The 130,107-nt window shown below is 41.7% G+C and overlaps 1 protein-coding gene, 1 long non-coding RNA gene and 1 pseudogene across 7 annotated transcripts; 1 reads left to right on the top strand and 2 right to left on the bottom strand.

Annotated features, from left to right (window-relative positions):
• The first annotated feature begins 26,980 nt into the window (after positions 1-26,980).
• On the top strand, positions 26,981-102,269 carry akap13 (A-kinase anchoring protein 13). Of its 6 annotated transcripts, none has more exons than XM_042496485.1 (39): positions 26,981-27,511; positions 30,595-33,633; positions 37,670-37,725; positions 57,001-57,073; positions 61,849-61,961; positions 63,000-63,186; positions 64,176-64,347; positions 65,140-65,199; positions 68,841-68,900; positions 69,047-69,227; positions 69,613-69,721; positions 72,614-72,656; positions 73,027-73,138; positions 74,042-74,210; positions 76,469-76,536; positions 78,072-78,129; positions 80,148-80,313; positions 82,612-82,718; positions 82,919-83,065; positions 83,167-83,276; positions 83,394-83,537; positions 84,825-84,950; positions 85,088-85,205; positions 85,769-85,889; positions 87,895-88,025; positions 88,150-88,226; positions 88,346-88,412; positions 89,325-89,439; positions 90,854-90,936; positions 91,029-91,220; positions 91,305-91,460; positions 91,718-91,788; positions 93,049-93,093; positions 94,831-94,881; positions 94,971-95,165; positions 95,615-95,896; positions 100,177-100,296; positions 100,405-100,630; positions 101,678-102,269. In XM_042496485.1, the coding sequence occupies exons 1-39, from the start codon at positions 27,406-27,408 to the stop codon at positions 101,761-101,763; spliced, it is 7,542 nt and encodes a 2,513-aa protein (XP_042352419.1). In that variant the 5' UTR covers positions 26,981-27,405; the 3' UTR covers positions 101,764-102,269. The 6 variants fall into 6 exon arrangements, with proteins under 6 accessions (XP_042352419.1, XP_042352418.1, XP_042352417.1 ...); XM_042496484.1 differs by having other exon boundaries at positions 37,667-37,725; positions 94,834-94,881; XM_042496483.1 differs by having other exon boundaries at positions 37,667-37,725.
• Positions 97,289-100,169, bottom strand: LOC121950472. The gene is made up of 2 exons (XR_006106324.1): positions 97,685-100,169; positions 97,289-97,584 (listed from the first exon to the last, which is right to left on the bottom strand). It is a non-coding gene; the product is annotated as an uncharacterized LOC121950472 (long non-coding RNA).
• A 13,528-nt stretch (positions 102,270-115,797) lies between the features above and the next one.
• On the bottom strand, positions 115,798-122,553 carry LOC121950061 (annotated as a pseudogene).
• Positions 122,554-130,107: the final 7,554 nt, after the last annotated feature.

Genomic DNA, 130,107 nt, shown 5'->3' with positions numbered 1-130,107 from the left:
TATGAGGTTTACATGCCCGCACACACACACACAAGCACATGCACATGCACATGCAAATGCACATGCAAACAAACATAAAGTGACCCTAATCTGATGCAAGAGAAATCAAACAAAGTGGCAACCACATGGGCTGAGTGCTGAAGCCAGCAGCCTGCTGGCAATGGTCATAGTAAGCAATGAAGGATGTTTATACTCCTTCGTAGTGGTATTTTGTGAATTCTGGCTTGTGTTTGATTGGCTTACAGAGTATTATACACAGCACTGCAGGAAATGTTGAGCCATGATCAACTTCTTTTCCAGTGTTAAAAGTAAAGGCGGAAAATGTAGATTCCAGTTCAATCCTGTCGTTGCTTTGAATGTTGCCTCATGCTGCATATTGTCTAATGGAGTCTTGATGCTGGCTCCTACGAAGCTGAAAACAATCTCTTACAAAGAGCAAAATGAGGACATTTCTCATGAGCAAAGGTCTTACTAGCTAACGTCACCTTGACTGACAAGCCTCTCAGGCTTCAGCACTTAATTTGGTGAGCACAACTTTTTTGGCTAGCAGAGAATTAATGCTTTATTTTAAATGCAAATTGATTAATGTAATCTACTGGAATTCCCAGTATGGCCTATATGAATGTGCTCAAACTTTCACTTACACTCATTAATGAGCTGATCAGGATTTGGTATTCAAAGGTCAAGATGGCCTGGAGGGAGTATACTCAAATTTGGCAAAAACATCCATGTGCACTCAAAAATTAAGTTCAGGGGTAGAGGTCATGGTGACCTCATAAAACATGTTTTTAGCCATACCTCAAGAATCATGAGTGTTCACCTTGAGAATTTGCTGACAATGAGGCTAGAAATGTTTTCTTATTTTTTAAATGTATCATGCAGAACATTACCATTAAAATTAACTCACTCTTGGAAGTCGAACAGTTTTTGATTTTCTTCTTTATTTTTACTGATAATGTGCTAAGAATACTAATTATACAAATTGCCCAACATGCAACTCTTTTTTTTATCTACTAGTCCTATCAATGACATTTCAGTTACAAATGTTCATAGGAAAAACCATCACTGGGTCCTAGCAATTCCCCTTAAACTAACGGAAGAATGTATGCAGACTTTCAACGTACTTATTCATTATTCTTGTCTATTTCATTTTTAGTAATGCAATAATCATTTTACACATGTGTGTTTCTATGTATGGTCAAATGAGACTTATAACATTTCTGTTAAAATCTACGCTGGAAAATATGAATTACCACAGATTACATGCAATTGTTTGTACAAACTGAACTATTTAAGGCAGTTTAACCATAATCCTATACATGTGTTTGTGCAGGCCAACATCATGTGTACGTCCAGCTGTAAATGTGTTGGCTGTAGGAACTATAATGGCAGCTCAGAAATGGGCCTCAAAGAGAAGACAAGTCAAGTCAAGGGCAGGTGAGTACGTCAGTTTTAGTAACACAGTATCTAGGATAGATAAGTATCTATAAGGCTCTTCTCAAGTATGAAATACTGCTCCATCTACCTTTATTAGTGACCTCTGTTTCCTTTCAACAGTGAGGTCCCATTTCGTCTCCTTCACTGATGCTCAGTGTGTTTAGTGTGTATCACCAGAGGAATGGGTTTACCCTCAGTCTGTGTGTGTGTGTGTGTGTGTGTGTGTGTGTGTGTGTGTGTGTGTGTGTGTGTGTGTGTGTGTGTGTGCAGATGGTCCATGTCAGTGATAACCCCGGCTGTGGTGGAGGCTGTGTGTGGCTGTCTGCTGGTGCGGGCTGAGGAGGCAGAGAGCGAGGCCCAGGGCCCCGCTCAGGCTGAGCACATGGTTCTGGAAGAGTTCGGTCACTGTCTCTCACAGATTGTCAAGGCCATGTTCAAGAACTATACACCCTGACACTGTGGAGTGTCTGGTCAGATTTATATCAGTGTGCTGCTGCTGCTGCTGCTGCTGAGTGGACTGGATTTACAATATCAGTTTTAATGTTAATACATAAAACATCTATAAGAAATTGAGGTCAGAGGTGTGTAATATTTAATATTACTTGTGCTGTTAAGTTGAGTTGTCACTGAGTCAGGTTAATGTTGCTGTTCTAAGCCTAATATCAAACAACACTAAGAGTGTGTATGGACACTTCAGGTGGTTCATACTATACTATATGTCACTGCCTTTGGTAGCAGCAAATGCAGATTTGTAGCCTTTTTTTTTGGAGACCTAACAATATGTGAACTGACCAAATTTGAACTTGTATTTGACATATCAAATTCAATCCGTTTTGTTGTTACAATTATTACATGTTGCATCATTTAGGACTTTTAAAATGTACTTATTTATGTACTTTTGGATCAGCCTGGAGAATACTTTAATGTACAGGCTGAATAGGTTTCAAAATAAAATTAGTATGTTAGACACCTATAAAGCTGTAGTGGATGAACATGTTGTAACCACTGACGTGTTTGGCATGAACACGTCTTGAGAGATGACAGACTACACTGTCTGATTGGTACATGACCGCAGGGCCGGATTTTAAAAAATGCTAAGTTCACGAGTCCAAGTCTCCCTTGCCACCAGAAAAAATGAAACTATATCTGAAAACAAGAAATTGAATGTCTGTGAAAGTCTGTTGCTTTTAAAGATTTCGCCATGCTGTTTGGGAGAAAAAGTCTCTCAAACCTGAATGCTGTTTTTGGCTTTAAACGAGTCAAAATTTAAAGCTACTGAGTCAAGAATATTGTGCAACATGCCTATTTATTATCCAATACGCCTTACTTTTTAATTAGGGTTCAAGCCCTAATGAGCCCTGAAGGGGTTGGTCATCAGCTGCTTGGCTCAAATTGCTGTGAGCTGAGAGGAGCTATAAACATAAAACTTGGCCCAATAAATGTTAATTAGATATAAACTGGCCCCATGGTGGTGCTGTAATTAGCACCCAAAAATGCATTTTGGATCCTGGCTACCTAAAATTTGGGACACATAAACAGATCAACTTGGACCCAGCTACTAAAAAACACTCTTTAACCATATAAGTACTTCATAAAGAATATTGTGTTACTTTGCTGAAATATGAGAAACGTACAAATGGACTTTTTTAAAATCGGGTTTACATTCTTTGCAATTATCTCAAACATGTCAACATTCTTTCACCATTTTGATCTCTCCATTGTTCTGCATCCTTGCTTGCTTTGGTCTGCTGCTCTGAAAATGTCAATTTTTGTGACTTTTCCTCAATTTTCTCTAAATCCTATTTTCGCAAACTCATCCCAGTTAGTGAAACTGTTCTATAACTTTGACGTGATCATCTATGGACACTGCTGATCTAAATATATCAAGGAAATTCAAGTAGGGCCTACATCAATATGTTTTTAAGTTATACATTTTGAACCTTTGTTGTTAAGTTCAGTTTTACATAATTATAAGTGACAAATGGCTAAAGCAACTGTCACCAAATTTTGTGCACATTTGAATCCTTTATCTTGCCAGGCAGATAAAGGAGTTTTGCTAGGCAGTCTTGTGATATTCTGCCACAATAGGCTGCAACAAATGATTGTTTAAAGTTAGACATTTCACATCCCAAATTAAGAAGTCATGAAATGTCCAATATGTCTTACAGAGCAGATTTTTTTTTCAGTACATCCACTGAATTGGGATGAAAGTTTGCCTGCAGGCAACCTATAATTAATACAGAAGTCTGTCACTCCATACTTTTAAGAATATGTAAAATTAATCAGCATCTATATCTCCACAGGTCTTTATACAAATTTTACCAAAACAGACACATATAGTCTTTTGGATATTAGATATTATATGTTGTGCGTTCAGATCGGTTTAACAGTGATCCCTCAGTGATATGCAATATCTTGATGTAGTTTGTGCTGTATGCACTACATTTTCTATTTCATCTCATTCTTAACCAAATGTCACCAAAATATATAGTATATATAAATATACATATATGTATATATAGACAATACAGTTGAAACTAGCAGAATGGTGTGAGATTTCTTTTTCTAGAATTTTATCACCAAGACTTTGACTGTTACAGGCATTGTGAACCCTGATCGGATCGTGAACGTGATCTCCAGCTTTGCAGCCTCTGATATCTGTTCCTCCATCAGTCAATCAATTCAGTTCAATTCAGTTTAATTCATTTTAATTCAGTTCAATTTAATTCATAAAGCCCATTATCACAGATCAGAATTTGCCTCAGAGGGCTGTAGCGGTTATTAATAACTACGTTAGAATTTGGATTTTGCACTCATTAAAGTAAAAGAGGCACCATTCTCCATTTAGGAGAAAATTAAATTTTAAATAATAGTTTCAAAACATGTCATCACTTTAATCAATCTCACAATCTGTACCGTTTATCCTGTATACACTGATCTTGTATCTCTCATTAAATAATATCCACAGACAACGACTTGGCGATAAATGAAATATTTTATTTAGGCTAATAAAATGATGAGTAAATAGAGGAAGTAGTATGACATATAAAGGACATTGAACAAATGAAAGGGAACCTAAGTGGTGTATGTTAAGGTGATGTAAATGATTAATTTAGCTTTATACAATAAATGCAAAACACGATACAACTATAAAATTAATTACGAAATTACACACAACTAAGGCCACTAGATGGCAGTATGGCTACATCACAGAAAAGGAATAAAATATGATTTTTACCTAACTCCCTCAAATTAAATAATAAAGACATGGGAGTTGGTTCTACTTACTCATTAAAACACAGAGATGAACTTTTTCTTAATAAAAGAATGTAGAATGAGTTTACAACATATCCTGCCTTTGTCATCTCAGCAGGGAGGAAAAGGACATGAGAGGGGAGAACGTGTTTGTTTGTCGGTGTATGTGTGGACTGAGACAACATAGAGAGAGAGAGAGAGAGGGGTAGACAGAGGATTAAATTTCAGAATGAGGATCATCATTTAATCTTGTGGGCCCTTCTCAAATTCTTGGCAGGAATGTGTCTCCAGACCTCTACACCAAACTTCAGTCCTTGTGTCAAAGACAGGTGACAAACGATTGTTCTTGTATGTCCGAATGACCTCAGGAGTTCATTTGGATGTCTCAGTCTGGACTCTCTGCGGTAACAGGGCTTTACAGCGTATGACAACCCTCTGTCCTTAGACCGTCAACTAAGGAAAAACTCCCCCATAAAAACCCTATAACAGGAAGAAAAAATGTTAGAAACCTCAGGAAGAGCGACTGAGGAGGGATCCTACTTCCAGGACGGCCAGATGTGCAAGAGATGACAAAATGATACATAGGAGAAGGGAGTGGATGCACAGCAACAATATTACATGCAAATATTATAGCTTATATATTGGGCAATAACAGTCATGTGTATCATAATAGTGGAGGTATGACTAATAATGGCAGTAGTAGTTGGCGGATCCCTGATTGGCCCGGCTAGATTTTGTATTCTTGAAAGTGTTTGAGGGGCAGAGAGTCCAGACTGAGATAGAGAAAGAAGCACAATATTGAGCTAACTAGGAAGGTCTCAGTAGGCCAGTTTGCTTTAAACCTAAAAAGATAAAAAAAAAAAAAAAAAAAAAATGAAAAAAATCCCAGGTCAGTAAACAGGTTGGTTGCAGAAAGCAGCATTGTGGCCAGTGAAATGTTATGGTGGTTACTTCTTTGTGCAGACTAATCTGGATCGATGTGTGAGTGCTGCTAGGGCAGAGCTGGACTGTATTTTGTTGTGGCGTGTTATTGCATCTCACAGGTAAAGGGGCTAAAATTAGTGTTTTCATTCAGGCATTGTGTTTCCATCACTGCTGATCAGAGCCAGAGCCGATAAATGCCTGTGGTGCCCGCAGAGGCATTTGGCCCAGATGTGAATGCAGACTGTTCCCATTTCATAAAAAACCCAGATGTTAGCCGGTGTTAGTGGGTATTTTGTGCACTGGGAAAGGAGCTTAAGTCACCTGTTCTGGGGATACTGAGGTTCTGTTGTATCTCCAACAGCTAAACTGTTGTGAATATTTTCAGTTTTGTGACCGCCCTCTCTCTGCCCTCTGCCTCTGAGGCAGTTTAACTTCCTGGTCGAGGAGCTGGGGGGCAGGGTCAAAGAGGTCAGCGGGAAACTACCTGCACTTCAGTAGATGCACACAATTCCTGTTTCTGCCCATCTGTTGTAAACACTTGTGGCTTAAGATTAGGAGGATGCTCTGCTTGCAATTTTTTCGAATAAACAAGCTCCATTTAAATGCTGTTTTATGCACTCTGGCATCTTATGTATACTAAAAGTACAAAAACATTTGCCCATGTGAATCAATTTGTAATTGTGAATAAGAAAATGGTTGTGGGACCACAGTCTTGGCCCCCAGGCTGTAGAAGTATCACTGATGTACAGTAGCATACCATGGGGTTTTATTCAGGGCCAGCAGTAATGACCCGCGACCCCTGCCGCCGCCCACACACACACCCCTTCATGGCAGTGACTGCTGACACTGCCATATACAAAACACATCATCACGCTATTTGCACCACTGCATGAACAACCAACACGAAAACTAATCTTAAACAACAGCAACACCACTAGCAGCAATTGTAGCACCACCATCAGATCATCCTACATGTCTCCAAGCAACAAGATTGCACACCAACAAAACATGGCAGAAAAAAATATTACCATAAAATTATCACTGCACAGCCTTCAGTTAAATAAGAAAAACTGAATGTGTAAGTTATACCCAACAATACTTATCACATACAAACTTAACAATGCACAATGTTGTACAAACCACAACAATACAATAACTTTATCTGAGAAAAAAAGTAGCACTCACCCCATCATTTGTAAATAAAATCCATCCATCAGTCCTTCCATCCTTTCTAATAAAACGTTCTATGACCTCCTCATGCAGACATACTGTCTGTAAGCCCCGTGCTCCTCAGAAATGTCAGTAGATCACTTGGCCTCCTCCCCTGAAAGTTTGTCATGTTAGACATCAGCTCAAGTTCAGCTCTGAGTCTTGGAAGGTCAAATTGTGCTCTGTAGATCTCATTCAGACAGGAAATGTCTGCTTGAATTGTGGGAACAGTTGTGAATCAAGCAATGCAACAAACAGAAGCCTCTTGTGATCTTCAAAACAATTCTTAGTCCTGTGTAGCTCTTTGTAGTGTGTGGGTCTGGTCTTCCTCTGGCTGTCCTAATTTTCCCTGTTCACCTTCAATGCTCTGGCAAAAGTCTGCAGTTCTGGCCATACTGAACTGAACATCTAAGCTCTTATTTTACAGAATTCCAAAAAGCATGTCAGCAAAGTCAAAATATTCCGAAGAAGGCAAAAAGAAAAACACAGAAGTCAGAAGCTTCTCAACTGTGTTAAGTGTCCTGATGCACAGGGTACCGTTTCACGGTCAAAATCCTCAGCATGGTCAAGGATGTGCTGGAACAGCTCAACCAGCTCAACTCTTTTATCGTGGACCGTACACACCAATCTGGAGTTAAAGTGCCTAGCTATCCAACACTTCAAGCACTAAAGCAGCCAGATCATTTGCTTGTTTTTCTGTTTTAATGCACACCTTGCACATTGCATATTTACTCTACAGTGAACTTTTGCACATCTCTGCACTAAACTGTTCAGCTCTTACTCCCAAAAAGCTACATTGCATACATTTTTCATATTGTACTTACTAGAGTATGTGTTACAGTACTTTGCTTTATTTTTATTATTATTATATTATAGAGTTCATACCGGGAGTCACATAGAACAACCTACTGCTCAACATCAGTAAAACCCATAGCTGATTATTGATTTTAGAAAGAAGGAGGCAAAGAGACACACCCCTATTCATCTCAGCTCCAGGTGAACAGCTATAGGTTTTTTGTAATTATCACTTAGAACCTATATTGGTCATCACACATCACCACCCACGTTAAAAAAGCACAGAAAAGGCTCTACTTTCTACAGAAACTTAGGAAGCTAAATTCCAGAGCAAGATTCACATTACCCTTCCACAGAGAAGCAATAGAAAGCATACTGACTGGAAACATCACCAACTGGCATGGTTCGACACGAAGGCTCTACGGCGGGTGATTGAAACTGCCCAGAACATCACTGATCAAATTTACAGAGCATCAGTGACCTCGATGAAGTGAGGTGTCTGCACAGAGCCCAGAAGATACTGAAAGACAGCAGACAGCCCAGCCGCAGTCTGCTCACCCTGCTGCCATCTGGAAAAAGATACAGAAGTATCCACTGTAGCACCTCCAGACTACAGAGCAGCTTCTTTCCCCAGACTGTGAGACTCCTGAACTCCTCCTTCAACACCAAAAAGATGCAGCAGGATTTAGGATCAACTTTAATTACATTTCTTCTTGAACCACGTTTAAGAAAAAATACAAGAAATCTACCTTGTACCTTGTACCTTGTGTATTATAATTATCTGCAGAGGATGTTTTCAGCTCAAGAGAGAAGTCCATTAAGGTATTTCTGCTGATTTGTAAAATGCAGCGTAGCGTGAATCCTGTCGGTCGATCTGTGTTCGTTTGGCTGAAAGTGAACAAGGGCAGATGTGTTTCATTTCAGTCTCCTGCCCACTTTCCCTCCAAGGGATGTCAGCTGTTCTGTAACACCAAAGGCTGAGGAGAAGTGAAACAGGGGTGTTAGTTTTTATCATGGACTGCATATAAAGATGGATGACGCATCCCCAAACAGTCTAGTAAATATCCAGCACACTGATTGGCTCACACAGTTGTTAGTAATGACAAAAAAAATCACCTTTTTATAGCATCAAATAATGAATTCAAACCAAAGTAATCAGAAAAATAAACTCTTGAACAAACATCAAGGTGATTACAACAACTTTAAATGACAAAAACCATCTTTAGGAAAAATTTATATGACCTGTACTATGAGTTTTTAGTTTGGCCTATGTCCCATTCACTATCATGGAGGGCAGGCTTTATAACCTATACTGCAGTCAGACACCAGGGGGCAATCCAGATGTTTTACTTTTGCAGAGCTGTCATGCTATACTTGTATAGTATACTATACTTGTATTGTGCTTTTCTAGTCTTACTGACCACTCAAAGCGCTTAAACACTACATGTCACATTCACCCATTCACACACACATTCACACACTGGTGGCCAAGGCTACGAAACAAGGTGCCACCTGCTACTCAGGAACCATTCACACCAAATCACACTCCGATGACGCAGCATCGGGAGCAACTTTGGTATTCAGTATCTTGCCCAAGGATACTTGGACATGTTGCCCAGAGGAGCTGGGGATCGAACGGCTGACCTTCCGATTAGAGATCACTTACTTAATATGACCCCCTTTCAGACTCGGTGCAGATGTATTTAACCAGTGTTTTAGCTGCTTAGGAGGACATGGACAGTAATTAGTGACGGAGTGTCATTGCATCTCGCCGGTTAAGGAGCTGAAACAACCGCGTTCACCTGGGTGTTGCATTCCAATCAATACCAGTTGGAGCTGGAAGGAAAGGAAAACCCATGTCTACTGCAGAGTCATTTGACCCAGGTGTGAATGCTGACTGTTCGCATTCCCATTGCATCTATAAGGCCAAATGCTAGTGGGTGTTAGCGTTTTTTTTTGTGCAGTGGGAATGAGGTTATACAGTCCATAATTTTCACATGTAGAGTCTCATCTGAAGGATCAGGTTCACTTCAGTTTTTTAGACAATTGGAGTGACACCTCTGATAGTGCGGAGACTCCTCTGAGGGGAAGTCAGTGAGGGCATACTGAACGACTATGTGAAGGCAGTTAGAGAGAGAGAGGAGTGGGTGGGTGAGAGAGAAGGTGTGGAGGGGACAAAGGCTGCCTTAATTGCCTACAAAACAGAATGGCGGAAAACTTCAAAGGTGGCCACTGAGAGAATACCAGAGGATGGCATGAAGAAATCATGCTACAACATACTTTATAGCAAGAATGGCAGAGCTGAGTTACAGATGACTGCAAAGAACTATACAGCTCTGAGCAGGTACTTTGTTCAGTTGGAGCCCTGCAGGATTAACTGTGAATGGCATAAATATCATGAAGACATGTGTCCATGTTGTTGAGTGAGTGTGTCTTTGTGCTGTGCTTATGCGATGATGGAGATTGACAGGAGACTGCCTGCCACGCCATCACTCATCACACTTCCTGTGGACTGTTTGGATGAGAGGGACAAACAGCAGGCATGTGGTCAGGAGCTGGTTCAGGTCCCCAGGGTCTCGGAGCTGTCAGAGGTAACGCTGTTTCTTCTGTGTGTAAACATTCTGAACATTAGTTTGGCTGCTGGTAATTAATCACAGATTTTCATTATGTCAATTCAATAACATTACTCTGTGTTTTTATCACTGAACAGAGAATCAAATGATTTTCTCCTGAATTCAACTTAAGATGCTGTGAGGAAGGAATCAACATTTAGTGGGTGAAGTCTGATTTTCACATGTAAGAAATTTAAGCTTTTGTTTGTGTAAAGAGAACAACAATAGCCATAAAGATACAGAATTTAGAGTAAAGGATATGAGCTAAAGGAAGGCAGAAGAAGGTGGTTGGACTTTGGAGACATTTCAGGAACTAAGTCTGTATATTAATTTAATTCTTAAATAAACTCTTCTTCTTTTTATCATTATCATTATTATTATTCATTTCATGTACTAACTTATATTATTATTGTTATTATTTTTATTATTATTATTATTACTATTATTAATTTTATGTACTAATTTATATCCTGAATGTAATCATAACATGAATAACCTGTTGATGAGGCTTATCATTTTATAAAATTTTGATATGGTTTTAGAGGAATTATAATGACTGGATTATCAAATTTTAGGGCTAAAGTGATACTACTGTACTCAGTCTATTGATCCCAATGACTGTAATTTCATGTACTGTGTGTCCCTCTGCGGACCAGAACTGTAACTTAGTATATTTAATTTTCGAATTAATCAGCTAATTGCAGCTGAAACAATTAGCTGATTAATTCGAAAATTAATTGGCAAGTATTTCTTTCGTGTAAGTCTTTTTTAAATTTTTTAATTTTTTAATGGTGTCATCTCTCCAGTCTTGGCCACATGATAGAGTCTTTGCACACAGCAAAAAACCTGCCCTTATATGGCGTTTAGGGGGTGTTGCCTGTGCTAAAAGGTCACTTAAGATCAAGTGGGATGCATCATTGAGCACACCTGGTCAAAGCAGATTTGCATGGTTAAGAATGTTTGGTGCATCTGGAGTTGACTATCAGTAAATTAAGAGAAAATGTAAGAGAATGCTGCTGCATGAGGCCCATTCTTAGATACTAAACAACAAGCTGCCATTCTGTCTTGATCTTTACAACTGCAGGTGTCACGCTGAGAACTGGAGGAGTTGGCCATGAACAGCTCCTCACATAACAACAGCTCCCATCACAGCAACATCACCTCCAGCTGCTTTAATGACAGCGCCCTCCTTTTGTACCATGTATTCAACCCGTTTGGTTTCTACACTTATTCTGGAGCAGATGCACCGATTTTACAGTTGGTGGCATGGCTGATCCTTGGTATTGGCCTTTCTCTGACCCTAGCGGCCATCTTGGCTCTTTTCTCTCAGGTATGAACATCATGACTGAGTATTTCCTGTATGTGTCATGTGGCTCTCTGGAGGCCAGAAACTTTGTAATAACTTTACAGCAATAATTTTCTCCAGAATTACCATTAACATGACACACACTTTCATGGTGCCCAGTGGCTGAACTGTCATTCAGCGCCATTATCACATCAATGTTGAATTATTGCTTTTTTTCATGACCAAAATCATTCCCATCATCCATCAGTGGAATACATCATGACACTCTGTTAGCATGTCTCCTTCTCTTCTATGAAAAACGCCCTTTGCCAAATGTGAGCAAATTTAAAAACTGTAAGGAACCTTGGAGTTATATTAGATCAAGATCTATCTTTTGCCTCCGATATAAAACAAACTTCAAGGACTGCTTTCTTTCACTTGCATAATATTGCAAAAATTAGACATATCCTGTCTCAAACAGACACCAAGAAATTAGTGCTGCATTTGTTACTTCTAGGCTGGATTACTGTAACTCCATATTAATCGGTCTCTCCAACTGGTGCAGAACACTGCTGCACGTGTACTAACGGGAACCAAGAAAAGGGATAATATTTCTCCCGTTTGAGCTTCTTTGCACTGGCTCCCTGTAAAATCCAGAAGTTAATTTAAAATCCTCCTTCTTACCTACAAAGCTCTAAATGGTCAGGCTCTGTCCTATCTGTCGCAGCTCATAGTTCCTTAACAACCCTCAAGATAACTGCACTCTGAAAATGCAGGGTTACTTGTGGTTCCCAAAGTCTCCAAATGTAGGATGGGAGCCAGAGACATCAGTTACCACACTCTTCTTTTATGGAGCCATCTTCCAGGGTCGGTCAGGGAGGCAGACAAAGTCTCCACTTTTAAGGGTAGACTTAAGACCTTCCTCTTTGATAAAGCTTATAATTAGGGCTGGCTCAGGTTGCCTGGACCAGCCCCTAATTAGGCTGACATAGGTTTAGATATACACTGAGCTCCTTTTTCCTTCTCTTGCTCCCTCCATCTGAAGCGCTCTTGTCTTTTTCTTGCATTACACTAACTCTGTTGCCTCTCAGGAACATTCCTGATCCCTTGTTTTGTAGTTTTCCTGGATCTTGGCTGCAGTCTTGGCTGTGCCTGATCATGGTGATGGCTGTGCTGATGCTGTGACCCTGCCTTTGGCTGTGCTCCTGCTGTGGCTGCATTGATACTGCACCTTCGGCTCGTCTTGATCGTGGTCTTAGTTTTGCCGTTGCTGGGGTCCTGTCTGAAGCTGTGCCTGTGTCGTGGACCTTGGTTACGCAGATGGCATGATCTTGCTCGATGCCACATTCTGCTGCCATTATTATGCGTCATGCCTCCACTATTAATATACGCATGGGACTCTTATCAACACCTACAATATTTGCATGTAACATCACATGCTATTATAGAGTGCATTTAGTAATTTTATGTCCATCACTATTTGTATATAATGTGCTGTTGTTACCATTATTTCTTTGCTTCTCTCCCCCTCTCCCTCTCTCTTTCTCTCTCTTTCACGCTCGTTCTCTTTCCGCTTTGTCATTACTTACTCTATTAGATTGTTACTTACAACTTCTATTGCACGTCTGACCGTCCTGAAAGAGGGATCCCTCCTCATTCGCTCTTCCTGAGGTTTCTACCATTTTTTTCCCCCATTACAGGGTTTTTTTTCAGGGATTTTTTCCTTAGAGGATGTGAGGGTCTAACAGCAGAGGGGATGTTGTATTCTGTAAAGCCCTATGAGGCAAACTGTGATAATAGGCTTTATAAATAAAATTGAATTGAACTGAATTGAGTTGGCCGGCATGCATACTACAGCATTTTTGTCTGTTTTTGCGGATCCGTGTACACAAGGATTGTTGTCACAATGGTATCATATGAACACTGAATTTTTTAAATGCAAAGGAAAGACTTACTTTTTTAGTAGAGCTGCATAGACAGCTAATGTTCAGGATGTGATGTAGCTTACTGCAGTGTCTATGAACAATGAAAGTTTGGTGTCCTTGTGTTTGGTGTTTTAAACTTGTTTTTTATTGTAATTAATGTCTGTTGTGTTTTCCCCATGCTGCTCATCCAAACTGGATTTCTCTTATCACACTGTGGGGTTGATGGTTTCTACCTCTTGCCTGCGACATAACCGTGGCTGTTTACCAAGCCAGGACACACTGGAGACATGCTGCAACTGACTGAACTCTAATTAGCATGACAGAAAGCAGGTTACAGCTACTAGACTTCTTTTAGAGAAATTCCTCTGAAAACTTTCTTGGCCCTGATATGATAACAGATGATATTTTTTGGTGCCATTAAAAATATTGCAGTGGTTTCTAAATAATTTTCTTTTCTTTTTTTATTACCAATTTTTTAAAAATGTATTTCACTTTTCAAGTGGAAGTGGCAGTACATGGCTTTGGACGGTATAAAACAGCAGACATAAACAACATACTCAAGTATACAAAAATATACATACATTATCATTTATCTGCTCATGCTGTCTGCTTGTGGTTTTCCAACCACCCTATGACCCTGTAATCCAAAAACAAAAACAAAACTCTTTCACAACCCAATTCCAAATTCCAATTTCCCTCTAAAAAATTTTAAAAAAATAAAACATGCACAAATGTGCATCTTATAAAAAATATGTTATGTTTATTAAATTGATACTGAATAAGAATGTGTGGTTTCTATTGATAAGTGTACAGGAAATTACTTATAGTTGGCTGGGGTGAGTGCTACCCGTGGATCAATCACAGGCCCTGCATGCATTCCAACTAAAGTAATGATTTAACCTTCAGAGCTGCATTCTGAAGGTATTGCATGTTATCTGTCTTTGCCCTTTGTGCTCGAGCTGTCATGGCTCCTGCATTCTCCTCCTCCCCACCGCCAGTGTTTTTCCACTCACCTCACTCTGACCTGCTCTACCTGCCAGCCACGCCCACTGCTGCAGCCCGCTCTCCCTTAACTGCAGCTCATCTCCAATCAGTCCGGTGTTTAAGACACTCCCACACATTCACTCACTGCCAGATTGTTCCTCTGCATTATGCACGACTCTCCAGCGTTTTCCTGCCAGATTTACCGTTGCCGACCCAGCCTGTTCCCGACCAGCTCTCTGTGCCTGCCACCCCGTGTACCTACCTGCCTTCTGTCCCCGACCACGTGCTTCGCTCCGGCGTTCCGGAAATCTGACGGCTTCACTGGCAAAGACCTCCCCGCTCGACCACGACGATCCTCCTGCCTGCTCCTCGACGGTACTGTTGTTCTTTCGGACTGTTTTCCCAGCTACGGATCCTCTGCCTGTCCCCCACACCTTTATGGCGCTATCCCCGACAACATTCCCACACGTGTTGTCGGCTCGTTGAGCTACGGGGTTTCCTGTTCACCAGCCACAGTAGGTTCACGCTTCGTGTCTTCGCTTCGTGGGATTCCCAGAGACATAGTTTGGGCTAACCGCCCGAAGAACGAACTGAAATCCTGTGAGCTGATCTTCGTTTGTGTTGGTTACAATAGAAGTCATTACCAACTAACTCTGAGTTTTGGCGTACTGTATCTGGGATCATACACAGCCCGTTTCACGAGCACTAGATGCTTCTGATGTTAAAACCTCATAGAATGACAGCTTTCACTGGTATATACTTAGCTTATGGGGAGGTTTCCATCTCATTATCAACATTTTCTTTGCAACTGCCTAGCCCGCAAACAATACTCTCTTCATGTGATGTATCATCAGATGTATCATCATTCAATAATAGATAGATAATAGGTATCTTCATCGCAACTTTATCAGAAAGAATAATAGAAACATTAACCCAAAAGGAATGGACCCCTGGGCATTCCCACATCATGCATATATGTGCCCAATAATTTTTGGGGACACAATAAACACAGGGGACTTTGAATGATCCGGATTTGGCAACATTTCCTTGGAGATAAATAAAATCTTTGAATTAATTTATAATGGATTAATTGATGATTATGATTGTGAGAAGTTAGGGGGATATTGCTCTATAATCTCTGCCAATTTATATTTAAATCAATATCTTTCAAATCAAAGTTCCAAACAGTGACAATGCCGGTAGGTCCATTTAGTTTTACTTGTAACTTATTATATAAGCAAGACACAAAACCACTTTTAACTTTTGTACAGCTCAGTCGATGCATTAAGGGATGAGAAAACAAGGGTTGATTCCATCGTTCTCGTAAATGTGCATTGCAGTGTGCAACTGTAAGTAAAAGAAAAATAAAGTGCTGGGCAAGTTGAAGGTTTGTTTAAGACCTTGAAATGATCTATGGCCATCTTCATTACATATATTGGACCATGAATGAACTCCCTGTTTTTGCCAATGGGGGACGGTGGCTGTCTTTCCACCTAAAAGTAAAAAATTGTTTCAAAATATAGGGGGATCTAAGTGCCATTTAGTGTCCCATTGACCTATTCTAGCAATGCATTTCCAAACCTTAATTGAGTGTGCAAAGATTGGTCCAAATTTAATATGACAATAATTTTGAGAGAAACCGGAAAAAAGAACATCTTTAAGAGTACATGGAGATACTATATGCTTCTCCATCTCCACCCATGGTACATCAGAGTCCTTATCAACACATCTTGACAGTGGCCTGAGCATAAAGGAGAGATAATACATTTGGAAACTGGAAACAGATAACCCTCCTGCCTTCCTGCTGTTTTGGAGTATAGAGTTACTAATTCTTGGATGTTGATCCTGCCTCAAAACAATTTTCTGACTAAACTTTGACATATACCAGTCTGTGATAATCAACCAGCATGTGTTTCTGCTATCCTTATTAAAGTGAAAATATTTCATATTTGTCGCTAAAAAAAAATGGTATAATTTAATGTAAATCATGTTTATTGACCCTAAATTCCTAATATAATTACAACATTTGTGCTAATGAGTTGATATTAAGTTGGCTTAGATAATTTAAAACACAACTGAGTGAAAATTTATACTTGATATACTTGTAATTGATCTGTAAACAGTGAAACCAGACCAGGTCATTTTGACCCAGGAGGATACCAGGTGTCATTATTTGCTGCCACTGAAAAACCTGATATGAACTACATTGAATAAGATTCATAATTTTGTTTGTTTTTTTTAGTCAAACATTTGGCATAATTTCATATAAATCATCTTTACTGACCATAAATCATAAACAGAAATGTAAAACTAGTGTTAATAAGTTGGAATGGAGTTGGCTTAGAATATGTAACACATAAATGCGTGATAATTTATACTACTGCTTCTAAAACACTTAAATAAAACCGGGTCATTTTTGACCCGTGAGACAAATCTTGAACAAATGGCCCAAGGAGCACACAAGGGCTAGCACTGGGGCCCTTAGATGTTTTTTTTTTATCTCGTATCTTCTTGTCATGTTTTATCCTGTATGTTGTCTGTGGTGTCGGAAACTGTGTTAATGGATGCCTTCTTTCTACTACTGTTTACTTTCCACTGCAAAGCAAATCTACTTATGTGTATTAATGAAGTAACCTGACCCTGAACCTGAACCATGTTCATTATAAATACTAAGCATATTCCATCAGCACAGCATTATGTTGAAATAAGTGAAGAGCAGGAGACATGTAGGCAAATAGTAAGGACAGAAATCAGACAGACTACAGAGCTGTCTCAGCTGTGGGACTTATGCTGGCTGGGAAATGCTTTGGTAGATGTGCTCTGGGTCACTGTGATGGGTCCAACAAATCTGATTGCCTGAACAGTGTTATTTGCATTCTGCTGTTTGAGCTGTCTTGCCATTGATGTTCCTGAATTTTCATTGTTTTCACAGAGTAGTTTTGGGACTAAAAAATGAATATTCTGCCTTTTTATTATATTTTGTCTAATTCAAATTTTAGTTAAACATTTTTTCCTAAATTTACCCTTATCAAATTGTTCTGCCAAATGTTTCACCAATCAGTCATTTTGTTTTCCAGTGGTTGAACTTTCTCCTCACCTTCTGTTTGCTTCCATTAACTATAATCTTTACATTTTCCTCTAATAAATGCTTTGAGCGCATCCCAAACAGTAGCTCATCTTTATTTTTTCCTTTAAAGGTTTAAAATGATTCCATATCCTTGCCAAGTCTTGCAGCTAATTGTTCATCTTGTAATGTACTTGTGCATGATCACTGAGAACCTAACATAGTAATCGCACATCACCACCCAGGTTAAAAAAGGACAGAAAAGGCTCTACTTCCTACGCAAATTTAGCAAGGCTAAATTCCAGAGCAAGATCCTGGTTAACTTCTTCAGAGGAGCAATAGAAAGCATATTGACTGTAAACATCACCAACTGGCATGGTTGGTGCACGGCCCAGGACGGGAAGGCTCTATAGCGGGTGATTAAAACTGCCCAGAACATCACTGGTTCCATTTTACAGAGCATCAGTGACCTTGGTGAAGTGAGGTGTCTGCACAGAACTCGGAGGACACTGAAAGACAGCAGCCAACCCAGCCATTGTCTGTTCACCCTGCTGCCATCTGGAAAAAGATACACAAGTATCCGCTGCAGAACCACCAGACTACAGAGCAGCTTCTTTCCCCAGGCTGTGAGACTCCTCAACATCCTCCTTCAGCACCAAAAAGATGAAGCAGGATTTAGGCTCACCTTAAAATTGATTATTTACTATTTTTAATAGGACATGAGCAAAGAATTGTGGGTACTTTCTGCCCACTAAGAAAACACACATGCCTCCTCGAAAATTCTCTGAAGGAAGGACTCTGTCCTTGGTAGAATTTGAAGGATCCTTGACAATCAGAGCAGTCCTTTGGCAGGATGCGATGACGGCAGCTCCTTGAAGTTCAGCCGTTTGAGGTTCCTCCCTTGAAATTGAGAAACACTCAGGGTGCAGCCTCTGATTGGCCTGACCATTTCCTGACCTCACACATCACTGGGGGCAAGGGCCATAGTTTGTTTGCATATTTGGAACCAAGCAAAACGGCCACATGGTCACTCTTCCCAAACACAGTTTTTTTTGTCCTGCGATGGTTAAAAAAAATCCTTGTCCATATTCCGGTCAAGTTTTTGCCATCCAAGGAAAAATGGCTTTCTGAGCTGTGGTAGTAACTCTGCTCTGTATCCTCTGAACAGCATGCAACAGTGATCCAGAGTGTTAGTTCTCCTTGTGGCACAGTCAACATGTTGATGGAGGCCAGGCGTTAGGGTCACCTGATTGATGCCACCAGCAACAATGAGCTCAGACTAACTGCTCTGTGAGCAGTTCAGCTCTTTGCACAGATCCCACAGGCCAGCCTCTGTTTGCTTGTGGTTGAATGTTTGCTGTTATAATGACCGTTGTTAATTTCATTGGTACAAAGTGCCGTCTGCATTTGACTGACATGATTTGAAAACTTTGAGCGGCCAGGTTGCAAAGTCAGCAGGCGGAGGATGGGGACTAAAATAGATGTGGCATAAATTTAACACAGCAGAGCTGTCAGAGAGGCACACAGACTATGAAGAGAAACCGGTTTGCAACATACATCACTCTGGGAATCTGTGTGTGTGTGTGCGTGCATGTGTGTGTGTGTGTGGCAGTGTGTGTCTGCTATTTTTGATTTAAGCTTAGCAATTCACCCTAAAGCGAAGCTAAACTAGTTAATTTGAAAGGCTATTCTTAATCTTTCTCACCCATCCTGGAAAACTCTACAGCCAATTGTATTTGTTATAGTGTACCGTGCCCCCGGCCCATACTCTGAATTTCTATCTGAATTCTCTGAGCTTATATCAAGTTTAGTGCTTAAATCAGACAAAGTAATTATCATAGGGGATTTTAACATTCACATGGATATTAATAATGATAGCCTTAGTGTTAGGGTTAGGGTTAGTGTGTACATAAACCCACTCATTGCTACAATCACACCCTAGATCTTGTCTTAGCATACGGCATCAATATTGAAGATTTATTAGTCTTCCCTGAGAATCCTGCTCTGTCTGACCATTATCTAATAACTTTCAATTTTTTACTACTCGACTACAAGCCTCTCAGCAAGAGTTACTATTCTAGATGTCTATCTGATTCAGCAGTGGCTAAATTTAAGAAATTGATTCCTTCTGCATTGACATCATTACTATGTCTTACAGTGACTGAGAATACTCTCACTAACTTAAGTCATTCTGAAACTCATTGTCTTGTTGATAGTGCTACTGGCTCACTGCGAAGAGCTCTCGACTCTGTTGCACCTTTCAAGAAGAAATTAATGAAACAAAGAAAATTAGCCCCATGGTTTAACTCCCAGCTCCGCAAATTGAAACAAACGTTGCGAAAATTTGAAAGAAATTGGCGTTCAACCAACCTCAGAGAGTCCTGTTTAGCCTGGCTGGATAGTCTTAAAGTGTATAAGAAGGCCCTCCGCCATGCCAGAGCAAACTATTACTCATCATTAATTGAGGAAAACAAAAACAATCCCAGGTTTCTTTTCAACACTGTAGCCAGGGTGACTCAGAGTCACAGCTCTATAGAGCCTTATATTCCTTCGGCCCTAAGTAGTGACGACTTTATGAGTTTCTTTAATGATAAAATTATAACTATTCAAGATAAAATCCATCACCTCTTGAGCTTAACTGACCTGATCCCAGACTCAGGTAGCTTGAATATGGCGGCAAGGCCTGAAATTTATTTGGACCATTTCTCCCCCCATTGACCTTTGCTGACTCTCTACTGTGTTTTCTGCATCTAAGCCATCAACATGCCTGCTAGACCCCATCCCAACGAGGCTACTTAAGGAAGCTCTACCCTTATTAGACAATTCTTTATTAGATATAATTAATACATCTTTATTAACGGGCTATGTACCACAGTCCTTTAAAGTAGCTGTGATTAAACCTCTTCTAAAGAAACCCACTCTCGATCCTGAGATTTTAGCTAACTATAGAGGATATCTTATCTCCCCTTTATTTCTAAAATCCTTGAGAAAGTGGTTGCTCATCAACCCTGTGACTTTCTCCAAGATAATAATTTATTTGAGGACTTTCAGTCAGGCTTTAGACTTCATCATAGTACAGAAACGGCACTAGTAAATATTAACAACGATTTATTGATTGCTTCTGATTCAGGTCTGGTCTCTGTTTTAATCCTTTTAGATCTCAGTGCCGCTTTTGACACCATTGACCATGAAATCTTACTGCACAGACTGGAACAGTTAATTGGCCTTAAAGGAACAGCACTAACCTGGTTTAAATCTTACTTATCAGATCGTTCCCAATTTGTTCACATCAATGACCAATGTCATCAATGTCCGTGCATACTAAGGTCTGCTTCGGAGTGCCACAGGGTTCTGTGCTTGGACCGATCATTGTTACTTTATATATGCTTTCTCTAGGCAACATTATTAGAAAACACTATAAATTTTCATTGTTATGCTGACAATACATAAATGTATCTATCGATGAAACCAGATGAAACTGATCAGCTATCTAGACTTCAAACATGTCTTAAGGACGTAAAAGCCTGGATGAGCCATAATTTCTTGAAGTTGAATTCAGACAAAACTGAAGTTATTGTTCTTGGCCCAAACACCTCAGAAACTCCCTTTCTAACAATATAATTACTCTAGATGGCATTACCTTGGCCTCTAGCACATCAGTAAGGAACCTCAGAGTTTTATTTGATCAAGATTTATCTTTTGCCTCCCATATAAAACAAACTTCAAAGACTGCTTTCTTTCACTTGCACAACATTGCAAAAATTAGGCATATCCTATCCCAGATATATGCTGAAAAATTGGTACATGCATTTGTCACATCTAGGCTGGATTATTGTGATTCCCTATTATGCGGTTGCTCCAACAAATCACTTAGGTCGCTCTAACTGGTGCAGAACGCTGCTGCTCGTGTTCTAACGGGAACCAAGAAAAGGGACCGTATTTCTCCTGTTTTAGCTTTGTTGCACTGGCTCCCTGTAAAATCCAGGATTTAATTTAAAATCCTCCTCCTTACTTTCAAAGCTCTAAATGGTCAGGCTCCATCCTATCTGTCGCAGCTCATAGTTCCTTACCAACCCTCAAGATCACTGTGCTCTGAAAATGCAGGATTACTTGTGGTTCCCAAAGTTTCCAAATGTAGGATAGGAACCAGAGCCTTCAGTTACCATGCTCCTCTCTTATGGAACCATCTTCCAGTTTCGGTTAGGGAGGCAGACACCGTTTCCACTTTTAACGGTAGACTTAAGACCTTCCTCTTTGATAAAGTTTATAATTAGGGCTGGCTAAGGTTGCCCATAGTTAGGCTGACATAGGTTTAACTTGCCGGGGGACTTTCTATGGGGGTCAGAGAGCAGTGGGGACTAACACTGCTCTCTGACCTTTAAGCCATAATAGCTGATTAGTGACCCTAGTTTCGTTAGTGTGTATATAGTTTCTTGTGCTCAGTTGAAATCCCCGTCCGTGTGATGTGGAAGAGGGAGAGGTGGCAGAGCTTTCGGCCCGATCCGGCGGGGGTGGTTTTGAGTCAGTTCAGACCTGTCACTCTGGCTCTGCTTCCTCTCTCTTTCTTTCTCTTCTATTACTGCTCTCTGGCATTCATATTTAAGCCGTAATTGCTAATCAATGACTCTAGGATACTCATTGAGTGCTTATCCTTTTTACTGTTTCCCACCTTGGTTCTGTTGAACTGCACTATGCTAATCCCGTTGCCTCTCTGGAGCATTCCTGCTTCCTTGTTTCCTAGCTTTCCCGGATCCTGGCCCAACCCTGGCTGTGCCTGATCGTTCTGATATCTGTGCTGGCACTGTGACCCTGCCTTTGGTTGTGCTCGTGCTGTGGCTGTACTGATACTGTGCCCCCCACTCGCCCTGATCATGCTCTTGGTCCTGGTTGCACCGATGCTGTGATCATGCCTTTGAACACCTCCGTATCAATATATGCATGACACTCTTATCAACACCCACTTCTTTTTCCGGAGTTTTTTCTTGGATGATGTCTAAGGGCAGAGGGATGTCGTACACTGTAAAGCCCTCTGAGGCAAACCATGTTTTGTGATAATGGGCACTATAAATAAAATTGACTTGACTTGACTTGATTTGTGTGTGTGTGTGTATGTGTATGTGTACCCTGCAGTATATAAAGTAATTGTAATACGATACGCGACCTGACCCCGGATAAGCGGAAGAAAATGGATGGATAATTGTAATACAATAATATAGTATATATTTATTATTGTAAAAATCAGCCATTCTGCATGAATTGATGCTAATACTTTTGTACTTCAACTTTAAGTTAAGTTTTGTAGGCAGGACTTTTACTTGTAACAGAATATTTCTACAAGATGGTATTGCTTCTTTTACTACAGTAAAAGATGTGAGTACTTGTTCCATGGCTGGAATTTAGTTAGCAGTAACGATGCAGCTCCCGAGGAGGACCCGTGCTGAGTGGCAGCTACACTGTCTGCATGATTTCAGCTCCACTGACAGTCAAATGTCTGCTGTGAAGACGCCCACTACATGTCTTGCTATCTTATTGAGGAGAAAGAAGCACGCCTGTAAGTGACTGAGTCTTTGTGCACTGTGGTGGTCAGCAGCTCCTCCTTGGCTCGGGCTGGACTGGGGGAGCTTGTAAGAACAATGACTGGCTCAGCTGCTCGGGGGCGTGGGTGGGTCCATGGACGGCGTGGTTGCAAAGACTGCATAAGTGCTATGATGTCATCTACCACACAGGGCTGGCTGTTGTCTGCTTGTTGAGGTTTTTTTGTTTCGTGGGGTATTTCAGCTTTTCTGGATATTTTAATGGTGACTTTTCTTTTTCTGTACTTATCTGGACAGCTCTTCCGTTTAATCACTTCGACTTCCAAGTCATGCATTTTGAGAGTCAGACTCACAGCCAATGGTAAACATTTTTTCATAAGCTGACTTATGCGGCTGACAGGTAAGAATATCAGAGATGCTCACTAACTAATGTCTCAGTCCTCTTTCTGCACAATGGAAAGGACAAGAGTTAATCACTTGGAAACTGATCAGATTGGCTTGATTTCTCTCAAAAACATAGGAAGAATGGGCAACGAGCAACAAAAGAAGAAATGATCCAAAAATAGCAAGAAGTTAGTAAGAAGCACAAGGAAATTTAGCAAAAAATATTAAAACAAACAAATAAATAAATGAAGTGAATACATAAACAAATAAAAAAGGAAATGATCTTAAAGAGGTGCTTAAAAGTTATATTAATTCTGTAACATTATTTGAAATTTGTAATTATGATAAATGATAAAATCTACTAATTTCTTGTTTAATGTTGTTTAATTTCTTCTTTTTGAAATAAATTGCACAAAATTTGCTTATATCAAAGGGTTAAATACTTGTGAAAGGCATCTGAAAGCAGCATGAGAAAAGTCATGCTGATTCAGGTTTCAAAGGGTTGATAGATTTTTGTATGTGCCAGCAAGAAAAAAATCTGTTTTTGTGTGTGTTTTCAAGGCTCAGGTAGACATATTATTTTGTGTCATTGCAGGTATGAGACGCCCTCTAGTGTCCTAGAGGGACTCTAGGAGTAGCCATTCTTTTACCCAGGAGGCAGAGTATTTCCTCTTCATGAAATGTTGGTACCTTAACCGTAACAATCCAGGGCCTTCATCTGAGGGAGGAGGGGCCAAGGCACAGAGTGGTGAAGCCTCCTGCTGACAGGAGGACTTGAAGGACCTGAGGAGACATCTTTATTTTTCTAGGGACAGAAAGGTAAGCTAACAACGGACTCACAGGCCTTTCTTTAGCTGCTGCAATGCTGAGAGCAATAAACAGCAGAGACATGTCTGTGTAGTGAGCCTTTATCAAGTAATTGAGAGACAGGTAGACCACACTGTTGATGATGTTATTCACTCACTCTCACCTGTCCTGCTGCTCACTGCTTACAAGAGAGCTGTGATTTTAGTCTGAAGAAAATGCCGAATATGTAAAAAACCTCAATGATAGAATTGTGTTTTTATTGTTCCACAGGTTTCTGTCTGTAGACACAGAGTCAGGTCCTCAGTTGAATCTCAAACACACACTCATATTGCTCTGTGCACAAAATGCACTTACCAGAATCAGGATTTAAAAAATATTAATCATTAATATTATTTTCTACCTTCATAGATTTATTGTTTTGACTAACATCAGTCATAATCCTAAATATCAAATATTAATTAATTTTAAACAATGTAACCCTCTGAATGCCAGGTTTTGTCATGATACCACTAAACATGAAAAAAAAACAAAACAAAAAAAGAATTATTTTCAGTATACTACATGCTAAGTAGATTATTTATTTTTTGATTATCCCATTGATATGTCACTGATTAGCTGCAACACTGATTTCTATACTCACACTCATACCGCTCTGCACACAAAATGTGCTTTTCAAAATCAGGCTATAAAAAATATTATACGCTTATATGATTCTCTACTTTCATTGATTTATTTATTTTAACTGATATCAGTCCTAATCATAAATATCAATTATTTATTTTTTATTTTTTAGGTTTAACCTTTTATATGCCAGGCTTTGGTCATAATGCCACTGTGTTTTTAGATTAAAAAAAAAACACACACAAAAAAGAATTATTTTGAATTTAATACATGCTATGTAGATTTTTTCAAACATTATTATCTGGGATATGTCACTGATTAGCAGCAGCATTGATTGTGACAGTGCTACTGGAAATAGCATGTATTTGTAAAAATTAGGTCATCAGGTGGAAAATAATAAAATGACAAATTCCAAGGCAAAAGCCTTTTTATGCTATGATGGCTGTGAGATCAAAAATTGCAGTTTGAATGGGTTTCAATGGAGCATTTCTTGCACTTCACAGTCTGAATGTATCAATTCAGTTTCAACAGTGTATTTTAGACTATTGTAAGAGCTGAGCTGGAAATTCCAACATTAAACAAAAATACACAATCTTGCCAAAATGTATGTCTTATGCATGAACACTTTATGTGAAAGTAAGCAGTAAAATTATGATCTGAGCTATTGAGAGAATTATTTTCATTTTTTAGAATAATTCCTGATTTAGCAATGCTATAATAAAGGTGGATGCGTACAGTTTTTTTCTATCATTTTTTATTTTTCATAAGACTCATTTGGGTAAGTTTATCCTCAAAATGTTCATTCAGATCATCACCGCAGCACTAAACACTAACTGTGTTCAAACTGTTTCATTAACTGACAGAGAGTGGTGTATTTGTTAGATGTGTGTTTTGCTGTTAACAAACCACCAGCACCAGATACATTTAGGAGCAAACACTAGCAGGCCGAACTGACCAATCACTGCTCTTGTTGTTACCATGTGGTGTCTGTAATTCTAGTTTTGAGAAGAGAGACACGGTGAACAGAAGATATGGACAGCTTCTTCTCTTGTGGAAATAACTGATCATCATTAGTAGTGTTGACTCATTACATGTGCTGAATAACAGTGTGTGTTACTGTGAGACTACAGCAGGATGGAACTGACCTGTTTGAATCCAGCATTTATGTGCTAGTGTGCGTACATGTTACCTTAGTTATGTCACTTGAGAACACAGGCAGACAGAACCTGTTGTACGTGTGATACTCTACAGAACGGCGTCAGGCTGAAATCCTGCAAGTAATGACATAATACAAGAAATCCGCAACTGCTTAAAGGGAGGGGGGCGGTGGATGGATCCAACCTGGACTTTTAAGCGGGAGTCCAATGTTTGCTTCTGTCTAAACGTGATGTTTTTTTTCCTACAACTTACCAAGTGCCTCCTTCCCCTCATCCTCACCATCCATGTCAGCATGTGCATTTGTTGATGTCCCGGTGTTGGTTGCCATGTGCTTGTATTGTCTAAACACAATCATGGGCTGCTTGATCCCACCATGTGCATGTTTTGACATCACGGTAGCGCCATCCCAGAACATACAGTAAAGAGGAGATGCAGAAGGACACCAAGTGCATTATATGGAGACGCAGAAGTTCACTGCGGCAGCATGTGATGACTTAGGATGACTAGTAATGGCTTTACCTCCACTCCAGGTGCTTTTGGATAGTTGATGCTGAAATCATAAAGTCTGGTTGGTCTGCTTTGAGTTTTCTAGGATCACCTTCTGAATATCTCAGTCCGGTTGTTTAGCTGCACCAGAATCTGAGCCTAACCAAATCAACAGATTTTGGTTAATTTAGTGGCGTTTTTACATTAATACTTTATTTTACTTTTTTTGTCTTTCTTGCAGAGAAACTCACACTCTGCTTGTACATTGCACTGCCACATGCCTCGTTCAGCCCTGCCTGTGAGCTGAGCCTGTGAGCTGCAGCTCTGCTCTACCAGCCAACAAGAGTGCGAGCAGAGAGCAGGCCTGTCTGTGGTAACCATAGAGAAGTGTAACCTGACAACAAAGGAACGAGGAAGTCCTCCGTCATTGGAGGAGAGAGCACAAAGGGAGGACTCTGCTGTTGTCACTCACATCCTGTAGCAGTGGAAGTGTTAGTCAGAGGCAGGAAGCCGGGGGAGAACAGCAGGGTACAGCAGCTGCCACCCCTGCTTCTGGACCTGACAGAAAAAAAAACGAAAAGATAATTATAAAAACCACAAGACAATCAACAGAATCTCCAGGAAGTAACAGGAGCACCCCGGAGGCCAGTAAAAGGAGTGCTGCAAGGCCCATAAAAACAACAGGAAGTAGAAGAGAAACAGATGGAACTATTTTACCCAGACAGCCAGCAGTGGCATCTGGGACTGCTGACGAAGGAGCCGCAAAAACTAGTAGGCCCCGATCACAAGACACTACATTACCCATGAAGCCAGTGTGTGCACACGGTGGTGATGGGAAGTGTGTTGACAGGAAGGCAGTGGCCTTGCATGCCATCACCATCGGGTGAAAACAGGAAGGAGAGAAGAGGGAAGTTGAGTAGCTAAAATGTTAGTAAGTAGAGACAGCAGAAGTAAGCAGGGAGACGCTCAGAGTCCTCCAGCCAAACAAGCTAAAGGCAACTCTGCTGTGGACTCAGCTGCACACAGGACGGGTAAGTTCAGCAGTTTGTAAAATAAATCACTGGAGGCTGAGGGGCAAATCTGAAAAGTTTCCTTTGGATATTTAAAAATGCAGACCACAGATTTTACCACCTTAACCTAGTGTGGAATATAAGATATCTTACTTGAGGCTCTTTTCAAAACTGGGCAGAGAAAGTCTGAGTACAGGAACACTGAGTCACACTGAGCTGGTCATTGTTAGTGATTTATTGCAGCCATCAGAGGCTCCTCTGAGGCAGTCACTCACAAATACCATTACAATGTGTCATCTTCATACACTAAAGCCTTTGTCAGAAGTGGAAAAAATCACAAAGATAACGTCAGAAAAAGTGAAACAAATATTAGCATGGGCTTTAGAGTAACGTATGGAAAAACAGAACACCACATGTTTGTTATTTTATTCAGACTTTATTCAGACTAAATGCAAACTAAAAGCTTTTACTGATATTTTTGGCCTCTTAGAACCAATTTTAAACAAAACAACTGAAACATGACAAGCTCTCTTTTTTGTTACATTTTTTTACACATGCAGCAATTATGAAGTAATATGATAATTTAGTTGTTGCTTATATCCACCTCATGAATATGACTCAGGTATTCCGTCCCTTTTTAATTCTAAAGTCTTAAAATACCGTCATTTTTACAGTGCTTTCAGCGTACAAACCCAATGCCCAAAACCACCTTTGGCATCCGCATGATCAGCTGAGAGCAGTAGTCTTCTTAATGTACGCCGCCTGACGATACACGGACAGTTTCAGCCGGATGGAACCTGTTGCATCTGTGACAAAACAGCGTCAGATTAAAATGCTGCTTGTAACAAAAGAAATAGAGCACAACGGTGGGTGGGAGGGGTGGAGGATGGATCCAACAAACTTCGGGCTTTTATGCAGGAGTCTTGTGTTTGCTTCCCGTCTATATGTGATGTTCTTCCTTCCCCTAATCCTAACCACCCCTGGCAGCATGTGCATTTCTTGACATCCCGCAGTTGGTTGCCATGTGCTTCTGTTGCCTTAACACTTGCAGCGTAATCCCACCATGTGTTAATGTTGATGTCACAGCAGCAGCATCCTGGAACATAATCAGCAGATGTAGAGGTATACCTAGAGCGTAATATGGAGACGTCCACTGCAAAGTGGCAACATGCTACAAATTCGGATGAGAGCATGTTGAGTATTCACCCTCTTTTAAGTCTGTTTTTGGTCTCTGCTATCGAAATATCTGTCTCTTTATCTGCTAAATGCTTCACCGTATCCAACAGCTCGTCTCCTTCTGTGTCTGTGTGTCGCTGCTGCAGCAGCAAGCAACACAACAAGAGCTCTGAGAGTGACCTAAACAGTAAATGGGCTTTAAAAGCAAGTGCTGAATGATAATAAATCACTTCATACATCTAAGGGTAACTTCAGAGATGGAGATAATTCTCTGTGGGTTTGTCACTATGAGCAATTTGCCATTTGGGGAAGGACAAAGCCAACTCTGCGTTACTCTTCATCCTCCCTGTCAGAGCTTGTTGGTGGTGAAAATAAAAGTGGCTCTAGATTCACTTTGATTTGGAAGGAGCTTTTTCTGAGTGGCCTTTTGCCTCGCTAAGTTTGAGTTTTTTCAATGCTGTGGCTGTGATTTTTATAGCTTCCTCTTAAATGCTTGCTGCTACTACATCATTGCTACCTTCTTATAAAGTCCTAACATCATCATTATCTGCTCACTACTATTTGCTGCCCAAGTGATGCAGCCCAAAAATGTTCCATCTACAGCAAATAATAATATTAATAATAATAATAATAACAACATCTATTGCATGTCTGTCCATCCTGGAAGAGAGATCCCTCCTCAGTCGCTCTTCCTGAGGTGTCTACCATTTTTTTCCCCCATTATAGGGTTTTTTTTGTTTTTTTTGTTTTTCCTTAGTGGATGTGAGGGTTTAAGGACATTCGTATGCTGTAAGGCCCTCTGAGGCAAACTGTTATTTTTGATAATGGGCTTTAGAAATAAAATTGACTTGAACTGACTTAATAATAATATAAAAAATAAAATAGTAATAATAATAATAATAATAAACTTTATTTATATAGCACATTTAAAAAAACAGAACACAAATAAAAGAAGAGAAGGACATGTTGCAAGAGACAAATACTGGAACACAGTAAAAATGGAAAGATGAGCAATAAATGTAAAGCAATTCTAAAAAAGTGGATTTTTAAAAATGTTTAATAGGCAAGACAGAGTTTGTGTCCCTGATCTCCTCAGGCAGCTCATTCCAAAGTCTTCGAGCTCTGAGTGCAAAGACTCTGTCACCATTGTGAGTTAATGTGGACCTGGGAATGACAAGGAGCAACCCATCTGAGGATATCAGGATGTGAGGAGGGATATAGGCCAATTACAGGTCAGATAAAAACTTAGAGGGAAGTCTCTCACTGCTTTTTGAGTAATCAATAATACAATTCTAAGAACAGAAGGCAGAGTCTATGCAGATAAATACACTGCTGCATGCATCTAGTGGGTCATAGGTAAGAGGGATTATGTTTGTGATGGCACAGTGATGTGGTAGTTAGCATTGTCATCTCACGGCAAGAGGGTCTTAGTTCTTAGTCTGGCAACCTGTCAAAGGTGTACCCTGCCTTTCGCCTAATAACAGTGGGGATAGGATCCAGATACCTCCCAAAATTAATTCATTTTGTATGACTCTATACTTTGTTTTCTTCAGTTTTTTTTTTTTTTTAGGAAAATCCTGCATACTATACCTCCTATGAATATCCTAAAAGGTCCATCGTGGGTTATGAACTGTCTCCATGGTTTAGCTTTGACTTATCTTTACTTACCGTAATTGTGTTCATACAGTTTTATTTGGGATTATTAACAAAATATCAGTTTTCTTATAACCTGTCTGATGGTCTATTTGCTCGAGACCCATCGTGCTTCCTTGTAGAATGTTGCTGTGTTTCCAGATCTCTAATGAATTTTGAGAGTTATTGATAAAAATGATGAAAACTATGAAAATAAAGTACAAGATTTTTTATTTAAAAGAAAACAAAGAGAGAGATTATTATGCAACATCTAATCTAAAGCAATCTCTCTGCAGTAACCATGGGTCAGGAACAATCCCAGGATCCCCGGGAAAGCAAGTTAGAACCAGAGGAGCCAAGCCAACCTGACACCATGAACAGTCCTCAGTCTGGCAGGAGGACCAGCCCCAAGTCTTCAGACATGGGAAGAAAATCCCGCAGAGGGGTATGGCGGGATGGAGGCTGGATTGGAGGCAGAATGGGATCGGCCACACATGGACCTGAAACCGTGGCAAAAACCATCTGGTATCAGGGTGAAAACCTCAATCAGGATCCCAATGAAGACTGGAGTAAAAAGGAAATTAACTCTCAGTCAGTTTGGTATGATAGTGATATGATGGATCAGAGAAAACAGGAACAGCTGGAGCAGGGAATGAGCGAGCAGAAAGAATGTGATTTGAGCTTAGCCCAAGCTTCTGCTCTTAGTTCTCCACAGCTGTTAGAACAGGGTCTTAGTTCTCATCCACTGTCTGCAGCTCTTAGTCAGCCGCATGCTGCTGGATCACTGCCAGCACTGTCACATGGGCCTGGTTCACAAAGACAGGAAGTACACGGATCACAGCGTGAGGAGGAAGTAGGGCCAGCTTGGACGGAGGGAGGAGTTGAGGGAGGCAGAGAGAGGACTTACAGAAAGAGTTCTGAAATTGACATCAAAGAGGGGGGAAGAGAGAAGCTAGTGAGCGAAGGCAAAGGAGCAAAGGGCAGAAAAAAGAAGAGGAAGAAAAGGGGGAAGAGAGGAGGCACAGGGGCCAAGCTTAGCTCCAGCTCCAGTGTGGAGTCTCAGAGTCAGATAGAGATAAAGACACAGAGTGAACAAGTGACAAACCTGAACACTCAGTCAGGGACACAGTCAGAAGCCAAGGATAACACAGGAAGGGCAGACCCTGAGTCTCCAACCCGCAGAAAGGAAGCTGACAAGGACGCCATGCATCTACCCAGCCAGATGGAATGCCAGAACAGGGATGCACGTGGACCTGACTGTGATATCACAAACTTGGATGAGAGAACTGAAGGTATAGCTTCACAGACACTACAAACAGAGGTATTTTTGGAGGATGACGACATAGATTTTCATGGACCTGATCCCGTAAACCTGGATTCTGCTGTCACTGCCTCAGAACTTCATCAAATGGACATCAGAGAGGCAGATGTAGAGGAAATAACAACTGTGCAACCACTACAAATGGAAGCAGTTGATTTGACAGAGCTGGAATCAAAGGGGCCTGCCAGTTCGCTCCAACAAACAGCGAATGATGTGGAATCAAAGGCGTTGTCACATAATGAAGATTTGTCTGTTGCCAGTAAAGCTGTTACATTGGTGGACCATGCAGGTTTGGTGGAATCTAACTGTCCAAAAGAACTTCATGTTATAATTTCAGATTGTAAAGAAGTCACAGAGGACTCACTTCTTGTGGAATCTTCTGAACAGAGTATGGAAATTATACAATCTGTTGAGTCAAACAAACCAGTAGAACCTGTGGATCCTGTGGGAAGACCTGGAAGATTTATGGAACTTGTGTGTGCTACAGAAGCTGGGGGTCTGCTATTTAAAGGTGAAACGGATGTTTTACCTCCTCAAATATGGGAAGGAAGCTGTGAGACAACTGTGAGGGAATATTTAGAGCATTGTTTGTCCTTTGAGATGCTGAGAGATCAGCAGCAGAAGGGGGAAAAGAGAAATGAGTTGTGGGTGGGTGAAGAGGAAGCGGGTAAGGGAAATAGTGGGAGTGAGGAAAATGTTAGTGGGATTGTTCATGCCAAGGAGTTATCTTCCATAGACAGAGAACAAGACCTTGTTGCCACAGCAGTAGCAGTGGTAGCGGTAGCAATTGCATCGGCCATAGCCAGCCTAGAAGTGAGCCAACACTTAGAAGACAATCAGGCAGAGAGTCAGGAGTCATTAAAGCAGCTTGCAGATAATTTGCTCAACACTGTTCAGTCCACACAGCTGATGGACAGAGAGTCCTGTCAACTGTTAGCACCTGAGACAGAAAACCAACCCACAGGTCATTCACACATTGAACCTACCACTGAGTTTGCTTCTAAAGCTAATATTAAAATATCCGAGGAGTCTGATTTTGTAGTGTTGTGTGGTGACACTGAGACAGAAGGGCTGCAGACAGCACAGCTAAGTAGCAACCAGCAGGACCTTGTCCTGTCAGCACTTGCAGACACTCCTAGTTTACCACAACTTGACAAAGAGGAAATCCAGATAGAAACTACTCAAAACAAAGTATTTACATCTTCTCAATCTAAAGGAGAAGACAGCTCACTGCAAGCTCATGTGAAACCTTTGCCAGAAGGAAATGAGATTATTATAACTGAGGTGGACAACCAAGGTCACATGCAGAGAGAAATCCCCCCCTGTCCTTTTACAGACCCTGGACAATACCCAGAGGTGTCTGACAGATGCTGCCCTGCCTCTGAGGAAAACCATAGAGATACCCAGGATCAGTCTATCTGTCAGGAAGAGAGTGAGATACAAAACAGACATGATGGAGATGGTCACCCTTCAGACTCTGTAACTGCTGAGGGTGAGTTAGGAGGGCAGGCGCATAAGCAGGACAGTCTACACAGTTCAAAGTGTGAGGAACACAAGAGCATGTCAGACTGTCAGGCTGAGGGGGCTGAGCGGGACCCACAGCTGGAAGGTCAGGTTAAAACACCATGTCAGGGGGAGATTCTGTCTTTGATGCCTCCTTTTGTCTCAACACTTCCTACTTCCCCCTGCGACTTGACTACTGTGGCCAGTCCCAGTCCAGATGAACCCACCGCCCCTGTCAATGTGGAAACATGCAAATCCCAGCCATCCCACTCATTACCGGACATGGAGCTTGTCCCTGCTATCCCTCTTGATGTCGGCAGTAGCCTGTTCCAGAGTGAAGTTCACGAGTCCGCGGCCATGGATAATGAGGTTCGTGTGTTTGAAGGGCTGGATAAAGACTTTGATGCTGTGGAATCCATGGATGGATGGAAGGAGAGAGAAAAGAAGAAGATGAAAAGGATAGATGAAGCAATAGAAGAGATGGTCACAGTGGACATGACATCCCATATAGGTAGGCCTATATTTTTAAATCCCTAACTGCTGTCTTTCAATCTGTGTCTAAAAACATTACAGTGCAACCCTGTCCATTACCACAGTCATTCTACCTTTCATTTGCTTGCATGTTTTAATTCTGTTCATGTTGTATGTCTTGCTTATTAAGCTCTTCTTTACCTAGGCTGAACACATGAGAATCATCACAAATGTGTTTCTACCTGAGTAGAATCTGCAGTTTCCTTGTTTCAAGGTCTGACCAGTGTGCATCATTACAACAGCTCAACTTTGCTAACTTCTCAAGAAAGAACTGACCAATTCAGTAGCATTTTTCATATTAAACCAAGATTTTGTGATGTTGTGATTGCAACAATTTATGCAAATTCAGCCAATCCCTTTGAATTCTGCCCAACCTTGCGATTTTGTCCAGTCACTGCAACGTCAGTGCAAATTGGACTGTTTAAAACCAGTAAAATATCTTGTTAGTAGAGTTGCCTGCAGCGTATTGATCTACTCTGCTCCTTGCCCCCTCTTTTTTTCTGTTAATCATGAGATAAAGCTACATTGTTTATCTATAGAAAGACTCACTGTTCTCTATTTGAAAAACAAATAGAGACCATGATAAACAATTCTTTTTTTTCAAACAATCAAACCACAAATAAAACACTCCAGTATGTTAACCAGACAACAGTTTAGACCAAAATAACCATTTTTCTATTAAAAATAATTGTTTTTTCCTACTTTTTTTCTATCTCAAGGTCCATGTAGGGAAATTAAACTTGTATCAGGGCTCTGTGTCATGTAATAGGTGACATTTAGTGACCCTTTTATTTTAGCCTCCATGTTTAAAGAAGAAATTCGTCTCATTTTAAGAGGACATCCAATCAGTGTTGATGGTAAATGCAGTCAACTGAAGCAATAAATTCCTCAGGGTGTGCAGTACTGACAGAAAAGCTGAGTGTTCCCTCATGCACAGCCCTTCTTACAGTGCCTACATGTACACAGATGCATTGCCGCTGAGCTCCTGATGCTCAACCCCCATATACTTTCCAAACCTGCGCTGCACAGGTGGGCGTCTCAAACACAGCTTTGTTAACTAAAAGTAAAGTGTCTGAATAATGAACCTGACTGTAAGACTAGAACACCAGAAAAAAACATGTAATACTTGTCTGAAATCTAATAACAATAAAGTGTTATTAACAACAAAACAGGCCTTACCATTCAGTGCCTCACTCAGTGGCCATATGCCCTCTCTCAGCCTGATGTGTATATATATATATATATAAATACTCCACAAAATCTATGTCCCAGTGAGGAGCAAAAGTTCTACGCATATTGTCGCACACGCAGGCTCTCTGGTTTGTATTTGGTGACAGCATTCCTAAATAAATAAATAAATAACCTACCTACCATAAATATGCTTATGCAAAAGAATAATATGATATAGTGTAAGATAAAAAAAATGAGTAACAAAAGTAGATAGACAGATAAATAAGTGCAGAGCAGACAAACAAACAAGTAAATAAAGGGAAAAAACAACAACAACAAAAAAACTCTAAGGACATAAGCTTAATACATATATGCTTCTCTAAGATAGTAATAATTTTGAAAAACAAATATAACAGGAATAAGTAACAGAGGTAAATAGATATATAAATAGGTGAAAAAAATAAATAAAAGGGAAAAAAAACAAAACAAAACAAAAAAAACACTAAGGGCATAATCCTTGGACAGATATGCTTATGCATAATAAATAATAATAATAATAATAATAATAATAATAATAATAATAATAATAATAATAATAATAATAATAACAATAATAATAATAATAACAAAACAATAGTAATACAGTAATGATAATTTTAAGTTTAATTTTTTAAGTAGGTGTTGGTAAGTCAGTTAGTTGGTTAGTGGGGTTAAGGGTTTTAGCTCACAGACACTGTTGTTTGTAAGTTTAGTTTTTTCAGGAGAAGAGGGGTCAAGGTTGTTTCAAACAGTGGTATTTGGTCTTGGAGACAGGCTGAGAGCTTTGCCATTGAAATGTATTCGGAAAGTAAATTGAGCCAGTGTGCAGTGTTAAGTTTATTCCTAGTTTTCCAGTTCAGAAGTATAGTTTTCTTCATGGTGGCTAATGCAAGAAGTGTGGGTCTGGTGTTGTTGGGTGCTGGTGCGATTACGGATAAGTCTCCAGGTAAAGTAGAGTGAGGGGGATAGTGGAAGGCTGCATCCCATTAGGCCAGATATTTTATTGATAGTGGTTTCCCAAAAGGCATGTATTGGAAGCCAAAACCACATGGCATGAAAGTTGTTATCGGGTGTATTAAGTGTGCAAGATGAGCATATGTCTGAATCCAGGACTCCGATTTTGAATATTTTGTGTTGGGTGAGATGGGCTATACGAATTACCTTGTATTGTATCAGCTGTATGTTAGTGTTTTTGGTCATTTTGGTGTATTTTTAATGTTTCTAGCCCTATGAATTAAAGGCCTATGCTTTCCTCCTGTTTTTTGTTGTTTTTTTTAATTAATGGAATAATAGCTTTACGGTTACAAGTCTATCTCTGTTGCATTTAGTGAAGCGTAATTTTCAGCTGTTTAAATCACAAAAATATCCCCCTGTATATTCACTGATTGCGCCGCAGTTCTCTCAGCTCTGCAGGAGCTGCTGCTGCCAGACAGCTGCTTCTGTGACAGAGTCTGAATGCAGGTCGACCTGGATGTACAATTCTATCTCCATGGCTACAGTAGTAAAACTACCAGTCACATTATGAGACAAAATATGACAATGTCTGTTACAAAAAACTTGCCTTGTGCACGACACTTTTTAATGTTGAAAATATGCAATTTCTGTCCAGCAACACTCATGAACACTTGAGCCCTACCATAGATTTGGCTTTATACAGCCTGTAGGCTCTGTGGAGTTGCAATACAGATCCAAGGGAAAACTTAAGGAGAGAAATGTGGATTGCCATGTTAGCCATAGTGTAATGAGCACTGCCATGGACTTATCATTACAGAGTGACCTGCTGATATTCAAGCAGCACAGCTGCTCAGAGGCTATTTCACAAACATGGTCGGTGTCTTTGATTTTACCAATAATTTGCTCAAAGTGTGATAAAGGAAGGCAGATTGACTAAACTAGCAGGGCAGGAAGTAAAGTACAGAAGGCAAATGAATCCATAGTTTGACTTTCATTGATGTTGGATGCCTAAACAGCCACATACACACATGCATACATTAACCTACACAGTCAAGCCACACAAAGTCAACCCAGACGACAACAAACTTGTGTGCCTGATGTTAGTATGATAACCAGGCAGACGTGGAAATCTACAACATTATTGGCAACAAATTTCGGTATTTTGAAAAAGGTCAGGTAGCCAGCAGCTATAAGCCAAAGTCACTGAAAATAATAACTATGAAACAATTAAAAGATGCTTTTATACAGAAACTGTCCACTTAAATCAAATCCAGCAAGAGAAATGTGGAATCCATAGTAGTTAACATGAAATAGCTAATTTCTAAAATGTCCAATATCCATTACAGTTAAATTTAATGTAAAGGTGTCATCATCACCTAAAACACTTACAGTAAAATAAAAAGAAAATATTCTTACTAATCTCTCAGAAAATGGTGAAAAACAGTTTAATGGTCTAACTCTACAATCCAGTACTGTAGAGTTTTCACTCAAATTTTTCAACATGTATAATAATGAAGAAGAAATCACTGATCATGCTTTACCCAGACTTTAAGATAACTCTGAGCTCATTCAAACCACCTTTATGGACTTTTGTTTCTGTGACCAAGTGAGCCCTGGGTTGAGCTTTGTAGTGTTCTTTAAGCTGTTTTATTCTGTCCCAACAAGACCACAGTGTATGTATATAATAAGTGTTATTGGCCTATTTTGTCTTTCAACAGCCACATAGTTGCCATCATGACCTTCATCCACCACACCTTGTTCATGCTCCAGCTTGTCATAAATTACATTAATGAAATGAACACTGAACAGATGATGTCTTGTAATGATGAACTAACATTGTCTCTCCACAGCAGCTGAAGAAAAGGACCAAGGGAGTAGGAGAGAGTCAGACAGCACTCACACTCTGCAGGTGAGTTTACATTCAGGAGAGGGAATATGATAGATAGAATAAATACAATGAATATTACACAGTAACAACAGAGCATTTACAAACAGACACACTTATGTGCAGGAATGACCACAGACACTGTCTTCTCAAAGAGACACATGCACCAGCCTGTTTTATTCTGAATTCCTAAAGGAAAGCCACTCTGGCAGTGCTTTTGGTTTAAGATTGCAATGCCAAAGCCACTCTTTGGACTGAGTTGTTCATGGTGATATTATATGCTGGTGGACGGCACCTGCTGCGCCTACATGATACACAACAGCATGGCATGAGGTTGAAACGTTCCCGGTAACAATGTAGCACAAGGGCACCTATGGGGAAGGCGGGAGGGGTGGTGCATGGGTCCTACAAACCCATGCAAGAGTCTGGTGGTCACTTGCCATTTGAATGTGAGGTTTTTTTCTACACCTCATCATGTGCAATAGGCACATTTTATCCTAACTATACATGACAGCATGTTTGTGTGTTGAGATCCTTTTGTTGTCATGTGCTTTTGTTGTCTAAACATAAGCATGTGTCACAACATGTGATGACTTGGTATCAAAACTAGTTTATCCATATAACCTAATCTTTAATTAGTCCAATAATGAAAGGACTCTCTAAACATTTCTACAGCATTCTGTGATAATATGTGGCGGCTGTGGCTGAGATACTTCTCCACCAACATTTAGTGCTGGTGTTAAACACTGAGCACAAGCAGAAAGCTCATCTGCTCAGAACATTCGATATGGCATGTCCTTTTACTGAAATGGACAGACTGATGTCCACTGGCTCATTTGTCTGTGACAACTCTGTGGACAGGATTGGCATGAACTTTGCTTTTGAAAAGTGAGCTTAAAGCACAATAAAGATATAATTCACAGAACAGGCATGGCAGGTAACACACACACCCAAGACAAGCCAAACCAGATACAAGTTGAAGTCCGCACCAGCTCATTTCCAACCTCAAAGCTCCCATGATTCAGAGTTAGCTGTGCTCACATCCTCACTGCTCTCCAAGCCTTTGAGGTTAAACCAGGCCAGACAGCACCAGACTAGGCCAAGGTCACCCGTGAAATCATATAAATCCTTGTTCCAGTGTCTTCTGATGTTGCAGTAGTGGGTCTCCGGGAGTAGCAGGTCACAGCAGGAGATGTGGGAACCTTAAGGCCTGGGCTGTGCATTGTGTGTGGCTGAACTACATGTTGTGGAGTCAGAGACTGCGAGGGGAGGAAGGAATATGGAGCGATAAATACGAGGGCTGGGGCAGCGCGTTGACGTAATCGATTACATAAATATGACGATTTACCTAACGTGCGTTGACGGAACTCATCACGGACGTTCGTTTCAGTGCTTGTTATTCCACCGAGCTCGTCTCCGCAACATCTCAGCAGAGGCTCTCTGCTCTGCTCTGCGTGAAATACGCGGTGAGTCTATTTTTGCTGGACACAGTAAGCATCAATACGCAAGCGGCAGATCGTACCAGGCAGGAAATCAAGCAGCATTGCGTCTGGTTAATTTTCAAAATGAAACACCTTGCACAGACTCACAATTATGTTTAACTTGACTAAAATGTTACATTGGCTGCATCCGCTACTTCTCCGTTCAGTTGCCCTCTGTATTCTGTCCCACAGGAGAATTAATGCTCCTGATAACAGTCACTGCACATGAAATAGACAGAGAGTCTATTAACGATTAGAATCATAATTAACAAAAGCACTGTATTGTTAATAAAGACACGGTTAAAAATGTAACTACCTCATATCAGTTTGGTTTATGATTAATTTATTAATTATCCATCAGTATGATTGATAAGATCTGTATGTTTTTAACTATATCACAGCCACAGATATTATCTTTTTCATGTGTATCTGGATTTATTTTTACTGATCTGTATAGCAATCAAGCTTCTTTTTTTTTTGACTGAAAAACGGCTAAAATTCTTCGATCTACTTGGCTGTGGCTGGACTGCAGGCTTCATCCCAACAAAGTGCCATGATAGAATCATCATCACTAAAATCAAGGAAAAATGACCAAAAAATTTAAGGGAAAATGAAAAAATAAGCACAAACTCATAGGGTCCGCAGTATAAGCTGTCAGGACACTCGGCTTTTGAAACGCTTAACAGACGCGCTCAGTGGGATATAGAGCCACGTGGAGGACGGAGCAAAACAGTGCCGCAGCCTTAACGCTGTGAACATGCTGCTTTTGAAATCCAGGCTCGTTTCACACAGCGCGCATCAGGAGAGCATGAGCAGCGCCGTGTCGTTTTTTATTTCAGTCTCAGCTACGCGTCAGCTGCAGCACATCTACGCATGACGTGCACGTTTGTCCGCAGAAATAGACAGTGAAATTATATTTTCATTATTATATTGACTCAATATCACTTTTTAGAGCAGTTTGAAAATCTCTCCCTGTCACTTAGATAAGGAAATACAAAGATATCTGTTTTACTTGAACTTCCTTGCCTCCCTTTCAAAACAAAAGCCCTCTGACAGTGTTTCTGTGGATAGAATCCCTCAGTTGCTGATACAATCCATTTTTAAAAAACATTTACAGGACAGGTCAGCTGTGCAGGAGCTTGCACGACTTAATAAATGAGTGGGATTTGTGCGTATAAATATGAAAATACAGCACTCATAGCAGCAGGCAGCGATGCAGCAGTGATGTTGCAAATATGCACTAATTTCACTGTAAGATGTTCTGTTGGACTGCTAGATTTGAGATTTGTTACTTTAACAAAGAGTAACTGTTTAGTTATTCCTCCTAAAAGTGACTTGAATTTGACATTGTTTTATTTATTTTGCTGTTGGATTGCTACATGTAGATTGCACCACATTAATTTTATAATAGTTAGATCAATAAAAAAAATAATCGATTAATAATCGATAATAGATTAATCGATAATTTGGTCCCCAGCTCCTCCGGGCAACATGTCGAAGTATCCCTGGGCAAGATACTGAACCCCAAATTGCTCCCGATGCCGCACCATTGGAGTGTGCATGCGTATGAATGGTTACTACCTAGTAGGTGGCACCTTGTACAGTAGCCTCTGCCACCACTGTGTGAATTTGTAAGTGAAGGGGTGAATGTGACATCTCCTGTGAAAGTGCTTTGAATGGTTGAAAAGACTAGAAAAGCTCTATGCATGTACAGTCCATACACCATTTTCTTGTGGCAGAGGTTATGCGCTAACCTAAAATTCCATTGTGTTGTATTTTTTTTTTGTCAAGGGAACCAAGGTTCTGTTAACTTCCTGTTTGGACTAAATAATAATAATAATAATAATAATAATAATAATAATAATAATGATAGATAAATAAAAATAATAATAATAATAATTCCTGGAATTTATATTGTAAAACTTTTAAAGCAAGCTGAGATGAAAGACTATGCATTGAATGCTTTGCCAGTCTGATGAATGATGAAAATTAGCACAGTATCTTTTTTAAGTGTAAACAAAGCAACAAAAAAACAGAATAAATGACATTTACTTGGTTTCTGTAGGAAAAGGTGTGCAGACGTAATAGAAATTCAAAGTGGGAGAGATTAAAGATGAGAAAGACAGACATTAAGGCTTTAATTGTCGACACTTTTAAAATACAGCACAGACAGTTGAAAGTCAAGTCAGCATGCATGTGTACCAACATATTGTGCATATGTGTGTGTGTGTGTGTGTGTGTGTGTGTGTGTGTGTGTGTGTGTGTGTGTTTGTTGTCTTGACCTGGCTCAAGCAGTCACAACAAAAAGGGGAGACCACACCATGTTGAATGTTCAAACAGTATTTTATTAATGCAACTAAACCAAAATCGACCAAATTAAACCAATAACAAATAAATAACAAATGCATAACTACTTGATGTGATGTGGAAATCAGTAAAGTCAGTGGTGTACAGTGTGCATGAGTGGAATATGTGTGTGCGTAGTGTTGTAGAGTGCATACATAAATAAAGGGAAAACTCAAACCAGCATTACCAAACCAAACTAAGGTGTGCCTGTGGAGTCAGCCGGGGGAAAAAGAAGGAGAGCTGGCTGGCTGCAGGAGCTTAAGTAACTTCAGCACACCAGGCCCAGATGTGCTGAGTTACTTATCAGTGAAGCTGCAAAGGAAGCTCAGGTTAAACACCCCTACTCCTACCAGAACTCCTCATGATTACACCACAGGGGCATTACAATGTGTGTGACAAAAGTATTTTTAAATCTTAGACATCTGAGGGTAATAATCTGTTGAAAATTAAAACAGTAGAGACAGAGGTCCAAAAACGATCACGAGAGCGATGCATCGATTGGATGAAGGCAGAAAGTGATAAAGGTCGAATCAGCTGATCAGAGACACCTGGAAGTGATGAGAGTCTTGGTTAAAACACAGAGAAAAACTACTTGAAGAACTTTTTGTACGACTTGAAACATTGCTGAAATCTCTTCACTTTGAGCTTCTCTAAGACTTTGCTGAATGTCATTTGTGTTTTAAAAGTTTCCATTCTACATTTGAGTTTTTAGTCCTGACCTGACGAGGTGAACTAACAGTTCAGCAGAAGAGACAGAGGAAGAGATCTATTGTTACTCTGAGGCAGAAAATTCAAAACTGTTCGTGTGATCTGATGGGATCAACCCTCACAGACATTCTGTTTCTGATCTGTCAGGTGTCGAGTACTGAATCAGTATCGTTTCAGTGTTTAGTATTGTGATACTGGTATCAAAATATGCCTGTCGATCTCCCGCTCCATCCTTCCCTCACTCGTGAACAAGACCCCGAGGTACTTAAACTCCTCTACTTGGGGCAGGATCTCGTCCCCGATCCGAAGGGGGCACTCCACCCTTTTCCGGCTGAGAACCATGGCCTCGGATTTTGAGGTGCTGATTCTCATCCCGGCCGCTTCACACTCAGCTGCGAACCGATCAAGTGAGAGCTGGAGGTCACGGACCGATGAAGCCAACAGGACCACATCATCTGCAAAGAGCAGAGACCCAATCCTGAGGTCACCAAACCGGACCCCCTTAACACCCTGGCTGCACCTAGAAATTCTGTCCATAAAAGTTAGGAACGGAATCGGTGACAAAGGGCAGCCCTGGCGGAGTCCAATCCTCACCGGAAACGAGTTCGACTTACTGCCGGCAATGTGGACCAAGCTCTGGCACAGGTCATACAGGGAACGGACAGCCCGTATCAGGGGGTCCGAAACCCCATATTCCCGAAAAACCCCCACAGGACTCTCTGAGGGATACGGTCGAATGCCTTCTCCAAGTCCACAAAGCACATGTGGACTGGTTGGGCAAACTCCAATGCACCCTCAATGACCCTGCCAAGGGTCCAGAGCTGGTCCACAATTCCACGACCGGGGCGAAAACCGCATTGCTCCTCCTGAATCCGGAGTTCGACTATCCGGCGGACCCTCCTCTCTAGTGTCCCCGAATAGACCTTACCAGGGAGGCTGAGGAGTGTGATCCCCCTGTAGTTGGAACACACCCTCTGGTCCCCCATCTTAAAAAGAGGGACCACCACCCCAGTCTGCCAGTCCAAGGGCACTGCCCCCAATGTCCATGCAATGTTGCAGAGTTGTGTCAACCACGACAGCCCCACAACATCCAGGGCCTTGAGGAACTCCGGGCGGACCTCGTCCATCCCCGGGGCCCTGCCACCGAGGAGCTTTTTAACCACCTAGGCAATCTCAGCCCCGGAGATAGAGGAGCCCACCCCCAAGTCCCCAGGCCCTGCTTCCTCACCCAAAGGCGTGTCGGTGGGATTGAGGAGGTCTTCGAAGTATTCCTTCCACTGATCCACAACGTCCCGAGTCGAGGTCAGCAGCGCCCCATCCCCACCATACACAGTGTTGACAGAGCACTGCTTCCCCCTCCTGAGACGCTGGATGGTGGTCCAGAACCTCTTTGAAGCCGTCCAGAAGTCGTTCTCCATGGCCTCACCGAACTCCTCCCACGCCCGGGTTTTTGCCTCGGCGACCGCCACAGCCGCATTCCACTTGGCCTGTCGGTACCTATCTGCTGCCTCCGGAGTCCCACAGGCCAAAAGGGCCCGATAGGACTCCTTCTTCAGCTTGACGGCAACACCCGAACCCGCCGGTGTCCACCAGCGGGTTCTGGTGTTGCCGCCCCGACAGGCACCGACCACCTTATGGGCACAGCACCGGTCGGCCGCCTCAGCAATGGAGGCACGGAACATGGCCCACTCAGACTCAATGTTCCCCGCCTTCCCCAGGACATGTTCGAAGCTCTCCCGGAGGTGGGAGTTGAAGCTCCTTCTGACGGGAGACTCTTACAATGCGCTTGGGTCTGCCAGGTCTGACCGGCGTCCTCCCCCGCCATCGGAGCCAGATCACCACCAGGTGGCCGTCCCTCCAGGTCTCACTGTCGTTGCCAACGTAAACGTTGAAGTCCCCCAGCAGAACGAGGGAGTCCCCAGAAGGAGCACTCTCCAGCACCCCCTCTAAGGACTCCAAAAAGGGTGGATACTCTGAACTGCCGTTTGGACCTTAGGCACAAACAACAGTCAGGATCCGTCCCCCAACCCGAAGGTGGAGGGAGGCTACCCTCTCATTCACCGGGGTAAACTCCAACATACAGGCACCGTGCCGGGGGGGCAATAAGTATTGCCACCCCTGCCCAGCGCCTCTCAGCAGTGGCAACTCCAGAGTGGAAGAGAGTCCAACCCCTCTTGAGAAGACTGGTTCCAGGACCTGCGACCGAGCGAGGGAAACTCTGGACCATTCATCTTATTCTTCATAAGGGTCTGGTGAGCTACACTTTGTCTGGTCCCTCCTCTAGGACCTGTTTGCCATGGGTGACCCTACCAGGGGCATAAAGCCCCCGACAACTGAGCTCCTAGGATCACCGGGACACGCAAACCCCTCCACCATGATAAGGTGGTAGCTCAGGGAGGGGAACAACAGATCAAATGTTCATATATAAAATCTGTATTTTATCAACACACTTTGATTATACATCTAATATACAGTGGTGGCCAAAATCATTAAAACACTTGGCATATTTAAGAGGTTTCAGTTGTTTTTGTTGAATTGGTCATTAAAATACCCATTAAAACAAATGAAATATCTACAAAGTCATCATTATGCCCTATAAACCATAGAATAGAGCCACCAAAAGGAGATTTGGGTCATTTTCCTTGCAAAAAAATAAGTTAGGCCTATTTCACTGTCAGTGTCACATAGTCATGTTCCGTTAAAGAAGAAGCCAAATTACTTGTGTAATCATTGTTGGGTGTGATCGTGGTTAAATTAATGGTGATGCAAGAGTCTTAGGACACAGCTGTGTGATTCTGTTGAATTTACAAGGCCTATCCTGCTCATTAAGTGATTGGTAACATCAGGGTTTTGACACTGAGGCCACACCACCTATTGGTATGAATTAAAAGCCTCTAGAAGTAGTCTTGAAGCGCATGTTGCTCGTCTTTGAACATGGCTAAGGTGAAGAAGGGGCTAACAAGTGAGGAATGGGCTTGAATAAAGGCCCTTTTTTATGCTGGCTGGAGTTACCGCTGCATCGCCAAGGACTTGAGATGCAGTCCAAGCACTGTAACATACACTTTAGACCGTCATGATGCCACCCATTCACACCAGAACCAAAAGGGGAGAGGTAGAAAAAAGAAACTTTAAGACAGACAAGTGGTAATCTCAAAATTCTCAGACTTAAGGACCGAAGAAAGACCTCACAAGAAATGTGTGATGAGCTCAACACCACAATGACTAATGGTGCAACGCTGTCTTCAAGAACTGTACGTTGGAAAGTGAGAGAAGAAGGACTTGTTGGCAGAATAGCAGCAAAGAAACCATCACTGAAAGAGCAAAATAGAGTGAAATGCCTGAAATTTGCAAAAGAACACAAGAAAGTGACAAAGGAGATTAATATAAACTGTTGTGGACTGATGAGTCCAAGTTTGAACAGTTTGGCAACACACGAAGAGTGTATGTTCGACAGAGGGAGGGAAAGAGATATAAAAAAGAGTGTGGTGCCATTTCAGCCTCAGGAACAGGTTACTTGGTGGAAATTGATGCCATCATGGATAAGAAAGTACACCACAACATTCTGGTAAGGCACGGAGTACCATCTGGGAGTCGTCTTATGGGGCCTGGATTTATTTTCCAGGAGGACAGTGACCCTAAACATTCTTCTTACTATTGCCGGAACTACCTGCGACAGAAGGAATCTGCTGTTAAATTGAATGATGGACTGGCCCCCCTCAAAGTCAACCCCATCGAGCAAATTTGGGGCAAGTTAAAAAAAAAAAAAACAGATCTATTGTACATTCAAAGGAGTACATTCAAAGAAAAGCCTTTGGCTTGAGTTGCAGAAGGCATGAGATAACATTAGTGTTGAAGTTCAGAGGAAATATATATGTAACACTATGCCTGAGAGATGTGCTGCTGAAATTGCTGCAAAAGGTGGATATACCAATTATTAAAGTTAAAAGTGTAGTAGGACTCACTTCATCTGATATTTGTTGTGCTCAGAGCAACCATCTGCATATTTCAAAAACATTATGAAATGAAATCATGTTTTGGAAGCAAAAAAGAGATAAATATTTTCAGATCTGCCACGTGTTCTAATAATTTTGGCCACCATTGTATATCTGGAAAGAGTTCATGTTTGGGGTTTATCCTAAAACTGTCTGCACTTTTTGCAGGTTAGGCTTTAAAGACCTGTTGCTATGACAATAGTTTGAGACTTGTTGTAAGATTGCTTTAAAGTAAATAACCCAGACTCATTCTAATGTGGATAAGTGTATCTACGTACAGATACAGGCTCCTTCTTTCAATGCTGCTGTTTGTGTATGTGGGAGGTCAGAGCTGCAAGTCGCTCCTCTGCTGCTGCCTCATGGTCAGAGTAGGTATAACTACTTCCACATCTTTCTCTGACTCTCTCTGACTCTTTGCATCACAGCTGGATGGCGTACAGCTGTTATCATGGCTACTGCTGTGTTTGTGTGCTGCTGATTGGTTGCAGATCAAGCTGATTGTTTCCACTTGTTGGTTGTGAGTGCTCTGTTCCAGTTACAGCTTTTACACTTGAGCAGCACACACACACACACACACACACACAAACACACGCATGCATGCAAGCACACACAGTGTACCATGTTAAATAGAGGAGTGGTTCCCAGCCTAACATTAGGTAAACTGATGATTGCTGACGAAGTGGAATTTTTATGAATACCACATATCATATTCAATATATGACAGTAACAGTACAGAACAGCTGTTGATGATGAACCCAAAAGTGACCACAATAATTGCAGAAGTTTGTGTAAAACGAGTTATTTGGATGAATTTCAAGCAGATCATTTCCTGTGAATGTTGCATCAGAGATGAGTTTTTCTGATATTTTTCTAACAGTCATATCTGTCATACATGCTTAGCAGGTTTAGCAGTCCACTGTTCTATTAGCTCTTTGATTGTTTTGACTGTCGACTTTTCTAATACAGAGAGTGAAAACTCTGTGAATATAGTTTGTGTTCAGGACTTCACTTTGCCCATATCCTGTTACTTTTTTTCAGTTAAATATTGAATGATAATTTAGACTTTAAACATATTTGCATTTAGTTTTCTTCACAGAAATAAATGAGACTGAAATATAGGCCTACTGTTTTTTTTTTTTTTTTTTTTTTTTTTTAAAGTTTGCTTACAGCCCGTAAAATCAAGAAGGCCTCGAGACCCCTGTGAAGCTTTGATGACCCACAGAGGGGGTCGGATACCAAATGTTGGGAACCACTGAAATAGAGCACAGGTTTACTGTAGGCTTTGGCAATATCTAATTTTTCATACCTTTCTTAAATTTCACCAGGATATAAAGGAATATGACGGTATAAGTGTGCAGCACAGTGAGTCACTATTCACTATCAGCTGTTCAGACTAACAAATACATAATAAAAACTCACAAAATGTTAAGTAAAGCAATATTTTCACACCTATTTTCCTTATTGAAAAGAGAAATAAATCTGTACACCTTTTGAATTAAACTTACTCTCACTCACAAGATGAGGCTTGATTGCCTCATTAACTCGCCATCAAAACACACTTCATTCAAGCTCAACAGAAATAAAATAAAACTCCCCCAAACCATCTTGGTTACCCTCACTAGTAATCCAGTTAGTAAGTCCACTGTTCACCAGCTTCAGGTTGGTCCAAATAAATCCTTAATTCACTAAGTTAGATGTAAAAACATGCTGCTATTCCCCACAGTCTCCCTCTGCCTGCTGGCCGCAAGCTGTTTACAGTCCCATAACTTATCCCTCCACCACTAGGTGTCACTGTGACTTTCAGCTCAGCTGCCTGTTCCAACAGTAGTGACCGCAGACTGAGCTGTGCTCTGTGCTGGTGCGTGCTGTGCACTACATACAATTAATTAAATAGAAAGAGGAGCGCTTATATTAATGACTGTATTGAAAAACATACCTTCAGGATTTCTAAATACTCTGGTATACAGTTATACTGTGATACCATCCAAGCCTAGTTTTCTCTTAAGGGTTTGAGCCTGTCTGACCAATAATTTTTGCCAAATTTTCAGATTGTCATCACTTTTAAACTGAAAAGTGTGAACCCACCAGCAGCTCTAGAGCGGAAAAAAGTCAGTCAAACGACAGTCATCCTAAAAACAATCAGTAATGTGTTCTTAAACAAACAGGAAGGCAGTGTGAGGTTGCCACAGATGTGTTTGTCCATGATTCATCACTCTCTCTTGCCTTTTGTTTTTGACCCTGTTTACATTTGGTTTTAAAATTCTGTTTTGGTGATCCAAACATGACTGGACCAGAGGCACTTTGCCTTTCACACCCGTGTCTCCAGGTGACCACTTGTATGCTTATTTCATTGCTGACTTCAATTCCGCTAAAAGTTCAAAGGGCTTCATGCACACTTACCCACACCCTACCAGTCATGCTGAAGACATTGCTGTCAGCAGAGTCCAACACATCTTCTTCCAGAGGGCAAGACAATGATATCTTTAGACAAAAACGCAACACTTCATCCAATTTGTCATCAAATGGGCAAGCTATAAGAGCATTGGCGTGCTTTCACCATGACAACTATCATGTTCTGCACAGATGACGTGTTTTCCTGTTATGTCCTTTTTTAGGACACATCAGGACACATTAGCATTACACCACTTCTACACTACTTACACTACAAAACATGTGGTCAAATGTTTCCTAGACCACCTCAGCAATGTCTTTATTGCTGTCAACTTGTGATTCAATTGCTGAAAGTGCATTTTAAAACCAAGTGTAAGTAATTTTGTTCTTGCTCTAAACATTATTTGCAGTTTTTTATGATATACCAAATCATTACATTTCATGGTTTGGGATTTTGAAAAAAGTTCATCAGTATGATCATAGTAACTAGCCTTATTAACAACACGTATGGCTAATTTTTGTAGTACAACTATTGAATGTGTTGTTGTTTAAAACATTAACCCCCACAAATGGTAAATGGACTGTACTTGTATGCACTTTTCTAGTCTTATTGACCAATCAAAGCGCTTACACACTACATTGTCACATTCACCCATTCACACACACATTCACACACTGGTGGCCGAGGCTACTGTACAAGGTGCCACCGCTGACCTCCCGATTAGAGGACGACCCGCTCTACCACTGAGCCACAGCTGCATCAAATTCACACAATAAGACACATAAGGAGGTATAAGTGAACAGTAGGACCTTAGAGTTTAGTATATGCCTACATTTATACAGGATTGCCACTGACTTTGAATTTTCTCCTCTAATATAGTCACAATCCCTAAAACCCTCACCCAAAAAACAAATTCAAATTCAATATCACGGATCTTAACATCCCCTGTCACAGCCCCTGTCTCTCATTCCACTCCTGTCACACTGCTGCAGTATTTTTCCACTCACCCTCCCTCTGCTCCACTCTAGCTGCCAGCCACGCCCACCTCATCAGCCCAACTCTGCTCACCTACCTCACAGCTGCAGCTCATTACAATCAGCCCTGCATATAAGCCTCTCCAGCACTCTCACTCATTGCCAGATTGTTCGACAGCGTCATGCGAGACTTTCCAGCGTTCATTCCCTGTCTGATCTTCCGAAGCCGACTCTGCCTGTCCCCGACCTGCTCTCCTTGTCTGCCTCCCGGTAAACTCACCTGCCTTTTGTTCCTGACCTCGTATTCTGCCTCGTGGGCGCCTCCTTCCAGGCTTTCGCAGATGAACTACGCAAGGTGTTCGGACCCGTTTCCGTGGGCCCCGACGCCACAGGGGGACTCATGAGCCAGAAGCAGGGGAATCGGACAGTTTCTGACTTCGCCATAGACTTCAGAACCCGAGCTCGGCTCAGTGACTGGAACACTGCTGCCCAGTGTGATGCCTTCCTCAACGGGCTAGCTCCTTACATCAAGGATGAGCTGGTCTCGTTCGACCTCCCTAATTCCCTGGACGGACTCATCGAACTGACCACGAGACTGGACAGACGGATCCAGGCGAGGAGGAGAGAGCAGCGCCTAGAGGGAGTGGATCATCGGGTTTCCTGCTGCCCCCGGCCATCCCTCGGAACCCGCTCAAGGAGGGGCGGAGCCTATGCAGGTGGGACGTATCGGTCTAACGCCAGAGGAACGAGAGAGATGACGCCGAGGGAATTTCTGCCTCTACTGTGGCCAGGCCGGCCATTTCGTCTCCAGGTGCCCAGTAAAAGGGAGGGCTCAGTAGTAGAGAGGGGCATCTTGCTGAGCCGATCCCGGAACTCTGCCCCCAACCCTCGCCCCCTGTTCCACGTCCAGCTCCTGTTGGCGGAGGGATCTCATACCCTCGCCACCTTCATTGACTCTGGGGCCGACGTTAATCTCATCGACGAGGAACTCGCCCGTCAGCTGGAGATCGAGCAGGTCCCTCTTCCTCATCCTATGCCGGCCAGCGCCCTGGATGGTCATCTTCTGGGGACCGTCACTCATCAAACCACACCCATCTCGATGCTCCTGTCTGGCACGCACCTTGAAACCATCAGGTTCCATGTCCTAAGGTCTCCCAACCTTCCCCTGATCCTCGGTTACCCCTGGCTTCGTCGCCATAACCCACATATAGACTGGTCCACGGGGTCTATCCTGGGTTGGAGCCCCTCCTGTCGACAGATCTGCCTCCGACAGACGGTTACACCCATGCCGCCTGCCAGCTCCTGCTCCACCCCAGACCTCTCCATGGTGCCTTCAGACTACCACGATTTTCGGGAGGTGTTCAACAAGACGAGGGCCACCTCTCTACCACCTCATCGGCCCTACGACTGCGCCATTGACCCCCTGCCCGGTTCTGCTCCTCCCAAGGGTCGCCTCTACTACCTGTCCGCACCTGAAAGAGAGGCGATGGAGACCTACATCAGCGCTGCCTTGGCCTTCGGGATCATCCGACCCTCCTCGTCTCCTGCTGGGGCGGGGTTCTTCTTCGTCGGCAAGAAAGATGGTTCTCTGAGGCCCTGCATTGACCCCCTCATCGCCTCTGCTTTCGAGCTGCTCCAGGGGTCCACCATTTACACCAAGCTGGACCTCCGCAACGCCTATCATCTGGTTCGGATCTGAGAGGGGGATGAGTGGAAGACAGCCTTTAACACCCCCACAGGACACTACGAGTACCTGGTGATGCCTTTCAGGCTCACCAATGCCCCGGCTGTTTTCCAAGCCCTCATTAATGACGTTCTCAGGGACATGCTCAATAAGTATGTGTTCGTCTACCTAGACGACATCCTGATCTTCTCCCGCTCCAAGCAAGAACACATACATCATGTTCAGACGGTCCTGCAACGCCTGTTAGAGAACTCCCTGTTCGTCAAGGCTGAGAAGTGCGAGTTCCATGCCTCTTCTGTCTCCTTCCTGGGGTACATCATCGGCCACAACCGCATGGAGATGGACCCTGCTAAGGTTTCTGCCGTTACCTCCTGGCCAGTCCCTGACTCTCGCAAGCAGTTGCAACGTTTTCTGGGGTTTGCCAGTTTCTACAGGAGGTTCATCCGAGGCTACAGTGCGGTAGCTGCACCTCTCACTGCCCTCACCTCCTCCAAGGTCCCTTTTCGCTGGACCTCGGCTGCCGAAGAGGCGTTCCAGCACCTGAAAGGGCGATTCAGCTCGGCCCCCATTCTCCTGATTCCTGACCCTGAGAGACAGTTCGTAGTGGAGGTGGACGCTTCTGATGTGGGGGTGGGGGCCGTTCTCTCCCAACGTTCGGCTGAGGACCAGAAATTGCACCCCTGCGCCTTCTTCTCCAGACGTCTGTCTCCAGGGGAGAGGAACTATGACATTGGCAATTGGGAACTGTTGGCGGTGAAGCTGGCGTTGGAAGAGTGGCGTCATTGGCTGGAGGGAACCAAGGCCCCCTTCATCGTCTGGACAGACCACAAAAACCTAGAGTACATCCGCTCAGCCAAAAGACTGAACTCTCGCCAAGCCCGGTGGGCTCTGTTCTTCGCCAGATTCGCCTTCACCCTCTCTTATCGACCAGGTTCCCGTAACGTCAAACCTGACGCCCTGTCACGACAGTTTCTGGTCGGGGAGGAGGACCCCTCCAGCCTGGACAGCATCCTCCCCGCTTCCCGTCTGCTGGCCGCTTTCACTTGGGAGGTGAAAGAGCGGGTTAGAACGGCTTTGGAGGACCAGCCGGGGCCCAGCTCTTGTCCCCAAGACCGCCTATTCGTCCCTCAGGAGGTGAGGTCTAAGGTTCTGCAGTGGGCCCATGGTTCCCGACTCACCTGCCACCCAGGAATTGCACGGACCAAGGAGGTTCTGCAACAGCGGTTCTGGTGGGCCACCCTGGATGAGGACACCAGAGGCTTTGTTAACGCCTGCCCAGTCTGTAATCAGAACAAGGCCCCACGGCAGGCCCCTGCCGGCCACCTGCAACCTCTACCTGTGCCTCACCGTCCCTGGTCCCACATCTCGTTGGACTTCGTCACTGGGCTGCCGCTGTCAGGAGTCAACACAACCATCCTGACGGTGGTGGACCGCTTCAGTAAGATGGCTCATTTCGTGCCCCTGCCCAAGCTCCCATCCGCCAAAGAGACTGCTGAGCTGATTCTGCAACACGTGTTCCGGCTCCACAGCCTCCCGTCTGACGTGGTCTCCGATCGAGACCCCCAGTTCACCTCTGCATTCTGGGGGGAATTCTGCCATCTCCTGGGAGCCTCCACCAGTCTGTCCTCTGGATTTCACCCCCAGTCCAACGGTCAGTCCGAGAGGATGAATCAGGAGATGGAGACGGCACTCCACTGTATGGCCTCCAAGCACCCTGCCTCCTGGTCCACGCAACTGCTGTGGGTGGAATACGCCCACAATACCCTCGTCTGCTCCGCCACTGGACTTTCTCCTTTCCAGTGCGCTTACGGCTTCCAGCCTCCCCTGTTTCCTGCCCAGGAGAAGGAGACCGTCTGCCCCTCAGTGGAGGCTTTCATCCGCCGCTGCCGCCGGACCTGGACACAGGCCAGGTCTGCACTTCTGCGGGCTGTGGGTCGATATTCGACAGCCGCCAACCGGCGCCGCTCCCAGGCCCCCCCTTACCAGGTGGGACAGAAGGTGTGGCTGTCAACCCGGGACCTTCCTCTGAGGGTGGAATCGAGAAAGTTGGCTCCAAAGTTCATCGGTCCGTTCCCCATTGAGAAGGTTGTTAACCCTGTGGCGGTTCGGCTCAAGCTGCCCAGCACCATGCGGATTCATCCCACCTTCCACGTCTCCAGGATCAAGCCCTTCCAGGAGAGTCCCCTGCAGCCAGCCTCCCAGCCACCTCCGCCTCCTCGCATCATTGACGGGGCCCCTGCTTACACGTTGCACCGCCTGCTACGCTCTCGTCGTCGTGGGAGGGGTCTGCAATACTTCGTCGCCTGGGAGGGGTACGGCCCGGAGGAGCGGCCATGGGTGCCGGCCCGTCAGATCCTGGATGCACGACTCATTGAGGAGTTTCGTCGCCTGCACCCTGACCAGCCCTCCAACACCGTCTCGGCACGTGGGGGTCCCAACACCGACCCTCGGTCTCCTCCTGCTTCTGGGGTGTCTGGATCAGAAGAGGATGACGTGGGCTCAGTCTCGGAGGGGGGCAGCTCTCTCTCTCTGGGGACGAGGGTGATGGGACAGAGGCCTCCGAGGAGTTCTAGCCCTCCTCCTGGCCCCCTCCGCCCACCCGGCTCCTCTGGAACTGTTGCTGCAGTATTTTTCCACTCACCCTCCCTCTGCTCCACTCTACCTGCCAGCCACGCCCACCTCATCAGCCCAACTCTGCTCACCTACCTCACAGCTGCAGCTCATTACAATCAGCCCTGCATATAAGCCTCTCCAGCACTCTCACTCATTGCCAGATTGTTCGACAGCGTCATGCGAGACTTTCCAGCGTTCATTCCCTGTCTGATCTCCTGAAGCCGACTCTGCCTGTCCCCGACCTGCTCTCCTTGTCTGCCTCCCGGTAAACTCACCTGCCTTTTGTCCCTGACCTCGTGTTCTGCCTCAGCGTTTCTGGTATCGGACTGCTCTGCTGGTAACGACTCCTCTGCCTGGCCTCGTCTATCCTCCTGCCTGTTCCCCATTGGTGCTTCTGCCTTCGCGGACTGCTCAGCTGGCTACGACCCCCCCGCCTGCCTCTGACCATTCCTCTGCTCTCTCCCTGTCGGCACCTCCGCACAAACAGCCGGCTCTTCGAGCCACGGAGCTTCCTCCTCGCCGACATCAGCTGAAGTAAGGTATGTCTCTTCCCCTCGTCTGAGCCCCAGAGACTGTGTGAGGGCTTTCAGCTTTTCAGAACGAACTTTACTCTGTGTTCATTCAATCTGCTCCGTACCTTGTTTGCTGTGTGGAAAATAAAAGTTATTACCAACTGTTCCTGAGCGCCTGTGTACTACATTTGGGTCCAAACCCCACCCGTTTCATCCCCATTAATTGGGGAATCTTTTTTTTTTTATATTTTTGATAAGAAAACAAACAAGCAATTTAATTTTATTAACATAAAGAGGCAGTCTGTTGACCAAACCAAATTTTGGGAATTTTTCTGAGAGCAAAATTAATTTGAATCTTCTGCAAAAATGACACATTTTAACAAATCAGTGACATTCTTAAATCGTGTCTGTAAAATATGACAATTTTCGGTCCAATCACTGATTTCTGGGGTCTTGACATGTGACCTTTCTAAATTCTGCCATAGTGACATCCTTCTTGTATTTTGGGTGTTGCAAATACCCAACGTATGATGGGATCTGTAGTTTCAAAACTCAAGAAAATATTACAACCCAAAATTGAACAAATACAAGAATGAAAATCCCTGACACATTGATGAGCTTTCCATTCAAGTACACATATTACTCGACATACAGGCATGAAACATGAAATGAAATCCTAATTTGTATAAAACTGTTGTTTTTATGTTTTTATTGTTGTTTTTCTTTTATTAAAAGTGTCCTAAAACAAACATGGTCAACTTAATGCAGTGAGAACTGTCCAGACCAGTTTGACCGCCAATGTACAGGCTGTTTCACCACAACCATGAGGTACTGATATAAAGGACAAAAGAATTCTTTGTTAAAAGGAAAAAAATATATCATGTTAATTTCACATTTCTCATTGTTACAATAATGTGAAGAGAAGAGGGGGCAGCAGCACAGATGTATCACAGGGCTGACTGTGCTGTGATGGTGCATATAGCTGTAACAGTAATTATATTTTGGAGCATATGCAATTAGCACTGAAGAACATCATAAACACAACAACAGAGTGATGCTTCATCTCATCCAGCAGCAGACTCCTTCACAGATTTGTGTGTGTGTGTGTGTGTGTGTGTGTGTGTGTGTGTGTCTGTTTCAGCAGATAGAAAGTTGTCTCTCTGTCTTAGAGTGCAGAGGAACTTATCAGAATGGACCTCAGTGTCAGTGCAGCAGAAAGGCTGCAAATGGATGAGAGGGAGTTTGTTTCAAAGTAATGGACAGATATGATTGGTGGTGGTGTGTGTGTGTGTGAGAGAGAGAGAGAGAGAAGGAGGGAGAGGGAGAGGGAGGAATGGAGGGCCTGAAGGAAAAAAGGAACAGAGAGTGGGAAGGAGGGATGAAGGGAGGGGCTGCTGTTATGAACAGATGTGGCAGAGAGGCTCATTTTCTAACCCCAACTGCAGCAAGAAGGAACATCAGATATGTAGACCTTACTGGATTACACATCAGACTGTGGACATGCAGGACTTTTTTGTTTCAATACTAAGATCATTTCACAAGTCATCTTGGTTTGGAAGAAGAAGTTAACGTGAATTTAAGTGTTGATTTGGCACATTTTAAGTGTTGATTTGGCACATTTTGCTCTTCGTCTATAGCTTATTAGTGGTTAAAAAAGGTTTAGTTAAAGTTGATTTGTGGCTAGATTTTCTTTTGCTCTTCTGGTGTCAAGAAAATAGGCAGCCTGCAGCTCTGGAAAGTGCTCGCTGGATTTTTTTCCACTGTGAACTCCACCCTCAGTCTTTCACGATATTTGTTTTTCTGACTGAGTTTCAGTCCAGAGAGAAAGGAGAGACAGCAGAGAGAGGTGTGATTGTTGAGGATTTCACCTGTGAAATGGTTCATACACAGCTTGTGTATTACCACATTGATCGTCAGTGTCAGACAGGGTGAGACTGCCAGCATGTATGAGAGACACAGGCGGAGGTACAGCTTCTGTGCCAAAGGAGAGAGAACTGTGGATGTGGTGCTGATTAAGGTAGGAGTGTGTGTGTGTGTGTGTGTGTGTGTGTGTGTGTCTGTGTGTGACTGTACTAACAACACTGATACCAAATTTTGGTAAGCACATCATTGGTTGGAATGTTGGGGTGGGGGTCACATCCAAGCACGAAACCCATAAAATCTTTTTTTAACCAGTTATAGGCTGTATATAAAGACACAGTTACATACACAATTGTGTAAGTGCAAGACTATTTCTAAATGGCCTCATATAGAGAGGTGTGGTGGTTCCTCTGGTATATGTTGATACGCACACTATAACTCAAACATGTGACACACACACACACACACATCACACTGCTTGAGTGGGCAGAGTCATAAGTGAAGCCAGTGGGTGTGGCGACATCATATTTTAATATGGATGTGACGTTGGGAATATGCACACAGGAGTTGTGCATAGACTCAGCAGATGATTGGAACAACAGCAGAAAAGCGGTGTGACAAAGAGCCCATTGACAGCCCAATAGCCCAAACAATTAGGTGACCTTAATTTGTACCAATTCTGTTCATCAGAGAAATGACTCTTCCTTATCTTCCTCCATTTCCTTTTTTTGTCTTAGATCCAGAGGGAAAGTGATGTTTTCTACCCTGTCCAGCCATGCCCTGAACCTAACACAGTAACAACATGTACAGGTAAACTCTTAAATCCTTACTTTGAAAACACATACACAGACCAAAGTTTAACCAGTTGATGAAGTGTTACTTGTCTCAGCATGTGAAGGAAATTCTTGCATAAATGATTAAAATACCTACAGTCAATATAGTGGAGCTGATGTTGTAACTGTATGTAGTGGCAAAAAACCTTTAAGGTATACTTTGCTGATTTTCAGCCAGGTCTGTGTCCCTGAGGTTTAGGATGTGTGTGCAGATAAAAAGTCTTAGGGTGCCCCCCACCTGGGCCATGAGCCAAAATCTTCAGGATCCAGATGATGTGAAATGTTTCACTTGCATCACTGATGACACGTTTTGCTGTTTTCTTACCATGAAAATTGATGATTGACTGCATAACCAGAGCAATAGGGAAGAACTCAGAAGCAAACACGCAGACGTGAGGTGAACAATAAACAATGTTTTTAATGATAATAATTAAGGAGAGGAAGGGAATGGGGAATGGGCAGTCGGGGAGCGCGTGGTTCTGAGTGGCTGAGGTTTGTCCGTGGGGAGGGAGAGCGAGTGGCTGAGGGTGGCTGAGAATGAGGTTGGGCCATGGCGAGGGAGAGCGGGTGGCTGGTGGTGGCTGAGGGCAAAGCAAGTCTGTGAGAAAGGGAGCTGAAGGTGCCTGAGTGCGAAGGCGAGGAGCTGGGTGGTGAGGCACTGGAGCACGGCGAGGAGAAGTATTGGAGGAAGCACAGAGAATAAATGCGTGAGCACAAAAAATCCAAAAAGTCGCTAGAAGCAGAAGCAGCAAAAAGTACTGAGAGAGAGAGACGGCCGATCTACCACTGGAATGGTGGAAAACAATCTGGCGCCCGAGAAGAGTGCAGCAGGAGACTTTATACTGCATGGAGAGGTGATTGGTGATCAGGCGCAGGTGAGGATGTGTGCAGAGAGCTCCAGTGCCCGGAGGCCATGCCCAGCCCCTGCAACACAGGGAGAGAAACAGAACAACCCACCCAGCACACAAAAAAAACCACACCACCAGCCCCCACAAAGTACAAGGCACCACAAATAATCGACTTTAATCAACCAGATACTTTTTAGAGGACATATACTGTATGTTTCTCACTGCTGAATTAATGGAAAAGATAAAGTCACTCTAGGCTTTTGAGCAGGGCTGTTAGTGTTAATGCATTCATCAGAATGTGATTAAGGTCTATACATGATGCGCTCATTTTTTTTTTCATTGTTTTTTTGTTGTTTTTTTTTTGTGTTCATTGCTGACCAACATTCTTTTCATTAAGATTCCTTCAGTGGCTGAGTTTAAAAGCTACAATGAAGATTCTGGTATCATATGAAACTAAACTAAAAGACCAGCAGTATGCTTGCCATGCTAACTTCTCAGGTAGGTGGCTAAATAACCCTCCAAAGTGAGGCAAAATATTGGCAATGGAAGAACAGCATGCCCATTTCACAGGGGTCCCTTGAAGTTTGACCTCAAGATATGTGAATTCAAACGGGTTCCATGGGTACCCATGACTCTCCTTTACAGACATGCCCACTTTATGCCAGTTCTATGCAGTTTTTCCTGTAATTCCTAATCAAGACAATCTGCAAAGTAATGGAATTGAAGACATGATTAAAAAATGCGATTAATCATAATTGAAATTCTGCGATTATTTACAAGTTTAGAAATGTCATTGTATGACAGCCCTACTTTCGAGCCTTTACACTGCATGAAAAGGGCCTGTAAATGCCTGCAAATGTCCGCGATTCCTTTAAGTTTTTGGCCGTTCACTGCAGAGTTCGCCTGTGCCAGAAGTTGTCAGAAATGGACAGAGAGACACTTACCTAATATCTCCAAACGGGTCGTTGTCCTGCCTGTCCTCCAGCTGCAGCGTTGCGAGGCCGCTTGTTCAAAAATAATGATTCTAGCGCCATTTTAACTGTTCACCATAATTTTGTTATCTTGGTCTTGCTTTATGCTGGGCTCTGTCTTGCTGCTCTGTTATTTTGGGTATGTTTCTATGTAAACATACACACATACTTCACCTTGTTTTCCCTCCGTGTGCGTTCAAATTTCCGAAGAAAAAAAACGAAACTAATGTTGATTGCTGGAGAAAATGACCAGCCACACAGTGACATTGAAACTTTCATCCAATCGGGACACAGGAGGCGGGACAAAGCTTTCGCAACCAGTTATCTTTGGCTCAGAGTGCTGAACAACTAGTGCTAGTCTATGTCAATTCCTGGTTTCAGGCAGTTATCAGTGCTGACTGTAAATTACTGTCAAAAGCTGCTAACTTGAACTTCCACGGCAATTTACAGGTACAATTACTGCCGAAAATCCCACTGTTCATGCAGTGTTAGACTGAGTCCAATCCATTTATTTTGGTACTGGGATCAGCGCATAATCTACAATTTGAAAAGTTGATGTGTGCCTTCTGGTTGTGCATCAAGTATACAGAATGATAAAGATCTCAAAGAATAATAAAGATCCCAAATCTTCAAATCCTATTAAACCCATTCTTCTTTAAAATGCTACAGCTTCCACATACTTTCAGCTGCATACTAGATGTAAACTTTAAAAGGGTCACACGCCTTTGTACTATTAAGCTATAAGTCAGCTTTTTGATATATGTTACTATTCTTTATAATCACACTACATTTTATGCGGCTCATTTGTATAGAGTACCCCAGGTATGGCATTTTTCTGTAGGTCAACCTGGAAGCTAACATTGGTTCCCTCGTCAGAAAGCCTATATGTTTTTTTCCAACTGATTTTGGATCACTGAAGAAATTAAGCTCTGTGGCAAATAAACGTTTATGATAAAAACAAGATTGTCTCCACAAATGAACACCACTTTTAGGGTTATTGAAGCCTAAATGTAATTGCTAGACATTAAAAGCTAATGTGGGTTGTATATGAACTACACTATGGTCGCATTGCCACCACTACAAAGCTGAAGAGCCCATGGTAAAGCTGTATTTAACGCAGCTCATCGTGATGACGTTCTGTAGTCTCATTCAGCCACCTGTTAACAACTGCCTTATTTAAGAAACATGAAAGCTTGAAAGTTCACAGGGGGGTATTTACTTAGGTATTTTATGTTGTAGAACAAAACATGAAAGTCTCTTCAGTTTGTGTTAACCATGGATTTCATTTCAGGCTCCTAACAAAATAAACCCATTCAAAAAACTCTTTGACTTTGAGAAAAGGGAACCGGAGGTACTGAAATGAAATGCTAATTCATTTCTGGGCTACTCTATTGTGCTGCTAAGAGTGGATGATGTCTAGATCTTTCTGTTCCTCTACTTTCACAAGATTTTCTGACTTAAACTCCAGTAGCACCAACATTTTTCCCTTCTCATACACATTTTATACATCAAAATGTAGAAAGTTCTGTCTTCTTTCAGATAATGTACCCAGCAACAGGGCTTTGAGTTTTTCTTTTTCTGCCTCAAAGAAACAACAGATCACTTCCCTCTGCCATTGGCTGTAATGTTATTTCCCCTAATCAAGTTTTTAACAAAACCCCAAATGTAGAGATTTTTCAGTCATTTTCAATTTTATCCATACAAATGATATATATCTATGTCTTCAGCAAATCTTTGTCTTCAGTAGAGAGGTTTCAACAATACAACCTAGGGTTTTTGCCATAGGATGCTTTTTTTTTTAAGCGGTACCTCTGTGTTTTATCAGTTAAGCCTAATCATGACTCATCACGTTCACACAGTAAAACCTTTGAATCCGATTGGCTGATTAACCCTGCATCGGTTCCTGTTTGTTTCCGATTGGTGCTTCCCTTTTATGTTCTTCCGTGGACATTCGTCTCCGCTGTTTCAATTGTCAACAGATTCAAACCTTAAGATTTTTTTAAATTAAAACTACATCACTCACATTAACACACACAAACACACACACACACACTTAGACTGGTTCTCTATGGTTTGAGTGGCATGAGGTGAACTTCCTGTCTTGGTGGATTGCACCCAGCAGTGCAAAAGCGAGCCTGGTAGAAGCAGCCTGATGAAGAGAGCTCAACATTGTGTTTCTCTTTCTGTGTCGGTCTGGACTCTATTGCTCCAAACACTTTTTGTTGGTAAGAATACTTGTTTTGATGGACAAACTTCTTCAGTCAATCCTGACTTTATCCCTAGCCTCTACTACATCAATACATATGTCACTGAAAAGTCAGTTATGATCTAAAAAATATAATGTATCTGTACTTAACATTTGTATGACATGATCCTGATCTACAACAATCAGTGATGAAACAACAATGAACATTTTTTACTGGGGAACAACTTCTTCATTACCAACTGCAGTAGTTGATGAATCAAGATTAGGCCAAATCCAGTCAGAAAAATGGCAGAAAAAGTATTTTCCTCTGACACACTCCACAAGTTTATCCACTTGTTTCTGTTCTTACTGATTAACTTCACGTATTGCTGTGTTTACTTACTATTGCTGTTCTGCAAGCAGTGGCCTGCACGCCGCGTCATCACCGATAATATAGTCCCTGATTGGCTGCCAACATTTTCAACTACAGCAGTTTCCCTGATTGGCTTGAATGGATGGTAATTTCTGTTAAGTGTTTGGGGGGACAGAGAGTCCAGACTGATACAGAGAGTGACACAGAATGTTGAGCTCATGTCATCAGAATGGTTTTACCAGGCTAGCAACAAGGGACTTGCTTAGAATAACTAGGTATTATATGTTTCACTTAATCGTGCACTGACCGTGATCACTAATCCAGCCAGGTGTTTTTGTCTCTGCTTGGTCTCCTCCCTCTTTTTTTTCTGTCTAGACATTCCTCCAAACACGGAGGTGTCCAACGAGTGTGTGTCCACGTGTTTGTTGCATAGAGACGAAGACAGCGTAAAAGTCAATGTGCAACTGGATGACAGTGTCTTTAAAAAGGTACCACACACACACACACACACACACACACATGTCCATGTGTTTGCTCATGGTCCAGAGCTTGCATTCAGATCTCTGGTGGTACTGCACATAAATGCTGGTTTTATGTCAGCACAGCAGCTGAAATTAGTAACACACTTTGTTTCTGTCAGGGTCAGAAATAAGAGTACAACTGCAGTTCCTACATCCACACTTCTTTAATGTAACCAGGATCGGAGAACCTCTGGGGAAAGGAGTGTTGCGTAACAGACAGGGAACACTTTTCCCTCTCGATCTTGGCAGGAACCAGAGGAAAACCAGTGGACTAGCTGTTCCACAAAGACTGTAGATAAATCCCAAAGTTCTCATCAAAGATCTGTGCGCTGTCTGTAAGCACTTATTCAGGGTTTCCGGGGGACTGGAGGTGTCATTGGGTTAGAAGCTGAGAACACCCTGGATAGGACGCCCAGCTTTAACAGGTCTACAGATTAAGGGTCAGTAGTTGCAACAATGTGTCTGTTGCACATTTCTGCACAGTGCTGTAAATTCTGTCAAATATCTGTGCATGCAATTACAGAGAGACAGTTTAATTTTAATTCCTCTGTAGTGCGACTCACTTGTTCCTGAAGAAGACTTTTTCACTCACTTTCCTTATGATCCTGCAACTCCACAGATGACACATGGCTGCTCTTCCCTCTGCGCTCAGGCGAATGTCATTTATTACCTGTATGAGTGCAGTCTCAGTGCTTTGATGGGACCAAAAATCTGAGTAACAGTTATCAAAGCAATTGTTTGCAATAAAAAGTTACTAAGTTGCTGGTGGACAACTATTTTAGTAACTTTACTTAAAAATGGTAAGTTTGAAATTGGCCTGTAGTCGTTCATTAACTATGAGAGTGAGTTGTTTTACCAGGCTGTCAGTAAAGAAGCAAGTGGGTAAAACATCAAGGCAGCAAGAAGGGGAACTGAGACTTGAGACAATTTGAACATGAGTGTGTTTCCCAGTGACTGATGGTGATGTTTTCTGCTTCATCTCATATGTCTCCTTTTCCTCTTTAGCCTCTAGACCCCCCCCTCTGTGTTGGAGACAAGGACAGCGGGGTCCATGTCTCCTGCTCAACCGCAAATGATGCATTGACACAGGAAGCTCTCAGTCCCACTGAGGAGGCTTTGTCGGTGGGCATACCTGACGCTGTGGCCCCTCGGAGCCCCAGACTGTCCTGGAAGTCAGAAACAGAGGACAGAGGTCAGGCACACTATATATATATAGTATATGGTATCATGTTGCAGCCCAAAGAGCGAACACGTTTTTTCACTTTTCAGAGACACACCTCAGTGGACGTAATTTTAATTTTAAGGAGTTTTGTCTTAAATCATATCTATTCAAACAGTGGATAAAAGGCTCAGACAAAATATCATATAATCTGTGAACAAGCTCACTAACTAACTCAATCATTACTTATAACTCAGTAGTGTCACCTTTGTGTCTCCTGAATGCTGGAGTTGGTAAAGGCAATTTTCTTAACCTCTTCCCATACAGCATCTCTTTCAGACCTCCTCTGAACTTTCACATTTTAGAGATGTGAAAAACAAAAGAGATGTGATCTCATCAGGGATTTGTAAAATGTTAAAAAATATCTCTTTGCATACATTTTGAAGAGTTCTTCTGATTATTGCAAGCGTAGAGTATGCCTTTGTAATTTACATGCTTATGTTAACCTGAAACTGAATTTAAAACAGAAACCTCATTTAGTGTTTGTCAGTACACAACCTCACAATCTATTCAGCTGATCTAAAAAAGGAAGGTGATGTTTTGGACCTGATCGTAGAGGGTTTATGGTGCTGACTATTGACTGCAGCCCTAAATTGCACCACTGACCCTTGTCACAAATTATTTCACACTTCTCCTCACATTTCTCTCTGCTATCATGTCAAGTCAGTTGTATTTATAAAGCCCATTATCACAAATCACAGTTTGCCTCAGGGGGCTTTACAGCATATGACATCCCTCTGTCCTAAGTGTTGATAACAGTGCCATGCTTATATAAAATGTGGAAGCATGACTCAGATTAATGGTAGTAGAAAGTGGTGTCCAGCAGGATCAAGGCATCAGCGCAACCAAGGCCCAAATAATTGTTATAAAGGCATAAATGGAGAGAAAACAATCCTTAAAAGCTAATGTTGTTCATAAGAGTCACAGTAGATAAAAGCTTTGTGTGTATGTTCACATCCCAGGCCAGACAGATGGAGGAGGAGAGGAAGAAGAGGAAAAAGACAAGCTCTCAGAAAATCCCGTCTCCTCTGCCATCTTGCGAGCCACCATCCGTTCCTTGTCTCCACTCCGTCGTCACAGCTGGGAGCCAGGAACCAACAGCGCCGCTGCAGACACAGACATCACACAGCACAGGTGCTCGGCTTCCAACCAAATCTCTCTTTCTCACACCTCACCAAAACCTCACAGGTGTTGTCAGTCTTCAGAGAGCCATCCGAGGACCATCATGTCCCAGAGAGATGGAGGGCGAAAGTAATCCCAAAGTGTCCCAACAACACCCTTTCAATATGGTGGGAAAACTGCTGACCTCTGAGCAGCAGCGGCTCTTATAGCAGCTGTGTTTCTCTCCTCTTTCTGCTTCAGTCATGTCTTACACCTTCTCCACTGTTGAAGATTTACTTGCGGATACAAACTGCACTCTTCATTTTTCCACATTTATGAACAGAATCAATTAAATACCTTATTTGATACTTTATCCAACTTTTCATTTGGTGGGAAGAGTAATTCTATGTGTTTATGTTGTGGAAGCACTAGTTTCCATGGACAGTAGTGCTCTTCCTAATACAGACAGAGCTGAGCCATTCACCACAGCCATGCTTTCCTGTGTGTTAAAAGGGATGTATCAGAATCTAAATATGTTATTTGGGACAGCAATCAAGCCAAAGTTGCTCGTTAAGATTGAAATGTCTGTGTCAGCCATTATTTGTCAGAAATCGGTCTCTATGGGATGTTGCAATGGTGTGATCACAGCAATTTAAACCATAATTATAATATATATTCAAACAGCAGACAGTTGTTATTTTGAGGACTAAGAAAAAGAACACTTGGCTTTGTGTAAAATAAACCTTACCTCTATTTGTCAGTTGAACCCTGTCAGTCTGTCCCTCCTCTTCTTTCCACTAATAGCCTGTCTGTCCCCTTTTTCAGCTCATGGAAGAGTCTAACAGGAGAGGTGAAGAGAGCCAAGCCCCCCCTCCACAGGAGAAGGTACACCTTCATCTGTCACCTGTTTCTCTTACACACCAAGTTGTTTCTTTTCATGCCCACTTTCTTCTTCCTCTTAAAGCTATATATCATGTGTTTAAGCCAAAGGACTGGCCATATAAGATGCTAGACAGGTCTCCATTACAGAATTGCACAAAACTTAAGCGACATGTTCGAAATGTTGATAAAAGACAATTGCAAGATGACTGTGTTTTCAATGAGTGATGTTCTGCAACTTCTCCTCTAGTGATAACATTCCAAGAAGCTTGGCGATGGATGTTCAAAACATTAGCAGCTTTATTTCTATTACAGCCACCACACTAGCCGTCATTATTTACTATCCAAGTCCACATAGGCGTGTTATGGAGCCATAATGGAAAGTCGAGCCCCTTATACGTAGGAGCGGTCACTTATGAGGGATTTCTTGGAGGTGATAGTCCACCATTTCAAAGAGGAATTGTGGATTCAGAACTTCCAGATGATCCGCTCAACTTTTGAAGAGTTATGTGATAGTAAGAGAGTAACAGTAACAGTAGCATCTGCTGCATCATGAGGGAGCCAGCTCCTACTGACAACCACATAGCCATAGCATCATGTGACCTAGAAAAGCCCAAAAATGATGACAATCTGAGACTGTCTGTGTGTACAGAGATGAGTGGGTGCTTCATTTGTTGAATTTCCACCTTGTTCTTTCCACATCTTATCTTAGCTTACACTGAATAACAAAGTGAGTCCTCCTGCTGGTTGAACAGTATTCTGTAACAATATCTGAAGCTCTCAAAACATGATCATGTTACCAATATCCTCCTTTACAATAGTCAAGCATTTCAGCATTCTTGTCTTTTATGACTGGAGTACAATGATTAAATCAGCTTTGCAGCCTCAGGTTGCTTACATGACATTAATTCTACACACACACACACACACACACACACACACACACACACGCATGCATATGCTTGGTATTCAATGGAAAAGTCCTAAGAGTATGAGTAAATGAAGTGTCTCCACACTATCAGCAGGAGCAGGGAAGCTGGAATGTTTCAGTCTGATATGGTGCAGTGATATGTATCAACTCCAGCTTATCAGCCTCAGCTGTTGGATCTCAATAAATACAATATGAATAAACCAAAGAACTGTGATAGTAAGACACTACATAAAAGCCAGACTAAAAAGATAGACTTTCCAGCTCCTCTCAGATCCTCCGGCAGTCTGTTCCAGCATTTTGGAGTTAGATAGCTGAAATCAGAATCTCTGAAAATTTTAGTTCTACTTTTTAGTACAGCTAAAAAAAAAGAGTTGGGGGATCTTAGGGTCCTTCCAGCTTCATAAATCAAAAGTATCTCTTAGATGTCATCTGGTGCAAGGCCATGCAATGACTTATAAAGTAAGAAAATAATTTTAAAAAGTAAGGCAAAAACTAACAGGCAGCAGTGTAAAGTTTTTTAAACAATGTGCGTTCTTCTGGTCTTCGAACTTGTGCTGTAGCATTCTAAATTAGCTGCAGCTGATTAATTGTATTCTCATGGAGTACAACAAAGTATAAGACATGTGATTTCCTGTTGCCAGTCGGTGGCACTATGACTTTGACTTGGTGTTGGCATTGACATGTCATAAGGCCAGGAGTCTGATCCAGCCTGAGAAATTTGGGGCAGACTGGACAATGCACGGTCAGGTTACAAAAACGTTCTGTTTTATGGCTATACATGCAAAATGGCTCACAAGAGAGAATCCTGGAGGTCTCGAGGTTTATAATTACTATTTACTTACATTCTGTTGCTTCTTGATGGCAGCCACCACAGCATCAGTCGTCTTGGAGTAGGTCTCTTTGGCCTCTGCTTCTGACAGAAAGGGCAGATCCTTAAACCTAGGATCAAGAGCTGATGCAAAGTGTCTCCCTCTCTTTGGCATATCTCTTTCCCAGATCTTGTGCTATAGCAGCCTTGATGTCCTTCACTGTCTCACTGTCATTCAGGCTCTCTTCTGTGCCCATAACAAGCTTGGCACGGAGTGGTGCGATGATAGACAGAGTGGGCATGCTCTCCTCTGACATCCTTCACTGGCTTCAGTGCCTTTAGAACTCCCTCTCTGCATGTGATGTCAATGTCATTCAGTGTGAAGATATCCTTTTCCCTCCGTCTGACCTCTGATGAAAGGACTGCTGCACAGATGGCTGGTTGTTCTAGAAATCTTTCTGTCCTATCATAAGAGCTGTTCCACCTTGTTTTGGTAGCTGTAGCTGCGCTTGTTTGATTTTTAGCTGGCGGCTGGCTATGGTGCATCTGAAAAACGAAGTTACATGCACATCCTGCCAAGTAGTCGTGCCACTTCTGGCAATTTCATTGCCTTCTGTGAGGCAAGATTCAGGCTTTGTGCAAAGCATCACACATGGGTTATCAGCCACTATGTTAATCTTGGATGCATTGTCGGTTACAATGATGGGATCTTTTGCTTCCAACCCCAATTCAGTAACAGCGTCCTTCAGTAACACTGTGATGTTCTCTCCTGTGTGACTCTCATGCATTGCTCTTGTTTGTAACGTGAATCCAGCTTCCACTCATCTGTAATGTGATGGGCTGTTATAATGATGTATGATTCAGTGGCCCTCGATGCCCAAGCGTCACATGTGAAAGCAACTCTCTTAGCAAAGCTGAAAGATTCCAGCACCCTCGTTTTGACCTCCGTGTACAACTTGGACATAGCGATGTAAGTGATGCATTGACAGGAGGGTATGGGGTAATGAAGCTCCATTGTATTCACCATATTATGGAAACCTTCATTCGCTACAACACTAAGAGGATGCAAATCTTTGCAAATTAAATAAAGTATCGACCTTGTTATTTTGGTTGCACAAGTTGAAGTTGGTGGAAACTTTGCTGCTTCAACTTGATCCATAGTGAGTTGAAATGGATCCACTCGCTTTTTAGAGTAAGCTGTTAGCTTCTCCATTTGCTGCACATCAGAATGGTGTCTTGACAAGTGTGCTCTCAGATTCATTGTGTTCCTCGAATATTTGACTTTGGCATGGCACATTTTGCAAACAGCATGGGTCCTGTCAAAGTCTTTGGTTCCTTCTTTATTGTGGAAGCCAAAATGAGCCCACACTTCAGCTCTATACACGGTGAGTGTTGTTACGTCAGAACGAAAGAGTGAATTGGCTAAAGATAGAACACTGCCACCAGCGGTCTGGATGTTTTAACACATCACAAAATTAAGCGCAGCTACATTATGAATGCATAGGAAACGGCTGATCAAAAATCAATATTTTATTTTTGAATATCGATACAGTATCCCAACGCAAAGTATGGCGATACTCAAGTGTATTAATATTTTCTTACACCCTGATTAAACAGTGTCCTGACAGCAGTTGGTGATTGGGGCCTATTAAACATTAGGCAGCTCACACACAGCTGTCTCCCACCAGACTCCTTCTATGTTGCTGTGCACGCATCATTTCAATAGATACGAGGAGTCCGTCATTCATGTTATCAATATCACCATCATTAATCCATCTCCTTAGTCTTAATCAAGATTTTAACATCCTTTCATCAAATATGTAGCTATCTCTCTCTCACACATCTCTTCTTTTTCTCCATGTTTTCACGTCCTCCACCTGTCATTCCTCCATCTTTCCGTCTCTCCAGTATGAGCTGGTGTCCATCCACCCTGCGTCGTCCTGATCAGGAGCAAATAGACAACAGAAGGTAATCAGAATAGGTTTCCCCCAGAGGCTAAATCATTAACTAGAATGTAAAACACACCCAGAAATGTACATCAGTTCAGCTGCACAGCACAACAACAAGTAGAAGAACATGATAGTTTTATGTTTGTGTTGTGTTTCTGCACCCAGCTACAGCCTGGAGGGTCTGCAGGTAGAGAGGGGAGCGCTCCATGCTCAGGGTCCCTGCCTCAGTGACCAACAGGAGAGGTCTGCAGGGAGGAGTTTACATCTGGACAACCAGGAGAGAGGCTCACTGCTTTCCCTCACTGAGAAGGAGCAGGATGGAGACGGAAGCAGCATCGATAGCCAGGTGTGTGTGTGTGTGTGTGTTTGTGTCTCGATATTTTAAATTCTTATCAGTGAAATAAATTTAGAGAGCCTCCTGCAGGCAGCTGCTCAGCTGAAGCTTCAGCAGTTATTCTTCATTTTGCTGTTTGTACATGTTCATGATCCCCTGAAAACAAACTGCAGTGAAAAAAGAGAAAAAGCTAAATCTAGCCTCCTGATCATTTTGGATTTTCAAAATAAAAGGTACGATGAGTATAGACAATAATTCGCCCAGTGAAGAATATAAATTGCCCCTATCCATGCATATACTTATACAGCGTTTTCTACAACAAAGGCAAAGCTCTCGATTTACCGCTCCATCTATGTCCCAACTGTCACCTGTGGTGTCCCTCGTGTGTGTTTTTTAGTCATCACATCAGGTACTGTCACTGACAAACAGCTGTCCTCCTGTGTTCCATCACCAATCCCTCACCAAATCCATCTCCATGGTTACCATCAGTCAAGGTGATGCAGATGGTGAGTTTCTGGTTAATCAGCAGTCTGTTTTTATATATTTTTTTTACCCTTCATTTTTGATCTTTTACTTCATACCTTCATCCTGTTGCCACCTGTAGTTTCGAAGTTGTACTCTTAAACATGTGCAGTAAGATTGTTCTTTTGTTTTCCTGTTCATCTTGCTACATCCCATCGATACCCTGTAGTGAGTGGATTTCCTCAGTCGAAGCGGCGAGTCAGCTTCTGTATCTCACCGCTCCACCCCAAAAATAGACTATTTTCTATTTGCTCCTCCTCCAGTGAAGAGGAGGAGGGAGGGAGTAAGTATGATGAATGAAGAACAATGTTTCGTCTGTCGGTGTGGTGTCTCGTAACACTGTCCAAAAAAGTGTTACATGTGCTCACTAAAATGTGTTCATCTCCTCCTGGAACTGCTGCATGTGTAGAAAAGACGCTAATAGTTTTCTACTGCTCAATGTAAGAGCATCTGTTTGTTAGCCCATTTTCACTCCAAACTCGTCAAATAGTGCCGCTCTGTCAGTGCTTGCAGCATACAAGCATGATGCCAAAAGCCATCTTCCACATTTAACCAGAACGCAGCTGGATGAGGTCAGATGAGCGTGGACAAAACCGGTGGCATTATTATTGTACACCGCAGATGGCCAGATAGCATCAGGTGTGTTCACGTGCAACTTGCACAGGCACTATCACTAGAGAACGCCGCCAGATGGAACTAGTCGTGTGCGCATGAAACACTGAAGGACAGCATCATAATAACACTGCCAGTGACCACATAATATAAGGAGTATGAGTGCGCTTATAGGGCGGGTGATCAGGTGGGGAGGTGGATGGGTCTCACAAACAACTGACTTTTGTGTGGGAGTTCATTTACTGTGTTGGTACGTGTGTATGTGTGTTTTCTCCTTCTACATCTCACCATGTAACTCTTTTGCCCAGTCCTAACCATTATACCAGTCTGTGTAAATATTAGGATGTGCTGCATCATCCCACCATGTGCATTTGTTGACCTCACTGTAAGAGCATCCCAGAGCCTAAACAGCTGATGCACAAGGATGCCTAAAACATCATAAGTAGATGTGGAAGGGAGGAGAACATGTGGGTTTGTTTTGACATTAAAGTTCCCTGCATAGTTTAAAAGTAGAGAAGTGTCTCATCTGTCCATTTGACTCTCCCTGGTCCTGAATGCCTGGTCACTGCCTCCACATGATTGTCCATGGTTGCTGACCTGCATCAAAATGCTGCTTTTCCTAAAATGAAAGTCCGTCTTTAGAGCTACAGTTTATTAAACACACCAAAACCTTTCATGAGCTCACCTTCAAAGAAATACTTTAGAGAACCATGGGAAGCGGTGCTTTCTTATAAAGACTTCCTGTAGATGAGAGGACCAGTTTCATATCTGTGCAACCCAAAAACTTCTGGCAGACAAGTGAAACCAGACTCAGTCTCTGCTGCAGTGCAGTGTGATGTCATCCAGAAAGCTGCTTTGTTCCATCCATGCAAACACACATCACTGTTAAATCACTTCGCATTGAGAGTACTGTATTTCTAATGTTTACCTCTTGCTCACTGGGACAGAAGATAAAAGTATTTCCAACAGGATAGCTATCCAGAGTTGTAAAATCCTGTTTCATCACACTTTTATAAACCACAATGCATTATTTTGGTGTCACATAGATCTTTAGACACATCGGTTTGTTACTCCAAATGAACTTCCTGTATCACATTTCATGTCGCACTGGTACGTTAACAAACACACCCCCAACAGCCCAAATACAATGTAGGGAAACAGCATTTGCTTAAGTCTGATTGTGGAATAACTTAACTGTCCTCACATCTTAACCTCTGTGGCCGTATGGTCACTTCTCCTGCAAAACAGCTGCTCTGTAGTTGCTTCTGCACGGCATATAGCAGTGATCCACAGCAGGACAGGCACAGCACCCAGCAGTCCCACCATCACAGCAGTCATTATTCACCATAAAGCACACCTCTCCCTCTCTCCCAGAGTTCCCTGCTCTGTCAGTTCAGCATATAGAGAGAGTCACATGGTTGAATGGTGCTGTCCAGGATTTATTTTCTGTGAATCAAAGGATATCACAGTTCCTGATATCCTTTTGGAAACTGATGTGGCACAGAGGTCGGCCAGTTTATTTTCCACTGCCAGTACAATGCTAGCAGGATGCTGGTTCAGCTGGTCTCCATTCTCCTCCATCTCTTCTCCATGTTTGCTGAATTTTATATTTAAAAACAGTGACCTGGCTAGCAAGCAGCTAGCTAGAGGTTGGCAAAAGGAGAGTTTACAGAGTGCTGAGTCAATTTATTCGTCCCCATGAGTTGTTGGTCAGTGGTGGCCAAAACTAACCACAGAAAGCACCACCAAGATTTGCAAAATAGACATGAGAGCCTATATTTAGCACAAATTTAGCAGTGTAAATGAGAGTGTACATTATGTCAATAAAATGTACAGTTACAGAATAGAAAGTATGCATACATCATAAACTGTTAACCATGAATAAGAAATGTACATATTAAATGATGTGCTCACCATTTGGTTGGATGCACATTGTGCAGTCATCATAATAGACTGGATTTAAATCAGATTTCTCTGCCTACTGTATCTTCAGTTTTGTATTTGCTACATGGACAGGTGGTCTTATAATCGTAATGTTCCTTTTTTCATTACTGGTAAGACTCTTGGGCCAACAGTTTCCCTCTTTTTCCCCTGGTCAACTCTTTACTTATATATCAGCACTGTCTCTAACTGTCATTTTGCTGCACCAGATTTCATTAGTAAATGTGTGTCTGAACCCTTTGCTGCAGGTATCACAGAAATAGTATTGCTATGTGGTTGTGTTGTTCTGATCAGATGATGTCTGTCCTCTTTCCTCACTGCAGGGATGAGCTCATTCTCCAGTAACTCCGGATCACTGGAATACAGGTAAGACGAAGCTCAAAGTGTTGTTACACTGTGATTAGTTTTGCTTTTACAGTCTTCTTGTATTTCATATCACACCCTTACTGCCAAACACAGTCACTTTCTAAATATTGACACATGCTGTAGTTCAGTGCATGTTACCACAATCAAACTGTGATTTGATTTTTAATGCAGTAAAGTTAGTTTCAGCCAGTCAGTAATTCTAATAGAAGCACTTCTGTAGCATCACAAAAAGAAGTAATGAGATTGCTTTATTTTGGTGTAACTCACTGGCAAAAAGGGTTCAGTTAGATTAAAATAAGCAGCCTTTTCACTCCTTTGTTTTGCATATCAAGGCATACTTGCTTCATGATAGCGTGTGTGTGTTGGTCAGTATATCAGAGGAGGAGCCGGGTCCTCTGCGGAGTGAAACTGAGGGAAAAGGAGGACCTAAAATCAGTCGGACATTCAGCTACCTCCGCAGCAAGATGAGCAAGAAAGGCAAGGTGAGAACACCAGTATCCGGTTATGACATAGTGCACATACTCCAAAAGATGAAGCAGGATTTAAGGATAAATGTTAATTTCAGTTTAAAAAATAGGTAATTAATCTACCTTGTGCTTTATGTTCAATCATGCAAATTTGCAAATTTTACACTACAGCATGGAATGGTGTTGATTGATTTTCTCTTGACAGGAAGTGGTAATTGTGTTAACAGCCATATGGTCAAATCACACTGCATTTAGTTATATAGCTAAACATTACATTTGTGTGTCAGAGGCCTTAAAATGTTTCAAGTGTGGGCGGCATCAGCTCGCCGAGCCTCGTGTCTGTCCAGGAAAAACTCCACAATTCAACATAACCACAGCAGTGATGAAGGAATGTGTTTGTTTCTGAGCTTTGTTTTCTGTCTCTCTGTAGCTTTGTCATCACCAAACAGTTAGCACCTGTGCTCACCTTTTGACAATTCTAATAAGTGGAGTGCTTTGGGTTATTTTTCCCTAGATTTAAAAAAAAAATTATCTCTAGATATACAAATTTCTTGCAATTTGTAGGGCATTTCTTGCCATGTTGCTCATTGCCTTTTGTCTCATCATCTTTGAAAGACATCAAACCAGTTTGCTCAGGGTTCAGAGATTTAAATACTGCAGCACAAGAAAAGTGATGTTAATCCAGGTTTCAAATGGTTGAAGTTTAGACTATAATAATAATATAATATAATAATATAATATTTGTGGGTATGACGGGACAATGTGGGCCAATCACTGAGCACGACTTCACCCTGACTCATTTAAACTAACCTGAGCCAAGGCACTTTCATATGAAATCATTTGATGAGACCTAAAACAAACATTCAGACGTCTCTTCATATTTTCTCTATTAATGACCTTTGTCTCTTTTGCCTCCAGGAAAAGGAGAGGAAGGGAGAGAGGGAGCGAGAGAGTAAAGACAGAGAGAGGAAGAGTGCAAACGATCATCTCTCCATTGCAGTTAGCCTGTCTCCTTCCCTGTCTTCTTCCACGGCCTGTCAGCACTGCACCAAGCCTCTGAACCATAAGGACACTGTCCTCTGCAACAGTAAGACTCTCACACCTCCTCCTCATCCTCCTTCCATCTCTCTTGTTTTTTGCCTTCACTCTTTCTTCTTCTCCTCTGTTTCATCTTAACTTTCTCACTCATTTCTTTCCTTTTCCTTCCCTCCTCCTCCTCCTCTGTGGCTTCCTCTTACTTTAGTAGTTTCACCAGGCGGGTTTCCATTACAAATTTGGGCAAAACTTAAGTGATATTTTGTGTTGATAAGTGTTGATAAAACACAATTGCGAGATGACTGTGTTTCCATTGAGTGATGTTATGTAAGTTAAGAAGATATTGGTCTCTTCCTCCATCAACACATACCGAGCCATGTTTTGTAGAATGTCATGTGACGTTGTACTTCTTCTTCCTCTCCTCCTTCTCCTTATTTGGGTTTAATGGCTGTTGGGATCCATAAAGTCACATTACAGCCACCCGGTGTTACATATCATATGATCTATAAAAGCAAAAAATACCTCCTCATAGGAGCATAACAACTTTTTTAAACAGGAGTTTTTTGTATTTTGATGTGTTTCCATTAGGTGAATTTTGTATTCGCAATTTCAATTTACACAATTTGAGGGTTCATGGAAACCAGCCTAATGTGACATATCTGTCTCATGTCCTTTTAACTCTTTGCTTGTCACAGCAGGAGTCCATGCACAGTATCAACACTGCAATTATACTAGCTCACAGGGTTTATCCTCAGAACAAAGCAATAGCAATAAAGCACAGCCTGATGGCGTTTGCTCACAAAAAATTCTGCTGATTTTGCTCTTTTGTCCACTTGTGGGAAAATGTTCACTATTATCAATAACACTTCACAAATTTGAGAATGTCTGCAGCAGCAGTTACTGAGGCCCTCGTATCTGTCCGTCCATACATTATCTCTATATTCTTTGTCCCACACTTTTGTCACATGAATGATTTCAGTCCTTTTAGACTTCCTGTAGGCACCTATCACTGCTGATTGTTGATTTGTTTACAGATCTTAAAAAAAAAATAATAATGCAGCAATCGTGGTTATTGGCATTAGTCTTCTGAAACCTGAACAAATTGGCCTGATTTTTGAAAAACATGGGAAAAAGTCAATGAGCAACTTTAGAGGGAATAAGCAGGAAAAATTACATGAAAATTAGTAAAAAATGAAGAAAATAGAAAATAAAAATGACTTGACAAAACTGCTTGAAAATGATAGCAATTCTGTAAAACTTTTTAAATATCTAATTCTGATTATCATAATTGCTCTGAACATTTTCCCTACGCTTCTTTAAACATTATTTTTTAAATTTACTAATTTCTAGTAATTTGTGGGATATTTCTTGCAAGTTGCTCATTGCCTTTTTTCCCACTTTTTTAAAAGAAATCAAACCACTTTGTTCAGGGTTAAAATGTTTAAATAATTCTGAAAGGCATTTCAATGCAGCAGAAGAAAAATGATGTCGATCCAGGTTCAAAGGGTTAACTAAATGTAACGTTTTTACAACTGTGTGTTTGCTGTGTGCTGTGTGTCTTCTCCTGTCTGAAACGTATTCATCAATATTTAAAGTTATCAAAAGCTAAAGTTATGAGACATAAACACACAGAATATAACCAGATTTGTCCTTTAAAGTTCATCTTATTTAAACACTCTAAACCCTGAAAAGCTGAGCTTATTGACGAGGAAGTCTGTGGGGTTGAGTTAGAGTTACATTACAGAACAGAGCTAAAACTTAATTTGGCCACTCTTGAGATTGTCTTGATCTTGTACACGCAGTTTATCAGAAAAGTAATTATGAAGTGCTCTTTTCTTTTCCACAGTGTTAAATTAAGAGAGTGAAACTAACAGGAAGTTGTAGCTTTAAAGAGGCAGAAACATACAATCCCTGTCTCTATGTTAATTAAGACAGCAGCTCTCATAGTTTTTGCTGACTTGCTGTTTTTTTTGCTTTTGATTCAGTGTGCTTTAGAATGAAAGCTTGAGCTGTGCTGCTGTGTGGTCAACTCAGTTTATGAGAAGCCTTCCACTAACTCCTCCACAAGTCTTACAGGCTGTTTCATCATTCCCTCACTGTGGGTGTGTCTGTGTGAGCTCATTGTCAGAGTGACTAGAGCAGTGTTATTGTGGGGGAAACTGTATGTGTGTGTGTGGTTTATCCTCACAGACAGTGACTATGGCATTACAGATTTGTAGAATGGTTTTATAATGTATATGGCTTGTGTGTACACTTGAGATGAACACATGAAAAAGCTTGTTTCTAATTATCATCATGTGTTGTTTACAGACTGTGGAGCTCATGTCCATAAGAGCTGCAGAGACATTCTGTTTGTCTGTACAAAGGGCAAAGCAAAGGTAGGTCTGATACACAACTATTATGCCTATATATCTCGAAAAGTATCTCTAAATTTATTTTTAAAAAAACATTAAAATGTATTTAATTTTACATTAAGAATAATAATAACAACAACTAGAGATTGCAGTTTCCTGAGACATGGGACATGGCAGGTGTGAATGCTCAGTTTTGAAAAGCTGATATTACACTGCAAGCTGGCCTTAATATTTAGGGGGAAGGATAAGCTGGAACTGTTGGAAAAGTAAGAATGAGTTTAATAAGTATAAATGTCATTAAAAAGTTGAATGGTACCAATGATGTAAAAATAAGATGTAGAATATTTTAAAGCTGTCTGAAAAGCTGATGCTACATAGCATTTTATTTATAGATGCCTTTTTAAAGCATTGAAAGGGCACAAGACACAATTAGAAACAAGCAGCAATGTATTCATAGTACATTTCAGTAATATACAGTAATAACTTAATGAAATAACAAGACAAAATCATAATTGTAAAACAAGGTATAAAATCGTCAGTATCAAGTCATCATCAGTTCCAAATGTCGATGTGTGTGTTGTCATTATATCGAACCAATAAGCTGGTTTGAAAAGGTGTGTTTTCAGACAGGATTTGAGGAAGGAAAGAGAGTTAATATTGTAAATATCTTGTAGGACAGTTTCCCAAAGACAGGGACAGAATGGCTGAAGACTTTAGAGTCCATAGTAGGTAGGCAGGCAGATGGTGATGTGAGTTGGTTTGTAGAAGAGGATCTGAGAGTATGGAAAGGTGTGTAGATATGAAGTAGTTCAGACAGGTACAAAGGGGCAACGTTATGAAGGGCCTTAAAGGTGAGAAGCAGAATGTTGAAATTGATTCATATTTAACAGGAGCTGCAGAATTTGAGAGAAAGCCCACAGAGGACAGAATTGCGATAATAAACACGATTCATCCAACAAAAATAGAGTGCTGTTAGATGTAGGTGACAGCAAAGATGGTCAATGTTAAGTAGATGAAAGTATGCAGAATGAGTGATATCACTGATGTGTGCCTCAAAATACAAAGTACTGTCCAGATTAACACCAAGACTCTTACCCTGGGGGGGAGGAAGGCCATTGGAGTTGTCAGTGGTCAGAGATAAACTGTGTGGTTTAGTCAAAGTAGATTTAATACAAAGATATATATAGTTATAGAGCTTGCTGAATCCTGATTAAGTGGCTATCTGACCACAAGGTTCAAATGTCATTTAAAAAAAATCTGGAATAAAAATCGAGCTTGGCTATCTACATGTTCCTGCTGTTGGGCAGGTTCTTCTGTTTCAGCTCATACGAGACTGCATTTGTTTAGAGAGATAAAAGCTCTCTTATATCTCCGTTCTATAAAAGTAGGTACACTGTATAAAACTTAAATTAAAACGTAATGCAAAGGTTTGCAAATCCTTTTCAACCTAATTGCAATTGGATTCAGTACAAAGACAAGATATTTAATGTTTAATGTGTAAATAATTAAAATGTTCAAACTGTACCTTTCACCTAATGATTTCCTGTGTTTGTTTCCAGCAACAGCAGCTGCTGCCAGAAGCTGTTTCAGGATCTGCTGTTACCATGAGAAGTATATGTAAGAACACATTCACACCAGCAAACTCTTGTTGAACATGTTGACATGTGTCATAGATCAAAATGACTGATTAGATTGTGGCACACACACGATCATTGGAATGAACCTAGAGGAACATCAGCTCAAGCTTGACCATCATTATCATCTGAACTTTATTGTCTTTGGTTGGACTGCAACACAGGGGGGTCAACCCTTTTTAAACAAAAAAGTGTGACTGAGGAAGTGAGCTGTGCAGAGTGAAGTCTACATGATTTGCAGATACATTCCAAATTCCAACTGAGAAAGCTCCAGAATTCCGTATTTCCACTTAAAAATAGTCAAGGATATGTAACATCATAGTTTTGTGACTGATTTTTCACAGTGTATTTGTTTTTCTGCAGATAAGTTATGGGCTGTGGAAATGTGATCACTGGCTTAGCTGTCAATTCATTTCTAAATGCCTTAAAACAGGAGATCTACATATTCAGTTTATTTGTGTCAGCTCACGCACCAAATGGTTTAAGGACCATATTTAAATGCAGTGAATTATTATTATTATCAATTTTTAAGACATAAAGGTGCTTGGAAACTTGAAAACCAGAAAAACTGGTGAAAAGGCTAATATTTTATGGGTCCCCTACTTGGGTGTCAGAAAATGGCTCAGCAGCTCTCCCTACAAAAGTTCAATAAAGTAGCCCCATATAGTACATTTCACCTAGATATAAGACATTTGGTATGCACATGTATTATGTCCAATATTTACAGAAGCGTATTGCTGCCACTCTAACATTGAAAAAATATGGATCAGTTTCATGTTATAACAAGAAAGTTTCACGTTATAACGTGATAATTTATACCGTGTGTCAGCAGAAATAGACAGTGAAGATGGTCTTATGATTATTATATTGACTCTATACTACCTTTTACTGCAGTTTAAAAGTCTCTCTCTGTCATGGAGATGAGGAAATACAATAAAGTCAACTTCCCCTTTTCCCTTTCAAAAAAAAAAAGAACCCCTGACAGCCCTCTATGGACAGAATCCCATCAGTTGCTGATACAAGGCATTTGATTTTGAAACATTTACAGGACCGTGTTGTTGGTTGTGCAGGAGCTGGTAGGACTTCACAAATGAGAGGAATGTGTGCTTATAAATATGAAAATACAGTGCTAATATCTGCGGGCAGTGATGCAGCAGCGACATTGCAACAACACTGTATGTGTGAAAACCAAAAGCATGAAACCATACATCCATGCATGATACATGCTGCAGCTCAGTGAGGCTGAAATCACGCTATTGTACATCAAATACTATGGAACCTGTCATAGACTACAGGGTATTACTACCACCTAGTGGTCAAAATAATGTATTCTTTACTTATCAAACTATTCTATATAATAATATAGAATAAATATGCTAAATGGCTCCTACACACGCACAGGTGACGCGTGCTTTATGAAGCGGGGAAGTTGGAGTAAAACAGACATCTTTGTATTTCATCATGTCTGTGAATGGAAGACACTTTTAAACTGGAGTAAAATGTGGTATAGAGTCATAATCATCAAAGTACCATTTTCACTGTCTTTTCCTGTTGACAATATATAAAAAAAAATAGTAGAGATTTATTTTTTTAAGTTTTATTTTATTTGGTAGATACTGCCTAATTTGTTTAGATAAATAAGCTAATTTGATTTATGCTCTTGCTTTTAGTTAAAAACATGAGGAACTATTTTTTGTGGTGCACCTCATTGTTTAGTGGAGGGATTTCAGAGAAATGCCTCGTGTGTTCTGAGGAGTTGAGTTGTCCTAATGTTAAGGCAGACATTAAAGTTGACAAGATAAACTAAGAATTTAATCTTTTAAATAAAGGCTGGAAGAAGGCAGCCTTACAATAGTACAATTACACAATCACACAAACTGTTGCCCGTCGCTGTGTAAGAATTTACATTCTGTCAAATCCATGTTAAGTTAATCAACAAAGCATGGAAGTCTACTCCTGGTATAGTAAGTCCTAAATGTGAAATCTGATGTTTATATCTAGCTGCATCTTCAGCATCATCTGTATCATCCACATCATCCTCATCGTCACGGGAACGCTGGTCCACAGCAACCACCCCTGACGACCAGCTTTTTCCAAGAAGACACCCCAGCATCTTCAACTCACACAGCAACCTGGCCAAGAGCATCTCCACCAGCAATATAGCAGGGTGAGGCACCACACACACACATACACACACACACAGACTGACAAATTAAGGGGAACCTTATTTTAAAAAATTGTAAATTATTAGATAAATATCATTTAGTGATATTGTGGGAGTCTTGGAGTGCAGGTTATTCAACAGGTTATTTGGTTTTTATTAATACAGTTGCAGATTACAGGGACATTGTATATGAATAGCTTTTCTGTGAATGTGCCAGTTTAAACTTTACATACTATTTGGATCAAATCTGAACCGGTCTGACATGTAACAGCAGTAAAAACACCCTAAATACCATCCTGAAAATTGATTACTTTTCCTAAAGTGAAGCAAAATGCACAAAAATGAAAATATTCAATTTTACACACATCTACTGAATGGATTTTAGATCCTCCAGTAAGGGTCAAATCAGGTAAAATTATAATTTTAGGCATCTTGAAACTGAACTTTCTGTACAGTAGTGACAGATTTTGAGGGGGGGAGGTTCTATTAGTGAGTAATATTTATTTTATTTGTCGGTTAAATGTTAGTTAATATTTAAATATTAGTTAATAGTTATAATTAGATAGTATTTATGATGATTTTGTTATGATACAGATTAGCAGTGAAGACAAGACTCTAGAATCTTGCCATTTTTAGTTAAATTAAATAAATTGAAATCATTATTTATTTATTTTATGTTATTAAGACATATATTATTCATGTCTTAGACATGACATTGTGTCATAGAAGCTGTTTTTTCTCCATAAACAGGTGGTGGAAAACCTAAAAAATACACTGTCCCTGCTCTCAGAAACATTCAGTAAGAATTATTTGCCCAGTCACATAGGTTATTGATACATACTAAATAGATCTGTGGTTCATGTTTGATATTCATGTTTGGTATTAACACTTGTTATGATGGGATTTGTGGGCTGGGTCAAAATTAAGTAAACCATACTGTAAAAATATGAAAAGTATGTAAGGAATAACTAACATTTTAGGCCTTGTCTCTAGACAGGTGTGACGACAGCTATAAAGAACACATGTAATACAGTCAAACAGGAACACTAACAGTGTACATACAACAGAGCACACTTCATAAGAGCACATCAGATATTTAAAAACAGGGACAGCAGCATATCGATCATAAAAGCAAGGCCTACTTGAAAATTTTAGTTCCATGGTCACACACTGGATTGTCTTTTTGCCATCGTTTGAGGTTCTTTTTGAATTAAGGATATGTGTCACAGTCTCTGATGGGTGTTGGCAGACTGATTCATGAATCTGAGAGCTGCATGTCTGAAGGCACGCTGCCACAGATGCAGTGTGCCGATCATCAGCTGTTTCTGCTTTACAACACTCAGGGGGCAGGGACATGCCATGCAGAATCTTTTAAACAAGACAAGCATCTGTAAATTTGATAAGATTGTCCAAGTGCAGTAAATAATGGGTTCTTGAGCAGTGTTTATATTTGCTATGGAAGACCTCTCCTGCTGACATCCTTGTTACATCAGTGACCTCCTGTAAATCACTAACAACTGATTTTCATACTGTGACATTTCTGCAGTAATCTGTCTTTTTTGTTCCCTGTCTGAATTGGATTCATTTTTACTGATATACTCCCTTTTCACCAAAATTGGTGCAAGCAAGCAGGTTTTTCAAATGTGAGTAAACCTGCTAAAAATAGGCCAAAGACTGCTTTCCCTTTGCCAGTAGAGTGTATACAGCTCTGCAACAGATATGAATATATGTGTGTGTGGAGGTTGTTTTGGTGTGTCCGTTCAATGTCATGGACAGGCCGGAGAACAGGTAAATATTAGAAAGCAGCGCGGATAGAGGTCTGTAAAAACCTAAAGGTGGTTACTTCTCTTTTTATATCTCTTACTGATTCAGGGCGCTTTCAGACTTCTTTCAGACTAACTTGGATCAATGCTTCAGTGCCACTTAGAAGAAGAATTAATTAGCTGGCGCCTCGTCAGTTAAGGAACCGTAATAAGCATGTTCACCAGGATGTTTTCCATAAATGCCAATTGGAGCCCGAGTGTATAAATACCCATGTCTACTGCAGATTCATTTAACCGGGTGTGAATGCTGATTGTAGACTTTCCCATTGGAATAAAAAGCCAGATGTTAACAGGTGTAAATGTTTTTTGGGGGTTTTTGCACAGTGGAAAGGAGGCTTTATTTTATTGTATATATTTCTTTGTTCTCATTCTTTGTGTAAAGCAGCCTGTTTGAATGCTATAGAACTAATGGCAGTGATTGTTATTTGTAGAGAGTGGACCTATTAAACATTCATGCCCCTGGGTTTGTTTCTTGTAGGTTAGAGGATGTTCCACTGAAAGGCCTCAAGTTCCTGTCCCAGTCCACTGACTCTCTCAATCAGGGAAGCAAAGTCAGTGCCTCGACTGAGTCGCTCAGCGATGAAGGTAGCATGCATACACACACACACACACACACACACACACACACACACACACACACACACACACACACACACACCCTGTGAAATCCAGTTGAAAAACTACTGTGTATTTTTGTTTCTGATTGAATTATTCTTTGTGTGTGTGTGTGTGTGCGTGCGTGCGTGCATGCGTGCCTGCATGCCTGCGTGCCTGCGTGTGTGAAGGTACTGTGATGATCGACAGTCAGCTGATGGGAGAGTTTGAGTGTGACATTAAAGATCTGGAAGCTGATTCTTGGAGCGGTACAATGGATAAGAAGTTCTTGAAAACGCTGAGGAAAGATGAAATCAAGAAGCAAGATGTCATCTTTGGTAAGATATGAAGTCAATTTGGAGAGAAGCTTAACTCCATGTGTGAATGCTCTTTGTCCACTTGTTTGTTTTTGTGGAAACGGGAAACTTTCTCCTCACAGAGTTGTACCAGACAGAGGTCCACCATGTGAGGACACTGAGGATCATGTCTGAAGTGTACTATAAAGGGCTTCAGAAGGAGCTGCAGCTGGAAACTCACACTCTGGACAAGGTAATGAATGTGCTGAGGAGCAGTCCACCTGCCTACATACATACAAGCATTATTACTAAGAAAATCATCAAAAAGAAAACACACATTAAGGGCTAGTCTGTTGATCATTCTCTGTAGATTTTCCCCGTTTTGGATGACCTATATGACACACACTCACATTTCCTCACCCGACTGCTGGAGAGAAAGAGAGCTTTGTCTGCTGAGGGCCAAAACAATAGCAGCTTCTTCATCTGTAGCATCGGGGACGTCCTGCTCCAACAGGTGAGCTTGACAAAGAGGAGAGGTGGCTGCTGGGAAGAAAACACCACCTGCTCTGGGGATAAAGTGTTTGGATAATAAAGTTACACATTAGGGTCAAAAATACTGACGAGATTACAGGACTCCCACACTGATCAGACTGTTTCAGTCGTGCATTGTGCTATTAAATCCCATTAACACCTGGATCAACTTTTCTTATGCTGCAGTCAGACTTTCACAAACAGTCTGACGCCTGAAAAAAAAGTTTAATTTTTCTCCAAAGCTGGGAAAACACCCAGTGAGCAATTTTGCAAGAAATGAGCTGCAAATTTAAAAACAAATAAATACATTGTAAAAGTCAAGCAAAAATTGACCTAAAAACTAGGGAAAAATGTCCAGAATTTTTTTTTATAATTCTATGTTTGCAATAATGTTACCAAAATAACTTTTCTTTTCTTGTTTGTTTTTGGTTCTTAGGCCTACTTTTTTTTATCTCTTTTTTAGGTACTTTGCAGATAACTTTTTACTAATTTATGTCTGATATTTTTGCTTATTTTCAGAAAATTTCCTTATATTTTCTTACTAATGTCTTGCTTTTTTTTTGCTTATTTTCTGGTAATTTTCATGTAACTTTACTAATTTCTTGCTAATTTTTGGGCCTTCTGCTTGTTAAATTCCCCATCACCCTCTCCCCATGTTGTTAGGAAAAAAATCAAGCCAATTTGTTCAGGTTGAAAAGGTTAATTTTACCTGAATTATTTTTAAAACGTGTTATTTTTTTTGTTTTGAAAATCTTCTTCAGTAGGAATCTGACTCTCAGATGCTACGGTGCCCGATTTAATGAAGAAATTAGGTCCAATAAATGAAATATGAAATATTTTATCTCTGCCGAACAAAACTTTACTCTTTTAGATTGAAAATTCCTTTGAAATTATTCATTTGCATTCCAAAACCTCCATCAAACCATTTCACAACATGTGAACATTACCTGTGCACAGACAGATTATTATTCTAAATTATTATAAAGTGAAGCAGAACACATTTAGAAAGGTTCTACTCGAAAAATGTTTAGGCAAGATTTTCCAAATAGCCTTTTTGGGTACATTTTTGCACCACAGCTTCCAGGTAAATGTAAAACTCCTTCGAATTTCACATATATGTCAGTTTAAGTATGGAATCCACTGAAAAACAACCTTTTTTGGCTTTATTTTGAAAAATCAATCAATCATATCTGAAGGTGACATCACCACTTCAACAAGTTCAATGTCAATGTGTGCGTTCCCTTTGTTTGAATGTTGTTTTTAATTTCAGTTTTCAGGCTGCAGTGCTGAGCGAATGAAGAAAGTTTACGGGAAGTTCTGCAGTCGCCACAATGAAGCCGTTAATCTCTACAAAGACCTGCAGGCCAAAGACAAACGCTTCCAGGCTTTCATCAAGGTCAGCACTTATCTCACACCAGCTCCTCTCTGTATCTCTCTCAAATCTCAGGGGATGGAATGTCATATCATGGGATGTGTTATTTGATGGTGAAAGGAGCTGTGTGTGTGTGTGTGTGTGTGTTGGTGTTTGTGCAGAGGACGATGAGCAGCAGCATCGTGCGGAGGCTCAGTATCCCAGAGTGCATTCTGTTGGTCACTCAGAGGATCACCAAGTATCCGGTTCTCATCCAGAGGATACTGCAGCACACTAAAGGTAAAGATGAAGACAAGTCCTGCAACAAGTCCCTCACACAAACACTCAAGTGTTGCATACAAGTCAATGGATGGTGTGGAAATCATATCATTCATTTAGAATCAATCTTTCTAAGTTTTAGCAACGTCAGTAAACCAAGTTCACTGTGTTGTACATCTGCATTCTGACGGGTGCAAACTAGTCGTCATATTTGTATATTCTTAAACATGTTAAGAAAACAAAACTTGAAGATCTCTCAACTTCATAATTGGCAAAATCCTCTTTGTCATGATCAAGTTAAGTCAGACTAATTTGGTTTACTGAAGTTGCAACAACTTCACAAAATTAAGTAAATAAAGCTAAATTTTGAGTAAACTTAACAGTTACATATAAAGTAAACAGAAATTACGATTTATTGTTGATTTACTTTACTGTCTCAGGCAATTGGTTTCCTAGATTATTTTGAGTAATACTGACTTGTCAGATTTTACAGTGTAGCTGCATAGTAACTCAGTGTGTGGTACCTGAAAGTTCTTAGGATGTGTGTTTAATTTATGTAATGTGGTACCTCGCTGCTCCAACAGATACTGATGAAGACCACAGCTGTGTGAGTGAAGCTCTGCACTCTGTGAAGGAGCTCATCACAGCTGTGGACAGGAAGGTCAACGAGCAGGAGAAGAAACACAGACTGAGAGAAGTCTACAGGTACAAATTACACATTGTTTGGATCAGCTCTTACACCGGCTCACTGGATTCAGCTCCATTAAATTACAATGAAATGTGCAGAACTGATTCAAATACTCTTTCTGTTGTCATAGCACACTGTCTTCATATTGGCCAGTGGGGTGGGCTGACCTGGTGTTAGAGGTGCTGTTAGTGCTAAAGTCATTAAGGGACATGGTTTGCACCAGGTGCAGGGCCAGAGGTTAAGAGAGATATTTCAGAGTGCCGTGAGAGAGACGGAAATTGGAGTTTCCCTAAAAGTTTTGTGTCAAGTTACTGTTCATGTGTTTAAACCTACAAATTAACTAATTTAGTGCCAGCCCTATTACATAATGGAAAGTGGCTTGTGCCAGCTTTTCTGGCCATTTTGAGTCATCTTTCAAGACCCACAGAATATTTTGTACAAAGACTCTGAAAACACAGTATAGCTCAAATGAAAGAAGAAACTCTCATCTTCGTCAAGGAAAAAAATGTTTGTTTGCACCTTGTTCCATTCTTGATTTATCTTAAGTTGAATAGAGGCTAGTTTCATCAAAAAGACCACTTTTTTTTTTTAAGAAAGCTGAGAAAAATGCATTTTTGTGAAAGGGAGTCTGTCAAGCAAAACAGTGATTTGAATGTTATAATTTTGCCTTCAGTGACATAAAAGACATCTGAAAATTGTATTACAAATGTTATTTTATTGTATCATTATTGTATCATGAATCATGGCCCCAGTTCAGAGAGAGAAAACCCACAAAATAGTACCGGAGTCCTATTCCATTATTCTTACCTGCAGTATTTGGGTGAGCATGACAGCGCCCCCTTGTGCCAGGAAAACACACTTTGACGTATATTTACGTCAGTGGCACTCAATGAGTTAACTGTTAATGGATACAGACGTTAAACGGTGGAGGACCACATAGAGAGAGGCAGCAAGGCAACAGTTAGGCCCACATCCTCTACCTTCAGCCCAGCAGCCCAGTGCTTATTTTATGCTAATCCATACAGGCAGCCAAACCCTGGAAGCCCTGGACAAGCATTAGCACCCTAGAGGAGTGTTAAATGAGTTGTAGCACCCTAGGGGAGTGTTAGCACTCTATCCATGAGTGTTAGCACGTTAAATGAGTTGTAGCACCCTAAAGGAGTGTTCGGACCCGAGACAAGTGTTAGCGCCTTAGATAAGCGTTAACACCATAGACGAGTGTTAGAACTCTAAATAAGTGTTAGCACCTTAGACAAGTGTTAGCGCCCTAGACAAGCATTAGCTCCCCAGATAAGTGATATGTGGTAGCACCGTAGATGAGTATTAGCAGCCTAAATAAGTGTTAGCACCCTAGAGGAGTGTTTGCATCCTAGATGAGTATGAGTGCCCCAGACATTTGTTAGCGCCCTAGACGACTCTTAGCACCCTAGCACCCATGATGAGCATTTGCTAACTGGATTACTGTTAGCAGCCCAGAAGAGTGTTAGCAGCCTAAATAAGTGTTAGCACCATAGAGGTGAATTAGTGGCCTAGTCCCCTTGATGAGCATAAGCTCCCTAGATAAGTCTGGTATCGTCCTCAATAAAAAATACTTAACACTTAGTTCAACATGTAAGGCCAAAATGCCCATCAAGTCCATGAAGACCATGTGGTACAATCAAAAGCTCAAGAACAGATATACACCCTTTAATGTGTAACCAGTCCACACATTTTTTGACAAAATTGATTTATTTTTTCTTATTTTCTATTTTCTTTTCCTCCTGCCAACTGTTGCATATTTTCAAATGTTTTTAAGATAACAGATATTATAGGAATGATAGAAGCCTGTCTAATAGTTACTGTTTAATGGAATACCTGCACAGTCAAATGTCCAATTCATCACATTAAAAAAATAAGATAACGAACAAATTTGAGAATAAACATACATTGTGCTGGCTCATAACAGCACCATACTGTACAAAACAGCCATCAAATGCTTCTTCAGTTTCTCTTCTCTGGATGTCTTGTCTTTATGATCTACAGTCGCACTGACAGTAAGTCCATCATGAGGATGAAGAGTGGTCAGATGTTTGCCAAAGAGGACCTAATCAGAGGAAGGAAGCTGCTGCATGATGGAGCACTGCAGCTGAAAAACTCTGCTGGACGACTCAAAGGTCCTCATGCATTCAGAGTTTTGTTCTGCAGAGAGAAAAAGAAACAGTTGTAAAGCAGTGTCTTTGTTGCAGTCTCAGACAGCAGTCAGTATGATGCAGTCATCTATGTTTGTTTGTGTTGCAGATGTTCAGGCCATGCTCCTGTCTGATGTGTTGGTGTTTCTTCAGGAGAAAGATCAGAAATATGTCTTTGCCTCATTGGTAAGTAGCAGATAGTAAAACCTATTTTGTTGTATTGATTTAGAAATACAATATCTGCTCAGTCTATCCATATATGTGCTCATAAAGATCCAGTCAGATGTGAAACTCTCTGTCCCCAGGACCATCGCTCTACAGTCATCTCCTTACAGAATCTAATAGTCAGAGAAGTGGCCAATGAAGAGCGAGGTAAGTTCTTCTTCTTTGCTTTCTAAACACAACATAGCAGCTAAAATACAAGGGGCACAGATGCGACGCATCAGGCCGAGCAGAGCTCTTTTACCTGCCACACACACTCTGTCTTTGCCGTGTGTTGTTGCTGCAGCGTCACTGTGTGCATACTGAATATAGCCAGGTGATAACGCAGTTGGATATACAGATACACAGAGTTTTGTGAGCATGAAGGCTACAGGCTGGCAATGAATTAATTACTGGGTTTCTTTAACCACAGGATGCATGGATGGATTGATTTACTTTAATGTGAAAAGTACCAGCTATAAAGTTGCTCTGTCACTTCACATTGACTCTTGTACAGTGACATATTAATTTGAACCATTTTGGAACAGATTTTGTTTTACACAGAGTGCAGAGAAAAAAGGAGCAAGCATGTAAAAATGATGGACTGTAGAATAAGGAACGTAGTCTCTTTGACATCATCCAAAGGGTTAAGAGGTAACTTTTTGAAGCTCAGTAGACTGTTGCCAGCTTGGCAGTGCCTGACTTTGCTCAACTCTTGGCTAATCAGAAATGTTCAAAGAGGTCAAGTGTGGCTGGAGCTGAAGCAGGCAGTGAAGCCTGGCTGCTGAAACACACACACACACCTACGTAGTTTGAAACTACCAAGCTGGCTAAGAGGCTAGGCAACATGCTAATCTCATAGACTGAGACAAATACTTATAATGTAATCAGGGTTACTGAATGTCAGTGTTCCATGTATTTCAACCATAACAACACTTACTATACTACTAACTAGCTACTATACTAGCTCATGTGTTTAGGCTGGATTTTCAGACAGTATGATACAAACTAATGTGACTGTTGTTATGAGTCAGTGAATTGGGTAAATGAAGACTGAGCTGACTAATGTTGTGTCTCCTGCAGGTCTCTTTCTGATCACAGCTGGTACAGAAAGACCAGAGATGGTGGAGGTGTTGGCCAGCAGCAAGGAGGAGCGCAACACATGGAGGGACATCATACAGGACACCATGCACTGCATGTGAGAACACACACACACAGTCTCACACAGTCACACACAGTCATTATGTTACAAACTATTTCCAAATTCTTTTAAGTGGAATAATCACTTTTATTTACTGCTTTGTTTTTCTGTGTGTCTTTCTGTGGGATGAGCAAATTAAAAACACAGGAACAGGATGTACTCATTGATTGATTCATTCATTCATTCTTGGCAGGTCTTTGATACAGAGATATCATTAATGGTGCTTTTAGAGGTGTGTTTACACCTGTAGTGTTTGAAAAGAGCAGTAACATGTATCTTTGTATATTCACAATATGATCAGTTCAAACTGTTGTCATGTTTGAGTACTGTATAACTGTCAGTCGTATAGTAAACAGCAGGCTTCAGCTTTTCAAGAAAAATTCAAAATGTAAAACTTTGCTTTCAACGTGAAAGGCATGCTATGCAGGGATTTGATGTTACTGAAGCACAGTGTAAACACGTTGACAGTCAACCCTAGATCCCTCCACCTGACGGACCACAGGGGCCAATCAATGGCCCACTTGTGGCCCCTCCTTCGGAGAACCCATGAATGGACCCATTACCAACCGGCATCTTCAGTTGGCCACAAGGGCTAATTAAGGGCCCTCTCCACCTGAGGGGCCATAAGGGCCAATGATGGCAATATAAAGGGTCAGTTTACCATCAATGACTAGTGGACAAGTGGGCCAGGCATCACTAAATGGCATCTTTGTATTGAAGAAGTCACGCACACACCAGGATGGCACTCTGTGTGTGTGTGTGTAAGTGCCTGTTGCCATGGTAAATCTCCACCTGAGGGGCCACAGGGGCCAATCTATAATTACTAACCGGCATCTTCAATTGGCCACAAGGGCCAATTAAGGGCCGTCTCCACTTGAGGGGCCACAAAGGCCAATGATGGGCAGGGCCAGGCATCACTTTACATTGAAAAGTCACGCACGCACCAGGATGTCTCTCTGTGTGTGTAAGTGTCCGTTGCCATAGTGATTAATGGCCCAACTGCACCCCTCCTCTCCCCCCTCTCCTCTTGGTTCAGCTCTATGGAGGCAGTTGAATTTAATGGAAATGTCCCTGTTAAACTGGTCCATTTTACAGCCATTACAGCCATGCAGGCACCCTAATAACAAAAATAAAACAATTGATTTGATTGAAAAAATTGACTGAAATGTGTCATATTTATAAAGAATAAACCACACTGGACTGAAAGGTTGCACTGAACTCTTTCAAGATGTCTGACTTCTTCAGCATACACCCAACTCTGACATGAAGCACTGAAGCAGTGGAAAAGTTATTTTACTGTCACAATTCAACTGCTGTTTTTTAAAGAGGTCCTTAATTTGTTCGGACAGAGAATAAATCTTGTCAGATGATATTTGAACTTCACACTGAGGCTGTATGTGTGTGTTGATAGGCAGAAAGATGAGGATGAGGGAGTTCCCAGTGAGACAGAAGAAGACAGGAGGCAGCAGGAGAACAGAGCGAAAGAGATTCGAGGTGAGCACTCACATATTGTGTAGTATTCTTTTGTAATTGTCCAGTGTCCTTGCATTCATGTCACTAATACATGAACGTGCGTTTTATTCCAGAGCTTCTACGGAGGAAAGACGAGCAGATCATCAGTTTATTGGAGGAGAAGGTCCACATCTTCAGAGACCTGGCTGACTGTAATCCCAGCTCTGATGATACTAATCCACCAGTCAGGGAGCAGATGTTATTCGTGGCCACACCTGATGATGTCACAAAGGGGGAGCCAATCATAAAGGATGCCCTGAGGGAAGGTGAGCAGAATTCAATGCTTCTATCATGGTGAAATGTTTGTTTCATGTATCACATGTTCCATCTCTCTGTCTCCCTGTCTCCAGTGGAGAGGCTTCACGGTTTGGTCCACAACGGTGTTGGTGGAGCGGGCTACAGTGCACCAGGGGGGCTGACAGGGGGCGGTGCAGGCACAGTGTGTCTGCCCAGAAGAGCTGAGACATTCGGAGGCTTTGACAGTCACCAGATGAGCAGCAGCAAGAGTAAGAGCCATACACACATGCACAGGGACACACATTTAGGAAAGTAAAGGCTCATGTGTCTTTTGGTCAGCAGTCATTCTGTTTTGCTGCTCCAGCTGACAGCAGGGTTACTACAGGCAGATCTCAGTCATCACTCATTGTTTCAGGTTCCTGAGGACTCATTTTATTCTGAGAGCATGACATCCCCCAGCTGACAAACCTAATTATCCTTTACAGCCCTTCAGTCCCTTCACTCCTCTTCTCTCTTCTGTCCTCAGATGGAGAGAAGGAAGAGGGGGATGAACTGCTAGACCTCCGCAGGACTGAGTCAGACAGCATGTTGAAGAAGGTGTGTATGTGTGTTATCTTTGTGTTTTCATTATTTATGTGTGCACTTTGTTCATGGATCTCTTCTAAAAATGAATGTCACAGACTGTGGCTGATAAACACAGCCTGAGGCCAAAAGCTGCTCTTCACTTCAGTGGAATATCTGGTTAACTGAGAAACTCTGAACACATTCACCTGTGAGCTTATTCACCTCTGCTATTTTCCTTATGAATATGTTCTTACAGATGAACACTGTGTGTTTATCAAAACTGTTGAGCCAAATGATTTGTTAAACAAGGAACTCATAGTTTTATTGTTATTTAAATCAGCACTGTCTGGAAGACACAGATGTTTATTACTATAGAATGTGTGGACGTGATGAATTATACGCCAGTGAGTTCCGACCAAGCAATTTGATTGGTCGAGAGGCATTCCATGAGTGCTGATATACAGTACAACATGACTGAGACTTTTAACTCTTCATGTATCACTCTGCTTTACAGCTGTTCTAAACTGTTAATTAGGCAAACATTAACTAGGTAGCTTTCTAACCTTACTGTAGATTGTAGTGTAACAGTGTTCTATAGGCCAGTTGTTTGTCCCTCTTGAGTTGCTGTTGAGTTTCCAGACTCAGCCAAGCAAATTCACATCTGTGCCTGTCCAACATCTCTGCTGTTCACAGATCTACACTTGCTGCTTTCAGCATTATGTTATACCCCTTTTCCACCACATTAGCTACAGCCTGCTTTCCCACTGCCAGTAGCGCACAGCTGTGTACACGGCTCTGCAGCAGACAATTATGCCTCTCTGTGTGTGGGTTTTTTTTCTCTCTTTTTTTTTTTGGTATGTCACATTTTACATTAAAAAACAGGCCAGAGAACAAATTAACAGTAGAGAGCAGCATGCGTGGCTGACAAAATCTTGCTCTGGTCACTTATCTTTTTTTCTTATTCAGAATCTCTTTCAAACTCAGTGCAGACTACTTTGGATCGGTGTTTGAGCTCTGCTTGAAGGAGATAGATGATATGTAGAGGCAGTGCGTAATGTATCTCACAGAATAAGCTGCTACAATTGGTGTGTTCAGCCAGGTGTTGTGTTTCCATCATTGCCACAGGCGACAAATACCCATTACTATTGCAGAGTCTTTTGATGCAGGTGTGAATGCTGATTGTTAGTAGGTGTTAGCGAGTTTTCTGTGCAGTGGAAAAGAGGCTTTACTGTATGTGCTTAAAATGTTAATATGAAGTTTGTATGTGTGTGTGTTTGTGCGTGCTTGCCTCAGGGAGTCACTGCAAGCTTACAGATGTTGCTGAAGAGAAACAATGAGGTAAGTGTGTGTGGCTGCCTCACCTGCTGGCCTGTTGCTAACACTCACTGCAGGGTTAATGGCGTGCTACAATCACAAACACAGTTTTACTGCTTTGGCTTGTTAGCATCATCACAGCAGTAGCTGTCATAAAGACAGGTTGGATTGACTGTTGATTGTCGGCTGTTGTAAAGATTTTGTAACTTGTTAATGCTTAAAATAAAGCTGCACTACCAGGCAGCCAATGGTTAGACTATTATTTAACTATTAATAGGTAGGTTCATTAAGGCTCTTCCTGAGGTTTCCTTTTTTTCCCCCCGTTACAGGGGTTCTTTTTCGGGAGTTTTTCTTTGGGTGATGTGAGGGTCAAAGGGCTTAGGGATTTCGTACACTGTAAAGCCCTCTGAGGCAAACCATGTTTTGTGATAATGGGCTCTATAAATAAAATTGACTTGACTTGACTTAAAAGAGGAGCTCAGTGTACCATAGGAAGTCCCCCGGCACACTAGGTCTATGTCAACCTAACTAGGGGCTGGTTCAAGGTAAGCCTGAGCCAGCCTTAACTATGAGCTTTATCAAAGGTACAAGGTAACTTTACTGTCATTTTTCTTAAATGTTGTTTAAGAAGTGAAATTTTTAAGGTTGAAAAGAGGAAAGTTTTAAGAGGAAAGTCTTAAGTCTGTTCCTGAATGTAGAGATGGTGTTTATGGTTGATGATTATAAAATCTGATCAGGATAAGGTGCTGGCACTTTGGATGAATACTGCACACCTCAATAAAATCAAACCTATGACAGATTTTTGTTTCCATCCCACATGTAACAAAAACAGTGTCCTTTCGTGCTTTTTTGGTTACTTGAAAAGAAAAGCGCAAACATGCAACTCTGAAAAACTCAAACACTTGGTGATACATGCTCACACTTAGTAGTGCTGTTTTTGTTTTCATATGTTGTCTGTTGTTTTTATTGGGGGGCTACTGACAGCAGTGGCTGTCGTAAAGACAACTTGAACTTTTTGATGCTTGGAGTAAAGTTGCACTACCAGCCCACTGTGAGACCAATATTTACCTATTGATATAATGTCACAACTTATTCACAGTAAATATGGCACCAACCACTGTAGGTAAAATATGTGGTAGTCCAAGTGTGATATTTTTTAAAGGCTTCAAAACAAACGTATTTTCTCATTTACCAAAACACATTACTGTGAAGAGTGTACTCTTATTTCTTTGTTCTGTTTCAGTCTACAATTGGCTGTCCTCACCATTGCTCCATCTTCACTGCTGTCTGTCCTCACTGTCTGTGTCCACACTGTTTTTTTTCCCATAAAAGGGTTCTTTTGGTGAGTTTCTCCTTAGTCGCTGTGAGGGTCTAAGGACAGAGGGATATTGTATGCTGTAGAGCCCTCTGAGGCAAACTGTGATTTGTGATAATGGGCTTTATAAATAAAATTGAACTGACTGTCCAGCTTTGCTGTTTTTGACATAAACAAAGCAAGAATTGTCCCGTGAGTGTTGAAAAGCTCTACATGATAATATCACGTTAGAGTGAAAGTTGAACACAGTTGCTGGCATCATTGTTTGCAGAAATCAGGAACCAAATATCTGTATTAATGAGATCTTAAAAATATAATAGCAGAGGGAGACAATATACTCATCTAGGATGACAAACTTGTCCATGTCAAATGACTGGTGAGTCCTAAAATAGCTCGAACTGTAATTTCTGAGTCCTCCATGTGATTGTAACGCCATGTTACTCCAGCAGGTGCAGCACAGTGTGAGCCATCTTCACCAGCTGCTGATTTCACTGCAGGTACCCCCCCCCCCCCCCCCCCCCACATCACACATACACACCATATACAGCTGTGTGTACAACCCCTCATCACCTCCTCCTGTTTCCAGGCTGTGGTGGCTCAGCAGGACTCGTTCATTCAGGACCAGCGGCAGACCCTGAACGACCGGCTCAATTCCAGTTCCTCCAGACACTCGTCCTCCTCCTCACTCTCATCCTCCTCCTCTTTGTGCACCCCGTCCGTCATGGAGCAGGAGAAACACAGGAGTGTGGAGAGACAGCGACAGGAGGCAGCCACACTGCAGGTTCACTTTCACCTCTGCCTCCTCATTAGTCTCCCACAGAATGAAGCATGGCTTCAGTGATCTGAGACATTAGAGCAGGGATACTCAACTTGCTTTGCTTAGGGGCTGCTTTTTCAAAATGACAGGAGGCCGGAGGCAAATCACAGCAGCCCCATACATGTTTTTAGGATTTTAGGACATCAGGGTCTGTGTGTCTACGGTGTGTGTGTGGCATCCTCTACTGGCACTTTTTTTGATCAAGAAGCTCTATTTTGATGCTATTGTATGAACTCTGGCAAAAACAATTCTCAGAGTGAATCAATTTGTTTTAGTGTCAATTAGGAAATGGTTGGGGGGCCACCTGGCACCCTATCGGGGGCCAGATTTGGTCTGTGTTTGAATTCAGTAGCACAAGCATTTATAGTCTTACATTCAACACAATACCTGCATACCTGTGTGCCTTGTTTTAGAAACAGCAGGCGGCATACCAGGAGGAAAAGAGGAGAACAGAGAAGCTATGGGAGCTGAAGGAGAAAGATATGGCAGAGCGGCAGGAGAGGCTCAGGGTGGAGGAGGAGCAGACCGGCAGGAGGCGTCAGGAGCTGATGGAGGAAAGAGAAAAGCTACAGAGGAAGAAAGAGGAGTACCAGAGAGAGCTGGAGAGGCTAAGGGAGGCGCAGCGGAGGCTGGAGAGAGATACGGAGGCTCTCAGGACAGACACGGACAGACTGGAAGCCATGAGGAGAGAAAAGGTGAGAGTCACTCAGAGTGAAGGTGTACCGATGATGCACACCTGCTAATGAAGCCTTGAATGTTATCTGGGCTGAAATCAGGGGGACTGTCATGTTAGCCTGATGCCGTATTCAGAGCAGAGGTGCAGCTCCTCTGCTCCACAACGCAGCTCCCTTTGGTCCTCCGTCTGATCAAAGCTGCTGCTGGTTGACACTGGGCCTCATGCAGTAACATTCTCTTAAATTTCTTTTATATTTTCTCTGAATTTTCTGCTAAGAGAAAACATAAGAGAACTCAATTTCAGATGCACAAATGTTCTTAATCATCCAAATCTACTTTGACCAGGTGTGTTCAATGATAAATCCCACTGATCATAAGTCACCTGTTAGCACAGGTAACACCCCCTAAACGCTGTGTAATTGCAGGTTTTGTGCCATGTGCAAAGACTCTGACACATGAACAAGACTGAAAATATAACACCAAACAAAGGCTACAGTGCAACTGCAACAGTGGTGAAATCGACATAGTGTGAAATAAACTTAAAGTAAAGGTGATTTTTCAGTGTCAAGAAAATCAAAATCCCACTGACAGAACATTTGCTGTGTCAGCAGCAGTGGTTGAGAAGAACTGAAATTCTTTACTTATCCTTAGTAAAAGTACTCATAACACTCTGTTACTACTAAAATATCAGTAGTATACTAAAAATAGTATACTAAAAGTTTTAAAGTAGTATTAAATGTACTTTAAATACATGAAATTAATCAAAATAATAAAAATAGCTATATAATTAAGCAACAAATCTTTTCCACTGTTCTTGTTAGTTTGAATAATAATACTGTTTGCATGAAAAATGATTTAAACAATTATAAAAATATTTTCTAATTAATCAACAAATCTTTTCCACTGATCTTGTTTGTTTTCATATGATTACTGGCAAAAAAAACGTAACAGAACTAGAGATAGAGCAGTGGAGTAGAGAGTATATGACTCTCTAAAGTGTAGTGGAGAAGAAGTGGAAAATGGCATGAGATTAAAATAAATGAAGTAACAAAAGTTCCTCAGATTTGTAATTAAGTACAGTACTTGAGTAAATGTACATAGTTACATTCTAGCTCTGGTCAGTAGAGGTACGCACAGTAACTGAAATTACAGGAACTGGTATCAGTGGACTAAGTTTAGTTGTATTTCTTTAGCTCTGGAATTTAATAATCCAGTCATTATAATTAATCTAAAACATTATCTTAATTTCATTAAATTATATTCATTTAATTAAATTATATCCATGCATTTTTAAATGTTTTAAATGTAAAATAAAACGTATTTTTCTTTGGGCTGGGCAATAGTTTGTGGACTGTGAAAACGATGTTGTTGATGTTGGTGAGACTAGTCATAACATTTTTGTTGCGGTACGGAGTATAATAAACGAGAGGAGCAAGAGCAAACACAGACAAGGGGTTAAATCATATAACGATGATTTTTATGTGCGCAAGGAATGAATGAAGGGAATGGTGTTGAGGGAATGGGTCCTGTGGCTGAGATGGCGGAGGAGGCTGGAGTGGCTTGGAGGAATGGAGCGGCAAGGTGGGTGGTGAGGGCTGGAGAAGCTGGAGGGAATGGTGGGGCTGGTGAAGTGCTGCAGATCCGTGCAGGTGAGCGATGAGGTTCCAAACACAAAGGTGGTGGGGGCTGGGCGCTGAGGCGGCAGGTACTGAAACAAGCATAGAAATACCATAAGCGCAAAAAATCTCAAAGTAGTAGCGGTCTCGAGAAACACAGGAAAAAATACTCATGAGATTTGGCCAATATACCAAGGGTAAGGTGGAAAGACAATCTGGCAACGAACAGGAGAGAAGCCGCGGTATATATGCTGCAGGTTGATCACTGATGAGGAGCAGGTGAGGAAGTGAGCCGTGAGCTCCAGCACCCAGAAGCCACGCCCAGCCCCTGGAACACAGCAGAACAAGAAGACAAAACAAGCACACAGATACACAATAAAAAGCACTCCTAGACAGAACAAAACCACCACAATTTTCTTTCATCTCAGAGAAGAACAAAGTAAGAAAACAATGGTAAATTCCCAAAATCAGTGGCTAAAAACAAAATAAGAGCAAACAGTGGATAGGAACAAAAACAAGAGAAAATTTGCTTGTATATTGTTTTTTGCACAAGGCCCAATGTGTGGAGCTTTGCTCATGTCCAGCTGAGCTCACAGGACTCTTTAAGAAGCTTTTTTCATCCAAAAACAGCTGTGTGGTGCACAGTGAACTTCTGATAATATTCTGCTAATTACAGAGCCTGTCTCTTTCAGCACATTGTCCCCAGTAGGAGTTTATAAAGAATGTGATTGTGAAATTGACAGGTAAAAATCACAGGCCATGCAGGATAACAGCTTCTGGGGGAAGTGTCTGCGTTTCAATGTAGTTCTTGCCAAAATATGACTGTGTTAAATAAGAACAGAGAGACATTCTGAAGAGAAATGAAGTGATGAGACTGACTGGAAACAAACCTCCAACTCTGACACAGTTATCTGGAAGAGAAAATGAAGATGAGCAGTGAAATTATTGCCAAACTGTCTGTAAACATCAGTTGGTTTACAGCTTCACTCCCTACTTTATTACTCACAGCTGTTTGTGTTGTGAGGGCTGTGCTTTAGATAATGTGGATAAAACGTTGGTTCAGTCAGCTGACTGCTCATGTTTCTGCTCTGTGGTCACTGTGATCACACACACACACACACACACACACACACACACACACACACACTATCATAATGTGGATACAGTGTCATTAATAGTGAAGGAGCTATAAAAATAAAACTCCAGTAGTGACAGATCCTCACTGATTGATTGATCGACTGATCAACTGTAAAAATGAAGGGAAATGAATAAGACAGCGAGCAAATGCTGATTTGTATCTTGGCTTGGCAAGGATGCACAAAGCTTTAGTGGCTCCACTTAAGCCTAATTACCATCCCTGCAGCAGGACGACCTCATGGGAACAGACAGATGACATACCTCTCACAGTGGTTGAGGCTGACTGGACAGTCCGTCCCAGTAAGCAGAGAGACTCCTCTGTATGGGATAACTGGTGGGTTTGCCTTGTAAAGGGTAAAATAATTCGCATAGGAGACATTATTGATAAATGACATGATATCAATGATCCATACAATGAATGAACTGAGGGTCATTCAAACAGTTCAAATACTTTGATAACAGTTCGTGAACGATCTTTTTTTCATACCAATATTATGTGAACCATTTTTAAAAAAGAAAATTACGTGACACATCATTGTGTTTCAGCTCTTTGGCATTTTTACATACTCAAAACAGGTTCATAACATAAAAATCTAAACTTATTTATGACAGTGTGGTTTAACTTAAAGGTTCCATATTTTAAAAAGTCAGTTTTCCATTTCTTTTTTATCATGAAGCAGGTGAAGGGGCTGTATGTAAAAATTGTGAAAGTATCAAAGCTGTCTGTCCACAGAGACATGTCAACAGGCTGCACTCAGAAACTGTGCCTTTATATTAGTACTTCTGTGAATTTGTGATGTCACAAATTTACTATATTGACCAAATCATCATAAAGTTGCATTAACAATAACAATATCTTACAGGTAGAAAACTGCCCACTGTTTTGAAGGGAGGTACTTTCATTTGGCAAACTAGTTTATTTCTGTTGTCATTTTCAGTTGTAACTGTACATTATAAAGATAGAGTTAAACATGGGAGACCTGTGCTTATTTTATGAACTGTGTTTTGTTAACATCTTTAATAAAATAAATCTACCGGCACAGAAGCTAAGCAATGTCCTGCTGTGGATGCAGCAAAGCATACTTTAGCTACCAGCTCAGTGAGTAAAGTGACTCAAAATTGTACAGAGAACCACTAAAACCAAGTGTATGAGACAGAAGGGGAATACAGGTCCATTTAGACGTGTGAGACAAATCATGTGTTGTTGAACATTAAAGCATGGAAATACTATGTAAATATGCTGTAGTAGAAATCCCACATTAAAGTACCTGAATATTAGCAGATGGGATGTTTACGTTTTCTGTTTCAGCTCCTTAGTTTCATGTTTTAGCCATTTTGAGTTTGTTTTTTATGCTACAGGTTCCAGAATGAACATCCTCTACAGCCCACAGCAGCCTTGTGTCTCTGTGAGGCCCCACCCAGATCTGTGGTGCTTCATAACACTACATAAAATCACAAAAAACACTTCCCTCAAGGGTGTTATTACTGGGTTAAAGATAAAACAGTACAGTTCTCTGTGGCTTCATGTCTCTCTGCATACTTTACAGTCAGAGCAGCCGCAGAGGAACCAACGGATTCCCTCCATCACCTCTGAGGACTCCATAATGTTCCACAGCACTTGCTCTCTGGATCTCGATTCAAATGAAGCAGCAGAGCAGCCAAAAGAGGTAAAATATTGTCCTCCTATTTACAGAAGGAGAACAGACCAGTGTGTTTGTTACAGTTTAGTTGGCTGCTATGAGTCCTATAAGAAGTGTTCTTTGTCTGCATTGCAGTTTGAGCTCTCATCCTCTGCCCCAACCAAAGAACCTTTTCTCCGCATTGGATCCAAGAGGATGGGCAAAAGCTTTAACCCCTTTTCCTCGTCAGCCTCCTCTAAGCCTCAGGGAGCAGAGAAGGAGTCCCAGCTCCCCACCAAACTGCTCCAGCTGACCAAACCCAAAGAGAAGAAGGACAAGAAGAAGAAGAAGAAGAAGGGCGAAGGAGAGCAAAGTCAGACAGGTACCATCAACAAAGTATATCCATCCTGTTTCTCTAGTGTCTTCACCTGGAATATCTCTGAATGTTGCTCTTCACTTAAACACGAGCCACTGTGGACAGGGAAATGCCTCATTTTTCATCGACTGTGAACTAAATCAAGAATCTAAATTGTTATTAGAGAGTGTCAGATTTGCAGCAAATGAAAGTTTCCTTTAGGGGAGTGTTTCTCAAAGGGGGCAGTACCACCCCAGGTGGCGTTCCGAGGGTGTTGCAGGGCGCATAAGCAATACTTTTAAAAGGGAGCCTTTGATGTGTTCTTCCGCAGCCTTTGTGTATATATGCCTTGAGAGAGAGAAAGGGGCAGTCAGTGTTGTACTGCTGAAGAGCCACTTCCCTAAACTTTGTCGGCCCCAGAGAATTTTAGACAGGACCCTGTGTCTGTCAGACTAAACAGCAGACTGTAGGATACAACGTTTTTTCCCTCAAAACATTACAACTTTATTCTCAACTCCTTAGAGATCTCAGATATGGGGAGTATTTTTTTACCGTGTAGAAAGCATGGATGTATTATAAGGAAGTAGAAAGTTTAGAATATGAGAAAAAAATTTTGCTTAAATACACTTGAGCTACAGTCCAGGGGTTTATGAATGAATTCTAATGAGTTACTGTGCTGTGACATGAAGAGCTGTCGTATGGAATTTTAAAGAAGTTACTTCTTTAAGCAAAATAGCAAGACTGAAGGGAAAATCATGTCAACGTGTGTGTTGATATATATGAAAGCAATGCAGAAAGCCTTAAAGATTTACTGCATTATGTTTCATTATATTTTCATATTTATAATTGTTACTTGGCACCTGAAATTTATTTCCCCCCACCTAAAAAATACATTTATACCAGAAATGTGTGCATGGAAATTCACCAGGAATAAAGGGTATGAAATTTTGACACACCAAATTTCCCCAGGAGGCCCTCTAGAAAAAACAAAACAAAAAAACTAGCTACTATTTAAGTGTTTGTGCTGGACTGTTTCTCGACCGGGTAATGACTTGTGTCTTCATGTCTCTTCAGAGAGCAAAGCTGCAGTGATGTCAGATCCTCAGAATGATGGAACTTCTTCTGCTGACGACCTGAACGCTGCACATGTGAACTTCTAACCTTCCTGAGAAAGCAAACAGGACCCCAGGTGTTCCCTAATTCTCTGTTTGGATATAAAATGCCTATGTCTTAGCTGACTGCCTGGCCTCTGGACACTGTCCCTGTCTTCCTGTCGGACAGGATGGAACATCATGGGCAAGAAGCAAACTGTATGACAGTCTGACTTACCTGCGTGTGTCCCAGGTCAACAACAGTGATGAGTTCCTCTTGGAGACAGCAGATGGATTCATGCTGAGCTGATGACTCATTCAGGACTTTATTCACAAAATGTTTCCTCCACAGCCGTCTCTCAGTGAGAGATGTGACTGAAGGCTGAGGAGGATCAGCCGAGCAGTGTGACAACATGTTGTGCAGTTCCTCCTGCTGCCAGTCCGCAGACTGTGTGTAAGATCATGTCACATGGTGCTTCAGGTCAAACCTCCACAAGACTTTAACTCTTTGAAACCAGGAATGTCATCACTTTTCTTGTGCTGCTTTCAGACACCTTTCACAAGTATTTAAAGCTTTGAAACCTAAGCAAATTGGTACAAATTCTTTCAAAAACATGGGAAAAAGCAATGAGCAACTTGGTAAGAAATGTTCCACAAATTGCAAGAAAGAAGTAGATTTAGATTTTTTTTATAACTGAAGAAAAATGGCTCTATATATTTAGAATTATCATAAATATGAAAGAAATCAAGCCAATTTGCTGAGGTTTCAATAGGTTAAACTGTAATTTTAACAAGAACCAATAATGAGTGCCATTTCTATAAAGTATTGCTGTTACTTTGAAAGCCTGTGTTGACTCCTCAGTTTTTGTGATTGGTTGCAGTCTTGGACCTGGACTGATTAACTCAAGCAACTTTTAATCTGAAGGGAAAGTTCACCCAAAAATGAAAATTCAGTAATTATCTACTCTCCCTCATGCTGATGGACAGTTGGGTGAAGTTTTCTACTTCACAAAACAGTGCCGCAGGTTCAATAATTAAGGCAAATGGTGACAAACTGTCTGAAATAGGAAAAAAAAGTTATACTATAGCATATCGTCAAAAATAGCATAAAAAAAGGCATACTGTAACATGTCGTCCAAAATAGCATAAAAAAGACATACAGTAGCATGTCATCATAAATAGCATAAAATAGTCATATGACAGCATGTCATCCGAAAAAACATGAGGTCATACTATAGCTTGTCGTTCAAAAGAGAATAAAAAAGTCACTTTAGCATGTCGTTTAAAAAGCATTAAAAAAGTCATACAATAGCATGTTGTCCAAAATAACAAAAAAAGCCATTTTTATACTATTCAAAAAAGCATAAAAAGGTCATACTATAGCTTGTTATTCAAAATAGCATAAAAAGTCATACTATAGCATGTCGTCCACATTAGCATAGAAAAGTCATACTATAGCATGTCGTCCAAAATAGCACAATTTTTATAATATAACTTGTCGTCAGCAATAGCATTGAACTTAAGCATGTCGTCCAATACACCATAAAAAAAGTGATACTATACCCATGTCGCCCTAAATAGCATAAAAAGGCATATTATAGCAAGTCATCCAAAATATCAAAAAGTCATACTATAGCATGTCATTCAAAAAAAACAAAAAAAAACCAAAAAGGTCATACTATAGCATGTTGTCTAAAATAGCATAAGAGTCATACTATAGTATATCGTCCAAAATAGCATAAAAAATCCATACTTTAGCATGTAGTTCAAAAAAGGATAAAAAGTCAAAGTATAGCATGTCGTCCAAAATAGCACAAAAAAGTCACACTATAGCTTGTCTTCCAAAATAGTTGAAAAAAAGTTTACAGCATCTACAGTCTACAGCATGTTGTTCAAAAATGAACAAAATACTATAGCCAACATACTATAGCCATCATCAGAAATAGCATTAAAAAGTCACACTTTAGCATTTCGTTCAAATACCATTAAAAGTCATACTAAAAGATGTTGTCCAAAATAGCATGAAAAAAGTACCATAGTATGTTGTCCAGAAGGGCATGAAACACTAATACTAGAGCATGTTGTCAAAAATAGTGTGGCGAGAGACAGGTGTGAGAGTATAAGAGTTTTTGGTCAGATTGTACACTTCAACTATATTGTTGCCAACAACGCCACCTGGGGAGTTTCGCCCCAGGAATTAGTTTTAAACCAATTTCACCTTTAAGGCACACAGTTCATTTTACTCAAGGCAGAGTAGACACGGTTCCGTTCAAACAAGCATTCTTTATTTTAACAATCGATTTAAAACACTAAAAACACCATTCACACAGGGACAAATCAACGGGGGGAACTAAATGAAAGCCTAGGCTTACCGGGGTGCGTGGGCTACTGACTGATGCGGAGAATCCCCAACCAAAAATATAAACACCCAAACACACGTGACAGTCACACACAGCACACACTCTGTGAGGAAACCCAGAACCCCAGGGAGCACAGCACACGAGAAGGGAGGGGGGGACCCCGCCACCAGGTCACCACCACCACCACCACCAGACCTCAGCAACTAAAGAGGAAAACAAAAGAAAATTAGTGGGGTCTCAACAAAATTCAACGAACAGAAATATCCAAAACTTATATACAAATCAGAAACTAAACAATACAAACTACCAACCACAAATGAAAGAAATAAAGACAAATACTGAAAGAATAACCCTCGACCCAACCAAAATATCAAAACCAAAGAAATTAGATAAATTAGGCAAACAGGCAGAGAAACTAAATAAGTAACTAATGAGAACAAAAACAAAAGAAATAAATGTGGGGAGGGATCTAACCCCACTATTCAATCACTACATTGAAATTGGTGAATTAATGGTGATTAAAACCTTGGTGCAGAAGCAAAGAAAAACAGGAAAAGCAAAAACAGAGAGCATAGCATCAAAAGCAGCACCTAAAACAAGGACAAAGAAGCAGCGGTCAAAAGCAGCAAGACAAGCAGCAAGACAAAGCAGCAGCGGTAAGACAAAGCAGCAGCGGTAAGACAAAGCAGCAGCGGCCCCCTGTAGCTGTGGCGATGTATCACTTTAAACCCGCCGCACCCGATCAGTTGATGCCGACGTCACTCGCGCACTGTTGGGCAGCTGATGCTCATACACTCTTGTGCGGCTGGGATCTGAGGACCCGACAAATCATCATCTACACATTCACACGTGCTTATAACAATTAGGAATGCGGGAGGCTACATACCGGTTAGCAGAGTTGGCTGGGTATGACACACCAGAGGAAAAGGGAAAGAATCGCGCAGCTACTGGCGTTCACCTACAATCATGCAATTGTTAGCCACGGTCATGACTAGCAGTTTACAGAGAGGGAGAGAAACTTAGCGCAGCAGGCCATCTAGGTGACACACACACACAGGAGTCTCTGGAAGCCCCAAGTCAGCCGCTCTGCATGACACACAAACATTAGCTCCTGGCCACATGAGCCGAAAGCAGCAGGTGAGCAGACAAACCGCGTTACCTGTCCAAGCACAAAAGTCTGACCCGGAAGTGACGTCACCATCAGGAGCTGCGAGAGAGAACTGGCAGGGAGGGATCGGCCCCTTTTATAGGAGGGTGCGCCTCTGGTGGTTGGCTGTGGTGCTAATTAGGCAGGCTCACCCACAGGTCTCTATACTGCCACAATAGCATATAAAAATCAGACTATTGCTATCATCCGAAATAGCATAAAAAAGGCATACTATAGCATGTCATCCAAAATAGCATTAAAAAAGCTATACTATATGTAGCAGAGAGAATCTGAGTTAGAGGCTGCAGACTGCAGCCTCTCCAAAAAGTAGGTCAGCTCCTCCCCTTTCCCAACCCCCCTAAATTGGCAGCCTACTTAAGACACCTGTGGCATAAAGGCTGCCTTTCTCTTTGTTTGTGCCTGGTGGCTGCCACATGGTCATGTCTCTGAGTTTACTGTCTGTTGTGCACTGATGGCCTGGTCGTCGTGGTGTCCATTAAAATGGATTTGAGTGGTGAATTGTTCCAGACTGATTGAAGGACATCAGGGTGATTGTAGTACCTGCTCAGACACAATCAGCTGCTGTTTTGTTTTGTTCTGTTTGTTCTGTTGAGATGAGTGTTTGTCTTAGGTTTGGTTTTGTAAGCATAAATAAGGCATACTATAGCATGTCATCTGAAATAGCAAAAATTCATACTATAGCATGTTGTCAAAATACTATAAAAAAATCATACTATAACATGTAGTCCAAAAAAGCATTAAAAAGTCATACTATAGCATGTGGTCCAAAATTGGTGAAAATTTCATACTGTGGCATGTTATTGAAAATAGCATAAAAAAGACATACTATAGCATGTCATACGAAAATAGCATAAAAAAAGTCTATGCTATAGCTTGTTGTCCAAAATAGATGAATAAAGTCATACTGTAGCATGTCATCCATAGTAGCATAAAAAAGTCATACTGTAGTCATACTATGTCGTTGAAAAATAGCATAAAGATATTCTATAAAATGTCACCCTAAATAGCATAAAAGAGGCATACTATAGCATGTCATCCAAAATAGCACAATTTTCATACTAAAACATGTCATTCAAAAAAACAAAAGGGTCATACTATAGCATGTCATCCACAATAGCATTAAAAAAGTCATACTATAGCATGTCATTCAAAATAGCATGAAAAAGTCATACTAAAACCATGTTGTTCAAAAAGTACAAAAAAGTCATACTATGCTATTTCTGACAACATGGTGTTGTCAGAAATAGCATTAAAAAGTCACACTTTGGCATGTCGTTCGAATACCATTAAAAGTCATACTAAAAGATGTCCTCTGAAATAGCATAAAATAGTCATACTACAGCATAGCATCCGAAATAGGTGAAAAAAGTCATACTACAGCAGATTGTTCAAATAGGTGAAAAAAGTCATTCTGTAGCATGACGTCCAAAATACCATTAAAAAAAGTCATACTGTAGCATGACATCCAAACTATCCTAAAAATGTTATACTGTAGAATGATGTTCAAAATATCATAGAAATTTCTATAGCATGTCATCTCAATTAGTATAAAGAAGTCTTACTATATCATGTCTATCAAAAGAGTTTAAAAAAGTCGTACTATAGTATTTCATCCAAAGTAGCATGAAAAAGTCGTACTATAAATATCATCCAAAAAGGTATAACAAAACTCACACCATAGTATCTCGTCCAAAATACCATAAAAAAAACATAATATTATAGCATGTCGTCCAAAATAGCACATAAGTGTCATATTATATCATGTAATCCTAAATAGCAACTAAAACCCGATACTACGGCATGTTGCCCAAAATAACATGAAATGTACATGTGAGTGTGTGTGTGTGTGTGTGTGGTTACTATAAAGAGAAACCAGAAAAACAACATGCATGTTAGTTATTAATCAAACGTGCAATAATACAAACAATAGGTATAAATAACACAATATTATCCACTGCAAAAATCAATCATTTCAATATAAAATATTAACAATGAAGTACCAAAGCAGAAATGAATGAAATCAATAGGATACTGAAACTGAAGTTATGTCAAAGAACATGATCCAAATACAGTGGTCAACTGTAAGGGACCGTCGACAAATAGCCGTCTCTCAGCTCAAACAGGCTCTCACATACTGTTACACACAGAGGGTGAGGTAAGGAAATGCGCGACGGTCCCTAAATGGACCGTCGGCTGGATACACTCGCTAACACACCACAAATAAAACAAATAAATAAATAAATAAATGAAAACTCCGCATGCATGAAGACACAGCGGTGCATTACACACAAAATTATAGCCACTTTTTTTGACAAAAGTTGTTCATAACACTATTCCAGCATATGTCCGTCAAGTATCAAAAAACACCGGAGCCTCGTTACAGCAACACTAGCGACTGTCAAACTAATGGATAGTCACATCCTCATGGACGCACACAAGGGAGTACACCAATCCTAGTCAACCTTCATGAGTGTCTGTGCTAAATTGTCCATCAGTGAAGTGTGGCGACATGCTTCTCTCTCCGTCTCAGACCGACAAAAGCCCACGAAGCTGCAGAACTGATACTAACTAACTAATGAAGATTGACAGGTAAAGGAGGATCGTGATTGGTGCAAAGTTGATAGATCCTGGCAACGTCTGTTTGCGCGAAGTACGCATGACAAGTGGATGGCCTTTTGTACACAGCCGCCCCCAACTTTGTGGAGCAAAGTTGAAACAGTGAAGGTCAGCCAGGAGTATCTTGTGGGAGAGCTGGGAGCCTGATAAGCTTAGCTACAGGCCGCGTATATGTCTTTTCTCTGACCTGTACCTGTGCAGTCCGCACTCTGCCATCAGCACTAGGAATGACTGCAGTGACTTCTCCAACTGGCCATAGGGCACGTGGTACTTGCTGATCAACAATAAGGACGATCGTGCCAACAGTCAGATCCTCTGTCTCCTGGTGCCATTTCGATCGCGTTTGGAGGGAGGGCACATAGTCTCTAATAAAGTGGATCCAGAACTGATCTGTCAAAGCTTGGCACTGTCTCCATCGACGACGGCTGAGGAGGTCTGTGTCTGGATAGATGACTTGTGGTGTTGATGGATCAGGCCGCCCCATCAGCAGCATATTGGGAGTGATTGGATCTGGATCTGCCACATCTGATGAGGTGTAGCCCAGTGGCTTGGAGTTGACTATACTTTCCACCTCGATGAGTAGTGTCCTCAAGACTTCTTCTGTCACGCTCTGAGATCCAAGGGTTGCATGTAGGGCAGACTTGATGGATCGGATCTCACGCTCCCAGGAACCACCAAAATGTGGTGCATGGGGGGGGTTGAACCTGAAGTGAATCTGCTGACTGGCAAGTTGTGACTGCAGAGCTGGAGTGAGAGCCTCAAAGGCTTCTTTGAGCTCAGAACTGCCGCCTTTGAAGTTCGTACCTTGGTCAGATATCAACTCAAATGGCTTTCCTCTTCTCGCAATGAAGCGACGCAGTGCCAACAGGAACGAGTCTGAATCCATAGCAGTTAGCAGATCCAGGTGTACAGCATGGATGGTTAAGCATTTGAATATAATGCCCCACCGTTTCTCAGTGCGTCTGCCAATCTTTATGATGTACGGTCCAAAAAAGTCTACTCCTGTAGAATAGAATGCTGGGAGATGGAGCCGTAAGCTGGAGGGTGGAAGGTTAGCCATTTTGGGGGTGACTGGCTTGCTACGCCATTTCCGGCATTCAGGACAGTTGTGCTGATGTTTACGGACAGCCTCTCTCCCTCGGAGGATCCAGAAACATCTCCGTATCTCAGCAAAAACTCTCTCAGGTCCTGGGTGTGCCAACCGTCGGTCAAAGTCCTGGATGAGGAGTTTGGTGATGTGATGATGAGGATCAAGAACAACTGGATGCTGAGTATCCTGGCAGAGTTGATCACATCTGCGGAGCCGCCCCCCCACACGGATCAATTGGGTTTCTTGATCGAACTCAGGGGCCAAGGTAAGTAATCTGCTGCCTGTGGGTACTGGTTTCTGGGATGACAGAGGGCGAATTCCTCTGGGAAACAGTCTTTCTGTACTTTTCTGTAGAGCGCCTGTTCAGCCTGCTTGTAGTCATCTGCTGTTGGGGTCGAGGTGGTGGCCGCCCCGTGACGTGCTTGAACAGAAGCCTCAAGCAGCTCGCTGAAGTTGTTGAAGGTACTAGCATCAGGCAGATATGGATCAGTGGTCATGGATATGTGTCCACAGAAGTTGGATTTGCGCAGTTCAACTGAGTCGTCAGATGAGGAGATGTCTGGAGACTTTGGCCAGAACGATTCATTCTGCCACAGGAATGAAGGTCCACAAGTCCAGCGATTGTGTCCAATGAGCTGTGACAGTTTCAGACCTCGGGTTATGTCATCAGCAGGATTATCTCCTGAGCTAACATATCGCCAAAGACTGCCCTCTGTCAACTCCTGGATGTCCGCAACTCTAGAACCTACAAACACCTTATAACGACAGGATTGTGACTGTAGCCAGTTCAGGCCTGTAGTAGAATCAGACCAGTAGGTGATGTTGAAGATTTGGAGGGTGAGTTCCTTTTGCAGGACGGCAGCGAGTTGTGCCCCAACGTGAGCAGCACAGAGTTCAAGCCTTGGAATGGACTGCTGGCGGACTGGGGTGACTCGGGATCGTGCTGCCAGGAATGCAACTTGGATTTCACCTGACTGGTCCACGGTGCGAAGATAAGCTACAGCCCCGTATGCTCTCTCTGACGCATCTGAAAAGACATGGATGCTTTGGGTGCAAGTTGAGGCATCTGTCTCTGGATGAACATAGCATCTGGGAAGCGAGATGGAAGAAAGCTGTTGCAGTTCATTCTCCCAGGCATGCCACAGCTGCAATAGGTCCTCTGGCAGCTGTGGGTCATCCCAGTCTCGTCTTTTATCCCATAGACGCTGCACCACTATTTTTGCTCGAGTGGTGTAGGGAATGAGCAAACCTATTGGGTCATATTGTCTGGCCAGGACCCGATAGATGCTGCGCATAGTGGTTTCAGGTTGCAGTGTGGCGGATCTGGTAGGTGATAGTGTCTGATGAACAGTGCCACAACAGTCCCAGAGCCCGCTCTGTTGGATCAGCTCCGTCAGGTGATAGCCACAGCTCACAGCTCTCCGATCTTAGCTCTGATGGCATGTCAATGAGGATGTCTGGAACATTGGTAGCCCACTGGCGTAGCTCAAACCCGCCTGAGAGGAGGAGCTGCTGTAGCTTGTTGACAAGTCTCGGCTTCTGATAGAGAGGTGAAGCTCTGAAGGAGGTTGTCCACATAGAAACAGTGCTCTATCGTGTGTCGGGTATCTTCACCTGGGCTGCTGTGATCCAAGACATGTCTTTGCAGGGCATAGGTCGCACAGCATGGACTGCATGTAGTGCCAAATGGCAGCACTTGCCATTCGTAGACGTCAGGGGCTCTGCTGCGATCCATGTCCCTCCATAAGAATCGGACAAAGGGCTTGTCGTGAGGTAGCAGGCGGACCTGATGAAACATCCCTTTTATGTCGCTGCTCACGGCGATGGGATGCTCTCTGAAGCGGAGCAGGACACCAAGCAGAGTGGGTCCTAGCGTAGGTCCTGGAAGGAGGTGTTCATTCAGGCTGGTACCTTGGTATGTGGATGAACAGTTAAACACTATGCGATCCTTGCCGTTATGACGAACCATGAGATGAGGTATGTACCAGGAGCTGATAGTGGCTTGTACTTCCTCAGAGGTGAGTTTGTTGACGTAGCCTGCATCCAGCAATTTCTTTACCTCGTTGTTGTAAGTGTTTGCCCTAACAGGATCTTTAGCGAGGTGTTTTTCTGTGCTACGCAGGTGACCTAGCACCGAGTCCTTTGATGAATGAAGTGATGGGAGTTCTTCTTTCCATAGCAGAGGTGTAGCGTACCTTTGAATGCCATCGACTTCCACTCTGATGGTTTTCTTGTCCAGCATCCTGACTGCTGCAGTGTCTTGCTTCGATCTGGTAATGAGTTTTTCGTTGCGATATGGCAGAACATCCATCTGCCAGAGTTTAGTGACATGACTGAAAAGTTCTGCAGAAGGAGTCTGTGTGTTGATCAGCAAGCACTGAGGAGTGGAGGACTGGTGCATGAGGACTTTAGCAGGACCTTGAAGAGTCCAACCAAGGCGAGTCTTGAGAGCTGCTGGTCCACCTGGAGGCCCTAAGTGCACAGGCTCAACTGGGGTGAGGAGATGATGAGGATAATCAGAGCCAATAAGAAGCAATGGCTGTGCTTGGCTGAAGGAATGGAGGGGCAGTCTCTTGAGGTGACGGTAGGTCTTCTGTAGGGCCTCAACCGGATGTGAATGTTTGGAGAGGCCTAGCTCCATTGCTGTGAATGCTTTGTGGATACGGAACCTTTTCTGAGGCTGACAGGCAGATGACACAGAGAAGGAGACTGACCTTCCTGATACAGTCCTAATATCTTGGCGGATGGTTCTGAGTGCCAGTTCCTCACTCTCCCCTTGCAGTCCTGAGTTCCTGAGCAGCACTGTGGAGGAGTATAGTGCGCTCAGACCCGTCATCCAGGATGGCATATGTCTCAATACTCCTTTGTCCGTTGTAGAGACACTTTAACCATTTTCAGCAGCACACAGCTACTTCTCCAAGATGGATCTAGGTAGTATGTCACCGGCTGAACAGTTTCTGGGCGTGATATCTCTGGTCGGATGGATTTCGAGGAGTTAACTTCATGCAATACTTCCAGGTGAGTTTGGTTGCACTGCTGACATTTGGCCTTGAGATAGCACTGTGCTGCCTGGTGCTCTCTTCCACATCTCCAGCATCGCTTCCCTGTCTTGATCCATGTCACTTTTTGCTCCTTTGTGAGTTTCTTGAATTCTGAGCACTGGTTGAAGTAATGTTCGATGTTATCACAGAATGGGCAATACTTCTTAGGTTTCTCTGGTTTTGACTGGGCAGGCTGTAGAGGTTTGGCAGACTCTGATGCTTTTGCTGGATTGTCATATCCAAGCAGGACGGTGGTGGATCGTGCTGTAGTCTTCTGTTTGGCTTTTGCATTTCTCTGACGGTCAAGGCGCCCCTCTTGTGATGGCCATAAGTGATGGGCTGGTACATCATCATCCTGAACGCGGACTTCATACTCCAACCATTCGGAAAAATCCAACAAAGTGGGAATAGGTTTACGAAGGGATTGATGAAGCGCTTGAATTGTGCTCTCAAGTCATGTGGCAGCTTTGACAAAAGGCGTGAGATGTGAGAACCACATTCTAGCTCCGTTTGTCCTTCTTTCCCTAGCTGGTCCAACATCCCAACTAGAGCTCTCACCTTCAGAGCGAACAGGCGGAATCCTCTACCATCGCCACTTTTGACTGCAGGTTCAGCCAAGACTTCAGTGATGCGCTGCAGGGCCAATTTGTGAGGCTGGCCATACAGTTCGATCAGAGAGTCCATGGTCTTGGTGTAGGGATACCTGCTGTTGCTGTATGAGTCTGCAACTAGTAGGGCGTCTTCCAGCTTGAGGTGATCGACGAGTATCTGATACTTGAAATGCTCAGTAGCATCTTCAGGGAGGATGTTGTCAAGAGCTATCTTGAGGCGAGCAAACTGTCAAGGGTCATCTTCCGTAAAATATGGAATGTGAGGCTTTGGTCCACGATATGTAGTCTCCTGAGGTGGGGGAGAGCGTGGTTGATTGTAGTGTCGCCAATCCCTTGAACCTGCAGGTGGCAGATGAGGTTGGTCTGCTGTCAGACGATGAGAGCTAGCAGGTGGCCTATATGGGGTATATGGCTCCATGTATTCTGGTGTGGGCTGCCTGCTTAATGGAGTACTGTAGTCGGGTCTAATGTTCATGTTCCTGAAATGCTCACTCAGTCCAGTAACAACTGCAGGTCGGAGATTCCTTTGAGGTGAGTCCTGAGCGGCTTCGCTGACAGGAGGGAGGTATGACACTGGCGGCGGAGGCGGAGGAAATGGCTCACCATCCTGATAAGGATATAGTGGTGGAGATACATCTGGCCATGGCACGCCCAGCAGCATGTCTTCATCTGGAGGACTGGAGTGTGCTCTAGCATGTTGCAGTGGAGTGGAAGCAACATCTGGGGCTGGACCTCTGCCGAAGGAGGCTCCGCTGTCCTCTGGCTGGTAACTATATTGTCGACTGGGAGCATTGATGAAGGAGGCAGGCGGTTGATAGGCAGGGGATGGTTGTGGAGAGAGAGCGCTGATGAGGGTTTGCATCTCCTGCCTGAGTTGGTTGTTGTGTCCTCCCTCATTTCTCTCAAGGCTGATAAGACCACTTCAGGGACAGGATGCTGATATGACTGTCGGTGACTGTGAGAAGTAAGATGAGCTGTGACTCGATGCTCACTTTCTCCCTCGGTGGAGTGGTCATAGAGAGTGTGGGGCTGAGGTAGCTGTCGTCTCGGCAGAGCCACCAAGAAGTCATCCAGGTAGCGAGGTCGGCGAACATCACGGCGAGGGCGAGTGTTATCAGGGAATGCCATCGTTGAGCTGTGGGAACTGCAGATCCGGCTCGAAGGACCATGAATGAATTTAGGAGCTGACTCTGAATTACTGCAATCACCACAGGTTGTCCGGTTAGAACATCATGGCTTAATGACAAGATGAAAGAATCCACACTCTCTCTCTCTCTTATGACCACTCATTTATTGTAGAAATGGGTGTACATGTGAGTGTGTGTGTGTGTGTGTGTGTGTGTGGTTACTATAAAGAGAAAACAGAAAAAAACAACATACATGTTAGTTATTAATCAAACGTGCAATAATACAAACAATAGGTATAAATAACACAATATTATCCACTGCAAAAATCAATCATTTCAATATAAAATATTAACAATGAAGTACCAAAGCAGAAATGAATGAAATCAATAGGATACTGAAACTGAAGTTATGTCAAAGAACATGATCCAAATACAGTGGTCAACTGTAAGGGACCGTCGACAAATAGCCGTCTCTCAGCTCAAACAGGCTCTCACATACTGTTACACACAGAGGGAGAGGTAAGGAAATGCGCGACGGTCCCTAAATGGACTCGTCGGCTGGATACACTCGCTAACACACCACAAATAAAACAAATAAATAAATAAATGAAAACTCCGCATGCATGAAGACACAGCGGTGCATTACACACAAAATTATAGCCTCTTTTTTGACAAAAGTTGTTCATAACACTATTCCAGCATATGTCCGTCAAGTATCAAAAAAACACCGGAGCCTCGTTACAGCAACACTAGCGACTGTCAAACTAATGGATACTCACATCCTCATGGACGCACACAAGGGAGTACACCAATCCTAGTCAACCTTCACGAGTGTCTGTGCTAAATTGTCCATCAGTGAAGTGTGGCGACATGCTTCTCTCTCCGTCTCAGACCGACAAAAGCCCACAAAGCTGCAGAACTGATACTAACTAACTAATGAAGATTGACAGGTAAAGGAGGATCGTGATTGGTGCAAAGTTGATAGATCCTGGCAACGTCTGTTTGCGTGAAGTACGCATGACAAGTGGATGGCCTTTTGTACAGTTTGCCTCAGAGGGCTTTACAGTGTACGACATCCCTCTGCCCTTAGACCCTCACATCACCCAAGGAAAAACTCCGAAAAAGAACCACTGTAACGGGGAAAGAAAAAAAGGAAAAAAACCTCAGGAAGAGCGGCAGAGGATGATGAGGGATCCCTCTTCCAGGACGGACAGACGTGCAATAGATGTCGTAAATAACAAATAATAGTAAAAAGTAATAGTTATAGTAAAATAGTAAATAACAAATGAGATACCATTGTGGCAAAAAGGAAAGAGAAAGGGGGGGGCACAGCAATAGTGGAAACAGACGCATGTCATATTACAGTAATGATAGATGTGAAATTATCAAATGCACTCTATGATGATACTGTGGGTGTTGATAAGAGTGTCATGCATATATATATATATATATATATATATATATATATATATATATATATATATATACACATATACATACATATATATGATATTGTTTGTGTTGATAAGAGTGTCATGCACACACACACATATATATATATATATATATATATATATATACATATATATACATATATATCCGGCAAAGTTGGGAAACAAGGGAGCAGGAATGTGTAGTGCAGTTTAACAGACCCAAGGTGGTGAGTAGTAAAAAGGATAAGCACTCGATGAGGATCTTAGAGTCACTGATCAGCAATTACAACTTAAATATGAATGCCAGAGAGCAATAATAAAAAAGAAAGAAAAGAAAGAAAGAGAGAGGAAACAGAGAGTGGCAGGTCTGAAGGGACTCAAAACCACCCCCGCTGGAATGGGCCAAAAGCTCTGCCACCTCCCCCTCCCCCCCAGTTGAAATCCCCGTCCGTGTGACAAGAAACTTGTGCTCCAGGAATATATACACTAACAAAACTAGGGTCTCTAATCAGCTATTATGGCTTAAATATAAAGGTCAGAGAGCAGTGTTAGTCTCACTGCTCTCTGACCCCAATAGAAAGTCCCCCGGCAGGTTAAACCTATGTCAGCCTAACTATGGGCTGGTCTGGGCAACCTGAGCCAGCCCTAAACTTTATTAAAGAGGAAGGTCTTAAGTCTACCCTTAAAAGTGGAAACGGTGTCTGCCTCCCTAACCGAAACTGGAAAATGGTTTCATAAGAGAGGAACATGGAAGCTGAAGGCTCTGGTTCCTATCCTACATTTGGAAACATGGAGAACCACAAGTAATCCTGCATTTTCAGAGCGCAGTGATTTTTATGGTTGGTAAAGAACAATGAGCTGCGACAGATAGGATGGAGTCTGACCATTTAGAGCTTTGTAAGTAAGGAGGAGGATTTTAAATTCAATCCTGGAATTTACAGGGAGCCATTGCAACAAAGCTAAAAATATGAAATATGAAGAAATATGGTCCCTTTTCTTGATTCCCATTAGAACATGCAGCGTTCTGCACCAGTTGGAGAGACCTAAGTGATTTGTTGGGGGAACCGTATAAAAGGGAATTACAGTAATCCAGACTAGAGATGACAAATGCATGTACTAATTTTTCAGCATCTGTCTCGGATAGGATATGTCTGATTTTTGCGATGTCACGCAAGTGAAAGAAAGCAGTCCTTGAAGTTTGGGAGTCAAAAGATAAATCTTGATCAAATAAAGCTCTCTGAGGTTCTTTACAGATGTGCTAGAGGCCAAGGTAATGCCATCTAGACAACATTGTTAGAAGAATTTCTGAGGTGTTTGGGGCCAAGAACAATACCTTTGGCTCATCCAGGCTTTTATGTCCTTAAGACATGTTTGAAGTCTAGATAGCTGATCAGTTTCATCTGGTTTCATAGATAGATACAATTGCGTATTGTCAGCATAACAATGGAAATTTATAGAGTGTTTTCTAATAATGTTGCCTAGAGTAAGCATATATAAAGTAAAAAGGGATTGGTCCAAGCACAGAAACTTGTGGCACTCTGAAGCAGACTGTAGTATGCGTGGAAGATTGATCATTGATGTGAACAAATTGGGAACGATCTGATAAGTAAGATTTAAACCAGGTTAGTGCTGTTCCTTTAAGGCCAATTAACTGTTCCATTCTGCGCAGCAAAATTTGATAGTCAATGGTGTCAAAAGCAGCACTGAGATCTCAATCAATATGTTGTTATTAATTTTTACGAGTGCCATCTCTGTACTATGATGAAGTCTAAAGCCTGACTGAAAGTCCTCGAATAAACTATTATCTTGGAGAAAGTCACAGAGTTGATGAGCAACCACTTTATCAAGGATTTTAGAAATAAAGGGGAGATTAGATATCGGTCTATAGTTAGCTAAAATCTCAGGATCGAGAGTGGGCTTCTTTAGAAAAGGTCTAACGACAGCTACTTTAAAGGACGGTGTACATAGCCCGTTAATAATGACGCATTGATTATATCTAACAAAAGAATTGTCTAATAAGGGTAAAGCTTCCTTAAGTAGCCTAATTGGGATGGGATCTAGCAGGCATGTTGATGGCTTAGATGCAGAAATCAGAGTAGAGAGTGTTTAAAAACAGTCCAAATAAATTCCAGGCCTTGCTGCCATATCCAAGTCCAGGGTCAGATCAGTTAAGGGCAAGAGGTGATGGATTCTATCTCGAATAGTTATAATTTCATCATTTAAAAAAGTCATAAAGTCATCACTTCTTAGGGCCGAAGGAGTCAGCCTGGCTACAGTGTTGAAAAGAAACCTGGGATTGTTTTTATTCTCCTCAATTAATGATGAGTAATAGTTTGCTCTGGCATGGCGGAGGGCTTCTTATACATTTTAAGACTATCCAGCCAGACTGAACGGGACTCTCCGAGGTTGGTTGAACGCCAATTTCTTTCAAATTTTCACGATGTTTGTTTCAATCTGGGGGTAAACCATGGGGCTAATTTTCTTTGTTTCATTATTTTCTTCTTGGAAGGTGCAACAGAGTCGATAGCTGATTGCAGTGAGCCAGCAGCACTATCAACAAGACAATCAATTTGAGAATGACTTAAGTTAGTAAGAGTATGATGTCAATGCAGAAAGGAATCAGTTTCTTAAATTTAGCCACTGCTGAATCAGATAGACATCTAGAATAGTAACTCTTACTGAGGGGCTTGTAGTCAAGTAAAAAAATAGAAAGTTATTAAATAATGGCCTGACAGGCAGGATTCTCAGGGAAGACTAAAAAATCGTCAATATCGATGCCGTATGCTAGGACAAGATCTATGGTGCGATTGTTGCGATGAGTGGGTTTATGTACACACTGACTGAAGCCAATTGAATTCAAAAGCGTGGAGAAAGCAGAACTAAGGCTGTTATTTAATATCCATGTGAATGTTAAAATCCCCTACAGTAATTACTTTGTCTGATTTAAGCACTAAACTTGATATAAGCTCAGAGAATTCAGATAGAAATTCAGAGTATGGGCCGAGGGCGCAAATAGAATTAGCTGTAGAGTTTTCCAGGATGGGTGAGAAAGACTAAGATAAAGGCTTTCAAATGAACTACAATTTAGCTTAGCTTCAGGCTAACGTACTCATCAGGACAAAGCCAGGTCTCAGTGAGGCATAATAAATCAATATGATTATCCAATATTAAATCAGTGACTATAAGAGCTTTGGTTGATAGGGATCTAATGTTAAGAGTCCACATTTAATTCTCCTGTTATGATACTGTTTGACAGGAGATGTATTATTTTTATGAGATTTTTTTTGTACAACTCCCCTTTCATTTATTTTAGATTTAAACAAATGAAGTGGTTGGGGGACAGACACCGTTTTTTATAACATTTACATTATGGTTGTGTAACTGTTCTAGAAGCTCAGAGAATCGTGTAAGACTGCAACTCTGCACCCTGGTCCCAACTCTGGGATGTCATGGCTTTGGGCTTCTAATAAACTCGGCCAGATTCCTAGAGAGGAGATCAGCTCCATCCAAAGTGGGATAGATGCCATTCCTCCGGATAAGACCAGGTTTACCCCAAAGTGTGCCAATTATTAACAAAGCCCACATCATTTGCTGGACACAACCTCAACAACCAGCGGTTGAGTGATGACATGCAGCTGAACATCACTGGTCATCATTTGGGAGGGGTCCAGAGAAGATTACAGTGTCCAACATCGTCTTTGTGTACTCATACACCGACTCTATGTTAATTTTGGTGACCTCCGATTGGCGTAACCGGATGTCATTGCCGCCAACGTGAACAACAATCTTACTGTATTTACGCTTAGCCTTAGCCAGCAGCTTCAAATTTGACTCGACGTCGGCCGCTCTGGCCCCAGGGATACATTTGACTATGGCCGCTAGTGTCACTAACTTCATGTTGCGTAAAACAGAGCTACCAATGACCAGGGTTGTGTCCTCAGCCAGTGTGTCTGAGTGGGGAGTACTTACTTGAAACATGAAGGGGGGTGAGGGGGGGTTGGAGGTGTACCATGGGCTTCAGCTTACCATGCTTCGCTCAGACCGTCAGACAGTCACCCAGCCACCTGGCTGCACGGGGGTTGCCAGGGGACAGCTAGCAGAGGCTACGCTATGTCGCCCCTACAGGGGCTTGCTCACTATCGCAGCTAAAGAGGGATTTTCCATGGTGGCGCTCCCAGATCGCTAAGCCTCGCCTCCAGCGCAGCAGTACAACTGTTACTAAAGGAGGCAGAGGAGTAACTAAACATCTGACACACTGAGCAGCAGAGAGCAGCAGAAGAGGGAGAAGAGCAGGGAGAAGCCATCGCTCACCAGAGATAAAGCTAAAGTAGCTAACGTGCTAACAGTAAGTGAGCGGCTGTGTGATTAACCAGGAAAAAACACTGAGAGGAGAAGACAGCTGTGAGTGATTGTGTAAAACTTATGTGAGTTTTCAGTCACAGACAAGTAAGAAGCAGCTGAAGTAAGGAGCAAGATAGAAGATTAGCTGTGAATCGCTCATAGGAGCAGCACAGAGACGCTACCAGAGACACAGACAGAGATACACCGGAAGTGAGGTAACATGCTTAACACAGTACATCAGCACGTCCATCAAGATCATGACCTGTTCAAGTCATACTATAGCATGTCGTCCAAAATAGCATAAAAAATTCATACAATAACTTGTCGTCCAAAATAGCATAAAAAAGGCACACAATAGTCTGGCGTCCAAAAATAGCATGAAAAAGTTATACCATAACACTTGGTCCGAAATAGTATAAAAACATCATGCTATAGCATGTCGTCTGAAACAGCATATAAAGGTCATACTATGGCATTTTCTCCAAAATAACATGACAAGGTCATACTATGTCATGTCATTCAAAATAGCATGAAAACATCATATTACAGCAGTCGTCTAAAGTAGCATAAAAATGTCATACTACAGCATGTCATCCAAAATAGCATAAAAAATTCATACTATGGCATGTCTTTCAAATTAGCATTAAAAGTCATACTATAGCATTTTGTCCAAAATATCAATCAATCAATCAGATTTATTTATAAAGCACTTTTAAAACAACCAGAGTCGACCAAGGTGCTGTACAAAAACAATAAAAATAAAAATAATAAAAATAATAAAGGACAATAAAATAATAGCACTAAAAACAGCATAAACAATAAAACATAATTAATAAATAGGCTAAAAGTGTACTGCCCGTCGTATCTATGCACATGTGAAGCAACAACCCTACGTGATGTTAAAAGCTAAAGAAAACAGATGGGTTTTAAGAAGGGTTTTAAAATCAGACAGTGAGGAGGCCTGTCTAATGTGCAGCGGCAGCTCATTCCAAAGTTTTGGAGCCGCAACAGAAAACGCTCGATCCCCTCTGAGCTTCAGCCTTGTCTTGGGCACCCTCAGGAGCAGCTGGTCAGCTGACCTGAGAGACCGGCTGGGTGTATAGGGGTGCAGAAGCTCAGAAAGGTATGGTGGGGCAAGACCATTTAAAGATTTAAAAACAAATAAAAGAATCTTAAAATGAATTCTAAAATGGATGGGCAGCCAGTGAAGTGAAGCTAAAATCGGTGAAATGTGATCAAACTTTCTTGTGCCTGTTAAAAGACGTGCAGCGGCATTCTGCACCAACTGGAGACGAGCAATGGAGGACCCACTAACCTCCAAATACAGAGCGTTGCAGTAATCCAGTCTATTAGTTACAAAGGCGTGGATCACTGTTTCAAAGTGCTGTCTGTGAACAAATGGTTTTATTTTAGCCAGCTGCCTTAACTGGAAGAAACTTGATTTCACCACAGCTTTGATCTGGCTGTCAAATTTAAGATCTGCGTCCACTATAATCCCCAGATCATTAACGATGGGTTTGGCGTATTGTGCCAAGGGACCTAGATCAATTGGGGGGGTCACAGAAGTGCCACCAAAGACCAACACATCAGTTTTTCTCTCATTAAAACTCAGAAAGTTTAGAGCCATCCAGGCCTTGAGGTCATCCAGGCAATTTAAAAGAGGCTGAAGAGAGAATGAACCAGCCTTTTTGAGGGGGAAATAGATCTGACTGTCGTCAGCATAACAATGGAAAGCAACACCATGCTTTCTGAGGATGGAGCCAAGTGGGAGGAGGTATAAAGAAAATAACAGAGGGCCCAGGACCGAACCTTGTGGGACCCCACATGAAAGAGGAGCAGTGGAGGACACAGAGTCACCAAGACTAACACAGAATGTCCGATGGGACAGGTAGGACCTGAACCATTCCAGAGCCGTGCCACTGTTCCCACGCACTGCTCCAAACGAGCAATCAGTATGTCACGGTCCACTGTATCGAATGCTGCAGTTAGATCCAAGAGCACCAGGATAACGCAGTGACCAGAGTCAGTAGCTAAGAAAATGTCATTAAAAACTTTTAAAAGGGCCAACTCTGTGTTATGCAGACTTTTAAAACCAGATTGGAAGATCTCAAGAACATTATGTTCACTTAAAAAGTCCATGAGCTGAGAGTAGACGATCTTCTCTAAGATTTTGGTGAGGAAGGACAATTTAGAAATGGGCCTAAAATTACTCATAACAGCAGGATCCAGTCGAGGTTTTTTAATCAGGGGTTGCACGAAAGCGTGTTTAAAATTCACAGGGACCACTCCAGAGGACAGACTGCTGTTAATGATGCTGTGTAAATGTGGACCAACAGTGGGGAACACCTCCTTATATAAACGAGGCGGAACAGGGTCACTGGGTGAGCCTGAAGGCTTTAAATGATCCATAGTCTCCTGCACGATAGACAAAGACACAGGCTCAAATGAGTCAAAAACAGCAGAACAGGGGACCAACACTGAAGGGTCGTAATCAGGAGGTGAAGTAAGTGCTCTGGTAGAAGTGACTTTAGCAATGAAGAAGTGCAGAAAGCTTTCACACACAGTAGGGGAGGAATCCATTCCCACCGTCTGTGGAGCATTCAGAGCAGAGTTTATCACCTTAAACAACACGCGAGATTTGTGACAGTTTGAGACAATAATGTCAGAGAAATAACTTCTTTTAGCCTCTTTCACAGTGGACTGGTAAAAACGCCAACAATCCCTCAACATTTGAAAAGATACCTGCAGTTTATCTCTTTTCCACCTCCGCTCAGCTCTGCGACATTCCCGTCTGGCAGTGCGGGTTGTTTCATTCAACCAAGGCTCAGTTATCACTTTTTGCTGCTTGCTCTTTAGCGGGGCCGCAGCATCAATGGCAGTTTGACAGGTGCCAACAAACTTAGAGCAAAGAGCCTCTGTGTCATCGCACACAGGGTCGGGAGTGACGCAGTTCTGACTGAAAGCGGCTGAGAAGCGAGCAGCAGTGGAAGAGTTAATAACCCGCCGTGTGCAAGCAGCAGCGCGAGGTTTAACTGTGTTGGCGCATACAGTAGCTTCAAACAGTACAGGCATATGATCATAAAAAGACCTACTTTGTTGTCCAAAAAAGCATAAGAGATTCATACTATGGTATGTTGTTTTTATCCCAGTAACGATAGCACTAAGATAGCATCATCGGAATGTAAATGTCTTGAACTTGCAAGTTAAAGCAATAAGTTTGTGACTCCAAGAAATGTATATCATACATAATGGTACAATTTTAAGAAATAAATAATGGCTATGCAATGCACGTTATGAATGACATTACCTGTAATGTTTCTCCGGACTACTTGGTACGCTGTTGCCCTCCATGTTTGCCTCTGGGGCATGTGCATGTGCAGTTGGAGGAATCGTGGATCAATTACTCTCCCTGCGACCTGACTGTGACCTCAGTGACATAATTTCAGCACTTTTCGATTAACTACCTGTAAACTTGGATTCATGCTCACAGTAAAGACTTTGCAGTTGTAGAAACGTGAGTTGTATTCATAAGACTTTGCACTCAGATTTTACATTCATACTCAAACTCGAACCCAGTTTCACAGACTCATGTATATCACCGCAGAATTTTGTGAAAAACAACTTTTTTGACATAGAAATTGTTAAATTCCAAATAAGAAAGATTAATTATGGATGCATCTTTTTGACAGCTATCTTACACCATAGTTTTAGTGCCATAAGTCTTTGATATATTCTCTGTGTGATGAATGCCATGACAGTAGAATGAAGTCCATGTTTACAGCAGATGTTTTTAAGTTTGCCTTGGTCAGATTCTCACCTGCAGTCTCTAGAAAGCCGTTTGGTTTTGGAAGGTGGTCATCTCCTTCAGTTGTTTAGTAGTCAGTATGGACAGCAGACTCTGACGGCTCTGTGTAACAATCACTGGTCATCTTTAATCATCTGTTAGTTTGACAAATCATGGCAGGTTAACAAGATCAGGAACTCAAAAATATGAACATGCACTTATGTATACATGAGAGAGCAAGGCTTTATTTCAAGGGTCTTTAGTTTTCTAATAATCGGCAGGATTTCTCCTGCAGACAAAGTTTCTCATTTAAAACCTTGGCAACCACTGCTCTATGCAGAGCAACTGTAAAAAGAAAATGGATTTATCAAAAAGACAGTCTGACTGTAAAAGAAACCTTTCAACATTGACAAAGTGTTTCAAAATTCAATTCAGTTCAGTTTTTATTTATAAAGCCCTGTATCACAAATCGCAATTTGCCTCAGTGGGCTTTACAGCATATAACATCCATCTGTCTTTACACCCTCACATCAACTGAGGAAGAACTTCCCAAAACACCATTACTGGGGGGAAAACTGGTAGAAATCTCACAGGGAGCAGCTGAGAAGGGATCCCTCAGAAGGGATCAACATAAAGGGAAGATGTTTCTTATAGTTTCACCTTCTGCTAACCATAAACAAAGGCTCACAGCTGCAGCTTCAAGTTCACATTCATGTAGCTAATGTTAGCCAGAGCCTCAAATCAAAGTGTGTCCTCTGAGTTGACCCCCAGCCCCCACAGTGGCAGGGAGCGAGGCAGAGGAACAGTGGGGTGCGTAGGAGCTAATGAATAAAATAAGAGCAGGGCAGCGAGGTGCTGAAGGAATGCTCTGCACAGTGACTTCAGATTGAATAAATCACTGTAAGAGAAACACTGGGGTACTGTATGAAAGACGTGCATGCTCATGGTCATCTGGCGGGAGGGGCTTAGGACAGACGGGAGAGCTGCAAGAAGAGGGGGTACTTTCAAATCCTGTCTGTTTGTTTGTTTTGCCTTTTCCAGATGTCTGCCCACCCTAGCTTGGAGGAACTTTTAAAGAATTACAAGTGTGCCAATTGAACTGTATCAATTTCCCAAAAAAATAGTATGACTCTTTGTAGTAGAAATCCTATAAATGCTTTGGTAATGACAGAACCTTTCACTTTGGAAACGTCACTTTACAAAACGGTCACACCTCATCATCCATTTAGTAGCTCCTCTGGAGCTCTGCACAGTTTCTGTCAGCAATCACCGTTGGAGCTGTGGATGTTCAAACAGGCTTAACATCAGTGTCGATGGAAATCAATTTAGATTATTTCATCTAAATCACACAAATCAAATCACATCGGTTAGTTAGGCAGCTATATGGACATGATGAACCTGTTGATGAGGCTTATCCTGGTTATGATTATATTCAGGATGTGGTGTTTACACACGTACAGAAAAATCAAGTTATTCATATTCCATGTATACACCACAATTTCCCATGGTCCAGCTAACATATTTGCGTTTTAAGAGAGAAGCAGAGGCAGACCTTTATTTCTAATTTCCTCTGGTCCTTGTAACACTTCCTGCTTGTTTCACATTCTAATCCCTCAGGAGTCCAATATGTTCTACCTTTCCCTGAGGGTCTTTTATTTTGAAACAAAGTAGAATCAATCAAAGGGACTTCCTCTGGGAGACACACAGAGGGGGTTGCTGTTCTTGGAGGATTTGTTCGCAATAAAAAATCACTGTGTTTATCAGATATATTTACTGGGGTTATTTTCAGTTATTTATGTTTGCTGTCATTCCACAGCCAACTATTAGAGAGCTTTAGAGTCAGACTTGTGCTTTTATTTTTATAGACAAGTCCTGGATTGACTGAGTTTAAAAATGAATAAGACCCAGTATCTATTCAACACTAAATCCTTTCACTTAATCTAAATACTGTGTGCTTGCTCCTGCACTCATCCCTCTGCAGCTCTGCTTCTACTGATAACACACCCAGAGACAGTGGATGCTCTGATGCTCGTATTCATCCCCTCTAATCCACCAGAACCCCCCCTTTACTACAGAGAAGTAATTCATAGGAAGCAGCAATCTGAAGAATAATATTTCAGCCCACAGGATCATTTCCTGCCTTGTTGCTGAGAGGAGCAGATTTCTACCGACACTGAGAGCAGCCTAAAGCTCCCTGTAATGCTCTCCTTTCTCCCTCCAACTGCTGTGTCATCGCCAGCAGCGCTTTTTCTTCTTCACTTCTTTAGTCTTCTGATTCAAAAGTAAAAACACAGTCACGCACCACAAAAGACTTCTAAAATCTTTAATTTTCCTGCAGAATCACAAAACCACTTTATTTCAAAGGAAGATGAATATAAATTAGTGATGTATGCGGACAATACAATTGTGCACCTTACAGATATATATAACTCATTACCTGTCCTATTCGAAGAAATTACAAATTACAGTGGATCGTCTGCTATGAATTGAATTTAAGTAAGACTAAAGCAGTTTAATTAGGTGGCAAATTGGAAAGAGGTTTCAAAAAACAGTTTGAATTTAAGTGGGAGAGGAATAAAGTGGAATATCTGGGAGTAACCATACCTAATCATCTGGAACTCCTATATCATTGTAATTATTGAGCTTTGGAAAATGTGCTAAAAGAAGACTTAAAAAGGTGGAAAATCTGACCTCTTACTTTGATTGAACAAATTTATATTATTAAAATGAATGTTCTGCCACATTTCCTATTTCTATATCAAAAACTCCCATTATACACACCACCTACGGACATGTTTTAAAGTTTGGAATGGGCTGCTAAGAAAATTGATATGGGATAAAAAGAAACCAAGAGTCAACCTTGAAATCCTGCAAGAATATAAAGACAGAGGTGATCTTAGAGTTCTATATAATTACTCTGTATATAACACATTTAAAATCTGGAGAAGAATATGTAAAGTAGCTAAAGTCAGACAACAAGAAATCCTCTGCCTTACAGAAACAGCCTGGGACCATGACTTTACTCGCAACAGTATTGATGATGTTTTTAAGACATGGCAATGTAAAGGATTTTATCAAATGTACCATGAAGATGGAGTAGACTCATTTCAAAATCTAGCAAATAAATTTGGCTTCTCTATCTCCTTTTGAAATTCATAGTAAAAACACATTGAAGTCATAGCCTCAAAAACATAATCAGACTAATCTATAAAATATTAGGAACACATTTATGAGGAAACACATCATATCAAAGATAAATGGGTGAAGGACTTGAAAATAACCTTATCAGAAGATGAGTGGAGTCAGAGTTTTAAATGTATTTTTCTTAGTGTAAAATCACCCTTTGGCAGGAATATGCTTGGAAGATGAATATAAGGTATTTTAAAACACCACTGACCATATCAAAGTATGCACAGAAAATATCTAGCTGCTGAAGGGAATGTGGAGAAAGCAAAGCAGATCATACTCATACGTTCTTTACATGTGGACAATATTGGTCAAACATCTTAAGTATTTCTTGTTGGGAATATGTCCTAAAAGTCTACAAAAAGACGGACAATATCTGTTTTGCATTCTGAGACTTATGGCACTCAAACAAATAACAAGAAATTGGAAAAACATAGAACTTCCCAAAGTAAATAAGGTAAATAAGTGGTTAGAAACAGTAGAGGACATATACAGAATGAAAAAAAGGTAACTTACAATATCAACAAAGAAATGCTGTTTCAAAAAGATAGGCCTTCTTTAAAAGTAATTGAGTATAAATTATGCAAATATTTATTATTAGCATTATCACATAAGGGATGAAACATCAAAGCCTTATTTTCCTTTATTATTTATTTTATTTTTTTCACCATTCTTTATTATTATTATTATTATTATTATTAATTTTAAATTAATTTATTTACCTCGCCCTTATCAATTGCATTGCCCAGGTCTAGTTCATATGGGTACTATGCGTATTATATTGGGTACCTTAGTAGTATGTAATGTTATGTTTTATATTATGTTTGATTGAAGCACTGTGTTTTACAGGGAAGGGAAAAAAGTGTCAAAGTTTGTGTCAGAATTCATAAATAACTGTAAATGCATCTATGATTTGTAAAATAATGAGACAATAAAGTATATAAAAAACAAACAAACAAAAAACATTTTATTTCACTGCAGTATATTTCCACAATATCACACAATGGACTGTGTTCACTTGCCTTTTCGTATCTACAGATTTCAACAAACAACAAAAGGTGTTTCCTTTCACTCTGAAGGTATATCAATCCCTGCTGCGTGGATGAGCTGTGTGTGGTGTACAGAGCACAAAGTGGTCCTCTGCCTTTTTCTCCTCAAACAGTCCACAGTTAGGAGTCTCTAAATTATTCAGGAAAGTGTGCACACACAGCTCCAAAGTGAAACAAAGTGAGTGAGGTGCGCCGTGTCAATATAGTCAGTAACCCAGTGAACATGGAGGCTGGCACAAAGAAAGCTGGATTTAGGATTTCTCTGAATCCATCCATGAATTGATTAGTGTGCTGTGCTAGTGTGCTCCTTACTGCTGACACAGTTTAATGACCTTCACCCCTATTACCCCCCCCCCCCCCCCCCCCCATTACACCCCTTCCTGTTCAGCCACACAAACCCATACACACACAAAATATACTGTAAAGTATGTTGGATATTTATAGACAGGAACATCCATGAATAATAGAGGGTTGGGGGATGTGGGGGTCTGTGAGTTTACATCAAGAAAGCAAGATGTGATGCTACAGAGCAGCCTTAGAGCTCCCTGTCACTGAAGCTGTGACGTGTCCCCACATGGCTTCAGGTCACGGCTTTAGAGAAACAGATATAAATACATCCAAAATAAATACTTAATACAGCTGGAATATATCTGCAGCAGGGCACACACTGTACAGGGAATGCTGGGTAACACTTTGTAAATTGACCTCAACTTCACTCAAAATACTGTTAAGACCTTCATGATGCACAGAAATTAAAATTTTGAGTTTTCATCAAACCCTGTTGGCAAAGTGATGCATTATTTGCCATAAAACAGGAAGCACTTTCTGAGGGGCAAGGCATGCACCAAAACTCACCAAACCTGGCACACACACCAGAAGTCCTAAAACATGATATCAGATTTTTTTTTGCTCTGATATGCCAAAATGGCTCTATAGCCCCTCCTACAAAATAGCCCCTGCGGTACATTTCACCTTGAACTACAAAATTTGATTGGCATTTGTAACACCCCAAGACCTACAGAAAAGCTTTTTGGACCCAAACCCTAAACCCAACAGGATGTCAGCCAGTTTGAATTGAATGTGCAATTTTGGTGTATTTTTGGCCATTTTCAGGGGTTGTAATTTTTCAATCTTCTCCTACAGATTTCATCCGATTGACTTCAAATTTTACACACCCGCTCACAGGGCCTGGGACATCAAAAGCTATTCAATTCGTGACTTTTCGTCACACCCTGTGGGCGTTACTGGGCCAAACATTTCCATGTCTCGCCATCAACCAGGATGTAAACAGGAAGTAGTTTATAACTCTGAGGGACATGGTCCAATCTTCACCAAACTTCATATGTTGGATGATAGTCCCGCCCTGAACACATCTACATGATAACTGTTACCATTACTCATAGCGCCCCCTACTGGCAACATGAAATGACATGTTTTCTTCTTTGATGGACTGCTCCTACAGGTTTTATCCGATTGACTTAAATCTGGTGACAAAAGCTTTAAGACCTTAATGATGCCTCCCTCGGAAGTATAGGTTTTCCATGAATGTCGTTGCCATGGAGACCCAGTGGTGTCCGCCAAACAGGAAGTTGTTGTGACCTCACTTTACATCGACTGATTGGTCCCAAATTTAAGTTGTGATCAGGCTGCAGCCCTAAACACATCAACATGTCATTGAACTATGATACTCACTGGGCCACCTACTGGCAACAGGAAGTAAGCCTCGTAACACAACTATCCTTTGATTTACATTAAATTTACATGGTTTGGTCCACAAATGATGTAGACCAAGATGACGTAGACTTTGCGTGGCCTCCAGTGCCACCTAGTGGCCACAGGAATTACTAAACCATGTGAAATATCTCACTCAAGGGTCCAAACTCTCTGCAAACTTTTTTTGACTTTCACTGAAATGAACGATTGCATCACTCGGAGTCCCGCCAGTAGCCTCAACTTGTGTTGGGGCGCAAGGACCCGTTCATCACTGCTTGCAGTTTTAATTAGAGCCCAAGCACCGAATGGTGCGAGGACCCTATTGAAATTGTTCGAATTATTATCAGGGCCCAAGCACCGAACACAGGTCGGAAGGCGAAGACCCTCTAGAAACTGAAGGAATTATTATTATTAGTAGCACTGAACAGGTGCGAGGACCCTATTGAAATCAAGGAAATATTATTCTATTCTTTCCTATAAATGAATTACCTTTTGGTGGCTTTATCATACTCAAACATTAATGAAACTTTGCAGCCTTATCAGGTCTGGTAAAAAAAAAATGATATTTTAAGTGTCTCAGGTGCAAATTCAAAAAAAATGAATCAGGAGCGCCCCCTATTACATTTGTGTGAAACAGCCCCTGCCTCTGCTTTCACCTACATTACGAAAATTGGTGGGCACAGATTTTATCTGACAGACTTAATATCTGCTGGGTGCCACTCTAAGTCCTTTGTTAGTAAAAATAACTTCAAAAATGGAGTTTTTATTACACTGTGTGGGCCTGCCCAGGTGTACAACTTCCATGTCTGGCCATGAAACAGGAAGTTGTTTTAACTCAGCCATACATTACCCTATATGCCCTGAACTTCTCATGCTTCACAAGATTCCCAGTCT

Source organism: Plectropomus leopardus, chromosome 11 (assembly GCF_008729295.1).
Source record: "Plectropomus leopardus isolate mb chromosome 11, YSFRI_Pleo_2.0, whole genome shotgun sequence".
Lineage (NCBI taxonomy): Eukaryota > Metazoa > Chordata > Actinopteri > Perciformes > Serranidae > Plectropomus > Plectropomus leopardus.
The sequence above is the reverse complement of the archived record's forward strand: the minus strand, read 5'-3'. Positions and strand labels throughout refer to the sequence as shown.

Coding starts and splice junctions, on each gene's coding strand:
- akap13 (XM_042496483.1), top strand. CDS start 27,406: ATGTTAGTAAGTAGAGACAGCAGAAGTAAGCAGGGAGACGCTCAGAGT. Junction 80,314..82,611: donor TCCACCAGCAATATAGCAGG/GTGAGGCACCAC, acceptor TGTTTCTTGTAG/GTTAGAGGATGTTCCACTGA. Junction 83,066..83,166: donor GAAGCAAGATGTCATCTTTG/GTAAGATATGAA, acceptor TTCTCCTCACAG/AGTTGTACCAGACAGAGGTC.